Genomic DNA, 144,179 nt, shown 5'->3' with positions numbered 1-144,179 from the left:
ACTCTGGAAGCAGCTGTCTGTATGGTATTTTTAACAGAAAATGCAGGCTTCATTGGGAATGGTAGTAGTACATACTTCAAATCTCCCAGCACCTAGGAACCAGAGGCAGGATTGCAAGTTAAAGGCCAGTCTCATTTATAGAGCAAGTTCTAAATCAGCTAAGCAAACATAGTGAGAGCTATTTCAAAACAAGAATGGAGATGGCTCAGTGTGTAAAAAGTGCTTGCTGCCAAGCCTAATGGCCTGAGTCCAGTTCCCAGTGTTAGCATTCTGTCTAAGCTCTGCCCCACAGTTACCTGGCAACAGCCAGGTATGCCTGACACTATCAAAGGGGCTGCTTGCCCCACCCTCTCTCTTGCTCTCTTGCTCCTCTCTTGCTCTTGCCTTTCTGCCCCCACTCTCTCCCCATTCCCTTCCCCCCCTTCTCTCCACGTGCTCATGACCAGCCTCTACTCCCTCTCTTTCTCTGCCTTTCTCTGCCTCTACTACCCTCTTGCCTCCCCTCCCCATGCCATGAATAAACTCTATTCTATACTATACTGTTATCTGGCTGGTCCCTCTGGGGGAAGGGATGCCTCAGCATGGGCTGGCAGAGACACCCCCTCCCTCAACACCTCACCACACCTCCACAGAACATATCCCCCCTCTATCTTTTTAAATACATCACCCAGGACATCCACATATGTGTGTGGTGGGTGGGGCGCATGTGAAAGCCAAAAGACAGTTGGTCAGGTTGTTAGGCTTGGCAACAAGTGCCTGTGCTCAGTGAGCACTTTGGCTGCCCCTTTTCACTATTCCTTAAAGAACTGTGTTAGTGGGTTCCCCATCCATTTTACAGGTAAGAAAATTGCAGGCAAGATAAGAAACAAACTCATAACTGTTGCATTGACTGAAACACTGGTCCTAAGTGTGTATCTGAGACCACAGGAACTGTGTCTGCCCTCCTCAGAGTCCCTGAGAACCCCAGGATCTCCCCTTATCTTTTCAGATTTTAATGGGCACTTACTAAAAACAGCCATAGTTAAGATGGTGAAGACTTTGGCGCTCGCTGATTCTTCTTGTATAATCTCTAGCAGATCTGTGAATAACTGAGTTTTAAAAAAAATCACAACTACAATAAAAGCCAAAAAGGAGGAAGGGTGAGGCATGGGAAGCAAAATGTACATAGCATGGGTGTCTAGGTTGCTTAAGGCTGCCTCAGGCTGGAGGCTCTTCTTGCTAAACCCCTCTCTCAAAGACAAAGCATGCTTGCTCAGAACAATAGGCTGGTTATTTAAAGCAAGATTAACACTGAGAAAAAGCTTGGTTTCCTTACCTCTTTTCTCATTTTATCTGAATATGGCATGGTCCATGGGAATTTCCTTGAGTTTCAGTTAAGAATTGTCTTCTATCTTCTATCTTGAAGATCCAAAATGCCTGGATAAGAACCACTACTTGGCCAGCCTTTCTTGATACATCCTCATTTACATTACTTTCACTTCAGGTACTCTTTCTCCATCTACAATTACACTGACTTTTCTTATCTCACCTCCAGGAAGACGGGTTCACTTTCAGACTAAGGTGCTTCTCCTTTCCAGAATTCGTACCCCACAGTGTAGTCCCAGGAAAGCAATGATGAGATTCAGTTGTGTCTGCCTGCCTTTTCTGAGGCCTTGTCTTCTTTTCTGAGGAGGGACTCAGATCCACCTGCTTCTACCTCCTGAGTGCGGGCTAGATGAGATTTTTAGAAATTTACCTTTTTACATTCTTTGGGATTTTCTATCTGTAAACTTCACAAATTCTAGAAAATTCCCAGCTCAGTTCCCCTTATTCCTTCTCTCATCGTTCTCCTTCTGAACTATGATTAAACGTTAAAAATAACTCCATTCACTGAAAAACAAATCCCAATGGAGCTTCCCAGACACCTACATTCCCATTTTGAAGCTACATTTTAGGCAACTTCTTCACATATCGTTGAGTAATTGTTTTCTCATGTGTTCTATTGCCAAGTGTTTCTTTAAGTATTATAATCATCTTTAAGAATTTTTATAAATCTATTGCATTCACTATGGCAAAACTATTGGGTATGTTTCTTTTTGCTGGATTTCACTTATATTGTCTTTTCCCAATATATCTGTTTATCTTTGCTTGCAAATTATTTATGGGAGCTGGACAAAGAGGCACATACCTTTAACCTCAGAACTCTGAAAGATAGAAGCAGGATTGTGATTTTTTTTCTTTTTTTTTCTTTTTGAGGCTAACCTGGGATAGTGACTTTGCTACAAAAGGAAAAAAAAAAAAAGGAAAGTGTGTGTGTGTGTGTGTAGTGTTAAAGAGATTAAATTGAGCTAGTTCTCTTCTGTTTGTGTCTACCATGTCTCAGGCTGTTACTTAGATCTGAGTAAAACCAGGGATATTTTCACTTTTTCTTCTACCACTCTACCTATTATTAACAAGGTCATTGTCTACACTCAGAGGGAAAGGGTTAGCTCTGACTTATTTTGCTGTAAGCAACTTAGGAACCCAACTTTAACTTTTCAAAGGTCTCCTATTCATCACCATGGTGGGACTGATTCTGAATTTCTCTGACCCAGAGAGCATCAGTATTCCACAGAATATGGTGGGACTGGCTCTGAAGTTCTTAGCCAGAGTCCACAGAACAAGTTGCATTTTACCTTATCATAGATCCCATTTTTAAAAGGTTTATATTTTTTTTCAGAGAGAGAGAGACAGAGAGAGAGAGAGAGAGAGAGAGAGAGAGAAAGATAGATAGAACTCATTAAAGCCAGAGGCATTGAAAACCCTTGAAGCTGGAGTTATGGAAGGTTGTAAACCTCCCTAGTGGGTGCTGAGATTAAAGTAAGGTGGAGTACTCATGTATGGTATTGGTGCTCCTTATTATAAAGGAGGCTCAAGAAAGACCCCTTGATCTACACATAGTGCAGTAAGGTCCCTTCTATGACCCAAGAAATGGATTCTAAACAGATTTACAAACCAAAGGTGCCCCATTATTACACTTGTCACCCTCCAGAATTGAGAATTTGTTATTTTTGAAATTATTCCCTTTACAGTTATTTATAGCAGCCAAATGAACTAAAGACAGTATACTATGTGCTTTTAAAAAACAGATTTTCATTTTCAGTGGGAAATACCTAAATATTGTAGCCCATCTTTACCAAAACCAGAATGTTAGTTTACATTGAGGTTTTTCATCTCAGATTTTAAACTTTATCTTTAGCCTATTAACACTTGTCTATGACACCTCCTATGCATATGTGACTTTATAAACATCTTGACCATATTCCTAGAGAAAAGCATTTTAGGCCACAGGTCTTCCATATTCCAGTTTACTTTTCACCATGCCAATTCTCTCTTACCTTGCTAACTTTAAAAATGTATTTTGATTCACTTACAAGTTAAGGTTTTTGCTTTTTGTCTTCTTGTGTATCATTTACTAGAAAAAAGCAAAGATGATCACTAATCTCTTCATATCCATAGACTGGTCCAAGCAGGCTAAGTCACATAAACTCATTGAATCTGCAGCATGGTGTCCATTATGGAACAACCAGGAGACCCATACACATCTGAGTTAAGCTGAATTTATCTCACCCTAGATATAATATTCAAGGCCAAGCCAAAAAGCCACTAGCCACTATTTATGTCTTGTCTCTGAATCTATGGAGGTTGTAGTAGTTGTCCCCAGCATGCAGTACACTGGGGTAATCAAGATACCAATCTAAAAGGAGGCTAAAGAGAGGTCTTAGCAGTTAAAAGTACTGCTCTCAAATGCAAATTGGGCTCCCAGCATCCATTATCAGGTCAGATTACAACTACCTAGAACTCTAGCTCCAGCTGATTCTTCCAGCTTCCTCAGACACAAATTCGCAAGCACACAGCCCCACACATAATTAAATATATATTATATATAATTTTTAAAGTGACCACAGAGCCAGAGATGTACCTCACTGGTAGAATTTGCAAAATATGCAAAAATTCATTTTGTCTGATCCACAGTATCACAGGGTTCACAATCTTTTCTATAAGGTGGCCAGCTTCAACATTTTTACTTTTGTCATCCCTGAAACTAAGCAGTGCCATAGATCCAGTTGGAGCTTACATGGGGAGACACGAGTGTGAAGGGAATAGGATTCAAGCCACTAGCTGCTTTGGGTATAGGGCACATGGAAACCTCAGGATTGTCTAATAAGCTAGAAGTAGTCTTTAGCAAATGCAACCCCTTTCCTCAATGGCTACTGGGAATGGATAGTCTGTGGTCTTTCTGCTCACCACAAAACAGCCACTCAGGACGATTACTGAACTGTTCTGATGTCTTTATTCAGGATGGTCTAATTCCTACTCCTCAGAATAACCCAATATCCACACCTCTTTTCCGGGTTGGCTGATTTTCTCTTTTAACACTTAGGTGTGTGTGTATTAGTGTGACTTTGCTCATAGTCTTAACTAATTCTTGCTCCCATCTTTCAATACCTAGGGCCCAGGACAGTAGTTTGTACCTAGCAGATTCTCCACAAATATTTGCTGAGTAAACTATATGTACAGATAGGATCAAATTAACCAGTATCTCATGTAGTATAATAGTCCAAGTATGGACATTCTACTGCAGAATTGAGTGGCAAAATTGTATTCTCCCTTTTTTCACCTCATGTGTCAAAACCTACTGGTGGGAATTTGGAAACAGAAACAAAGTACTCTGTAGTGTTCCCAGAGGGAGACATGGGAATTATTAATTAGAGACTGGAATCCTCAAAGTGATGGATATGGCTAGAGATTGTCTTTTGTAATGATTGTAGGTCCTGAAGTCAGAACAAACTGAGAGTTCACCTGGTACTGATAACTTCTCCAATTACTATGGGTGGAGCTCAACTCAGAAGAATCTGCTTTTACTATTGAAATGCCTAGTCTTTACTGCTATAGTTACTAATATTTTATATTAAGTTCTGTTCCTAATGAATTGTATGGTGACTGATCACTCACATAGCCTATCCACTCTAACAAATTATAATCCGGACTAATATCACAATCAGATTGCTTACCCAGAAGATTTGCATTATCTTCAAAAATGTATCTATTTTCCCCTGAGATAAGTATGATCTAACTTCTGGTGAGTTCTAAGATACTAGTTTAGTAGATGAATATTCACAGATAAGACAGAAGCTTCTTTGGCTTAGATTCTGTACTACTTACAAGGGAACACACAAATGGCTCTCTATATTTGTCCATCTAAAATAAGTCACAGCCTATTTACATTTGAGGCATTTATTATACCCCCCCTTACATTGCCATAACTATTCAGCCTTTATGGCAAAGTGAGTTTTGAACATATTCATATTTTACAACAGACAATATACACATGTATGTAGTACATAAAATTTTTACACTTTCTGAAACAATATTGTTTTTAAGACATGAATTTCTTCTTAATTACTGGTACTTATTTAGCTCTTGTAATAAAATGCCTTCCTTTGAGACATTTTTTTTAATTCATAGGAGTCCCTGAATTTTTCCTGTAAGGTGCAAATTCATGTTGAAGATGTGTTCCCTTACTTAACTGAAGATACTGAAATCCTTCCGTTCTCTCAGTATATGTGAATGCCACCTCCCAGGTCATCATTTATTATCTCTATTACATATTAAGGGAATTGATTTGAAACTCTACAGTCTTACTAGTTCAGTTAGTATAATAGTATACTCCAACTAATATGCATTTTAAAGTGATTATGTCACAGATTTGACTATGCCTTTTCTTTTCCTAAGACATCTAAATTGTTTCAGAAGTTGTGATCTTCCTACCACAAACCATTATTGTTAAGTCTATAATTTCATGACTACTAATAAACTGATATTCCCTGAAACCATCCTCTCCCTGAATTTGCCTATTAGAGGCCCTTCTTGGATCTTTTTTCCACTGACCAAAGTATAGAGGTCAAAATTATACCAACTTTCTACATTCTTATTCACTTATTTATCCAAATAGGATCTTTGTAGTGGTGAATAAGATTTCTAACTAGAGACCTTTATCTTTATGTTCTATGTCCAGACTACATTTTTTAAGAGTTCCATCACTTTGAAAGGTTTTATATCCAGTGGTATTTTATATTCCTAAAGGGCTCAACTATTGTGACACTAGAACTGTTCCTGCTATGACTGAATCATGTGGAATTGCTCATGATCACTCAGAATTCTTTCACTCACACTATGATTATTATAAGCCATGACTAAAGACCTCAGAAATTCTTACATTCATAAAGTTTTTCTTCTATTTGATTCCTTTGAGACTTGGCAGGCTCTGCCTCCCACATAGGCATCTGCATCCTGGTCCCATCCAGAGCATTCCCTCCCTCATAGTAGATCCTCTTCTGGAATGTGCCACTGTGACTTTCCATATTTGCCATATTTAAAGATTCCTCCCCTGTATGGATTCTTTTGTGCTTGGTAAGGTTTGATCTGATATTAAATGCCTTCCCACAATCATTACATCGATATGGCTTCTTTCCAGTGTGGATCCTTTTGTGTTGGTCAAGGACAGATCTGTAATTGAAAGATTTCCCACACTCACAATTATAGGGCTGCTTTCCACGGTGGACACTTTTATGATTGATAAGACTTGAGTGTGAAATGTATGCCTTTTCACATTCATCACATCCATAGGGTTTTTCCCCTGTGTGGATCCTTTTATGTACCGTGAGGCCTGAGCTGTTCCTGAAGGCCTTCCCACACCAGTCACATATATAAGGTTTCTCCCCTGTGTGGATCCTCTTGTGTTGGGAAAGAAGTGAGCTGTAGCTAAATGATTTCCCACACTCAACACACTTGAAGGGTTTTTCCCCAAGATGGACTCTCTTATGGCTTATGAGAGTTCTGCTTGAGAAAAATGCTTTTCCGCATTCATCACATGTATAGGGCGTCTTGCCAGGGTGTGTACTTTTATGGTTAATAAGGCTTGAGTGTGAGATGTAGGCTTTTCCACATATGTCACACTCATAGGGCTTCTCCCCAGTGTGTATTCTTTTATGCACTTTAAGGCTTGAGTTGTTTCTGAAGACCTTCTCACACCTGTCACATTCAAAGGGCTTCTCTCTAGTATGAACTCTTTTGTGTTGAGAAAGGAGTGAGGTGTAGTTAAATGATTTCTCACACACATCGCATTTATAGGGCTTTTCTCCAAGATGAATTTTTTTGTGGTTTAGAAGGGTTCGGTATGTGATGAAGGCTTTCTCACACTCATCACACTTAAAGGGCTTCTCCCCAGGGTGTACACTTTTATGATTTATAAGGCTTGAGAGTGAGATGTAGGCTTTTCCACATTCTTCACATTTGTAAGGTCTCTCCCCTGTGTGAATTCGTTTATGTACTTTAAGGCCTGAATTGTTTCTGAAGGCTTTTCCACACTCATCACACCCAAAGGGTTTCTCCCTTGTATGAATCCTTTTATGCTGTTCAAGGGCAGAACTGTAGTTGAAAGATTTCTCACAATAGCTGCATTTGTAGGGCTTCTCCCCCAGGTGGATTCCTTTGTGATTTTTAAGGCTTGAGCGTGAGATATAGGCTTTCCCGCACACATCACACTTATATGGTTTTTCCCCAGTATGGAGCCTCCGATGGACTTTGAGACCTGAATTGTTCCTGAACGTTTTGCCACACACATCGCATACATAAGGTCTCTCTCCAGTATGAATGGTCTTATGCTGAAGAAGAAGTGAGTTATAACTAAAGGACTTGCCACAGTCTTTACATTCATGGGCTTTCTTGCCAGGATGAATGCTTTTATGGACTGCAAGGCCTGAACTATAGCTGAATGCTTTGCCACAGATATCACACTTGTAAGGTTTTTCTCCTGTGTGGATCCTTTTATGCACTATAAGGCCTGAGCTGTTCCTGAAGGCCTTCCCACATTCATCACATTCATAAGGTTTCTCACCAGTGTGGATGACTTTATGCTGAATGAGGAGAGAGCTATAATTAAAAGATTTCTCACACTCATCACATTTATAAGGTTTATCACCAAAGTGGATGCTTTTATGATTTAGGAGTGTTCTGCAAGTAATGAATGCCTTCCCACATTCATCACATTCATAGGGCTTTTCACCTGTGTGGATCCTTTTGTGGACCCTCAGGCCTGAACTATTACTGAAGGTTTTCCCACAGATATCACATTCATAGGGCTTCTCCCCTGTGTGGATTCTTTTGTGGACTCTCAAACCAGAACTGTTCCTGAAGGCCTTTCCACACTCCCCACATTCATAGGGCTTCTCTCCGGTGTGGATCCTTTTATGCTGGTCCAGAACAGAACTATAATTGAAGGACTTTCCACATTCATCACATTTGCAGTTCTTCTCCCCAGAATGGGTGCTTTTATGGTTTATGAGGCTAGAGTAGGACATGTAGGCCTTGCCACACTCATCACACTTATAGGGCTTCTCCCCAGTATGAATGCGCTTATGGACTCGAAGGCTGGAGCTGCTCCGAAAAGTTCCCCTACAGTCGTCACACTCATAGCGCTTTTCTCCAGTGTGCATGATTTTATGTTGTACAAGACGAGAATTGTACTTGAAGGATTTTCCACACTCATCACACTTATGTGATTTCTTATCAGCAGCAGAATTCTGCTGTGGAGTAGGGTGTAAGCTTCCATTAACATTCTCTGTGTGTTCACCTTGTTCAGTACATTTTGGTTCCGTGGGGACGGTCTGGTGCATGGTATCTGTACTTGAGTAGAAACTTTTCTCAGATGTCTCGTTATCCTGTTCTATTTTTATATTTGCTGTGTTCTTAGGTTTGTCAATCTTTTCTCTGATGCTACTTTTGTCTTCCTTCATTATTTTCCATTTAGGTCTTTCCAACTGCTTCTCTACCCAACCAAAAGTGTCATCAATATTAGAATTCTGCATATGATCCTTGTGAAAAATTTCCACATTTGGGCACTGAGAGTCTGCACTTGAATTGTTTTCATTCTTTTTAGCTGAGTCCTCATCCTCCATGCTTGTCTTCAGATGTGACACTAGACCAAGAAAATGAAAATGACATGTTTATTTAGAAAAAAACCCTGAACAATAACAATAGCAAATAACAAAACTAACTTATCTATTTGACAGGTATTTGCTTATTAATATGTAGCAGGTTCCATTTAAAAAATAATCTTTAAATATTTTTGAGTGTTTTGCTGGCATGGAGGAAATGTGTTCCATGTTCATGTCTGGTGCTCAATGACTTCGGAGGAGGTAGTCAGATTCCCCTGGACCTGGAGTTAGGCATGGTTGGAGGCAATCATGGAGTGTTGGGAACTGAACCTGGGTCCTCTGCAAGAGCATCAAGTGCTCTTTAACTGATAAGTAATCTCTCCAGCCCCACAGACACCATTAATTATTGGGGCTATGATGGGGGACATTAAAACTAGAGTCAAGATTGTTAATGATCCAAAGAGCTTTTTCATTTCTGTGTTAACCTAGCATGAATATATGATAAAAATGGGTTCAACTGATGCATAAAACCACAGCCAATACCAATCAGTTTCAATGTGACCTCATAGAAAAATAAGAAAAAAAGAAGTCTCTGAAAAACAGATGAAACACAAAAAGAAAAAAATGTTGGAACAACAAAGACATTAATTTTTCTTTGAAAAGTTAATCAGGAGAGAGTAGGAAAAACTGAAGAGAAAGATAAATCAGTACCCTAGAAGAGGGATAAGGCAGGTAGTTGTAGTTATAAGATTATGTGGACAGTGACTAAGAAATGAGAAAGAAATCTAAAGCTACTATACATCAATCTGGCCTTCTTGACTTTTCTGTGTAAGGAAACACTCTTTGGAAAGTGGCTAATCATAGAAGAACTTATATGCTCCAGCCTGCCAAGGAATAAAGTTTTCATTCCTATTTATGAATAAATTAGTCATACAGAAGATTACAAACAGCAAAGCATAAAGGCTCAATCTTGTTATTCTTGCACTTTGGAGGTTGAGTCAGGAAAGTTACTGTATGTTCCAGGACAGCCCGAACTATGGTGTAAGATCTTTGTCTCAAGGATGGTGAAACAAAGATGGCAATACCTCAAGCCACTAAGCAAAGTAATTGGCCCTCCATAGCTGCAGGTTTTGCATCTACAGATTCAGCCAACCACAGACCAAAAAAATATTCAGAAAAACAAAGTTACATTTGTGCTGAACATATACAGCTTTTAATTTTTATCATTATTCTCTAAATAATATAAAGATTCACACTGCTTTTAGGCACAGTAATTTGAAAATGCTTTAAAGTACACAGGATGATATGTAAAGGTCATATGTAAATACTGTTGTTTTAAATAAGAAACTTGAACATCTGTAGTAGACTTTGCTATCTGTGAAATATTGAAACCAACCTCTCACACAGATCAGAAAATGACTAGAATAACAACTAGGTTCAAATACCTACTTATATGACCTTTGAGATAGCTATTTAACTTCTTTGTATAGCAGTTTCTTCACCTGTAAAATGAAAGTAATAGTGTCACTGTGAATATTGGATGATAGCCATCTAAAACCAGTAAGAACAAACTTGTTCCTTGGTCAGGGCAATGTTATTACTATTTATTTTATCATTATTAAAAGTTAAGCTACTGATCACAGTTAAAATGTAAGGGTTTTGGAAAAAGCACATGATTCTAAATAAATTAATGAATTGAATGAATGAATGAATGAATGATAAACTTCCCAAAGCAGACTTTAATACTCAAGCAGGGATTCTGTTCTCCTAAAGGCACTTTACATGACTGGTACCAAATCAATATCATTTTCTGACATACTGACTGCTAAAAAGATACTGTTCAACCTATTTCAAGAAAACGAAGCATTATAGTCAGATAAAATGTGATCTTTCCCTCTTGCCTTGCATAACATTTCAGGACATTATCGTGGAATTCTGTGAATCTTACTTAGAAAAGCTATGTATGTAACTGTGTGAGAAAAAAAATGGTCAATAAAAGAAAAATACATGCTTTAGAGTGAACAGATATAAAGAATCATACTACCAACTTTTTTTATAGGAATAATGACCTCTTATAAGAACAGAAAATGCTAGAAATTTAGGAGACTATTTAAAAGATGAAGAATCACCCAGCAGACATTAGAGCAAAAGTTGGTTTATCTGAGGAAATAGTATATAAAAGTAAGTCCCAAATATGAGGTAACTGAAGAATGGTAGACCAGACTAGTTCCCTGACTCCCTGTATTACTCTGGGTAGAGTGGCCCACAACACAAAACACAGAACTGGTAAGTGGGCTACAGCAGTTCTAGAAACTTTAGCTGCAGTATACCTTATCTATATTCTGCCATTCCCACATACAACAGATTTTCCATCCATTTACTTCTCAATTTTAGCCCTTCCATCTCAACTTCCTCAGAAAAAAAAAAAAATGTTAAGGTTCCTACAGCCATAAAAAACAATTTCCCAAAATAAAAAGTTGCTAGCGAAGAAAAAGAGCTGTGAGCAACTACTAGCTGTAGTGACTATTAACATATGCTATAATTTAAAATGTGCTTTTATAATTTAAATGTGTTACTGGTATATAAATAGACATCCAGAAATTATTCCAACTACACACAGAAATTGATGATGAGGATGGTATTTCTGGGGGAAAGACAGTTTTTAAAAATAGTGCAGCAAATATAAAGCCATCTGGGGAATAAAAAAGATAAAATTAGATCTTTTATATCACACAAAGGGATAAACACCAAATGGAACAGGGCTCTAAATATAAAAAGCTCAAAATAATATAACAGACACAAGAATAACAAATACTAGAAGAAAATATGAATTAATGACCTGGGTAGAGAACGCTTCCTAACCTTAACCAAGATGCAATACAAGACTGATGTTTAACTACATGCAAGTACTTTAATAATAAAAACAGTACAAATTTCTAGCCCCACTCCCAAAAGAAAATGGCAGAAACACTGTCAAAACCGTGGTGAGAGGTGAGGGAGAAAGTTACTCTCCCAAGCAACTTTTCATTTTCCAGCTTTTCAACCACAGTAGAGAAAGGGCTGGCAACATAACAGCTATTACATGTTGGAGACACTAGTTTTCCAGGAACATCTTGTTTCTGACTCTTAGAAGTTACTTTCCTAGGCCCTTTCCCCAGATATTACTATGGAATCTGCAAAGTCTGGTAGAAAGTAGAAAGAAACTTGAGCATTCTCCACAGTCTGTTTTGGGGTGAACCAGTCCTGGGCAGGGGTGCTGGGTAGAGAATGAACATGCTGACCAAAGCCACGGGTCACCTGCCTTCAGGCCCTAAGGTTGTATGACAAGGTGTCTGGGTCTGTCCAAAGCTTGTTTGGCTCACCAAGAGCTATTGATTTTCCAAGCCTAGCAGTGAGTGGCACAAAATTTCCCTGGAACAGAGCTCTCAGCTTAAAGAGACACCGAAGTAGCAGGATCAGCAGCTCTAATGGTTATTGGGACAAAATATTTGTCATTAACTGGAATACACCCAAAACAGAAATCTAGCAAATCAAGTTTCTGTGTGCCTGGAAAGACCAGGCAGTTTAACCCTTAAGTCCAAAGAACTTAATATCCTGATCTTTAAAGCTCACATCACTGTTCTGTACAAGACCATTCTGATTCCCAAGTACCTGATAGCACTTGCTAGTTTATCAAAGATCAGCCCTTAGAGAAAAATAAATGATATTCCAGAGGCAAGAGTAAATCAAACTCTAGCACTATAGCTGTTCTTTTTAGTGAATGGCTTCTTGGAAGCAAAGCTGGCTCTGGTCATCATGTTCATTCTATACCCAGCACCTCTATCCAGGACTGGCTTATAGACTTCAGAGAATGGTCAAATTTCTTTCTGCCAGACTTTGCAAATTCCATAGTAATATCTGGGGAAAGGGCCTAGGAAAGTGACTTCTAAGAGTCAGCAACAAGATGTTCTTGGAAAACCAGTGTCTTAAACATGTAATAGCTGTTATGTCAACAGCCCTTTCTCTACTGAGGTTGAAAAGCTGGAAGTTGGAGATGTTTGATCAAAATGACATGGACCGGTCTTGATTGGGTTTGGTGGTACTCAAGGAACCACATGAATTAAAAGAAAATAGTGAATGGCAGTTGTGAAATCATTGAGAATTTAAACTCATTCCAGTTGTTTGAGGAGCCTTACAGTGTCAAGGCCAATTATTGTACTAACTCTAGGGTAACCCCTAGTCAAACAATGTAGATATTAAAAACCTAGAAAATCTGAGGTGCTTGAATTACAGTCTTGGAGGCCATGAAAGTACTGTCCATTCTCAGAAACATCAGGACCCATACACAATAAAATGTGCTTTGGTTGAACTTTCAGAAAGAAGGGAAGAGGAAGAAAGAGAGGGCGAGAAAAGAGAGAGAGGAAGAGAGGGACAAGGAAAGAGAGAAGTGGTGGTGGGGGGTGCTGAAAGTAAGCTCTATGTGGATTGGCTTCTAAAGAAAGAACAGAATAAGATTTGATTCCTTCCAAGTCATAAGGATTAGTTCCCTTTCAGAGTACTAGGTTCTCTGCAAAGAAAGAAGTCCTAAAGAAATGCCTACTACTGAAAATAAAGCTGGCAAAGAAAAGTTTAAGAGCCCATTGCCACTTTCTGTTGTCCCTTTTAACACTGTTCATATGGGGATTACCAGAAAAAGGAGGAAAGAAACCTCAGTTAACAGTAACTATTTTGAAAGAAAGTAGAAACATTTCTTAATTCACTCTCTTAAAAAAGATAACCGATCTAGATTGGTTAGTCCCCCATCATTTCATCTCTCAGCCTGTAGGCAGCCTGAAGTTGGTAGAGATTGCTGATCATAGCAAACTCCTCTCAGATGTGAAGGAATAGAGTCAAGCAGCTTTTCTGCAGACCATCACACATCCTCAAGTTCAGTGACTGTGACTTGACAACACAATCATGGTATACTCTGAGGACTTAGTTCCTTTCCTTTCTAATTTTAAAATAAGGAAGAAAAAGCATCAAGTGATATTTTGTAACAGAAATAAGTTGTTGATATGGTTCAGTTTTTTCCTCTAAAAAATAAAATTTAATTTACCTCTCCTAGAAACAGTTTCCTGGTGCACAGAGTTCTATGACAAACACTGTTATTTGAAAAGTAGAATATTTCTGTGGTCAAAATATACAATGTTTTCAAGCTAGTCAGTTTCTGTCAGCTTCCTTAACCTTTTGATTGCCCTTTAGATGTTCTCTCTCCTTTTTTTAAAAAAAGATTTATTTACTTATTATATATGAGTATACTATAGCTGTCTCCAGACACACCAGAAAAGGGCACCAGATCTCATTACAGATGATTGTGAGCCACCGTGTGGTGGCTGGGATTTGAACTCAGGACCTCTGGGAGAGCAGCTAGTGCTCTTAACCAATGAGCTATCTCTCCAGCCCTAGATGTTCTCTTAATCTGGGCTTTTTTATAGTAGTCTACAATAATTATTTTGTTCGGTGAATATATAGGGTGTTTCACACAATAACTAACCATGCCAATAGTGTTTTTCCTTTAAAAATAAAAATCAAGACAGTCATTAAACATGTAAAAAATAAGTATATCACTAATAAGAAAAATATTCATCAGAACTTCAATAGTGTTTTTCACATGTTACACTGACCAATGTTCAAAGCATGACCATATATCTCTGTTGATAAGACACTGAAGAAAACAAATATTCTTGTAATAGATTGCTTGGAATCTATTATAAACTTACATACTGCTTGTGGTGGGAAAACTGTGCTAACACACACATTTCCCCTTCAATCCACAAGTAACAATTCTAAACATACACTTCTAATACCACAAGTGTGTGTATATTCATAAGAACATGTGTATTGATTACAGAATTATTACTACACAAATTTTAACTGAAAGTCTGGGAAATTACCTAAATCTCCAAGCACAAAAGACTAGTTACATAAGCTCTGTAAGTATTGCATAGGAGTATTAGAAAAGTAGAATATCTAATTGATGAGGTAGTAATTCCCAGGATGTACAGTATTATATTATCAGAAAGTGAAAAAGTGAAGATGTCAAGAAAGGAAGAAAGAAGAGTAGTGTATGTGCTTATCCTTATGGTGATACCACGAAACAATTGATATTTGCAAAGGGTGGAGAACAGGGAATAAGAGAGTGGGGAGGTGTGGTGACACTGATTATAGCACTGTAAGAGTTTTATGGAACCTATGGAAGTCTAATAGTGTTCTGCATAATCAAAGAATAACATGAAATCAGTGAAGATGAGGGAAAATTGCTAAACAGGAAGTAAACAAAATAGTGAACGCATCTGTGTTTCACAGGGACACTAAAACCATAGGAAGAAAATAAGCAAATAAAAAACTCTAATCTATATAACTTAGGAACACAGCATTTGATTTCATACTTGTCTGCATTCAGTCTTCTGTAGGCTGGTGGGGAGAATTCCAAACAAGTTGAATTATTGTTAGTAGTAGGGGCAAAACAATTCTGAAACAACTTGGAACTCAACTGTGACTTTTGTTAGGAGCCAGGATTCTTATGGGAAGGAAGACATACAAATATGGGATAGGAAAAAAAATCAACAAAGAACTTTATATAGATAAATTAGAAGTACTGTGTAAACTCATCATTTCTAGACAATTTATATGTGTATATAAGTATGGACATACATACATTTTTACTTCTACATAGATATATCCCTTAGCTCTGGTTGCCAGCAAGCCAAAAAGGAAAATATCACCACAGTGACATAAGCACTTTAAGTTTTGGTTTCTTCTATTCAAAAGAAAGTCTACAAAAAAGTGGCTAGGAACAGAATTGTAAGAGGAACTGTGTCACCGGTGTGGTGTTTACCAGTAAGGAAAGTACAGAAAGGTGAGGCACTCTCTAAGACCACAAAAGACAGCTTGAACATCCAGCTTAGGAACAGTAAGTTAGCATAGTAATTACAAGCCACGGAAAACAGGCCTGCACCAATCCCCACAGATAAAAGCCAGGAAAAAAGGGAGACCTCTTGATTACAATAGAATAAATTAGCATTCTATAACAATCAGAGTAAAAAATTGATAAAAAAAATTCACCAATGAATACTAAGTCTGGGGAGAAATTCTGAAAAAGAACAGGCTATTTTCTGAATTTAAATACTTCTTCTCAGAATGCTTATTAGAGAGAAAACAGTAATGATGCATGAAATCAGGCAAGCTTTGACAGATATTCTACATTAATATTTCTAGTGAGAGCAGAAAAATATCATATGCTTCCTGAGAAGGACAGAACCTATGAGAATTTATTATATGAACTGAACCACAGGAAAATAGGTTAATTCAAAATGAAGACTATTATTAAAAGTGTTGTGGGGTGGAGGTTGGGGGAGACTGTATTCTTCAAACCTATGTAAGACAAAGAGAAGTTCTAAAAATGTTACAAGCTAAAAAAGGCCAAACATTTCTTTTTAAGTGGCAGAGCTGGGTGTGGTAGCAAACCTTTTATCCCAGCACTTGGGAGTCAGAGGCAGGCAGATCTCTGTTAGGGCAAGGCCAGCTCTACATAGTGAGATCTAGGACAGCCAGAGCTACACAGTAAGAACCCTTCTCAAAAACCAAACAAACCCAAACAACAACAACAACAGAAGTGTCAGCTGACAAAGTTGGAAAATAAAATATTAACTTTACTGAAACTGACAACTGTACTGTAGTTAGGTAAAAGAATATACCCATCCTTCAAGAAATATATTGAGGTGGCTCACCAGGCCTTTAGATATGACAGGAGTAACCTGGAGAAACAAACAAATTTCCACAATTTGTCTACTGATCTCCATGGACGCTGTGCACACATGTATACATACATACAAACACATAACTGAAATTTAATTTTTAAATAAAAAACCATATACAACAAGGTATCTACAGTTAATGGACTATGATGTATTAAGTTATCCTCAACTTAAAATATTTATGAGAGCAAGAGGAAAAAATTAAATACTAACTATGGGTGAATATGAATAAAAGTTTCTTTCACTATTTTTTAATTTACTTTTTTTTTATTATTATTATTATTAATTGAATATTCTTATATACATTTCTATTTTTAATTTATGGGTGTTTCTCCCCACCTCTTTATTGTAACTGTCTAGTTCACTGGGGGTTCAGTGCAGGACCCAGGGCTTCCTTCCATATGCTCTTACTTGGATATTCATTGCTACCTATTTTAATTTACTTTTATGTGTATGAATGTTTGCTTATATATATATGTGTGGCTAGTGACTGAAGAAGCCAGGAATTTGATACCCTGGAAAGGAAGATAAAGACTATTGTGAGCACTTTTAGGTGCTGGAAACTGAAGGACCAGTGCTCTTAACAGCTCAGCCATCTTCCATCACCCTTTTTTTGCTATTGCTATTCTTAGAATTTTTCTGTATATTAATATTCTCAAATAAAGTTTTAAAATATCTACACTTAGAAATCTGTCCGTTCTACTTCTATGTGTTACTCTCACCATCTTTGTTTAGTGACAATCTCCCTCTAAGCCTCATCTCCTCAAGTGGGTTTCTCTAACTTAGACCATACTGTACCAGATTTTTCTAGATAAGGTTCTTCCTTCGCAGAGTTGCTGATGTCCAGATGCTCCCAATTCTTTCATTTTATCTTTCCTCTTGACTCTTACCACCGGACAGACAGCTCCATCTACATATGGCCTCCATCACTCTTAAAAGCTGTTAGAAATTTATCTTTGGCCCAAATCCTTTTATCCAAATACAGATAGTTCCTATTATCCACCCCACTGTCCTCTTTCCCTAAATCAGAATCCTATTCTTCTACTTCTCTCGTCTACATGCAAAAAAATCCTGTAAGACTGATTTGATCGTATGAACATCAACTTCTAGGCCTTCCTTCAGTCCTCCACAATTCTCACCTAGACTACTACTCTCTAGAATCTCTCTGCCTTCATTCTTATCCTCATCCAATTCTTCTCTAACAGCAGTTAAGAATTTTATAAAATGCATATTTGATCATTTTCTGCTATAGTTTAACACCTATTAAAACAAAATTCATGTTTAATTGCCAATATAATATTAAGCAGGTGTTTTCTTAAAATATTTTGTTTTGTTTTTGAGACAAGTCTCACCATGTTACTGGGCCTAGCCTTGAACTTGAACTTGAAGGTTTAGCTGGTCAATTATCTGGGATTACAAAAGTGTGATGCTGTTCCTGGCAGAAGGACACAATAAGACCATGGAGACACTGTCTTTATGTTACAGTGTATTAATGCCATTATGTGGGGATGGGCTCCTCATAAAGAACTCTTATTAAGGCTCTCTCTGCTCTTCTGTTGTATGGTGCCTTCCACCATGTCAAAACAAAGCAAGAAGTTCTGAGGAGATGCCATTTCTTTCCTCCCCACTGCTGGGATTTCAGATATATGGTGTTACAATGCTAGACTTTTCACATGGGAATCAATCTGAGCTCTGGTCCTTATAATTATGACAAAAAGCCATCTCTTCAACCCCATCATTAATTGTTTGACAGACTGAATTATTTTCATAATTGTTAGTCACTTTATTTCCTCAGGGACTGTATGATTGGCTAGTAACTGGTCTCAACTGCATGAACCACAAATACTTTATTTGCCTCTCCAATCTTGTCAGAAGCCAAAGTTTCCTTAACTCCCTGTTTGGGTACCGACTATTTGGCATATCCAATAGTTCACTCAATATAGGCAAAAGTACATCTAGACAGCAGTGGCATGAATGCTGTTAGCATGTAATGCAACTGTGAACATGTAATAAAATACACTGCTATCCTTACCAACACACTGAGGTACATTCGAGGACCATGGTTATCTAAGTGAATGGTACACAAGGAACTTAGACAATGACCCATAATGACTGGTTCTTTCCCTACCCACAGGCTCTGAGATAGTCCAGAATGAAGGGATCTATCCTACAAAGCATGAGCACAGATAGGGCGCAAAGTGGGAGGCTAACCTCTGCCATGAAGGACTAAAAACTTTAGGAAAGTACACTTTAGACATCCGGAATATAGAGTAGCAAGTGAAACCAGACCGGTAAGTAACAAGGGTGCACCCAAGGTCTGACTCAAACTCAAGAGTCTACTTACTCAGGAGTTTCAAGTAAAGGAGTAGCACAGGCATTATAAAATCTGGGACTAGGGAAACTTTTCTATAAAGGGCCAGATAAGTATTAGTTATTTTAAGCCCTTTGGACCATATTGTTGATTACGAACATTCCATTTGAAGGGTATAAGCCCTTCTTGGCTTATTGTAGACAAATGACCCAGTTGTCTGCCTACTGCTACTAGATAATATAAAAAAAAAAAAATCAAAGCTAAAATAGGCTGTTATGTAATGATATTATAGATGTTAGGAGTACATATACACTTTTAATGACAACTAAAATAGAGTAAAACAAAACCCAGTGTCAGAAATTTGCTTTAAAATGCTTCAACCAAGAAAAATAAATAAATGGATCAGAATCCTGAAACTATGGGCATACAATTTATTGTAATACCTTTACTTGGCTTTTTTTCTTGAGACAGCACTGTCTGGCCTTGACTCACAAAGCTCCACCTGCCTCTGCCTTCTGGCACTGCTGCCACCACCACCACTAATCAGTGGGAGAACAGAGAACCAAGAACTAGAGTTCCAAGAGGAAGTTGTTATAGGTAATACAATCAATAGGAGGGATGTGGTGGCCATCATGTGTCCCGTATAACACAGAACCAAAAGATCCCACTTTCTCAAAACTAGATGGGCAATCTCTTGAGCCAGTTTTTGATAGCATGACCTTAGCTGTCTAGTAACATCAGTGAAAAAGCCAACCACAATAAAGTCTCTATCCCTCATAAGTTACTTAAGACTTACAACCTCTGGCTATTTCTGTGCTTGTTTGAATACTACTACTAGATTCTACAAAAGTGCATGCATATATGAAGAACCTTCACTTTACTACCTGTTCTGGACTGTGAGGAGTTATTTCTCAAAAGTTGAGACAACTCACAAGAGGGCACTCTTGGTTTAGTGGAAAATGATTCTTACAGTGTGGCTGTAAGAAGAAACGGGTGCAATACACCTGCAGCCACTCTACATTTCCGGATTCCAACTGTATCCCACAAGGTAATACCCTATGTATCTCACGTGTGGTCCAGGGCTTCTGTATCGTAAGCTCTGAGGTACTGTATTTGATGACTAGAGAACGTGGGAGAACGTGCAAATGGAGGCTAGAGCTATAAGCAATACACTGGAAAGAATAGGATTTGTGCTGCAGGCATTTTTGCATTTAATTTATGAAAAGCATATGCAAATGGTTAACAAGATTTGTTTCTATTATTTAAACATTAGGAATAAGGACTGCAGGGATTTTTATAATAGAATATTCTCATAGTAGTGGAGGAGATACTTTTAGCTACTCCAGAAATAAGGGAAGTCAAAGAGGACAGTGGAGAGATTTTTCTGAAGCTAAGGGCTCACTCAGGGACTAGCTTGAAGCAAGTAATATAGCACATTGAAAAACTGATTGTAAAACAAAACAAAAAATACTTTATTAACCTCAGTCCCTCTTAATTTCATAATCCTTATCCTAAAATAGATTCATTCCACATAATACTATTTGACATAAAAACACTAGAAACAACTCAAAGATTATCAACTGCAGTCTAAAGATTTATCTAAAATATCCTTTAAAATGGCCAATCTACTACAGGTCTGTAACATAAACAACACACTCATTTGTTTCCTTATAGAATTCTGTAAAACAGATTCAATAAAAGAAACAAGGAAGCAGGATTTATTATGCTACCACCTGTCTGAATAAAAGAGGAACGACATATATTTGCTAGTATTTGAATGAAGTCTTTGAAGTCTACTCAAGAGCTTAACAAAAGTGTTTACCTTTTAAGGTAGAGCCTAGCACAACCTTTGAAAACAGTAAAAGAAAATCTTGTTCTCATACTTTGCATTAAATTTTTGTTCTTAAAAATCGTATTTTAATGTCGTGGTCACATGAACATTACATAGTCAAAAATTCATACAGAGAGAGAGAGAGAGAGAGAGAGAAGCTTCAGACGTACACAAATGGTTCTGGCCATCTAGACTGACCATCATTAGCCCAGGGACGTCTCCACCTGACCTCTTTATCTTTCTTTTACATCACTGCCCCAGGATTTCCCAAAGGGATCACTTGAGTTCTGGTGCCTTCACCTGCTCTTCCCTAAGCCAACACTTTCTCAGTTTGCTGTGGTGGTGGGTGGTCGGGGGGATGGCCTTCTCTGGTCGCACCCACTATTGATGACTTTCTCCTGGGAGAGGCCCCGGAAGTGGACAGTCTGCTTTCACAGCCGCAGGTGTTTCTCGATACCTCTCCACCACCAAAATAAAGGGGAAGGGTGACCGAGTCAGGTCACCTCCAAGTCTCAGAAACAAACTTAACCGCAAGCAGGGCAAATTTTTAGGCGCTAATAATCGGGGTTCTCCTCCCTCTAAACCTGAAATGGCCATGACAGTCAAGGAACCCCGGAATGGACTCTGGCCTGTCCTTGGCCCAGGGCCTGCTCAGATGGCAGCCTGCCCGCGGGGCTCGGGCCTGGGCTCTTCCTTCCCCTTCACTCCAAGAGGACGCTTCCCAATGCGTGTGGAGAGTCACGCTCTCCCCCAGGACCCGCCCGGGACCGGAGGGCAAAGAAGGGAAGGGCGGGGCGGGCCGGGTAGAGGCGGGAACGCCGGCAGCCCGGGACTCACGTACTGGCTGTGGCGGCGCCGCGGGAGCCCGGCCGCCGGCGGGACAAAAGCGCGGACTGCCCGGCCGGAAAGACCCGCGCCGCAGAGGCACTTCCGAGGCCGCTCTGGGAGGCTGGAGGACTGACTCGATGGTCGGGCTCTGTTAGCACACGTGACCCGCAGTTTGTGGGTTCTCTGTTGGCCGCCTAATCAGGGTCTTTCAGCACGGATGTCCGGAGAGGAAGGGGGGCTCTAGTTGTCTTGGACTTTTATTCCAATTCCGGGGTGGATTGGAGGCGGGTAATGAAATAATCAAGTGGTATGGCAAAATAGATACTTCACTTCCTGCTTGTGAAGCTGAGCTCATAGTTAAGTGAGGCTGGGGAGATTCTTAGGAGGGAGTGCTGGTTCCTGAGAGAAAGCGGAATATGAGGGTCCCATACCCCCTATTTCTAAAAGACCTCCCTCCCCCAGCCAAGGCCCTCAGCTGAGCTTAAATTTCCAGGAAGCCTGCCATTTAGAGACTGCAGAAGAAAAGTAACCGTCCCTCTCCTAGATACCCAGCAGCTTCGTGTTTGGTTTCAGACCCAGGACTAGGGACAGAGATGTGTATCTGCATATCAAAGCAGAACTGGCCTCCAGGTTTTCCCAGCATCTCTCAGTCCCTACTTAGCATACCCTGCCCCCAACCCTCAACTTCCCAGCCGGGGGCTGGACTGCCCTAACCACCAGAGGCTCCTCCTTAAAAAATCTAGACGTTTTGGCCTCTCTCGCTCTTTTTCCTCTTCCTTATTTATCTGAGTGCACAACTTTTCTCTCCCCCAACCCTTCCTCGTGGCGACTTTCCTGGCCTCGGTCCTTGGGGCCAGTAAACTCATCCCCCTCCCCACCCCCCAGAACATCTTCCTGCCTTTAATATAATCTAATCTGGTTTGAATTGGCTCATTTCACCAGGGGCTGAGAAATAACTTATCATTTCAAAAACGGCTACCTTTCCCATTCTGCTTCTAAGAAAATCCCCTTCGCCCTCCCCCATCCTTAACTACAAAACTCCAGTTTAAAGCCCGTAATCTGTACCAGTCTATACCTGTTTTTTATATCTTTGTGGGCAAGCCCAAACTCACCTCATTGACTTGGAAATGGAGAAGGAATGGAAGTTTTAGTGCTCTATGCATCTCCAAGGAGGCCAAGGCAAGTGGAAAGAATGCTATGAAGTCCAGCAGAGCAGGACAGTTGCAGAGCCTAGGAAGGAGCAGAGTCCTAGGTTCTTGTCCGGCCAGGAAGCAGCAAGTTTTGGAGAAGAATGTGGGCAAACTGGGGATTGTGGGAGGATTCTCCTATAACCCAAACAATAGCAGAGACACAGTTACAGAGTGCTTGAACTGTGACCAGTGCCACTGAAGATCCAAGTGTCGAATTACATTTCACTGAAATAGCCACATAAGTGCTAGGACCCCACTTATGGGATAGTCCAACTCTGGGAAAAGTTTTGGGCAGTTCTTTCAGTTGTCCAGAAGAATCCATAGTCTAAATTAAAGGCTATCACATTAGGCTGGCCTCCTCACATTCCAAGATTTTGGATTTTTTTTGTTGTTGTTGTTTTTAGACAACTACGTATAACCATAATTATATCTGGGCGCTCCAGACACCGCCCAGACCTGAAGGGACTGGATCAACAGTTCTCTGCACCCAAATCCCATGGGAGGAAGAGCTAAATCTTCAGAGGGGCAGACACCCCTGGGAAGCCAGAAGAGACTACACTCTGCCCACATTTCTGACTCCAGAGGAAAACACCCAACAACATCTGGGACCCCGGTGGACGGTGGCCCTGAAAAGGCAGCGCAGGACCTCCTGGTTGCCGCCCTCACAGAGAGCTCAAAAGCAGTCCCCCACGAGCAACTTGAGCCACAGGACCACAGGTAAGACGAACTTTTCTGCTCCAAGCAACCTGCCTGGACGACACAGGACACAGGCCCACAGGAACAGCTGAAGACCAGTAGACAGGAAAGACTATACGCCCGAAAGCAGAACACTGTTCCCATAACTGGCTGAAAGAAAACAGGAAAACAGGTCTACAGCACTCCTGACACACAGGCCTATAGGACAGTCTAGCCACTGAGAGAATTAGCAGAACAAAGTAACACCAGAAACAATCTGATGGCGAGAGGCAAGCACAGGAACCAAGCAACAGGAACCAAGACTACATGGCATCATCGGAGCCCACTTCTCCCACCAAAGCAAACACTGAATATCCAAATACACCAGAAAAGCAAGATCTAGATTTAAAATCATATTTGATCACGATGCTGAAGGACTTCAAGAAAGACATGAAGAACTCCCTTAGAGAAACGCAGGAAAACATAAATAAACAAGTAGAAGCCTATAGAGAGGAATCACAAAAATCCCTGAAAGAATTCCAGGAAAACACAAACAGTTGAAGGAATTGAAAATGGAAATAGAAGCAATGAAGAACTCCCTTAGAGAAACGCAGGAAAACATAAATAAACAAGTAGAAGCCTATAGAGAGGAATCACAAAAATCCCTGAAAGAATTCCAGGAAAACACAAACAGTTGAAGGAATTGAAAATGGAAATAGAAGCAATGAAGAAAGAACACAGGGAAACAACCCTGGATATAGAAAACCAAAGGAAGAGACAAGGAGCCGTAGATACAAGCATCACCAACAGAATACAAGAGATAGAAGAGAGAATCTCAGGAGCAGAAGATTCCATAGAAATCATCGACACAACTGCCAAAGATAATGTAAAACAGAAAAAGCTACTAGTCCGAAACATATAGGAAATCCAGGACTCAATGAGAAGATCAAACCTAAGGATAATAGGTATAGAAGAAAGTGAAGACCCCCAGCTCAAAGGACCAGTAAATATCTTCAACAAAATCATAGAAGAAAAGTTCCCTAACCTAAAGAAAGAGATGCCCATAAACATACAAGAAGCCTACAGAACTCCAAATAGATTGGACCAGAAAAGAAACTCCTCCTGTCACATAATAGTCAAAACACCAAATGCACAAAATAAAGACAGAATATTAAAAGCAGTAAGGGAAAAAGGTCAAGTAACATATAAAGGCAGACCTATCAGAATCACACCAGACTTTTTGCCAGAAACTATGAAGGCCAGAAGATCCTGGACTGATGTCATACAGACCCTAAGAGAACACAAATGCCAGACCAGGTTACTGTATGCTGCACAACTCTCAATTAACATAGATGGAAAAACCAAGATGTTCCATAACAAAACCAAATTTACACAATATCTTTCTACAAATCCAGCCGTACAAAGGATAATAAATGGTAAAGCCCAACATAAAGAGGCAAGCTACACCCTAGAAAAAGCAAGAAACTAATCATCTTGGCAACAAAACAAAGAGAAGAAAAGCACACAAACATAACCTCACATCCAAATATGAATATAACAAGCAATAATCACTATTCCTTAATATCTCTCAACATCAATGGTCTCAACTCCCCAATGAAAAGACATATAGATTAACAAACAGGATATGCAATGAGGACCCTGCATTCTGCTGCCTACAGGAAACACACCTCAGAGACAAAGACAGACACTACCTCAGAGTGAAAGGCTTGAAAACAACTTTCCAAGCAAATGGTCAGAAGAAGCAAGCTGGAGTAGCCATTCTAATATCGAATAAAATTGATTTTCAACTAAAAGTCATCAAAAAAGATAAGGAAGGCCACTTCATATTCATCAAAGGAAAAATCCACCAAGATGAACTCTCAATCCTAAATATCTATGCTCCAAATACAAGGGCACATACATACATAAAAGAAACCTTACTAAAGCTCAAAACACACATTGCACCTCACACAATAATAGTAGGAGATTTCAACACCCCACTCATCAATGGACAGGTCATGGAAACCGAAATTATACAGAGACGTAGACAGACTAAGAGAAGTCATGAACCAAATGGACTTAACAGATATTTATAGATCATTCTATCCTAAGGCAAAAGGATATACATTCTTCTCAGCTCCTCATGGTACTTTCTCTAAAATTGACCATATAATTGGTGAAAAAACAGGCCTCAACAGATACAGAAAGATAGAAATAATCCCATGCGTGCTATCAGACCACCACGGACTGGCTAAAGCTGGTTTTCAATAACAATAAGGGAAGAATGCCCACATATACATGGAAGTTGAACAATGCTCTACTCAATGATAACCTGGTCAAGGAAGAAATAAAGAAAGAAATTAAAGACTTCTTAGAATTTAATGAAAATGAAGGTACAACATACCCAAACTTATGGGACATAATGAAAGCTGTGCTAAGAGGAAAACTCATAGCTCTGATTGCCTGCAGAAAGAAACAAGAGAGAGCATATGTCAGCAGCTTGACAGCACACCTAAAAGCTCTGGAACAAAAAGAAGCAAATACACCCAGGAGGAGTAGAAGGCAGGAAATAATCAAACTCAGAGCAGAAATCAACCAAGTAGAAACAAAAAGGACCCTAGAAAGAATCAACAGAAACAAAAGTTGGTTCTTTGAGAAAACCAACAAGATAGATAAACCCTTAGCCAAACTAACCAGAGGACACAGAGAGTGTGTACAAATTAACAAAATCAGAAATGAAAAGGGAGACATAACTACAGAATCAGAGGAAATTCAAAAAATCATCAGATCCTATTACAAAAGCCTATATTCAAAAAACTTGAAAATCTGCAGGAAATGGACAATTTCCTAGACACACACCAGGTACCAAACCTAAATCAGGAACAGATAAACCATTTAAATAACCCCATAACTCCTAACGAAATAGAAGCAGTCATTAAAGGTCTTCCAACCAAAAAGAACCCAGGTCCTGATGGGTTTAGTACAGAATTCTATCAGACCTTCATAGAAGACTTCATACCAATACTATCCAAACTATTTCACAAAATTGAAACAGATGGAGCACTGCAGAATTCCTTCTATGAAGCCACAATTACTCTTATACCTAAACCACACAAAGACCCAACAAAGAAAGAGAACTTCAGACCAATTTCCCTTACGACTATCAACGCAAAAATACTCAATAAAATTCTGGCAAACCGAATCCAAGAGCACATCAAATCAATCATCCACCATGATCAAGTAGGCTTCATCCCAGGCATGCAGGGATGGTTTAATATACGGAAAACCATCAACGTGATCCATTATATAAACAAACTGAAAGAACAAAACCAAATGATCATTTCATTGGATGCTGAGAAAGCATTTGACAAAATTCAACACCCCTTCATGATAAAAGTCCTGGAAAGAATAGGAATTCAAGGCCCATACCTAAACATAGTAAAAGCCATATACAGCAAACCAGTGGCTAACATTAAACTAAATGGAGAGAAACTTGAAGCAATCCCACTAAAATCAGGGACTAGACAAGGCTGCCCACTCTCCCTACTTATTCAATATAGTTCTTGAAGTTCTAGCCAGAGCAATCAGACAACAAAAAGGAGATCAAGGGGATACAGATTGGAAAAAGAAGAAGTCAAAACATCACTATTTGCAGATGATATGATAGTATATTTAAGTGATCCCAAAAGTTCCACCAGAGAACTACTAAAGCTGATAAACAACTTCAGCAAAGTGGCTGGGTATAAAATTAACTCAAATAAATCAGTAGCTTTCCTCTACACAAAAGAGAAACAAGCCAAGAAAGAAACTAGGGAAACAACACCCTTCATAATAGTCCCAAATAATATAAAATACCTTGGTGTGACTTTAACCAAGCAAGTAAAAGATCTGTACAATAGGAACTTCAAGCCTCTGAAGAAAGAAATTGAAGAAGACTTCAGAAGATGGAAAGATCTCCCATGCTCATGGATTGGCAGGATTAATATAGTAAAAATGGCCATTTTACCAAAAGCGATCTACAGATTCAATGCAATCCCCATCAAAATATCAATCCAATTCCTCAAAGAGTTAGACAGAACAATTTGCAAATTCATCTGGAATAACAAAAAACCCAGGATAGCTAAAACTATCCTCAACAGTAAAAGAACTTTAGGTGGAATCACCAACACTGAACTCAAGCAGTATTACAGAGCAATAGTGATAAAAACTGCATGGTATTGGTACAGAGACAGACAGATAGACCAGTGGAATAGAATTGAAGACCCAGAAATGAACCCACACACCTATGGTCACTTGATTTTTGACAAAGGAGCCAAAACTATCCAATGGAAAAAAGATAGCATTTTTAGCAAATGGTGCTGGTTCAACTGGAGGTCAACATGTAGAAGAATGCAGATCGATCCATGCTTATCACCCTGTACAAAGCTTAAGTCCAAATGGATCAAGGACCTCCATATCATACCAGATACACTCAAACTAATAGAAGAAAAAAAAGTGGGGAAGCATGTCAAACACATGGGCACTGGAGAAAATTTCCTGAACAAAACACCAATGGCTTATGCTCTAAGATCAAGAATCGACAAATGGGATCTCATAAAACTGCAAAGCTTCTGTAAGGAAAGGACACTGTGGTTAGGACAAAACAACAACCAACAGATTGGGAAAAGATCTTTACCAATCCTACAACAGATAGACAGGGCTTATATCCAAAATATACAAAGAACTCTAGAAGTTAGACTGCAGGGAGACAAATAACCCTATTAAAAAATGGGGTTCAGAGCTAAACAAAGAATTCACAGCTGAGGAATGCCAAATGGCTGAGAAACACCTAAAGAAATGTTCAACGTCTTTAGTCATAACGGAAATGCAAATCAAAACAACCCTGAGATTTCACCTCACACCAGTCAGAATGGCTAAGATCAAAAACTCAGGTGACAGCAAATGCTGGCGAGGATGTGGAGAAAGAGGAACACACCTCCATTGTCGGTGGGATTGCAGACTGGTACAACCATTCTGGAAATCAGTCTGGAGGTTCCTCAGAAAAGTGGACATTGAAGTACCTGCGGACCCAGCTATACCTCTCTTGGGCATATACCCAAAAGATGCCCCAACATATAACAAAAACACATGCTCCACTATGTTCGTAGCAGCCTTATTTATAATAGCCAGAAGCTGGAAAGAACCCAGATGCCCTTCAACAGAGGAATGGATACAGAAAATGTGGTACATCTACACAATGGAATATTACTCAGCTATCAAAAACAATGACTTTATGAAATTCATAGGCAAATGGATGGATCTGGAAAATAGCATCTTGAGTGAGGTAACCCAATCACAGAAAAACACACATGGTATGCGCTTATTGATAAGTGGCTATTAGCGCAAATGCTTGAATTACCCTAGATACACAGAACACATGAAACTGAAGAGGGATGACTAAAATAATAATGCTTCACTCCTTCTTTAAAAGGGGAACATGAATACCCTTGTCAGGGAATAGGGAGGCAAAGTTTAAAACAGAGCAGAAGGAACACCCATTCAGAGCCTGCCCCACATGTGGCCCATACATATACAGCCACCCAATTAGATAAGATGGATGAAGCAAAGAAGTGCAGGCAGACAGGAACTGGATGTAGATCTCTCCTGAGAGACACAGCCAGAATATAGCAAACACAGAGGCGAATGCCAGCAGCAAACCACTGAACTGAGAACGGGACCCCCGTTGAAGGAATCAGAGAAGGAACTCGAAGAGCTTGAAGGAGCTCGAGACCCCACATGAACAACAATGCCAAGCAACCAGAGCTTCCAGGGACTAAGCCACTACCCAAAGACTATACATGGACTGACCCTGGACTCTGACCTCATAGGTAGCAATGAATATCCTAGTAAGATCACCAGTGGAAGGGGGAGCCCTTGGTCCTGCCAAGACTGAACCCCCAGTGAATGTGATTGTTGTGGGGAGGGTGGTAATGGGGGGAGGATGGGGAGGGGAACACCAATATATAGAGAAGGGGAGGGGGAGGGGCTAGGGGGATGTTGGCCCAGAAACTGGGAAAGGGAATAACAATCGACATGTAAATAAGAAATACTCAAGTCAATAAAGATAAAAAAAATTAATTATATCCGGATTGGGACACTTTGTTCAGAGAGGGATCATAAACTCTAAATAAATCGTCTTGATTAGGTGATTTTTATTGTGGATCATTTTTTGCCTCCATGACTTGTTATTCAGCAGATACTTTTTTGGCCTTGTATATCCCCCTCCTCTCTCTCACACACACACCAACACACAAACATATAAACATAGGCATACATACACAGACACATAGAAACAGACAGACACAGAAACATAGACACAGACAGACATACACACAGACATTCACACAGACACACACACACACACACACACACACACACACACAGAGCCCTTTTTCAGCATTTGCCCCTTGAAACTGCTACCAAGACAGCGTCTAGACACGGATTACCTGTTGTAGAACTACTATGCACATTTGGTGGCTACTAAACCCATGAAATATGGTTGGTCTGAACTAAGACACATTATAAATGTAAAATTGACACTGGATATATCCAAACTAAGAAAAAAGAGAATGAAAGTATTACTTTTATGCTGATGACAAGCTGGAGTCATAATAATTGGGTTCTATTTGTCACCAGACAGCTGGCTGAGAGTTCCCACCAGAATGGGAAGCATGGGTGGGCTTTCACGTGCTGGATCTTGGGGATTTAACTTCTCTCAGTGTGTTCAGCCAGGAGCTCTAGTGTCACAGTCCCCGTGCAAGCCTTGGCTATCCACATGTTGGTAGTAGTCACTGTTATAGTCCTTTATCTAGGGATACCTTGGCCCTGAAGATGGTGCTTGGCATCCTTCTGATGGTCAGATGCAACTTCTCCTCTTTGGCCTCTTTTTGCCTTTCTTTCTTCAGTATCAGGGCTCCACCTTCTTGTCTTCTTCCTGCCACCTCTGTACTCTGGCTAGTCCCAAACTCTCCAGTTGTTCCTCACCTGTCAAGCAGGTGACCAGCTGTCTTAGTGCTTCCAGTTTGGTCTGCCAACTTCTCTGCTGTCGCTGCCTGTGTCATTCCACTGTTGCCACTCTCTGACGTCCCTGCTGCTCCCTTCTGTGTTATTAGCCCACTACTAAAAGCAGGCCAGATCGTTAAAGAGCGGGCTTTCACCGAGCCAGCTGTTGCCACATCAGGGGGGATGGAACAGGAGAGTGTCAGTAAATGGGCCTGAGCCGCCTGCTTATGTAGCCCAAGAAGAGGTTGTTCAGACTAAGCACAGCTATTATTTGGGGGGCAATCGCAGCCTTGCTTCTAAGCACAGCTACTTTGCCAGATCACCAGAGCAACTGCCTCCTCTAACCAAGGTGGAGAGGGATGCGTCTAGAATTTACTTATGCTCGAGATAGCAAGAACACTGTGGTAGATGATTTTGAGTAGTCCTAGTGCGGGCTGCCTCGGCCAACCTGCTATACTTTTCTCAGGGTGTCCATATAGTACTTTTTATAGGTATTGACATAAGGACAAGGGACTTGACTGTTAGAATGTTTTTGCTCAAGGAAGCCAGGGAAGAAAGAGCAGCAAGGGAGAGTCAGCAGCTGCTAATTCAGTAGTCACGTCATTCCTTGGCTCCAATGTATATGCACCTAACTAACTCCAGGAGGGTGAACATTAGACGGGCTGCTTTCAATACAAGTGTAAAGAATTTGTTAGTAAGTGATCACAACAATTTAAACACCCACTTAATAGAGTTTAAAAGTTATTACTGTCTCTAGTAAAGGTGGGTCTCACACTCAGTGGAATAAAATGTACCGTTGAAATGAATTTCATATGTCCCCTTTCGATTTAAATGTACCAACTAGAAGATCAGAGATTTCATACATGAATCCTGCTACATATCCATTGGAAATGAACAGGCATCTTCAGAAACCCAGTTAGTGTGGCAACAGTAATGTCCCGTTTACTCTGACTAGGAGTGGCTCAAGCAAAACCTCAATTCATCATGTAAAACTTGAAACAAAGAGGAAACAATTATTTGCCAGTGGGCTGCTGCTTTAGTTAGCTTTGCAGTGCTGTGTGATAAGGCGCCATGACCAAAGGCAACTTAGTCCATCACCCATCTTACAGATTGTAGCCCACCATTTTTTAATTGAGGTTTCCTCCTCTCAGATGATTTGACAAAAACCCCAAACTGGACAGCTACCTAGTGACAACCACCGTTAACACCGTTTTAAAGATCCTCTCCCACCACCACTTTTTTTTTTCTTTAACAGAGTCTTACTCTATACTTCTGGCTGGCCTCAAACTCACTCTGTAGACCAAGCTGGCCTTGAACTCACAGAGATCTGCCTGCCTGTAACCCATACTGCTGATATTAAATGTGTGTGCTACCACACAGAGACGGATGTTTTTGTAGAGTGTTGCAGTCATACTACCGATGCACTTTTTAAAAATGATTTAAAATATAGCCTTATACATTATGATTTCCCATAATGCTGTTTTCTGTGCTGCTCTGTTGAGTTAGAATCTCATTAACCATTCTCCTCTTGTTCATGGATAAAGTGCTTCCTAATTAAGTGTATAAAAACTAAGTTAGGCCGATAATAAACAATACCGTGCAAAGTTTTTTCTGTAAGCTTCTTGGAATAGTTGATAAAAAGAGGACATTATTAAGAGTCTTAAAATAAGGTCAGTAGGGATTGAGGTACTAGAGAGCGTAACAGGGGAACACTGAAAACAATGAGAGAGTCAGGAGAAGACGCTACCAAACCATCACTATCGTTATTTCCCATTGCAGCTGGATAAGGAAAAAAACCATAAAATATAAACATTGCAAAGCAAGCATATAATTATCCTACTTTCAGATAACGAGATTTTATTTTTATAGACCCCCAAGGGAATTAACTTGGAAAACCAGAATAAACAATAAGACAACACTGTAAAGCATGTGTTTTCAAAATGAACACAAAGAAAGCAATAGTTTCCTTATGTATAAACTATAATTCTAATAAATGAAGCAAAAGTACATTTATAGTAGGAACCAGCAAAAAATGAAATAGGTACTAGCAATACACGTGCATAACCTATAGGAAGAAACTTTGCAATGTTCCCAGGGACACAGACGTGCACCTGAACTTATGCAAAGTTTCTTGGATTCCAATGAGAGGAATGACTCGGACTCAGGATGGTGCCTTTTTGTCATCTGTAATGACTCCCATAGCTTCAGCGACAACCTTCTTTGCAACCCACCATCGATTCTGAAGTTCACATGGACAAATATGAAAATGCCAGAAAATGCCTCAGAAAAGGAAGTAGAGATGAGGGAGGACTACTGAAACTTATCAGTAATTAAGTGGGCAAGATTCCAAGGCATAAAAATGTGATCACTGGAGTTTGGATCTGCAGCACAAGTGTAAATAAAAAGACAAACATGGCGGGGCAGGTCTGTACTGCAGCACCCAGATACAGAGACCAGCAGCTCTGTGTGGCTGGCTGAACCCGTGAGCTTCAGGCTTGGTGAGAAACCTTGTCTCAAAAGTAAGGTTGATTAGGATAGAGGTAGACAGCCATTGTTGACGTCTGGTCTATCCACCCATGCACACACATGTGCATACACATGCATATCCATAAACAAAGTTGTCTTTTGGGTTTTTGTTTGTTGGCTTGCTGGCTTGCTTGCTTTTGTTTGGATGCTTGGTTTGGTTTGGTTGGTTTTTTGAGATAGGGTTTTTCTGTGTAGCCCTGACTGTCCTGGAACTCTCTTTGTAGACCCGGCTGACCTTAACTCACCGAGATCCATCTGCCTGCCTCTGCCTCCCAAGTGCTGGAATTAAAGGTATGCGCCACCACTCTCCAGCTCACTCACAAAGTTTAAAGGAAAGGAAAGAGGTCCAGGCTTATCTCTTCCTGAGGCCTATCATACAAAATCTACTCTACAACTCCTGCTTAGCCCCTGGTGGCTTGCTGAAAGTCTTTGGTGTCCCTTAGCACATGGACATGCCATCCTAATCTCTTTGTCTTCACAGTGTCCTACCTGCATTTGTGTCTCTGCGCACATTTCTTTTATGAAGAAACCAGTCATGTGGTAACCTTTTTCACCATGACTTCAATTTAGCTGCTTATATCTGAATCAGATTACAGTTTTGGGTGTTGGGATCTAGAATGTCAAGGTATGAACTTTGAGGGGAACACGTTCAAACCAAAGCACCATACTCCATTGTGAAGAAGAAAGAGGGGAAGCTCTTTATTAAGTGGAACGAGCCAGGTGCTGTGGTATAGATCTGTAGTTCCAGCTGCTCAAGAAGCTGATGCAGGAGGATCATTTGAGTCCAGAAGTTTGGGCAACATAGTGAGAAACGCTTCCTCAAAACAAACAAACAAGGGACAAAAATTACAAGAGTATCAAAGGAGGATGTGTCTTCAGAAACCAATATTTAGGTGCTGGAGAGATGACTTAGCAGTTAAGAGCACTGACTGCTCTTCCAGAGGTCCTGAGTTCAAATCCCAGCAACCACATGGTGGCTCACAACCATCTGTAATGGGATCCAATGACTTCTTCTGGTATGTCTGAAGACAGTGTACTCATATAAGTAAAATAAATAAAACCTTAAAAAATAAACTAATATTTAAAAAAACCCTCCAATATCCCAGCCTTTAATACATATATATAATTTATATAAGAAGGGTAAATAAACACGGTGATAGTTAGTTGGGTAGGGTCATAAAAATATCCCAAAATATTTGCATCGGAGACAACTAAGACTGGCTGAGCATGAGGAGGGGCCTTGGCTACTGAAAGATACATGTGGGAAGGAGAGTTTTCAATGCCTGTCCCAGGCTTTGAACCAGGAGACTATTTTATCTGTTTATTCAAATTTCAACATAATGAGGGAGCTGGGAGGCATGAAAGAGTTCACCTCCTCTAATTTTACCAGCTTACTCCATTTCCTACCCACAATACACAGTATAACTAGAGTACAATAGTCACAAAAATATGAGAGTCTAGCCCATACTTGCATACTCAAAGACTGGGGCAGAGTCAATCACCATAATGAATAATTATTTCTTATAAATAAGTATACTCAAGGATGAAAAGTTAAAATCAAACCTAAATCGAGTCAAATTGTTAAACTTCCTCTCAAGGGAATCATATGTACTGGTGCAAAAACCGACCAGAAGCAAAACACCTCCTTGACTTTTGTGGTTTGAAGCTTGATTTCTCTCCACATTTGGTGGCTAAGAGTATCTGGGGGCCTAATTTTTGCTTGGTTCTGTGGCTTCTCTAGGGACCTTGTGTCCTTAGGTTAGAGGTGGTATCTTCCTGGAGTCTTGTGTGGACTTTTTCTTCATTGCAGGAGCACCTGCTGCCTTACAGAGTCACCCTTGGCACCTGCCCTGAGCACTGCCTTCCCTTGTCCGGTGATTGATTTCCCTTCCCTTTCAGATCTGGAAGCCTGGGTGTGCAGAGTATGTGGCAGCCAGTGCTGCTGTGCTGTGCTAGTAGGGAGAGTGGGCCAGACTTAGAACCTTGCCATGGAGCAGTCTTTGAAGGGCGAGTCCCTGAACAAAGGTTAAGAAGGGACTAGAAACTTCCATGCTATCTTCCACAGGGGTTATGGGAATCCTTTTCCTCCATCCTTGCCAATGGCTGGTATCCGCTGTGTTTTTATCAAGGGGGAAGGAGTCTTTAAAAAGGAAGATAACTGAGGTTGTACACACAGACTGACACAGTTTGGGGAAACAGGAAGGCAAAGAAGCTGTCCTGGACCAGGGAGATGGCTCAGTGGGTAAAAGCACTTGCTGCCAAGCCTCATGATCTGAGTCTGATCCCTGAACTCACAGGGCGGAAAAGACTCCTGACAGCTGTCCGATGGCCTTCATGTGTGGTATGCCATGACACAATGCCCCCCCATAGATAGATAGATAGATAGATAGATAGATAGATAGATAGATAGATAGATAGATAGGTAGGTAGGTAGATAGATAGGTAGGTAGGTAGATAGATAGATAGATAGGTAGATAGGTAGGTAGGTAGGTAGGTAGGTAGGTAGGTAGGTATAGATAGATAGATAGATAGATAGATAGATAGATAGATAGATAGATAGATAGATAGATGTAACAGTGATTTATTTTCTAGAGTAGTTGCCCTTTGCTTTCCTAATTTCGAGGGCAAACTCTTGGAAAATGACACCCTGGTCCAAGGCGTTTCTTTTCACTCTGTTCAGGGCTTTGGATTTCTCTTATGACTTCATAACTAAGTAGCCTCAGGTTGATAACATCCTTGCATCTCAGTTTCATCATTTGGATAATAGACAGTGATAGTAGCTGTGTCATAGGATTATTGTAAAAACCAGGTTGACATATGTGAGGCACTTAAGACAGGGACTGTCATGTTACAAGCATTGTAAAAATATTAACTTATTTCTGACTTCAGTTCTCTCTGTTTCTGTCTCTATGTCTGTCTGTCTGTTTCTCTCTGTGTCTGTCTGTCTGTCTGTCCTCTATCTTCTGCAGAAATCTTATGAAATTATATAAGACTTAGGTCCTGCCAGACCTAAGATATCTAGAGTAGTCAGTGGTAGACTATTCTCTTAACTTTGAGGTCTTGTGACGTATCATGGCATCATGGCCTGGTTTGGGTTGGGCTCAGGAATGAATGGTTTGCTCTGGAATCTTGGCAGAGCCACCAAGGCTGATAATCAGTCCTGTTACAATCCACCTTGACAAGTATCAATTCAACCAGGCATGGGATCCCCAGCAAGACACCATCTCTCTAGGGACCACTGCAACAGGAGAAAGAACACTGCCCTCTAGCAATTCAAGGGTTACATTTAGGACATAATAAAAAAGAATTGGGAAAAAAAGCCAGGGAGGCCATCTCTGTAAATGTTTATAAAAATCTAAAACCTCAACTGGGCCAAGAATGCAGGAAAAGACTGGGGATCTCATTTGTGAACTATGGCTGGTTCTATTACCTATCTCTCCCATCAAGGTACAGGCCAAGTTCCCACTGTTTCCTGGTGCCGAGATCTAGGATTTGCCTTTGTTGCCTACATCAGGCTAATTCCATAAGCACCACACTACCAGAAGCAGGGGCCAGCACGCACCCTCCCTTTCAAATTCATTTCTTCTTGTTATCTGAGGCTGATGATGGAGAGCAGGGAGAATCCTTCCTCTCCTCCCATACTGCTCACTTGGATGAGAAGCAAGGTGACTAGGGATGCCTCTGTTGCTGGGATGAAGGTAGCCATGAGATTTGTCAATTGCCTTGTTGTTTATTCCGTTGGTTTCCAGCCATACTGTGCTTTCTCCCTGCCAACACTCCTGCTACTTACTGTGTGTGTATTCTTAGGCAGAGGAGCAGGGAGACATAAATCTTACACAGACCCATGTTCTTAGTGCTTATACTGTTACTCTCTCATCCATTTATCCACTCAGCGAATATTTATCAGACTTTGGGGTAAATATTTATTAGACCCTGGGGTATCACAGAAACAGTGTGTGGAATTTCACTTCTCTTTTTGGTGATGTCATAGGCAAAACAAATGACCATGTAGAAGTCACCCTCCCACAATGTTACTTATGTGTGCCTCCACCTGGCACAGGTCTTACTCTTGTTCACTCAGCTTAAAAACCACTTATTTCATATAGAGGGTGCACATGTCACTTGCAGGAAGTCCTGGCCAGATAGCCATTGTCACCTGTCTTTGTTAGGGTTTTTCTGCTGTGAACAGACACCATGACCAAGGCAACTCTTTTTTTTTTTTTTTTTTGGTTCTTTTTTTCGGAGCTGGGGACCGAACCCAGGGCCTTGCGCTTCCTAGGCAAGCGCTCTACCACTGAGCTAAATCCCCAACCCCGGACCAAGGCAACTCTTATAAGGACAACATTTAATTGGGGCTGGCTTACAGGTTCAAAGGTTGGTTCACTCCATTATCATCAAAGCAGGAACATGGCAGGGTTCAGGCAAGCATTGTGCAGGAGGAGCTGAGAGTTCTTCACCGTCATCTGAAGGCCACTAGGAGAAGACTGGCTTCCAGGCAGCTAGAATGAGGATCTTAAAGCCCACATCCACAGTGACACTTTCTCCAACAAGGTCACACCTACTCCAACAAGGCCATACCTCCTAATAGTGCCATTCCCTGGGCCAAGCATATACAAACCACTACATCACCTTAGTGCTAACTTAGCAGTAGCTCTATAGTTTGCACCTTCCAGAACAGAATGTTTTCACAGTTGACTTCCAATTAGAAAGAGTCCTGTCATTCCTTTCATTGTGTCTTCTTTAAACCTGGCTCAGCTTCACCAACTTCCATCATGAGATCATGAGATCCTGCTGCCCTGCGAGACTTCAGAAAGGTTCCCTCAGCCCATAGTGAAGTGGAAGGATCATGTAATTTACTCCCAGAATTCACTTTTGAGTAAAGACATGAAATGCCTGTTTCCTGTGGAGTCCTCTCTCATGATTCAAGAGAATGTTGTGAATGCATCACGGCCCATTCAGAACTCCAGCCTGATCCAGAAGGAGGAATCCAGAGTACAACAAGGAGGTGAGTTGGGAAGGGAGAATGAGGGCCAAATGCAAATCTAAGCCAAAGGAAAGCATTTCACAAGTGTCTTATAACTGATGGTGACCGAGTCAGTCTTCCTGCAGAGGAACATCTGTTCAGTAGAAAAGGAAAAATATCACAGACCAGAGGAGACCTCAACAGGGATGTGTCTGGGAAAGAAAGAAAAAGATTTAAGAAGGAAAAAAACCCTGCCACTGTCAGATTTATTTCATAAACAGAATTCATTCAACAATGAAAAACACTGACATCTAAAATATTGATCTCTCATGATATTAATACATCTATAAAACATGTAAAACAAGTGTGGCATAAAATAAGAAAATTGGGTGTGGTGCTCTCTCTAAAAGTGATTGCATGCACAGACTATGATACACTGTAGAAATGTGAATTCGTAAGCCTGACCTAGCAGGCAGTTTTATTAAGAGTGGTGCCCCTCAGGAATGATTTTGAGGCACAAGCTGGACCTTTATAACATTATATACACTCACCAGGTACGGCTGCATGTGGTGACTTTCAAGAATTTTCGAGGGGTTGATGCCATTCAGACAGAGCTCAATAATCACTGTGTAGTTACACTAAGTGACAACAAGGAGGAGAATTTTTAAATCATCTGTTTTAAAAATACAAAAATTCTAAAATAACCGAAGGAGTCATTAAAATCATAGTGGTAGTTTATCAATTCTCAGAATCGAACTATAACAAAATGGTATCCATCCTTCAGATTGAATTATAACAAAAGGATATCATTGGTTATGAAAAGCAGCTAATTTCGCTTTCTGAGTCAAAGTTATATCCCTAAGTATTCATGGTAGAAGTGGAAAGACTGTAGAGATGTGTGTGTAGTTATACAAAGAATGTTGGCTTTTTTATACATGGAAATATTTTTTATATTTGTAGTTAGCATTTAAACATCTTGAAATATTAATTTTTTTGGAACAAGCTGAAAGGGAAGGGAGGATGGAAACCATAAGGACGAGTTCAAAGTAAGATGGCGAGGCGTACCGAGAATCCCCCTGAAGCTGTTGCAAGGCCCTCCTAATATGTCAGCCACGGAGGTACACGTTTGCTATTCATTCACTTGAGAGGCAGATCATGAAGGATTAGGAGTTTTCAAGGTAAGTCTTAGATATATAGCAAACTTGAGGCCAGCCAAGGCCACACAAACTCCATCTCACAAAGAGAAAAAGCACAGAATGCTATGGTTACCAATGAGCATCCAGCAACAAAGATCAAAAAGCAAGAGAATGGCCTGATTGCATTGCACCGGAAACGAGGGAGGGAATACAGATGGGGTGTGTGTTTAAACTGCTTGAAATAACTTCACGTTTGAATGTGGCTGACCAGACAGGTCATGGAGACAAAATTACAAAACAGAAATCTGAGTCAAAGAAAAACATTTCACAATTGCCTTGTAACTCCGGGGAGCTTTTAAATCAGTCTTGCTTCAAAGATGACACCAACGTCACGCTCCTTTTTTTTTAAAAAAAAAATGAAACCAACCAAATGTTTGAAGAGAGAAATAGATACTTTCTTCCATCAGACTTTTAGAAAGCAGAATAAAAATGTTAGATCCACCGTCGGATTAATATAGTGGCCGAAATAATCAAGAGCAGTGCAGAAAGAGCTAACACCTTGGCAAGCTTACTACAAAGACAAAAAAACGTGAAAGAATGTCAAAATTTTGTATATCCAAATAAAAAAGTATGCACGATTGTAACACAGGCAGTGGCTGAGTAGTTTATTTTGGAATGTTAAGTTAGATCAACACAAAAGTACAGGGTATTATAACACACATGACTGAGTTGGGTTTATCTTGGAATGTAAAGTTAGGTCAACACGAAAGTACACGGTATTATAACACACATGACTGACTTGAGTTTATCTTGGAATGTAAAGTTAGGTCAACACGAAAGTACCCAGTATCGTGACACACAGCGACTCAACAGAGCTTATTTTGGAATGTTAAGTTAGGTCAACCCTGGGAGAGATGGAAAAGAAATCCTTACTCCAAATAGTTCAAAGAAAAACTCACGTCTGCCTCATGAAGGTCTCTCCTGCCTGGCAATCCAAGTGGTTCGCTGGCACTTAGCAGGAGTCTGTGCAGACTCTGTCAAGGCCCAAGATGCAGGCCACAGAACTCAAAAAGGTCAACAAGCTGAAGGGCCCAAGTGAGGACGCCTCAGTTCCACTTGGGAGGGGGAAGAAAGAAACCACATGGGGGCAGGGAGGGAGTGAGAGGGGAGGAAGAGAGGATGGGTTGGGGAGAGGGGAACATGATCTGGTATAGTGTGAGAGAAAAGGACTGAAACCCGAGGGCCAGTAGAAAGGATGGAAACAGGTGATCTTGGGAGGAAGGAGGCTGGGAGGACCCTCTAGAATATACCAGAGACCTGAGAAGTGAGAGATCCTCAGGACTCAGGGTGGGGGGGACCCTAGATGAAAGGCCCTACGGTGGGGAGAGGGAACTTGAGCCCACCTCCAGCAGAAAGACAGGGCATCAAGTGAGAAATGGGGCTGCTATCCCACAGCCAAAGCTCTGACCCATAATTCTTCCTGTCTGAAAGAAATGCAGAGATGGAAATGGAGAAGAGCTTGGGGAAAAGAAGGTCCAGCGACAGGCCCAAAGTGGAATCCAGCTCAAGGGGAGGCCCAAGACCTGGCACCATTACTGAGGCTATGGAGCACTCACAGAAAGGGACCTACCATGACTGCCCTCCAAAAGACCCAACAGGCAGCTGAAAGAGTCAGATGCAGTTATGTGCACCCAATTAATGAACAGAAGCTGGTGACCCCTCTGGTTGAATTAGGGAAAAGCTGGAGGAAACTGAGGAGGAGGGCAACCCTGTAGGAGGACCAGCAGCCTCAATTAATCTGGACCTCCGAGATCTCTCAGACACTGGATCACCAACCAGGCAGCATACACCAGCTGAGATGAGGCCCCCAACACATATACAGCAGAGGACTCTCAGGTCTGGGTTCAGTCAGAGAAGATGCACCTAACCCTCAAGAGACTTGAGGCCTCAGGAAGTTTAGATGTCTGGTGGGCTGGGTGGGGTGGGAACATCCTTGTGGAGATGGGGGCAGGAGGGGAGTGCGGGTGGTGCGGGGAGGTATGGGATGTGGAACTCTCGGGTGTGTGTGTGTGGGGGGGGGGACCGGGAGGGGAATAAATTCTGTATTGTATATTAAATAAATTTAAAAGGGGGGGAGCAAGAAGCACAGATCCCTAGACTCCAGGAGGAAAACAGTGCTTGAAAAGGGAATGGGCACACAGAGAAAGTCACCAATGTGCCCCAGCGAGACATTTATGATAGTTCACACTAAGGGGCAAGCCAAGACTGAGGGAAAAGAGATGCACGCAGGGAGAGGAACTTGGCCTGTCAGAGTGCCCATCAGAAGCAGGAATTTGGAGCAGAATCTTGAGAAAGACATTCCCCTCTCCCACTCATTTAATCAATACTTAAATGAGTACACAAGCTTTTGTGAAAATTTGAACATAGGTATGAGTAAAATAAAAAGCCAATCACCTTATAATTTTTTTAGGATATATTATTACTCAGTAATTAATTTTCCATCCTCCTCTCAGCTTAAAACTTCCCAAACAATATACCCTCAACTACTTTCAAAACAATGTATGGCCACGTCGTTTGGGAGCACGCTTCTACACCCATTACTATAAGGATTGGCTCTGTTCTTTACAGTGCTTTCCAGAGACTCAGTTAAGTGCTGTAAGAAACATAACACCTGAAGCACAGACAACTCTTTGTTTATTAAATAACACTGTAGCAAATACGGTAGTTCATGGAATTAATCCCTCTTTTCGTTATCAATTATTTATCCTTCCTTCCTCCTCATCGCCTGTTGGGATGGTTAGGTGATGCATGAAATCTATGTGTGCCGTAATTCTCTGCAGTGATCTGCAACTCCTTATTTATAAGAAAGTATAGACTTGACAGCAATAATGACAGATCTTTCTTCATATATACATACATGTTTATATATACACATATAATATATGTGACAGTAATCATAAAAAAAAGAGGCCACGGATTTGAGGGGATTAGGAGGACATATGAGGAGTTGGAGGGGAAAGGAGGGGGAAAAATACAATAGTCATGTATGTAATTTTCAAATAAAAATTAAAGGAAAAAGAGGGATATGTTACGTTAATTTCTTTTTTTAAAATTTTAATCGTGAGTGTGTGTGTGTGTGTGTGTGTGTGTGTGTGTGCGCGCGCGCGCGCGCGCGCAATGTATTTGTATGAGCATGTCCACAGCACAAGTGTGGAAATAGAAGAGAATTTGTGGAAATCCGTTCTCTCGTAACACCCTAGGATCTAGGCTTTGAATTAAGGTCATAGGGTTTGATGGTAGGCAGTATGTATGACTCAGAGCTGTCTCGCAAGTCAATGCTGTGTTCTTTTGAAATCTTATTTTGTCACTTCACATAGCATCTAATGTATAATTTTGTCTAAGCAAGTGAAACAAAGTACAAATAAAAAATACAAATATTTGATAGAAATAGTTCATATTATTTAACCTAAACAAAAGTTTTGCTTAAGTTAAACTAACTTTCTTTTTTTTTCTTTTATTAGACATTTTAAATTTTATATTTCAAATGTTATCCCTTTTCCCAGTTTCCCTCTATCCCATCCCCCCCCCCTGCTTCTGTGAGGTTGTTCCCCCACCCACCCACTCCTCTGGCCTCCCTGCCCTGGCAATCCCCTACACTGGGGCATTGAGCCTTGGTCCTCACAGGACCAAGGGCCTCTCCTCCCAGTGATGCCAGACCAGGCCATCCTCTGCTACATACACAGCTGGAGCCATGGGTCGCTCCACGTGAACTCTTTGGTTGGTGGTTTAGTCCTTGGGAGCTCCGGGGGGGGGGGTTTGGTTGATTGACATTGTTCTTTCTAAGGGGCTGCTAACCCCTTCATCTCAAGAAGGACAGATCTTAACCTGCAGCAATGGTTTTCAACCTGTGGGTTGAGACATTTGGGGGGGGGTGTCACATATCAGATATCATGTGTATCAGATACATTATGATTCATAAGTAGCAAAATTACAGTTATGAAGTAGCAACATAAACAATTTCATGGTTTGGTCAGCACAACTAAGGAACTATATTAAAGGGCTGGAGCATTAGGAGACTTGAGGACCACTGGCCTACAGGCATAATTGTGCCTCTCAAATGCAGGCTGATTATTTGTTCCACACTGGTAATCATTGGCAGATAACATTAGCATGTTAATCAGGATCTTTAGATAAGCAGTATTCTAAAGATCTTCGTTTAAGGTCTTTTGAAGAGATCCCATTACATTTAGGTACCTAAAATGACATCTAAAAATCCCGTAGAGATTGCTTTTAATCTTCTTGCAAATGGATCTTCAAAAGGACAAGGAGTTTTGTGTTTTTTATACAAATTCCACACATTCCACACAAAGACTGTACCTACCCCTGGTTGTACACTCAACAGTCTGAGCTTGCCATAATCAATCAGCTTTTATTAGATGTTTCTTGGCCCCTGAGTATTTTAACTGACTCTGTGTATTGTGCTCAAACTGTTTTTCTTTTAGAAACTGCAAGCCTTAACCCTATTACTAATGTTACTTCACAGTTATTTCTCTCCTTTCGGATGACGGTAAGACAACCAGTCAACATCTTTCATAACCCATATTCATGCTCAGTCTAATCTGCCAGGCCCATTAATATCTGCCAGTGCTCAAACCTATGTACTAACCTGCTCCCACCTCTGATGCTTTATTCTCAGGCTGCTCAAAAATCTCCTGAGCTTCATCAAAAACAGGAATCATCCTTTTATCTAGCGAGCAAGCTCGGCAGATCGTCCTGTACTTCTTGCACACTGCTGCCATCTGCTGGCAGGATTTATGCTCGCGGGTAAAAACCTAATACCTTTAGGCAGACATTGTATCTCAGTATCTGGGCGTTTAAAATATGTCCGTGTAACAGTTGATACTTTTTCTAATGCGACTGTTGCTTCTGCTTACGAGGGTGAAACAACCTTAGATGCCATTAGCATTTTCTTTCTAAGGCTCCCACTACAACTAGATTCTGACAATGGTCCTATTTATAAAGGTAAATGTTTTAAGAAATTTTGTTATGGGCTGGAGAGATGGCTCAGTGGTTAAGAGCATTGATTGCTCTTCCAGAGGTCCTGAGTTCAATTTTCAGCAGCCATATGGTGGCTCACAACCATCTGTCATGGGATCTGATGGCCCCCTTCTGGTGTGTCTGAAGACAGCTACCCCATACACAGAAGAAAAAATAAATCTTTTTTTTTTAAAGTCCCCATTTTTTAAAAAAAGAAATTTTGTTATTCATGGAATATTAATCATGTTCCTGGAATCCCTTACAATCCACAGGGGCAAGCTATTGTGGAAAGACACCATCAAATACTTAAGTGGCAAATTTTAAAAATAGAAAAGGGTTTTATACACCCACCGAAATCCCCACATAATATGTTACATTAAGCCATCCTATCTTTAATTTTTTTTTAAAGGAAAATACTTATGCTGACCAAATAATTTTCCCTAAAGGAGATGAATCCTAAAGGATGTGTTGATTGGAAATTAATCAATGGAAAGGTCTGGGTGTCCTACTAACATCGGGGTGAGGTTGTTTTTGCTTCTTCCCAGAAAATGAATAAAGTCCCAGATGGCTTCTGCTCTGTGCGTGAGACCAGGACAACATCCCAGCCACCCATAGACGAAGGAAGCACTGGAAGGCAGCACACAAAGCCACCATGGGAGACAGCCCAAGAGGAGAGCAAGCCAATGACCTGGGGAGACTTCAAGACTAACTCATCAAGCCAAGACCTCAAGGAGACAACAAGGACACAATACTATTGACATGGAAAATGATGGTCTTATCTGTTTTTTGTTTGTTTTTTTATTGAGATTTCAAATGTTATTCCCTTTCCAGGTTTTCCTGTCCATAAACCCTCTGTTCGATCCCCCGTCCCCCTTCTTCCAAGAGGGTGTTCCCCCACCCAACCACCCCTACTGCCCACCTCTCTGCCCTGAAATTCCCCTCCACTGGGGGTCCAACCTTGGCAGGACCAAGGGTTTCTCCTCCCTTTGATGTCCAACAAGGCCATCCTCTGCTACATATGTAGCTGGAGCCATGAGTCTGTCCATGTGTAGTCTTTGGGTAGTGGTTTAGTCCCTGGGAGCTCTGGTTGGTTGGTATTGTTGTTCTTAAGGAGTGGCAAACTCCTTCAGCTCCTTCAATCCTTTCTCTAACTCCTCCAGTAGGGACCCCATTTTCAGTTCAATGGTTGGCTGCAAGCATTTGCCTCTGTATTTGTCATGCTCTGGCAGAACCTCTCAGGAGACAGCTATATTAGGCTCCTGTCAGCATGCACTTCTTGGCATCAGCAATATTGTCTGGATTTGGTGGCTGTCTGTATATGGGCTGGATCCCCAAGTGGGGCAGGATCTGAATGGCCTTCTCTTCAGTCTCTGCTCCAAACTTTGTCTCCATATCTTCTTCTATGAATGTTTTTGCTCTCCCTTTTAAGAAGGACTGAAGCACCTGCACTTTGGTTATCCTTCTTGAGCTTCATGTGGTCTGTGGATTGTTATCTTGGGTAATTTGAGCTTTGGGGCTAATATCCACTTATCAGTGAGTGCATACCATGTGTGTTTTTCTGTGATTGGGTTACCTCACTCAGGATGATTTTTTTCTAGTTCCATCCATTTGCCTATGAATTTCATGAAGTCATTGTTTTTGATAGCTGAGTAATATTCCATTGTGTAGATGTACCACATTTTCTGTATCCATTCCTCTGTTGAAGGGCATCTAGGTTCTTTCCAGCTTTTGGCTATTGTAAGAAAGGCTTCTATGAACATAGTGGAGCATGTGTTTTTGTTATATGTTGGGGCATTTTTTGGGTATATGCCCAGAAATGCTATAGCTGGGTCCTCAGGTAGTACTATGTCCAATTTTCTGAGAAACCTCCAGACTGATTTCCAGAGTGGTTGTACCAGCTTGCAATCCTACCTACAATGGAGGAGTGTTCCTCTTTCTCCACATCCTCACCAGCATCTGTTGTCACCCGAGTTTTTGATTTTAGCTATTCTGACTGATGTGAGGTAGAATCTCAAGGTTGTTTTGATTTGCATTTCCATGATGACTAAGGATGTTGATAATTTCTTTAGGTACTTTTCAGTCATTCAATATTCCTCAGTTGAGAATTCTTTGTTTAGCTCTGTACCCCATTTTTAATAGGATTATTTGATTATCTGGAGTCTAACTTCTTGAGTTCTTTGTATATATTGGATATTAGCCCTTTATCGGATGTAGAATTGGTAAAGATTTTTCCCAAACTGCTGGTTGCCATTTTGTCCCTATGGCAGTGTCCTTTGCCTTACAGAAGCTTTGCAATTATATGATGTCCTATTTGTCGATTCTTGATCTTATAACATAATCCATTGGTGTTCTGTTTAGGAAATTTTCCCAGTGCCCATGTGTTCGAGACTCTTCCCCACTTTTTCTTCTATTTGTTTGATGTATCTGGTTTTATGTGGAAGTCCTTGATCCACTTGGACTTGAGCTTTGTACAGGGCAATAAGAATGGATTAATTTGCATTTTTCTACATGCTGACCTCCACTTAAACCAGCACCATTTGTTGAAAATGCTACCTTTTCTACACTGGATGGTTTTAGCTCCTTTGTCAAAGATCAGTGACCATAGGTGTGTGGGTTCATTTCTGGGTCTTCAATTCTATTCCACTGGTCTGTCTGTCTCTGTACCAATACCATGCAGTTTTTATCACTATTGCTCTGTAATACTGTTTGAGTTCAGGGATAGCGATTTCACCTGAAGTTCTTTTACTGTTGAGGCTATTTTTACTACCCTGCTTTTTTTTGTTATTCCAAATGAATTTGAAAATTGCTAGTTATTTTTGTTGTTAGTGGCGGAATTATGTTTTGTGGCTCTCTTCTTTTGGGTTTGTTGCAAAAAGATTGCTTTCTTGCTTTTTCCTTATGTTGGAGTTTTCCATATATTATCCTTTGTAGTGCTGGATTTGTGGAAAGATACTGTATGAATTCGGTTTTGTCATGAAATATCTTGGTTTCTCCATCTATGTTAATTGAGAGTTTTTGCTGGATATAGTAGCCTGGGCTGGCATTTGTGTTCTCTTAGTGTCTGTATGACATCTGCCCACAATCTTCTAGCTTTCATAGTCTCTGGTGAGAAGTCTGGTATGATTCTGATAGGTCTGCCTTTATATGTTACTTGACCTTTTTCCCTTACTGCTTTTAATATGCATTCTTTGTTTTGTGCATTTGGTGTTTTGACTACTATATGATGGGAGGATTTTCTTTTCTGGTCCAATCTATTTGAAGTTCTGTAGGCTTCTTGTATGTTTATGGGCTTCTCTTTCTTTAGGTTAGGGAAGTTTTCTTCTATAATTTTGTTGAAGATATTTAATATCCCTTTAAATTGGGAATGTTCACTCTTTTCTATACCTATTATCCTTAGGTTTGATCTTCTCATTGAGTCCTGGATTTCCAGTATGTTTTAGGCTAGGAGCTTTTTTCCATTTTCCATTATCTTTGATAGTTGTGTCGATGTTTTCTATGGTATCTTCTGCCCCTGAGATCCTCTCTTCCAGCTCTTGTATTCTGTTAGTGATGCTTGCTTCTATGACTCCTGATCTCTTTCCTAGGTTTTCTATCTCCAGCGTTGTCTCCCTTTGTTATTTCTTTATTTTTTTCTATTTCCATTTTTAGATCCTGGATGGTTTTGTTAAATTACTTCAGCTGTTTGGTTGTGTTTTCCTATAATTCTTTAAGGAATTTTTGTGTTTCCTCTTTAAGGGCTTCTACTTGTTTACCTGTGTTGTCCTATATTTCTTTAGGGATTTATTTATGTCCATCTTAAAGTCCTCTATCATCATCATGAGTTGTGATTTTTAAATACAATTCTTGCTTTTCTGGTGTGTTGGGATATCTAGTATTTTCTTTGGTGAGAGAACTGGGCTCTGGTGATGCCAAGTAGTCTTGGTTTCTATTGCTTAGGTTCGTGTACTTACCTCTTGCTATCTGGTTATGTCTGGTGTTAGCTGGTCTTGCTGTCTCTGACAGTGGCTTGACCCTCCTGTAAGCCTGTGGGTCAGCACTCCTGGAGACTAGCTTTCTCCCAGTTGGGTAAGGAGAGCTGTGGGATTGGGTCAGCTCTGGGCTCTCATAGAAACTTGAACGATCCTGTTCCAGACTCCTCCTCAATTCCTGTGTCCATAGGGCTCCAGGCAGGTTCCTCTTGGGCCAGGAAATGTGAGCAGACTTGGTGGTCTTCCCTGTGCTCTCAGGATTGTCCACACTTCTGAGAGTCCAGCTTTCTCCCCTACAGGATTGGGGTACAGAGAGCTTTGGGACTGTCAGCTCTGGGCACAGATGGAAACCGGAAGGATCCTGTCCCAGACTACTTCTGGGTTCCTGGGTTCTGAGGGTTCCAGGCGGGTCCCTCGGATCAGAAGTGATGCTCTTATCTTTGTTCATTGTCAGCTTGTCAGTCCAGAATCCTAATGCCTTTTGTCAGGTGCAGTAAAAGGCACCCCTGTAATAGGAGACAGCATAACATTGTTTTGCCATGTTAAAGATTGCCTTTACTCTTTGGGACCAATTGTCTGGACGAAAAAATGTTATATAAACATTGAATCTTATGAATGGAAGATAATGTGAAGGGACTAATCTAATTGATCAGCCCAGGTGTAATAATATGGATTGTAGAATAATTCAGGGCTCTTTAGAAAGCTCTGTTAATGGAAATCATAGTTGTATAAAGATGAAAAATGGAATGTCTGATGTATTGCTTACCAAAGTTGATATTGTTGTATAATAACACTATCTGTCACCAGTGGTTTAGAAAATAAACTCTGGCTTCATTTGGTGACTGACAGTCAACAAGCTTAATCTTTTTGCATCAGAGGTGACCCGTCTATTCCTGGGCTCTTTAAAGTATATATATATATATATATATATATATATATATATTGCATAAGAGTTACTCATATGCATTCGAATCCCCCTGCACCAGTGTCAGGTCCCATCAATACTGTTTGTTTATCTCTGCTTATTGTAATTCCACCTCTAGTTGTACCCTTCTCTCTGGCAAACAACTGCCTTTGGAATGGATCTGAGTGTGTGTGTGTGTGTGTGTGTGTGTGTGTGTGTGTGCGCGCGCGCGTGCAAATGCTACACATACTACTTTTCTTGTGAGTTAAATGGTGTTATGTGGGATAGGCCATCTTTACAATTGACCAATAGAATTAAGAGGCCTCCTCCAACACCAAGTTGTGATGATTCTTTGCATCTATTGGACCCTGTAATGGCTGCATCTACTGCAGCTTTCTTATTACCAATCCCAGGAATGATTAGTGGAATACAAAGAGAGTGGTCTGTACATTTAGTAAAACTACCAATATTATAGCAATAATTTTAGCAGAAATTAACCCAGAGATGGTTGAATTGGAAGCCATGGTTTTATAAAATGGAGCTACTACAGAAAATTTGTTGCTGAAGCACAATTTTGGTTGCCAACAATTTCCTGACACATGTTGCTTTAATATGTTAAATTTCTCTTGTATTACAGAAGGCCAAATTCACGATTTGCATAAAGAGATAAAAGCAAACAACCCTGAGATTTCACCTCACACCAGTGAGAATGGCTAAGATCAAAAACTCAGGTGACAGCAAATGCTGGCGAGGATGCGGAGAAAGAGGAACACTCCTCCATTGTTGGTGGGGTTGCAGACTGGTACAACCATTCTGGAAATCAGTCTGGAGGTTCCTCAGAAAATTGGACATTGAACTGCCTGAGGATCCAGCTATACCTCTCTTGGGCATATATACCCAAAAGATGCCCCAACATATAAAAAAACACGTGCTCCACTATGTTCATCGCAGCCTTTATTTATAATAGCCAGAAGCTGGAAAGAACCCAGATGCCCTTCAACAGAGGAATGGATACAGAAAATGTGGTACATCTACACAATGGAATATTACTCAGCTATCAAAACAACGACTTTATGAAATTAAGGGCAAATGGTTGGAACTGGAAAATATCATCCTGAGTGAGCTAACCCCAATCACAGAAAGACATACATGGTATGCACTCACTGATAAGTGGCTATTAGCCCAAATGCTTGAATTACCCTAGATGCCTAGAACAAATGAAACTCAAGATGGATGATCAAAATGTGAAGGCTTCACCCTTCTTTAAAAGGGGAACAAGAATACCCTTGGCAGGGAAGAGAGGCAAAAGATTAAAACAGAGACTGAAGGAACACCCATTCAGAGCCTGCCCCACATGTGGCCCATACATATACAGCCACCCAATTAGACAAGATGGATGAAGCAAAGAAGTGCAGACCGATTGGAGCCGGATGTAGATCGATCCTGAGAGACACAGCCAGAATACAGCAAATACAGAGGCGAATGCCAGCAGCAAACCACTGAACTGAGAACAGGACCCCCGTTGAAGGAATCAGAGAAAGAACTGGAAGAGCTTGAAGGGGCTTGAGACCCCATATGTACAACAATGCCAAGCAACCAGAGCTTCCAGGGACTAAGCCACTACCTAAAGACTATACATGGACTGACTCTGGACTCTGACCTCATAGGTAGCAATGAATATCCTAGTAAGAGCACCAGTGGAAGGGGAAGCCCTGGGTCCTGCTAATACTGAACCCCCAGTGAACTAGACTGTCAGGGGAGGCGGCAATGGGGGAGGGGGGAGGGGAACACCCATAAGGAAGGGGAGGAGGGAACGGGATGTTTGCCCGGAAACCGGGAAAGGGAATAACACTCGAAATGTATATAAGAAATACTCAAGTTAATAATAATAATAATAATAATAATAATAATAATAATAAAAAATAAAAAAAAAAAAAAAAAAAAGTAAAAAAAAAAAGGTAAAAAAAAAAGAGATAAAAGCTCTTAAGTGACCTCTGAACACCCATCATGTTGAGATGGCTTTCCCCTTTCCTCAGTCCTCTGTTAACTATTCTTATAATTATTTTATGCTTGCCTGTATTAGTTATACTAGCCATGAAGGCAATGCACTCAACCTTGCCCTCTATTACAACCATAGTTTTCCTTTAAAAAAATAAGAAGGGGGAGATACAGATGCACAGGGCTCCTTGTGCTCACAGATAAGCACCAGGGGAACCTGGAATGTTAAACACAGGATTGACCCTTCAGAAGAAGAAACACATAACCCATTAGCTGCCCAGGAGGCTGGGAGCAGACATAGTTAATTGGCTGAGACCCCACGGGGTCCTCCCCGAGACTCTTATCATAAAACTTGTCTTTTCTCAGTCAATCTATGGAGTCTATTTTTGTGGAAGGCATCACATGCACCTTAGACAGATTTCATCGCAGTCACATTTATTTATGTGCTGGGCAGACATATGCCTAAAATAAACTACTTGGGGAGTAAAACTCCCAAGAAGTTTAAACCAGTAACTGGCTGCTTAGTTGTGTTGAACCAAACTGCCTTCTTGTGTCCTGTGGATGGATACCCTGTTGGCTGTGATGGTCTCAGAGACCCCGTGCATGAAGACTGAGAAGAAAGAGGCATGCCCATTGGAAGAGGTCAAGTCCAACCATTGGGCAGGAACTCGGAGCAGGATCTTGGGAAAGAGTGCTGATGGATAGGAAAGACACCTATAGGATGTCATGCTCATGAGCAGAGGGTGTAGTGGACAGCTTTGCCCCCCTGCTTGGTGGGAGATTAGTGGGTGAGAATGCAGAGAGAGAGAGAGAGAGAGAGAGAGAGAGAGGGAGAGAGAGAGAGAGAGGGAGGAGTGGGAAAGCAAGAGTGAGGGTGAAGGCTAAATGACTGGAGAGACTTAAAAGAGGAAGGACACACTTCATATAACCAACTCAAGAGAAGAGTGGATTCTCCATCTCTAGCGGCCTCTCTTCTATGCCTACTCAGCTCTATGTAGAGTGCAGCTTCACTAAAGAAATGCTTGTACCCCACTCTTTCCAAGCTGTGTATGAGCACTGTTGTAAGTCTGCTTGTGGCGATGTTCCCAGATGATTCCCAAGCAGGTGTTTCCCTGCAGAGAGGGATACGATGGGTTAAGTAGGAGCTGGGCGCACAAGCACTTCCCAACTTCTAATGGAGATTGCAGTCTGTCTCAGTGTGACTGGAGAAGGTAGCAAAAGGGGCTGGACACATCCAACCTCCCTGGATATCCATCTTCATCCAAAAATCCTAGGCCGGTATTATTCTTCTGCTCTCGGCCCCTGCAGATGCAGCCTGTTCTGATGAAGTTCCTGGGCACCTTTGGCCTCTTTTTAAGACCCTGGAAGGACATTTTCTATGGAAACTTAGCTTGAGATCTTTTTCCACAGGGACGGGATGTGACGGAGACTTCCTCGTTTTGTTCTATCTATCTGGGTTTTTATAACAAAGGGCAGAACCAATAGCTTATGTCCTAAGATGGAAGGTGGGTGAGTAATTCTGTCACCAGTGAGCCGCATCCCCTTCCTGAACTCAGCTGCCAGCCCACGTCTAATGCATCTTAGCATCAGGGCCTAGCACTTCACAATCACCCCCTTTAGAGGGAAGTGAGATTGCCAGCATCCCTCTAACACTTGGATCTTCTGCTGTTACCTGAAAGGTATGTGGCTCCTTTGCAATACCTGTATGAAACTTCTAGAAACAGAAAGCAGAAAAAGACAGAGACCCTAGGAGAAGCATCTCATAGATGCAAGCTCTTATCCCCCAATTCTGGTGGTTTCATGGACGTATTTTGGGTCTCTTAGGGGAGATGCCCGTTCAGGCTTGCCTCTGAGGAGGCAAGGGTCTGATGCATCCTTTCCCCCTTTACGGTTCATGCTTTTGGGACTCTCATCGTAAAGTGACTCAGTCCTTGGAGACTCTGAGGGTGGAAATCCCTTTATAGACTGAGTAAAATCACACCAGCGCAAGCTAGCACGCAGTAGAGGGCACTGGAGTGGGATAAGGGAAGGAAGTGCGGAAGTCTCATTTGCCCTTTGTAGTTTATGGAGATAGCAGCAAGATGAACCATACCAACTGTGGTTTGCAAAACAGTGCAACACAGCGGATGTGAGAGATGTACTGCAGTGTGCACGAGCTCTTTAGCCTTCGTATCGTCAGAAAGGAGCATCCCGGGGATCACAGCAGAGCAGAGAGAACGCGGTCCCCCACCAGGACAACTTAGCTCGGTCTGAGGCCTCTTCACCGAGGTCTCCAGCCCCCCACCATCACCGCACCCCAATTCAGCATATCTAGCTTCCCCCTTTCTCCAACCAGTCCTCTCCACCTGAATCAGACTCTGGAGCCCTCGGCACAAAAGGGGGAAACTAGAAAGTGTTTCTCCTTGAGGGGAAACTACAGGAAGGATCAGAGCCTTTAACTGAAGGAAAGGTGGAGAAGAGACCCTGAGGCAGTGGTGGGGAGCAGTGTGGTGTGCAGCGCACAAAGTCACTTTAGGAAACTCTCTTCTAGTCCCTTCAGGAAGTTTCCAGACTTCCAATTACAGGCTTTCCAGCAGACACCCCTGAGTATTGAACAAACACTGAAGACCCCTAACTCCCGTCCAAGAGGCTGGTGACAAAGTCTTGGGGGGCACTTTGGCTTAAGTTTTCTTTCTTTTTCTTTGGCAGTAAAATTTAAATTCATCGGTTGATTGGTCTCGTACCTGGATAGCTTGTGACCTAGTTTCTTCTTTAGTGCGGGGTGTGCACGGCACTGCCTGGGCTGGGCGCTCCCTAACAGCATTATGGTTTCGAGTTATTGATGCAAATCAAATCGGAAGCTAGACCTGACCCAGCACAGCTGGGGCGAGGGTGGAGGAGAGGAAACAGGTGCTGCAAACAGCAGCTGAGGTAGAAACCTCATTCTGCCACCTCTAGCTGAGTATGAAGGTGTCCTATATGCCTCAGCTTCCGTACCTACAATTTGGGCTTATTGATTAAAGTAATAATACTGATGTGAGTGTTAGATAAAGAAGTGTTTATGTTTATTGCTGTGGGCAAATATATAGAGAGAGAGAGAGAGAGAGAGAGAGAGAGAGAGAGAGAGAGAGAGAGAGAGAATCTCTTCTAGTCCTTTCAGGAAGTTTCCAGACTACTGGCTTCCAATTAAAGGCAATGCAATAGATACCCCTGAATACTGAACAGACACTAAGTACCAGTGACTCCTGTCTGTGAAGACACTGGTGGTGAATTTATCACTACCTTTACCAATGAGCCCAAATTACAAGTAGGGAAACTGAGGCATGTGGGACACTTTCACACATAGCTACAGGTGGCAGAGTGAAGCTTCTACCTTAGTGTGTGTGTTCACGTATGTGCCTTGTATTTTAACCTTTCCCCCCATAACTTCTGTGATAACAACCACATGTTTATATATCACAACAGAGAAAGACTACAGAGAACTGTGGGTCCTCTAGCAATTCTGGAACCCACTACCCCATGTGCTTGCCCCTTGGAAAAGAACTGTTCCTCTAGCATGACCAGAGCTACCACTTAACACAGTTGACTAAGCCCTCACATTGTAGCTCACCCAAAATGGACCACTGCACGTGCCCTAGGCCTTGCTTTGCAAGGTCCTATCTGGGTTGTGGTGTGCCCAGTGCGACTTTCCTCTCTTGGGTCTCTAAGTTGTGTCTGGTCATCAGACCAAGGCACAAAAAGGAAGGGAAGGCAACGAGGTAAGTGACAAACACAGTCAGCGTAGCTTCCATGCTTTGCTGCCACTTGGCAGAGCTGTCCACACACACACACACACACACACACACACACACACACACACACACACACACACACACACACTTCTGTCATCAGCCACAAAGACAAGGGGTCTTACTGTTCCTTCAGAGCTTTTACCTCTGCTCAGGAGGTAAATGAAGTTGGCTCCGGAGGAGAATGAGCCCTCCTCCCTCTAAAGAGAGCAACTGAAACACAGATGGGATGGCCCTGACGTGCTCCTCTGTCCTCTCTCTGCAATCCCTGAGCCTGAGCTCCAAAGCTCCAAGATGTGGTCCATTCATTTTTCAGACCATTGCTCTCCTCACACCCTATGCTGTGTTCCCACCAGTCTGAGTCTCTCTAGCCCCAAGGTCGCCCTGAGAAGCCCTCATCAACCTTCCCACATCTGCTCTGACTGTTTTCCTACTGTGCAATCCCACGTCTTTGTCTATGGTTTTGCAGAGCATGTGGCTAGGGCTCAGCAGGAGCAAAAGCTATTCAAGGGCCACTAAACAATGGTGACGATGGTGGCAAAAGACAGAGTAGACATGCGAGTTGGACTGGAGTAAAAATTCACTGAGTATCCCACCCCCAGAGGAACTATGGTGGTGGGATGAACTGTTTCTGAAAGAAAGTGGCAAAATGATGTTTTGAAAGTGGAGAGAGAGGAGAGGTGGCGAGTTTTATTTATAGAGTATTTCTTTATTTCTATGTTTGAGACAGAGTCTGGCTAGCTAGCCCAGGCTGGCTTCACACTCATGATCCCTTTGCTTCAGCCTTCTGCATGCTGGGATTTTAGGCGTGCATTGTCACATGTAATTTAAACAGCATCTTGTCAACAAATAGGAGGTTTAACTTTTCCCTTCCATTGCTCAGGCACAAAGACTGAGGCTCAGCTCACCCAGCTACAAATTCTGCCGCCTTAAGTCCTACACCTAATGAAGATGTGGAGAGACTGTGCCTCCCGAGATGCTCTGATCACATCAGACTCCCTGGCTGCTAGACGTAGATGCTAGCACAGAGCATAGTAGGAACTTAGAGCTAGAGGAGTCTGCATTTTCTGGACCACAAGACAAAGAAGGGATTGCCAGATGGCATCCCTCCACCAGCTGGGCCTGAAGATGTGATAAGCGTGAGAACAGGGACTTATCCTTGAGAAGATCAGAATAGATGAAATTGACCTAGAATGTCCCAAAAGTTGGCGGGCAGCCATCATACATACCCTGCTTTGGAAAAAACAGCTCTCTCTTCCTCTGTTTTATGAACCCGACGTTCCAGGACAAAGAAACATGTACACCAGTGGTATGTGAAGGGGAGGAAGGGAGATCAAGCTTCATTTTGAGATTCTTCCTAGATTACCCATTCTCTGGGGAGCGTCACTAACCCAGAGAGGGTGACACTGAGCCCCTACACAATGTATGGCTCCATTCCTGAGTCTAAACAATACTCGGCTTCCTCTGGGACCCTTCTGCCCTGTCCGCCCACGGTACCATGAGTTCCAGCAAACCCAACGGTAACAACACCACCTGGTAAAATTAGAAGCAGTTCTTACATCCTGTCATAGTTTAAGAGAAGCTATGGGCCTGATGTGGAACTCCAGCTAATAATAAAATAACAATAAATAATAGGATACAATAAATAACTTAGACAACAGCCAATCTCAGAGCCTCTGGGTGAAGGGTCACTGCCCACATTACCCGCGTGTTTAATCTTTTCTAGGTAGCCCTCACCGCTGACAGATGGCAGATTTCTCAGTATTGCTGGGGTTTCTGAAGCAAACACCTTGGTGCCTCACCATCTTCTTCACCTACCTTCTCTTCCTTCAGTTGTGGGAGGTGAACTCAGGTAGTGTATTTGATCTGCAGCCATAGCCAGCCTACCCAGGTAGAATATGAGCACCCACACTCTGCCCCTAACTCTGCTGGGTGCCCCCTAGGAAAGGACCCTCATAGTACAGCACACTATATACATACATACATAATACAGACCACACTAATTGCTAAAATGCAAAAGGATTCCCATGCAGGGTTTTCGATTTGTTTTTGTTCAGTTGGTTTACTTTTTATTTGTTTTTGTAACTTTTTGTTGGTTTGTTTTTGAAACAGGTTCTTGCTAGGCAGCCTAGGGTGGCCTGGAACTCTCAATACTCTTTCAGCCTCCTCAGTTCTGGGACATATACCAACCAGTACAGTTACATACAAACCAGTACGGTTATATACCAACCAGTACGGTTATATACCAACCAGTACTGTTATATATTTTCACTGCTTCTATACCAGTTGTTAAAACCTTGGAAAGCCCTGCAAAGTACATGTTCCCTGGGAAGACAATAGATGTGGAGCAGAGGGAGAAAGACAGAGACACAGAGAGACAGGGAGACAGAGAGAAACAGAGACAGAGAAACAGAGACAGAGGGTGAGAGAAGGATAGTCGTTGTTCTCAGGTGTATGAGAAGGACGGTTGACGAGACCCTGGAGAGGGAACGTGGTAAGAAGGATGACTGGATTGCCTGGGATTCATCCAGGAGGTAAAAAAGGTTTTTTTCCAAAATGACGCAAAGCAAGAAAACTCCATGATCTACAGGCAAAGTGAAGGATAAGGAAGGAGACGTAGGATGCTTGTGTTTGGGGAAGAAGTGTTAGCTGAAGTTGGGAAGAAGGAAGCTGACTAAGGATAGCAGAGACACCACCTGGAGGCACCAGAAAAGAAAACCAACGATCAAGTGAAAGAGCTTGACAGGTCTCTCAACAGCAGAGGTCAGAGGCATTTAAATACTAAAGTACACAGAAGCCGTACAGATGTACTCTGTGGATAAATACTGGGAAGACTGCCGGCCCTGACTAGTTTTATTGTCAGATTGACACAAGTCGGAGATATCTGTGCAGTGGGAAGCACACTTGGGAAATGCCTCTTTACGACTGACTTGCATGCAAGCCTGTGGCATTTTAAATTAGTGACTGATTCTGGTCTCCGAATGGAGGCGTGGGTTTGTATCCCACTTCTGACACAGCTCTTTTTGAATGAATGAATGAATGAATGAATGAATGAAATAAATAAATAAATAAATAAGTGACTGAAATGGAAGGGCCCAGTCTATTGTGCGTATACATCCTGGGCCCACCGTCCTGAGGTATATAAGAAAGCAGGCTGAAGATTCCATGAAGAACAAAGACAGTAGGCAGCACGCCTCTGTGGTCTTTGCCTCAGTTCCTGCCTCCAGGGCCTTGCCTTGAGTTCCTGCCTTGACTTATCTGTAAGATGAGACCTTTCCTTCTCAGGTTGCTTTTGATCATGGTGTTTATCCCAGCAATGGAAACTCTACTAAGACATAGACAAAACAAGACTTTCCAGTCTCACTGCCCAGAAAGCACCACCATCAGCTAAATGGTTTCCCTCTTTCAAGATCTTTCTTGGTGGGCTTATGCAGATCAGCAATTCTATATCATAGGCATAAATTTTGTTAGTAACACGCATTGCATTTAGCATGCTGCTCTGCCCGTATTCACACAGCGTCCCAAAAAGCATCTACTCTTGATAGATTCAAACCAATAACTAGTCCAGCCCTGTTGTAATGTGTGTACATAGACAGGCATTTTAACCGACTTTTTTTCATGACAATCTCTTCTCCAGGAGAACACACAAATTGTTGTCGGACAGCATCTCATCTTTGTCATTTGAATGGTTTGCTGTAGATTTCTGATCTACAAAGAGAAGTGATTTAAAAAAAAATTATGTTTAAAGTGGATTGATCTTGGCCATTGTTTTGGATTGTTCTCCTAGACGAGGTCTGGGTGCTGGGCCCTGAAGAGTCCATTTTGGCCCGCGTCGGGGAAGCGGTGGAGTTCCCATGTCGCTTGTCATCATACCAGGACGCAGGCTACATGGAAATCCTCTGGTTTCGGACCCAGGTCTCCAACGTGGTGTACCTGTACCAGGAGCCACAGGGACGTTCAAACCCACAGATGGCGCAGTTCCGAAACAGGACCTTATTTGAAGCTTATGACATTGGCGAGGGCAGCGTGAACCTGCATATCCTTAGCGTGGTTCCCTCTGATGAGGGTCGATATGGGTGCCGCTTTCTTTCCCACAACTTCTCTGGTGAAGCCACGTGGGAGCTGGAAGTAGCAGGTAAGTTCTCGAGTCAGCCAGGAGCAGGAGACAGAGAAAAGGATCGGACTGGAATTGCAGAGAGAAACTCTGCAATCGAAAACAAACAGCAAACGCAGTGTGTTAAAACATTGAGTGTGGCATGAAGGGATACTTCAGAGGTCTAGTGCCTGTCCTGCACACACAGGGTGTGGCTCGATCCTCAATGCCAGGGGTTGGAGGTGGGGTGGGAGAAGCTTTTAAAAAGATTTAAAAAAACAACAACAACGACGACGACGACGATGACAACAAATCCGTATGCAGTAAATAAAAAGGAAAAAGGTTCATTAAAATATTGAATGACTTTAAAACATCTGGAAAGATAGTTTTAGACCACAATGACAAAGTGAATTAAAGTGACATAAAGGTACAATAGGCGTTTGTGTAAGATCAGTATTTGTAGTGTTACATAGAATTCCAAGAGCACTGAAGCTTCCTAAATACCAACACACAGGAGCTGAATGTGGTCCGTCAGCACCGTCCACATTCTGAAGCTTGGAAAAACAGGCTCCTTACCATCACCCAGAATGCCCAGAGCCTGTTATGTCTCGATGAACAGGTGTGCAGCGATTCCTAGAATCCATTAACAAGAGGGGAAGAAACAAAGAAATTTGAGGATGTATATTTTTGCACACAATTAATAGGGGAATATTGTAGAAAAACCTGTAAGAAATACAAGCTAGAAGCTAATAGAAATTTATTACCTAAGTAGTGAGACATAAGATGAAGGCCTGGGGCTTTCCTGATATGTATTTTATATATCATTATTATTAAACAACATTAATCTTTTATTGTTTTTGATTGAAGTAGAATTACATCTCTTACTCCCTTCTTTTCTCTCTAAAACCCTTTTCAGATACCCTTCCTCAAACCCCTCACTCTCAAGGTGATAGCTTCTTTTTCTTTGAGTATTATTGTTACATACATGCAGCCTTAAAATCATATATGTTCCAACAACAAAATGGACTCAAGTTATATATATATATATATATACACACACACACACACACACACATATGTGTGTGTGTGTGTGTGTGTGTGTGTGTGTGTGTGTGTGGTAGGGTGTTACCTACACGAACAAGAGCTGGGTTTGACTCCTAGCACATAAATTGATAGATAAGACAAATGATAGGTAGCTATATAACAGGATTACATATGCCATAGGTATTTGAGATCTAGTGAGAATTGACAGAGGATAATCTACTGGAGTTCTGGGTGAGACGATTCTTCATTGTAGTGGGATCATTTACTGCACAATATAACTACATGCACATAACCCCTCCCCCCTAAATATTTCCTAATGTCCCTACCTAATCTAAACTGCCTTTGGCAGTTCACAGTTGGAGGGCTCATATACACGATAAGAGCAGTCACAGTTCTTGACATCCTATGGTGACCTCAGATGGTGAACAGTGGCAGGAACTTTATGCCTGGCGAGCCTGATTTTTCTCACTCCTGCTTTCTCAGGATTGGGCTCAGACCCACACATCTCCCTCGAAGGCTTCAATGGAGAAGGCATTCAGTTGCAATGCAGTTCCAGTGGCTGGTACCCCAAGCCCAAGGTCCAGTGGACAGGCCACCAGGGTCAGTGCCTTTCTCCAGAGTCTGAAGACATCACCCAGAATGCCCAGGGCCTGTTCAGTCTGGAGACATCTGTGATTGTCCGAGGAGGGACTCATAGCAATGTGTCTTGTATAATCCAGAACCCCTTGCTGCCCCAGAAGAAAGAGTTCGTGATCCAGATTGCAGGTCAGTAGGCACTGCCTCACGTTTGTCTTTCTAACCATCCAAAGCTCCATGTTGATTGGCCCAGAGGTCATCTATACAACAATGCATGGCTTAGCAATGTCTGCCTCTGTTTACTATACTTCTAAAGTTTAAAAATATTTATCTGTAGTAGATCATTACCTTTGAATAATTAGATTACACAAACACAAAATTATGAAGTTGACACATGTTTCTGCAGAGTCCTGCTCTGACTTTGTCTTCATCTCGTCATCACTGGCCCCTCTGGGAGCCGCCCTGGGCTATGGGCAGCATCAAACTGCATCCTACCTTTGGGGCTTGTCTTGGGGTTTCACTGCTGTGAAAAGACACCATGAGCAAGGCAACTCTTATAAAGAAAAGCATTTAATTGTGTCAGGCTTACAGTCCCAGAGGTTCAGTCCATATCATCACGCCAGGAAGCACGGTGGAACACAGGGTTTGGAAAGGTACCTGGATAGGCGGGCAGCAGGAAGAGAGAGAGATACTGGGATTGGCTTGAACTTCTGAAACCTCAAAGCCCACCCTCAGTGACACACTTCCTTCAAAAAGTCACATCTCCATGATGCCACTTCCTATGAGCCTATGAGAGCCATTTTCTTTTTTTAATTGTTTTTTTTATTCTTCTGTCATTTATTACAACCCAACTGCAGTCTCCCCCCATCTACACACATAGCCCCTCCCTCTCTCTCCCCTCATCCACTCCTTCTCTGTTTCCCTTCAGAAAGGGGCAGGCCTTCCATGGACATCAACCAAACATGGCATATAAAGTTGCAGTAAGACTGGGCACCTCCCCTCAGTCTAAGGGTGGATGAGTCAACCCAGTGGAAAGAAAAGGGTCCCAAAAGCAGGCAAAAGAGTCAGAGACATCTCCCACCATCACTATTAGGAATCACACAAGGAGACCAAGCTACACAACCATAATATATTGCAGAGAGCTTAGACCAATCCCATGCAGGCTCCCTGTTGGCAGTTTAGTCTCTGGGGGTGTCTATGAGCCTAGGTTAGTTGTTTCTGTGGGTTTTCTTGTGGTGTCCTTGACCCCTCTGGCTCCTACAGTCCTTCCTCCCCTCTTTCAGGGCACTTCCCAAGCTCCACCTAATGTCTGGCTGTGGCCCTCTGCCTCTGTTTCCATCCGTTGCTGGTGGAGCCTCTCTGGTGACGATTATGCTGGGCTCCAGTAAAGTACCATTAGGAATCGTCTCATGGACTTTTTTTCTTTGCTGGTCATGTTTGGTTCTATCCAGATGTCTAGGGCTATCCAGCCTCTGGTTTCTGGCCCTCCAGATAGTGTCAGGCATGGGCTCCCTCTTGTGGCATGGGTCTCAAGCTGGACCAGTCATGGGTCAGCCACTCCACCAATTTCTGCAGCACATTTACCACAGCACATCTTGTAGGCAGGACAAATTGTAGATCAAAGGTTTTGAGGTTGGGTTGATGTTGGGGAGCCATTTTCATTTAGACTAGCACAGGGTAGTTGCTGCTGTGACCAAGTAGCTGTTGGCTTTGTTGGGGATTCCTCCAGTGGTGTGAAAACTGAGACAAATGCCAGGAAGCAAGTGACAGTCAAGTTGAATACCTCACCGGTTTCCAAAAGCAAAACACTTCGGATGCTGGACCCCTTCAAGTGTAGGATCAGAGCTGGAAAAGTGGAGTTTGTGGTTGCCCAGTTGTAAGTGGTGGGAGGTGAAGGTCATACCAGTGCTGTGGCATCTGAACCCACTGGGAGAGACCAGAGACTTAGATTCAGTTCGAATGCAGATTAAATGACTTTATTCTTACTGCTTACAGAAGGACGACAGTCAAAGAGCATGCTGTGTGGAAGGGGGGATTAAGACGGGTTATTTAAAGGCGGACATCAGAAAGTTATGTGTTATAGCCATCCATGGAATCCACAGCTGGGCAGGAAAATTAGTTTGCCTCCCTCCGTTGTTTCTGACTTTTCCTCTATATAGTAATAAAACGGCCACTGCATACCCCAAGCCCATTTTCCCAATCTTATCTCCCCTGCCGTCCACCAGCATCTCCCAGGCATCACAGGGCAAAAGGTCAATGGCACTTAAGGGACCCCTTGCTCCACATTAAGTCTCTTTAGTCATCACAGGGGACCTGTGTAAATCATTACTCAGGTCTGAGCATGCTAATAATTGGGATAGAGCAGTTCATTTAGGGGCAAGCAAAATCACAGCGCCATCAGGACAGCTGTCACATCCTCAAGCCATCCTTTCTCTTTAATTCACAGCCTTCCCTTCCCCCACCCTAGTGAGTTCAGCCCTTGCACTTGATCCTACCTGGAGTGCAGGCTGCACAGCTTGCGTTTGTGTTCGGTTCATATTTGGCTACAGAGGCTCCCACTGAAAGGTGTAACTGGCTACGGTAAGGTCACTCAAGATGTCACGATGTGAGGTCCAAGATAATCTTGCTTCAGTGGTTAGTAAAGCCTAAGTCAAGACAAGTAACACCATGTGGCACGTTTTTCCAGATGTCTTCCTACCCAGAACATCACCCTGGAAGAAAGCGTTCGTGGGAACCCTGGTGGTCTTGCCACTCAGTCTGGTCGCCCTCGCGGTGCTGGCACTGCGGTACTTTTACAAGCAGCGGCGCTTTCAAGGTATGAGTCAGGCTGTGAAGCTGGTTTTGCTTCATAGTCTAGGTAGGGGTCTGGATGGGGTGCATTTTCCCTGCCAGTTAAAGAACTAAAAGGTATAGGTGTGTGTGTGTGTGTGTGTGTGTGTGTGTGTGTGTGTGTGTGTGTGTGTGTGTATGCGTGCGCGCGCGTGCGCGTGAAAAGCACAAGCAGCAGGGAAACCTCAAGTATCACAGAGTCAACAATTTGAAAGGGGCGTTTTTATTGCGATGAGGAAACATACACATCAAACAGATACACAGAGAAAAAGACTCTTTGGGAAGCTAAGGGTGATGAGAGACGCACTCGAAAACAGAAAAAAATCTGTCTCTTCTGAGGATAGGACTTTTAAATCCTCTGAAGAATCTTTCTCCCCTACTCTATGGCGGCTTGGTTTGAGGCCGGATGGGATGGTTGATTGGAACACAAAGGCTATGTGAAATGTCCTGACCAGGCCTTGAACGTGTAGAGCCAGCCCATCAGCCGGAGTCCAAAACTGCCAGGCCTTTTGTCTCAAGTCAGGTGGTTGAGGAAGAAGTCGGCCATCTTGGAAATTTGCCACCTTTATATTACCATCCCATGGCCACTCTTCCTGTCTGCCCACCAGGGAGTCTAACTGCTAGTCTCTCAATAGGAAAGGGTGGTGGAATGTGGGGGAGGAGAAGGGGGCGATGACTCATGGTGGGGAGGTGTGGAGGTACACCTTGGAAGAAGGCAACCCAATCTGTAGGAGAGCTTGAAAACCACAAGTGCAAGCCGGCTACTCAGCTTTTCCCATTCCTTCTTCCTTTCAGAAAACCGGGTGAAGCAGGGAGAGAAGGACCGAGGTAAGCCAGAGGTGGTGCCCTCTATCCCCACATCCCCAAGTTTCCAAGGCAAGACCTCAGTCTCGGAGGGGAGCATCTTGGACTAGCAGAGCAGAGAGAGAGAAGGACTGGGTTGAGTCTGTGTCCAGGCACCCAGGCTGGCTCCCCGATGCACAGGGCTGAGACTGCATACCTTTGGGGAGTGAGGTCGCCCCCGTGTTCATAATCTTTCCTGTCTGGTCTTTCCCCACTCTGAGAGCATCCTCTATTCTTTTTTGTCTCAAGAAAGACTAATTGCGCGGTTGGGTAAGTTCTGGGTTCCCCGCCACAGAGCAGGCTACAAGACAAGTATGCTTACCTGGTCACCCCTGCAGCAGAAAAGGGCAGTCAAAGTGACTAGGCCCCTTTAAGGGAGAGAAGGATGACACCCATCTGGTTCTCAGCCCATCTTTGCTTGCCCCTCCTCCCTCAGTCAGACTGAGGTGGGCTGCCTGTGGGTCCCAGCTCCATCCAACAGGAGAACATCGGCACACACGCTGCTGGAGTCTTCCCCCACTCATCTTCCTGGAATCCATCTTTCTCTTTCAACCCAAACGCCACTGTGAGGAATGACCCTTGAACTTGCACTGAAATGGGAGCACTCTGTTAAATTACTTTTCCTCTCATTGGAACACACCAACTTAAAGCCACTGAGGCACGGTGTGGTGTAGCAGACGGCTGTACAAAGGTAGGTGAGGAACCTGAGGACCTTGGGTCTCACTGCCTACCCTATCCTACCAAAACTCAAAACAAAAACAACAAACACAAAACCAAACCAAACCAAAGACCATTGCAATGAGTCATCAAGATGGCCGTCTGAATTACTATACCGATTGTTTTTAAAGAGGACAGCAGATGGAGAGGCCAGAGGACCATATTCTAGAGACACAGTCAGAGCCTTTACGTCTAGCCAGGAAAAAACAATCATGATGTCCTTCCAATCTTTAAATGAAGCATTCAGCAAATGACCCCAAGAGACGTAGGCTGTGCTCTGTGTCTGAGCTTATTCATGTTCCCCCTCCCCCACCACCATATGAGCACCAGGAACAGCTTTTGGTTTTAGAAAGAATAAACTCCTCTCCACCCAACTGGAGCCTAGGGGAGAAACCCTTTAGAGCCAAACCTGTTCCTCCCGGGCCCTGGTGCCTGTTGATTTCTTCCTCTGAAATGAAGAAAGGATAAAGGCTCCTGGAATACTGACTGGGGATGAGCCTCCTACCGGGCAGTGTGGCATCAAGGGTAGAGTAGCAGTGAGAAGTGACATGAGATTGAGTAATGTGTTTACATCAGAAGGTTGACCCTTCTCCATTTTGCTTGCAGAGAAACTTCAGACAGAGCTTGGTAAGTGTCCTTCACTCCAGAACCATCCCTTCCTATCTGCTTATTATGCCTGACTATCCATGTATCCTCTCCTTATCAACGAAGTATGACACACAGGCTGGAACTGTGCCAGCTGCATGGGTGGTGAGGGAAGGGGAATTAGGCCACTATGGGGAAAAATGTGGTGTCCTGACTTTCTAATTCCCCTTTTCCTTTGCTGCTTCAGACTGGAGAAGGTCCGAAGGCCAGGCTGGTGAGTAAAGCCCCTTTCTCTCCTACCGTTCCTCACTGGGCTCCCTGACTTCCATGATGGCGTCATATCTTTCTAAACCCACTGGAAACGGAACATGTCCATCACAGCCACGCAGCACAGGGCTGGGGGTTTGGATGGGCACCTTCTGCTCTGTAACTCACCGAGGCTTCCCCACTGTCTCCAGCCTGACAAACGATGGAAATTCCAAGCCTGGTTTCTAATGAATACCTATGGCTTCCATACCATTGTAAAGTAACACAAACAAGCAAGCAAACAAACCAAAAAGTGTAGGTCAAGCAGCCACTAAGCAGCTACTGTCTACTTGGCAACATCACACTCTGTCTGATGCTTCCACTTGCTCTGCTGTGCTTCCCGTATTGGATGCGCCTTGTACTTGGCAGAGGTCAGACCCACCATTCAATCGTATATTTATATTGTCCCAAGGCTACCTGTGAAAGAACATTGTTTCTAATCCTGGTTACTGAATGAAAACAAAGAAAGAAAAAGGAAAGGACATGAGTGTGTCCTAGGAATGGTGTAGGAGGAAGTTTATTATAGTTTAAAGGGAAAGTCCAGAGTGGACATGCCCCTGAGCCATGTGAAGAGAGTGGAGGGGGAGGAGAGGAGGGAAGCGAACAGGTGTAGCAGCCAGGAGGCCCAAAAGAGAACTGGGTACCAAAATATCTGGATTTTTAGGATATATAGGGAAGGGCAGCTGGGGGAAGGGCAGCCCAGCCTTTCTTTCTTGGCTTGAGAAGTTTAGGGTAAGGGGTGGGGTATGCCAGCCATACCCTGAAACAGATAAGGACTGAGGGATGCTGGGAGAACCTGGTGGCTAGGTCCACGTTGATCTGTTAGATAGGCAGTTCAGCCATTTGTTCCTGGTTTGAAACCTAACAGTTACACACCGCAGTCACCTCAATTTCCAACGCTCACCCTCAAACGTCCTGTGGATCTGGATGAGACATGCTCCGATATATTTAAATGCTTCTCTATATACATGAATGAGAATGAGGACATGGCCATTCCTGGGTACGGTTGAGGAGGTTTTTATTGTGCACGCGAGGGAGAACACAGCCAGAGGCAGCTCAAAGAATGCAGGCTGAGCGGGTCCAGCGCACCGACCTGAATCATGAGAGGAAAGCGGCGGGGTGGGAGCAAGAGAGGAGGAGGAGAAAGAAGGAACAGAAGAGAGGGAAAAATGGAAGAAGAGAGGTCCAGGAGCAGAGCCAAGAGCAAAACCAAGAGAAGAACCAAGTGTATAGCCAAAATGTCTGAACAATGTCAGGGGCAGAAGCTGGAGAGGTTAGGGTAGGGGGCAGAGTATGTCGTCTAGGATTGAGGGACCCTGGAGGCTAGCATAGACCTTGACATGCTAATAGGCACCACGGGCAGAGGTAAATGGAGGAGCCATTTGTCACTTTTGCCACATATAAGGAGAATGACTTCTTTTAGGAAGTATGAACTATCATCTTAAATCCCAGAGGGAATTCTGGATTTTGCCTAAATGCCAGACCTTGGGAAAAGTAATTTCCTGAAACCTGAAAACACCATAAGGGTCTGTATTCCTTCATAAGGCCAATGGTCTAATGTCTATTTTTTGTATATATTCTTGCAAACCTGGCTTTCTACTTTGTCACATGCATTATAGTTTCATTTTTATAACCATCACTCATAGCCTCATCCTGTGTGTCCCTTGCTTTCTACATGTATCGCTGCTTAAATTTCTACCCCATGTATGTTAGGTCTGCTTCTTCTTGCTGATTCGCCACTGCAAGCCACACTGAATAAGCCCAAAGTGTGTTGTGCTCTCACCCTGTTTCTCTAGGAAGTATAACCAGGAAGGGAGATTAGTATGCTGACTAGACAATAGTTTCCCAGAAAGCCATCTTCCTGCCATCAACAATGGTGGTGCTCTGTGCACCTGCATCCTGTGTGAGCTAAGTTTGCTGGCCCATAGAGATAGATGCTTTCTCATTCTTTTATTAGCATCTCTGGATGCTAAGGTTTTGAGCATTCCTATATCGTGTGTGTGTGTGTGTGTGTGTGTGTGTGTGTGTGTGTGTGTGTGTGCGCGCGCGCACGCATATGCGTGTGTGCATGCAATATATATCATATGATATATATCTATATGTCACTATAGATAAATATTAAATAATATGGATTCCTTTTGCTCCTGTGTTGCTTCCTGTTAGCCTTGTTCATACTCCCTTTATTAAAGAGAGATCATTACTTTTGATAAAGTTTAATTAATCAAAACTTGAACCTTATGGCTTATGCTCCTGAAATTTTGTTGAAGACTTTTGCTAGGGATGCCACAACAATATTGACTCATAATTTCTTTTATTAATGTATAGTGTATTTCTTGGCCTTCTATTAGTATCACATAATACCTGATACGGTACACTTGAAGTGACCAAAGGTTTACATGAGATCACAGTTTCAAAGGCAATTGATCCATGGTCACTTGGGCCTGTGGCAAGGCGGCACATTGCACAGCCAGTAGGGAGTCTGAGGTAGAGAAAGCTGCTTGCCACATGGTAGGGCAGGTAGCAGATTAAACAAGGGAAGGCCAGCATCTTGACACCCCCTGGATGGCCAGCAGACTTTCGTTTTGGCTGTCCCCCTTAAAGATTCCACATAGTGCAGAGCTGAGGACTAAGCCTTTAACTTGGGGCCATTGGAAAATGTTTCCTATCCAAACTGCAATGGCATGTTTCATGTGTCATTAATCCTACAGAACTCCTCGCACTCTGGGTGTGAGGTAAGAATGAGCCCACTGATTTGTCTGTGTGCACTGAACGAGTCTTCTTAGCGCCATTTAGCACATCAGCCATAATTTCCCCAAGGCGGTAAGGTTACCACTTCAGTGTATGTTCAGTCTAGATGGGCTTGTCCAAGGGTTCACCTTTCCTGCTTGTTTTCACTGTTATGGCCTGAAGAGCAATCTGGAAGTTCAGGTGTTCCTTCCCCATAGCTACTTCCCTTCTAAAGTTAATGAACCCTTAAAAATCCTCAAGTTGATTTAAATGAATGGTTTTAAATTCATAAGCAAACCAACATTGAACCAGCATTTTGCTAGAACTAAGGTATTCCGTGTAACAGCTGTCTGCCTTTAGAGTTCCACTGGCTCTTCTGATTGAGTCCCCTCTACCCCAGTGCTCTGGAAAAAAAAGTCTTCTATTGTTTTAGATCAACTCCTTGCAGAGGGAAGACTGGGCATCTAGAAGACAACTTAGGACAGAGTTCAGTTCAGCGGGGCCTCCAGGACTGAGCTTGGGCAGGCAGATAGGTTTCTTGTCCATGCTTTAGGGCACCCAGGTTCCTTACCCCTGTTGCATCTTCCCAATGTAGCTAGAGACTACACAGCACTTTGATAGAGCCCAGCACTGTTTAGACCCCTGCCTGGTCCAATCCAGAGGTGGAGATGAGGTCATTTAATTTGTGGGCAGCTCTTGAGCAAGGGAAGCCATCCTATGGGTCCCAAAGTTGCTGGCTGAACTCTCTGAGTCCCTTCTTCTCTCTCTTCGGTTTCAGAGTGGAGAGCAGCCCAGCAATATGCAGGTAAGTGTCTGGAGCTGCCACATGTGACTGGTGACAGACAGGTTGCGTTGGGTCTTGCACAGAAGGGGTGCAGGGGGAGCTGTCTCTAGAGGAACAGCTTTTCCAGGGGTCAAGTCCATATGCTGGAAATGAGCACGATACACATACAACATACAGCACACACTCATGTGTGTACACATATGCCACGACAGGGAGGCTGCTTCTAGAATCTTTTGCCGAAGAAAAGGCAGAATCTGAAAGGAACCTCTCAGATCATTTCAGAGAAGGGCCCCGCAGGCAGGCATGGTGATACACACCTGAAATCTAGCACTGGGAAGGAAGGCTGAGGTGCAGGATCGTGAGCCAAGATCAACCCAGGCTCTACAGGGAGACCTTGTCTCAAGAAATAGGTTGGTGCCCTCTAGTTTCTTAGCCATCAAATAGATGTGTTTTGGGCATGGGTGTTGGAGTGTAGGTCACTGGATGGTCCCTGTAGTTTTAAGAGTCCTAAAATGGCTGTGAAGCAGAGGCACAGCATAGCATTGATGTACAGCCTGGGTGGTGGAGACAGAGGAAATAAGAACCACAAGAACCTATCTCTTCATTCTCAAAACGTGGCTCCGTCATGGCTCTGTCCTCCAGAATCTACCTCATTTGGAACCTGAGAATAGGATGCAGGAAAGGAGTCGGCTTCAGGAGTGATCTCCATGATGCTCTGGGAAGAGGAGTGGTTGACAGAGTTGGTGGGTGGGAACGGGTGTGATCCCACCAGTTGTTCCAACTGGAGGAACTAGAAGTTTTCTGAGGAGGGGAGGAGAGGGGAAACAGAGGAGAGGAGAGAACAGGGGAGTGGAAGGGAGAGGAGAGGAATGGAGGGGGAAAGAAGGGGAGGTTTCCCAACCTTCCTCAGCAAGTACTAACTTTTTGCTTCTGCTCAGTGGATGTGACCTTGGATCCTGCCACAGCACACCCTAGCCTGGAGGTCTCCAACAACCGCAAGAGCGTGTCCTCCCGCCTGGGGGTGCCCAGTACCGCAGCCGGCGACCCGCAGCGGTTCTCAGAGCAGACATGTGTGCTAAGCCGGGAGCGCTTCTCTAGTGGTCGCCACTACTGGGAGGTGCACGTAGGCCGACGCAGCCGTTGGTTTTTGGGCGCCTGTCTGGAGTCCGTGGAGCGCTCAGGGCCTGCGCGCCTAAGCCCGGCGGCCGGTTACTGGGTGATGGGGTTGTGGAACCGCTGCGAGTACTTCGTGCTAGACCCGCATCGCGTGGCACTAGCGCTACGCGTGCCTCCCCGGAGGGTGGGCGTCCTGCTGGACTACGAGGCGGGGAAGCTGTCCTTCTTCAACGTGTCCGATGGCTCGCACATCTTCAGCTTCACCGACACTTTCTCCGGGACGCTCTGTGCCTACTTCAGGCCCCGAGCCCACGATGGCAGCGAACACCCTGATCCTATGACCATCTGCTCTTTGCCGGTTAGAGGACTACAGATCAACGAAGAGAACGACAATGACAACTGGCTACAGCCCTATGAGCCCTTGGACCCGGCCTGGTAATGAGGCACTGCCATGACCTCAAGGCCAGGTTCATGCATTGTTCTGAACTTCTGGACAGCGCTTTGCTCTTCTGCAGCCAAAGCATGCAGGGGGTTAGCAGAAAGGACAAAGAGACAAAAGCAGAAAGGACAAAGAGAGGGTCTATACAGACGCATGAATATAATTATCTTTAAATAGAAAAATGAGAGATCGTTTGTGTATATAGAAGGATTCTGGAGTGTGCAGTGTAGGAAATGAGAAAGAAATAAGAATTATCCGTTAATTTGTGTATAGTTTTGTATGACGCGCGCGCACGTGCGTGCATGCGTGCGTGTGTGTGTAATTTTGTGTATTCTGAAAAGGTCTAGAGGTAATGACATTTCATAAGCAGTGAGTTCACCCATGGCTCAGATCTGAATACAGCTTGTAGCAACTTCCTTGATCATAAATGTGGCGATTTGCACGTGGAAATCAGTAATGGCAGTGACGTGGCTGGGATGGGGTCAGTGGTGGAGTGCTTGCCTAACTTGAGGGATAGCACACATCTTCAACTTCGACACTTCCCCAGAGAAGTGCATTAGATTCCCAGCCCAGCAGATGTGTGGGATACAGATGGCAAGAATGCAGTGATACTCTGAAAACATACATACAAGTCGCATCGCACAGACTGAGCAGGTGATATTTAGCAATATATATGTATGTACATATACATTAATTTTAAAAGGCCAAGAATTTGAAAGAGAGCTAGAATTGATACAAAGGAGAATTTGGGGTGAGGAAAAGGAAGGGAGAAATTATATAATTTCATTATAATCTCATAAAATTAAAAAAAATAAAAAATGCAGTAATAGGCAATAACTAAAACCCAAATACAAAAGTCCACGCTAACACTGTATTTTTTTTCTTTTTTCTTTTTCACGGGAATCTTTAAAAATAAGTGAAACCTGTCTAATAGAGAATGGAAAGGGTAAGATGGAAAAGCTATTAGCTTTACATCAGGGAAATAATTGGTATAGACCAAAAAACAAACAAACAAAACAATGGCTGTTTTACACTAGCTCACCAGGCAGAGTCTGTTGTAAAGCAAGATGGCTCCACAGTCTTTAGTAGCACTCTTACACATTCCTTAAAATAGTGGAACTAGAAACATGACTAAGAAAAGACAAAGTCTATGAAGTGATTCCTGATGATACTTGTAGTCCAGAGCCTAGTATAACCATCATCAGAGAGGCTCATCCAGCAATTGATGGGAGCAGATGCAGAGATCACAGCTAAACATTAGGGGAAGCACAGGAAATCCCCTGGAAGAGGGGGAGGAAGGTTTAGAGAAGCCAGAGGGGTCAAGGACACTGTAAGAACATAGCCCACGGAATCGACTAAGCAGGCCTTAGAGGGGTTCTTGGAGGCTGAAGAGACTATCAGGGAGACTGCATGGGTCTGACCTAGGTCCTCTGCCTACATTTTATGGATGTGTCGCTTGGTGTTCTTGTGAGGATCCTAACAGTGGGAGCAGTGGCTGTCTCTGGTTCTTTTGCCTACTTTTGAGACCTTTTTGCTCTTACTGGGTTGCCTTGTCCAGCCTTGACATGAAGGGAGGTGCCTGGTCTCATGGCAGCTTATTTTGCCATGTTTGGTTGATATCGTTGGGAGAACCATCCTTATCTGAAATGAAGGAGTGGATCTGGAGGGGAGTGGAGAGGAGTGGGGGCTGGAAGGAGAGGAAAGAGGAAACTGCAGTCAGGATGTCATATATGACAGAAGAATAAACAACAGGGACAGGAGAGATGGCTCAGTGGTTAAGAGCTCTGACTGCTCTTCCAGAGGTCCTGAGTTCAATTCCCAGCAACCACATGGTGTCTCACAACCATCTGTAATGGGACCTGATGCCCTCTTCTGATGTGTCTGAAGATGGCTACAGTGTATTCACATACATAAATAAATAAATCTTTTTTAAAAAAGAATAAACAACAACCAAAAAATAAAATTATTTTTATGTGAAGAAAAGGACTTCCGGCTCCTTCTTTCTGGCTTCAGGCTCCGCCCTCAGCTTGCTCGCCTCCTTCCAGTCTTGGGAGTGCGTTTCCCTTTCTTAAGAGGCTGTCTCTTATTCCTCCTCCGTGCCTAACTTAAAAGTCGTGGTGTTTTCTTCATCTCTTCCTTGTGCTTGCCAGAGTTTTCATACCAGTTTTCTGTAAACTCTGATAAAATTGTCCTTGAGCTTCCTTTAGGGCAAAAGAAGAAGAAAGGAGAGAGTACTGTAGCAATGCCAATCTTCGAATGAGCCACATGATGACATTTACATTTTCAAGGATGAGACAAGACATTAGGTCAAAGAACAGGAGCCCAAAATATGAAAATACTTAGGTGAATGTTGATTTTACAAATGAAACGTTAGTGCCGTAGAGATGCAGGGAACTATTGCTCTTCACAAATAAGTGTTGAGAGCTGTAAAGATGCTTGAGGTAAACACAATAACTCACTCACTCTCAGGTGCTCCACATGCACACATCCCAGAAAGCAAAGATGGTGATTGATAGCGACTGTGGTGAGCTCATCTGCAGGGGCTCAATATACCTTGAGGAAGACTTCAAGTGTGTCAGATTCAAAGACCTGAAGCGGAAATTTCTGGTTTCTTTCTAGACTCAGTTGTGTCATGAGATACTTTTCTGGAAACTGTCTTCTGAGAGGATGTTTTGGCTGAAGCAGACATGTGGTGTTTTTCAGGAAGCTGCCTGGAAAAGGGGCATGGGATATTTTGCTAGAGCAGACACTTGAGAGAACACATGATGTTTGGAGAGGGTATAAATGTAAGCCAACAGACAGTGGACAAAGCTGTGTGATATTGGTCCACCTTGCCACTCTTTGTTGGTTTCATTTGTCATGACTTTGTACAGAGAAAGAACTTCTGGCGGGGTTCCTGTGGCTTCTTGCCACTTCTACAGACTCCAGCAGATTGGCAGAGCCTTGAGGTTTCTTCTGGACCAAACTACCACAGCTGATTCCTGAATGGTGTTTGCAAGCGGATTAAGCTGCTGCTGCCGATTCATGAGAACTGAACTGCTGATATCCTAGCAATGCAGATTGGATTCCCTCCAAAGAACTATTTCTAAACAGGTCTACACCCTCCTTTGCCCTCTTAACCTTCTTTTCCACTACCTCTGGTGGGTGGTGGGCTAGAAGGGAGGTTAAAGCACGTAAATACACTTATTAATGTAGGTTTTGAAAAGTATAAGCCTACAAAGAGCTGTGCTGGGAAAAAAAAATAACAAACCCAAAGAGAACAGACCCAAAAGTTCAATGCTAGTCTCTGTGTGTGTTGGTATGCTTGTCTGTGTATGTGAAGGCTTTGGGTACCTCCCTCTATTACTCTCTGACCTTGTTTTTAGGCAGAGTCTCTTAAGGAGCATAGAGTTCACTCACTAGCCAGATTGGTTGGATGGTTACAAGCCCCTGCGATCCTCTTGTTTCTGCTTTCTGTCCCCCAGAGCTGGGGTTACAAGAGAGTACCATCACACATAGATTTTACGTACGTGCAGAGGATTCTAACTAGCTCTCTAGTTCCATGGTGGGATTTTTTTTAAAACAGAGATCATGTATTGCTTTTGAAACTAAAACAACAAACCCATGGTTTTTTTTCTTTTTTGCCTCAGGTTAATAAGAAATAATCCAAAGAAAATGAGTTTTGATCAAAGCACTATTGTGGAGGGCACTCTCGGGGGGTGGGACTTCAGACAATGGCCAGAGAGACCATTGTGTGGACCTACAGGTTAAGGAGATTTCACAGTATTTCTTAAAGTTTCTGGAACAGTCTTCCTGAAGGGTCTTTTTTCTGTCCAGGTGATTTGAATTATCCCTTAAGGGTGGAGACTTGTTGGGAGTGATGCCCTTGAAACCCTCCATTATTGATGTTATTATTATGGTTAGCGTTAAGTATGACTGGGTTCATGGAAAATCCCCAGCCAGCTGCAGAGGACTAATACAAATCTGGTGGTCAGGATGAATAATGATATGATAAAGCTCTGACCTTGCTGAGAAATACGTCTGACGTCAAGATACCCAATGATATGACCTGTAACCTTTCTGAAAAACCAACATCCTGCTGACCAATAGATATGACAAACCTGTGACCTTTCTAACATCCTGTCAACATCAGCCGATTCCCTGACCACACGAATACTGTGTCCTTAGCCTGTGTAAATGTTTCACACTTCCCCCCTTCCTCTGTTACCAATGTTATGGTATAAATTCAGTTTTGGGAAAAAATAAAATTGTCGCCTTCATCAGACTCTGTTCTTGGCATCCTTCTTCAGGTCTCTTGTCCCCCATTCTCTTCCAGGTACCCTCAGTACCCTCGTTGATAGAGACTAATCTGTGTTTTCTTACTAGAAAGCCATATTCCTACCAAAAAAGTAATAGATAAAAGAATTTATAAAAAAACAAAAACAAAAACTTGCTTTGAACTGGAGAGATGAAGGCTCAGTGGTTACTTGCAGAGGACCAGGTTTGGTTCCCATTTACCCCATGGTAGCTCACAGTTACCTGTAACTCCAGTTCCAGAGAATCTGATCCCCTCTTCTGGCCCCCTAGAGGGCACTAGGCTTCCATGCCAGGAACATACACACATGCAGGCATAAATTCATACCTCCCTCTCAAGCAGAGCAGGCACTTCCTAAATAGATCTATTAAAACAAGTCAGCCGGGCATGTTGGTACCTGTTGTGTGCTGTGTATTCAAATGCTGTGCCCAAGATAAGGTTGCAATCTGGACATGGGCATTGTATTGACCAATGTACAGTAAAGAATGCTCCCCTAATGATCTCTTATGAATCTCTAATTAGGCTAGACCCTGGGACTGGGCAGGAAAGAGAGACAGGCAAGACTTGACATAATGTAGGCGGTCTCAGCTAGGGACCATGAGGAGAAGGAGAAAGGTAGAGGAAGAAAGAGGATACCATGAGCATCTGGCCAAGAGAAAATGGCCCTGAGGACACACGTGGAACAGAGCAAACAGAGCAAGACTCAGTTGGGAAGTAACACAGGGCCTGTGGCTGGGATGGAGGATAGAATAGCCCAGAACCTGCCCAGCAGAGTGCTGACAGATTAAGTTATGGTGTTTCTACACCATTTCCTTGGGACCAAAATGGGCAAGAATGGGGTATAACCCCCCATAAAAAATAATCCAATAGGTAAGCACCTGTAATTTCAACATGTGGGCCCAACATTGCTCAGAGCTCTAACTCCTCTCACTGGCTTAATAGACCCTATCTAAGGTGGGCCTAGTTCTCTTTGGCCAGCAATTTCTCATTCTCTCTTATCTTGTCACTCTAGAACTCATTTTCAAATGCATCTTCTAGCTAAAACATGTTGAATTCTGGCCCAGACTCTAAGCTCTCCAGGGCTGGACCATGTTTCCTTCTTCCTCAATACCTCCACGTGCTGCCTGATATATCGTGAGGTACCAAGAAACTAGTGGGTGAGGTCTCTTGTGTTCTGGAATAGTTAAGTATACATTTTTTTGATTCAATGTGTTTAAAGGAGGTCTTTATTGAAAATATGGATAAAGATCATCTCTCTCCTTTTTATTTTACATGCATTGGTGTTTTGTCAGGACCCCTGGAAATGGAATTACAGAAAGTTGTGAACTGCCATGTGGGTGCTGGGAATTGAACCTTAATCCTCCAGAAGAGCAGTCAGTGGTCTTAACCTCAAAGCTATTTCTCCAGCCCAGAGATTATCTCTAGACTTTGGTACGGCTGAACATACCTGTAATCTCAGCAATAAAGGATGGGGTTGATGAGGCAGGAGAGTAGATGATCAGAAGATCAAGGCTAGACCAGGCTATGTAGTGAGAGGAGACATTGTCTCAAGACAAAACACCCAAGGAAGCTAAGTCCTCTCTGAACATTTGTCTTCATAGATATTCTGTCCCAATAGAAGTCAACTTTGTGCTTGTGCCTGGTGTGGTGGCCATGCCTATAAGCCTAGCACATAAGAGAACCAGAAAGACTAGGAATGTAAGGTCATTGTTGTCTGTACAGAGAGTTTGAAGCCAGCCAGGGTAACACCAGGCACTAACGCAAATAAACAAAACAATACAAAGTACTTGCAACAAAACTAGAGCAAATGCTGATTTCTGTCTACAGTTGTCTCAGCACACATCACTTCTGTTTCTCCTTTGGTTTCAGTGATAAAGAAACAATCTGGGAGCTGGGCTTTAGTTTAGTTTTAGAATATGTGTTTAACATGGGGTTCAGTCTCTAGCACTACACCCCCAAATCAATCTGCCCATGAACTCTCTTGATTGTATATACAGATCAGCAACTCTTGACTTCCCTAAAGTGACAATTTAATTCAGTTCTTCATGTTATGGTGACACTCAACCATAAGTTATTTTCTATTGCTACTTCATAACTGTGATTTTGCTACTGTTATGAATAGTGATGTAAATATCTGAATTTTTCCATGGTCTCAGGAGTCATGGTCCATAGGTTGAGAACCACTGGTGTGAGTTATTTACTTCCCACAGCTTAAACTCTAGCTGTGAAAGTTTGCCCCATTCCAAGGGAAATTGGTTCCAAATCCAAACATCACTTCCCACACCTCTAGCACATACCATGTTTATTTGTTAGTTCTGTCTGCTGAAAGCAGAAGATGAATCTGTGAATCAATATCACGTGCCTTTCTTAACGTTTCTATGCCTTGGTTCTGTGTACAAAGCCTGATCTAGGAGCACAGCTCAGAGGTAGAGCCCTTGCCTACCATGCATAAAACAGGGACCCAATCTTCAAGACAACAGAAATAAATAATAAAAATATTAAAGGCAGGGAAGTGTCTGTAGTCTTGCAACAGGGGCTGCCCAAGGTGATGAAACAGACTCTGGGCTCTTAACCTGTTACACATTAAAAACATGATGTATGTTTTCCTGTGATTTTGCTACTGTTATTAATAGTGATGTAAATATCTGAATGTTTCAACGGTTTCGGGGTCATCCTATACTTGCTCCATGGCTTTGCTATAAAATACTGAATTAGTCTGGAAAGCCAGAGTGTTTACACGACAACTGTGCAGTACGCCATTGGCTGCCTACTAGCTTCATCATAAATAACACTTCTCACAGGCCAATTATGATCGTCATTGGCAAGGTTGCTCTGCACAAACCTGAAGGCTAAGTTTGCTCAAACAAACAAACCAATACACTGATCCTTCGTTTGATCATGAAGATGTTGACAGGTGGCTCAGTTGAGATGAAAGGTGTGACATCTCTGTCCCTGTAACATGTCTATGTTCTTTGCTGCTTCAGAAACTTTGAGCAAACTCGGCTTAACTGTGCACGTGACCATTTGAGAAACGTGTCCAGGACTAACACCAGGTTAACTTGGCCTGTTGCCCATTAGAGCTTGGCATGTGTTTCTCCCACCTTGGCCTTATGCTTTCTTTGTCAACATAAACATTGTAAATCCTCCAACCCTGTGATAAAGCTGGGATATTTATACAAGACAGTAGCACCGAGTGAAAGCAATTCCTGAGGGAAGTCCACTGCTCATTAGCAGGCCAAGTATAAGGTCACAAAGCTTGCATGTAAGGTGACAAACTTTTAAGAACATGACTCTGACATGACAATTAATGTTCTTCAGCTTATGGTCACCCACACTGATAAAAAGCCTGTTGCTCCATTATGTCCAGTGACCAGCAGCCTGATTCAGACAGAGGTTCAGAGCTCTATCTTTAGCTGCAGTTGAGGTCAGCCAGCTCTGACAGACGGAACAGCACACTTTGCCTGCCTTGCTCATAATGTGTGACTTGGTGTCATTTCTATTGTCATCTTACAGGGTTCTACTGTCCAGGATCAGTCCCGATGACTTCAAAGGTCACTTGAGCCCAGGTCATCCTAAACAACACAATGAAACTCCCTCCATTTTTAATAGAAAAGATAGAGTATGCTGTGCAAAGATACAAAACTGTATTTCCTAATAACAAGACACAAAATGGAGTTTCACAGAAGGTAATTAGTTATCAGTGAATGCCAAGAAACTCTGGGTGTGACTTTTATCACCAGACATGGCTGTACATGAAGTCCACAGAGAAGTAAACTTGCCCAAAGTTTCAAGTTTCTTACATAAACCAAGCTGTGTACCACATTTCAGGATACTTGATTCCACATTTCAAAGTGCAAATGAGTTGTGAATAGGTTTCCAGCCTTGGTAACCTGAGTTTTCCTTGTGTTTCTTTCTTTCTTTCTTTCTTTCTTTCTTTCTTTCTTTCTTTCTTTCTTTCTTTCTTTCTTTCTTTCTTTCTTTCTTTCTTTCTTTCTTTCTTTGTTTTTTGTTTTTGTTTTAAACAGGGCCAGCTCAGAACTTGGGCTTGAAACTCAATGTGTAGCTAAGGATGACCTTGAATTTCTGGCTTCCCTGCCTCTTTTTCCTAAGAGGAAGGATTACAGGCATGGGCTAACATGTCTGTTTCTTGTGCTGGGGGAATGGAATCAAGTGCTTTGTGCATGCTAGGCAAGCACTCTGCCAACTGAGCCACATGCCCAGCTTAACATGCAGCCTAGAGAAAAGGCTGTCCCTGCCTATCTCAGGATGACATAAATGGATGTCTCCTGATTCTTAAATTCACAGTGGCCTCTGATTCCTCAAAATGATGGTTCTTGGAGGAGGAAAGTGTCCCAGGAAGCTAAACTCTCTCATCATCCTTCCAGGCATCTAAGTTAGCAGGTTACTCTCAGTAAAGCCTACTCCCATCAAGCCAGAGAGGCCCCCAAAAGGAATAGGAAATATTGGAATGGTGGAGAAGAATGTGCAGAGGAAGAAACAGATGAGAAGAACCTAGAGTAAGGTAAGAGGGGGTGGGGATGCCTACAAGCCCCATCTCTCCAGCATCTTCTTCAGGGCACTTGTTACCTCCCTGTTCCTCAGGCTGTAAATAAGTGGGTTGAACATTGGGGTGACGATAGTGTAGAAGATGGAGGTGGCTCTATCCCCCAGTGGTGTCCTAGCTGAGGCTCGCTGCATGTAGCTAAATATGGCTCCCCCATAGTAGAGGCCCACCACAGCCAGGTGGGAAGAGCAAGTGGTAAGGGCCTTCTGTTTCCCCTCAGTGGAGGGCATCTTCATCACGGTTGTGAGGATCCGAGCATAGGATGCCACAATGATCCCAAGAGGCAGCAGTAGCATCACCACACAGCATGCATAGATGAGGTCCTCAAATAGTGAGGTGTCAGCACAGGAAAGGCGCAACAGGGCAGGAACCTCACAGAAGAAGTGGTCCACCTCTAAAGACCCACAATAGGGGAAGCTGAAGACCACACCCACATCAATCACACTGTCTGCCATGCCACCCATCCAGGATGCCATGGCCAAGAAAGAGCAGGCCTTCCAATTCATCAGCATAGGGTACCTCAGTGGGTGGCAGACAGCCATGTACCTATCATAGGCCATGACAGCCAAAAGGAAACACTCAGCCCCTACTACAGTGACTATAAGGAAGATCTGAGATGCACAGCCTCCCACGGAGATGAGCTTCCCTCCTGAGAGAAAGTCGGTTGCCATCTTGGGTACCACTGTGCATGTCATAGTCAAGTCCATGACAGAGAGCTGACTGAGGAAGAAGTACATGGGGGTGTGCAGGCGTCTATCAGCCTGGATGAGCATCAGGAGGAGGATGTTACCAACCACAGCAACCCCAAAGACCAGAAGAACCAGGGAGAAGAAGAAGGAGCCATAAGGTGAGTGGCTGAACAGGCCGGCAAGGATGAAGCTGGACAGGGAGGAATGGTTCCCGAGCGCTGCTGCCATGACCCTGAGAAACAAACAAAATGGATTAGTGGACATCTCAGAAGCACAAAACATTTCCTCCCCAAAGGCAGAGAATAGCCCTTTGACACTGCCCTACCCTTTCCTTCTGCAGTAAAAGTCCTTTTTCTCTTAGCTGCTTTCAATTGTACCAAGCACGAATTGGTCCTTTTTTTTTTCTCTTTAGAGAGGCAGGGATGAGGACAAAGGCAGGGGTACTGGAGAGCACAAGGAAGGATGAGTGGTAGCTAAAGGGCAGGTGAGGAGGATAGCTTCAGGGAAAGGGCCTTTCCCCTGTAGGGATTTAAGAGACAGGAAAGTGAGGCATGGGAAGAAGTCAAGAGACAGAAGGAGAAAGAAAACTGGATGGAAGGGGTTAAGGTGACACAATTAAAACCCAGAAGACTGATTCCTCCTGGTTAAGAATAAGGGAAGTGGACTGGCAGTTGGCTCAACAGGTAAAGGTTTTGCCGTGTGAGACTAAGGACCTGAGTGTTCTCCAGAAGCCAAGCAGAAGACAGAACTGACTCCATGGAGAGCCCTGACTTCCATACACGTGCCATGGCACACACGCCCCACTTTTACATAATATATAAATAGGTTCACTCAATTTTTAAAATGCAGGAGAGCAGAGACTCCTCTCCGCCCCTTCTCTTGGAGCACCTCCTTAGCAAACTAAGTCAACTCCTTCCAGGTGAGATGTATGTCAGTCTTTTGAAAACTTTGTTATTGTTTTTGAAACAGGATCTCTAGCTCAGGTTGGCCTTGAACTCCTGTATCCAAGGATGGCCCTAAACTCTCGATCTCCTGCCTTCCACCTCCCTGTCTGTGCCACTATGTCCCGCTCTTTTTCTTCCCACTAATTTATTCATTTAAATTTATTTTTTTATTTATTCACTTTATATATTCCCAGTATCTTTTTAAATCTTTCAAATGCTTAGTGAAGTTCTTGCTTTACTAATGTTTCTGACCCAGGAATGTTTCTTTCTGAGACCTAAGATCTAGTTCCCTTTGAAATGAAATTATGAAAAAAAAAAAAAAGATTAATCACAGCCCTCAGGTGGTAGAGGCACCAGATCTCTGTGAGGTCTAGGCCAGCCTAGTCTACATAGTGAGAACCAGGACAGCCAGAGCTAAAGAATGAGACCCTCCTTCCAGAGGTGTGGGGGAGGGAAGGGAAGGGAGGAAGGGGGAGGGAGGAAGGGAAGGAAGGGGAGGGAGGGAGGGGGGAGGGAAGGGAAGGGAAGGGAAGGGAAGGGAAGGAAGGGAAGGGAAGGGAAGGAAGGGAAGGGAAGGGAAGGGGGACTTGCTGTTGTACCTCAATGATAGACCGCCTATCCAGTATGTTTGAAGTTCTGGTTTGAGGTGCTCCTTGGGAAGGAGGAGCAGGGGAGGAGGGGGATGGAGGGGGGAGTATGGAAAAGAAGGAAGGAAGGAAGAAGGGGAGACTGCACCCTTATCTCAGTCTCTGGGGTGGCGGTAACAATCATCCTGAAGGCTGTGTTTAACACAGTTTTAGTGCTTGGAAGACATGGACTGACTCTTCACTGCCCTTGGTGGGAATTTGTTATGAACCTTTTGCTTATAGTTATATTTCTCACTGTTAAAGATCTCTCTCTGAAAGCTAAAGCTGGGATAACAAAAATAAGAATGGTGCAAATAAGAATGAAATTGGGCTGGAGAAATGGCTCAGCAGTTAAGAGCACTTACTCCTCTATCAAAGGTCCTGAGTTCAATTCTCAGCAACCACATGGTGGCTCACAACCATCTGTAATGGGATCTGATGCCCTCTTCTGGTGTCTCTGAAGACAGCAACAGTGTACTCATAACATAAAAGAATAAATAAATCTTTTTAAAAAATCTTTTAAAAAAAGGAATGAAATTAATGAAAGTTCCTAAGTGAAAACAGTTATGCAGAAAACTGAATCTTTCTTAAGAACCTATTATTTGAATACACATTTAGATTACTAACGAGTGACAGTAAGCATGAGACAGAAGATTTGAGAAAAATTATTAAAGAAGAAAAACTTAGGGAAATTCTAGCTTACAAACTATAATAGAATCTCTAGGTTTCTATTTTCAGCTTCAGAAATAAGGAATGAGTGTGAATAGGAAGAGATTGTGACCATAGTTAATGCTGGCACCTTCCTGAAGGCAAAAATAAGCCGTTTTAGGAATCCTGTTTTTCTTCTATTCATTACAGAATTGTAAGAATGAGGGGAATTGTATTGAAACAAGGTTTCATGACAGAGACACAAAGGAAAATGTTTTGGCTCAGTGAACTGCCTGCCTTCCTGAACAGACTTGTCAGACCAGAACTTTCCTCATATGATAGAAAAACAAAAACAGACTGCCTTTGCTTAAGCAAGGGGCTGCACAGTACTTTAAGAATCAAAGAAAAAAGATGATAGTCTTAAGCCAAATATGAAAGAAATATAGGGGAAGGAAAGGCAGAATTAAGTAAAGGTCAGAGGGATTAAACTTTAGCAGAAAGCCAATTTGATATAACAGGTAGTAGGAACTTTTGATCTATTAATTCCATGCCAAATTGAAACAGAACCAAATTCAAATAAAGCCGTCATGTCTAACCTTTCTGTAACTGTAAGCCTTGTGACACTAATCTTAAGGAAGAAGATATTGACTTAGAAGAAAATTGATTTTATCATAATGTTAATTTTTTGCTCTTGTGAAATTGTTTGCTGGCTTTGTTCCTATTTCAATATTTTTATGTAATCAATGAAGACTTTAAAAGAAAATGTATAAGTGTATAAGTGAATAGAGTTTCTGAGAAAATAATGTTATGTATAAATAAAGCCTGTAAAAGTCACAGGTTGTCAGAGTAGATCAAGCCATACTGAGATGTGCATCCTCTCTGTCCTGTCTCTCATGAAACGAAAATGAATAGTGTCCCACGACCAATTCTTCCCTCCCTGCTCTTGAACCCACCCACTCCAGAGCCCTGCCCTCCGCTGAGGCTGGTCCCAAGCACTGGGGTAGAACTGGAACCTAACTGGAGCCTGCACTTCCTTCAGAAGCACAAAGTCGCTTCCTTTCAGGAAGATGTAAGTTCAATTTTCCTTTGCACAAAGTCAATCATCTAGCTGGTTGTTGCTTCAATCAGCAGGCAAATTTAAGATAAACCATGAATGACAACAGTCAAATCCTCTTCTTTGAGGACCAGTGTCCATTCATCTGGAAGAAACTGCAGTAATGCATGCACCCGTGTAGGGAGTGAGTGACATCCTGTAAATGAGGGCTGTTCACAAGGGCACCACCACATCAAGGATCCCAGTGCCTTAGTCTCATGGAACATAGCAAAATTTTCCTTGGGCTAGACTCAGGGAAATGGCAAAGCCTTCCCTCCTAATCCAAGTGCAAATATAGACAGTGTATACAGAAAATATCTACCATAGCTTCCTGCTTCTTGGATGGTCAGAGTCAGAAGACTGCTCCCCTACAGAGACTGCACCTACCAAGCTAGGTAAACCTGTCTCCTTGTTAACCTGTATAATAACCAAGGCTCCTTGATTATCTGGGTCTCATAACCCTACCTCCTCATTCAGCTTATACAATAACCTTGTTTCACTACCCAAATGCATAAAATAAACACAAGGAGATTCCAGCTGCACCTTCTCCATCAGAGCGCCTGGTCAACCCAATCTGAGATCTTCTGCATGTCCGTGTGTCTGTCTTTTCCTTATTCCCCTGCCATGCGAGTCAAGTCTATCCCCAGAGCGGTGTAAGGATGTGGGCAAATCTGCTTGCTAGGGTTTGTGCGTACAAAAGCTTGAGTTCCCCTTCTTTCTGGTCATGGCACATTCCTCATGGGGGGCATCATGTCTGCCTAAGGCTTATTCAATAACAAAAGGTGTTGTCTTTCTCCTCTGTGTTTGTTGAGAGCATTTCCTGAGTTCCTGGGTAGGGAGAGGTTCTGCTTTGCCCTCAAAAGAGTTAGGTGCTGAACAAAGATGACTGACGATGTCAAAGGCCTCAGGGGAGCCTGAGAACCTTAGATGTGCTTCTTTGGACAAAAGTCAACTGCTATCTTATCCTGATACTTGGGCTTTAGAAAACCTGAGGGCAGATACTGGGGACGTGACAATGTGTGTGTCACGGTCAAATACAATTTGCCTTATTTATGCTCAATCTAGGTGGATGCAACTGTTTGGAACCAGGAACTATTTGGCTACATTCAACCAATTTACAAAGGAAAAATTGGGCCAGTGCTCACATCCTAAGTGGCGGTCACAGAAGTGTACACGATCGGTTCTATAAGACAAGTAGCATCTGTCAGAATTCAGGACATTCCCTGAGACTCAGTCAAAAGGCAAAAAGTCACAGTGCAGAGGAGAAAACCCATTTTCTTATCTACTGCCCAACACAGTGAGCATGGTTCAAAGTAAAGCTTCATATTTCATAACTGCTAAGAGTTGGCAACACGTGCACATTCTCACCACCAAGAAATAAGGATGTGAGGGGATGGATATGCTTGTTCGTTAGCTTGATCCAAGCATCCTGTAGTGTGTACACGTACAACATTGGATTATGGCCCAAGAATAAATACAAACTTGTTTGTCAACCCAAACAAACCAGATGTGGTAGCTCAAGCCTATAATTCCAGTATTCTGAGGCAGGAGGATCACAAGTTTGAGGCCTCTCTGGACTCACATGGATAAATATAAATAGAGGGAAGGAGGAGAAAAGTAAGGAAGGAAGGAGGAAGGAATCTTTAACAGAAACTTGAAAGTATCAAAGCAAGACAAAGAATGCTACAACAGACTTGAAATGAGTACTTCTATGAGCGAAGCAGGAACTTCCACGCCCTTTGCTTTGGTGGTTGGACCAGTCATCTGCTAGCTGACCAGGCTTTACTGAAAGGAACAATAAGCATCTTCCATATTCTAACCAGAGACAGTTCTGCGCTTCTGAGGGAGGAAGAGGTTTCTGGTTCTTAATCGTGTTGTGTCTCTGCAACACTTTGGCACATGTTTTAAAGAGCAAAACCTGCCAGGCATGGTGGCCCACATCTGTATTCTTGGTTTCCAGGAGGCTGAGAAAGGAGGAATGCAGAGAGTTCCAGTACAGCCCTGACTACAGGTAGAAGAGCTTGTCTCTGAAAACAAATAAAACAAAACCAAAAACAAAGTTAAAAGCAAATGTGTTGGTGCACACTCCTGGCATCCTTGTTTACTGGGTCTGGATGGGGCTCTGCCACTTACTGTTTTTCAGCTCCTTGGGTGAGCTACAGAGAAAGTAAATAGGTTTATGTACACTGGACTAAGGCAATCTGGGTGTATAACTATTCTCACTTGATATTAGCAGAAAGGCTGAATAGAGTTAGAAGGTCATGGAAATCGATAGGGAACGATGTAAGACATAGCAAGCTGCAGACATGCTCCCACAGAGGAAGTCAGAGCATAGCCTGGATGGAGTTCAAGATCATCTGCTCAGGCCATCGCACTGAGGGAGTCAGAGTACAAGTGGATACGCATGCAGTTGGGACTCAACGGATCATCTTGCTGACCTTGGAACTCAGCCTAAGAGTAGATGAACCAAGACAACACTTTCACCATTGTGGAAACCATTGTGCCACCTTCCTGATTCCCGGTGCCTTTGCCAGTCAAAGCTCACAGGTATCTCTATATTCAGCCCAACCTTCTCCAGAGAACCTGAAGGGAAAGGCTAGTCAGAACAGCTCTTCCCAATTCCTGACTTCCTTCAGTCCTCATCTCTCAGACCCTCCCTCACCTCCTCGGTATCTTCCACCCACATTCATCTCCCCATAGTTCACCTTCTACTTCACTCTGCAAATCCAGGCTTTGGTGGAGTGTGTGAGTCTGGTTCCTGGGAGAGACTTCTACATACTCTATCCCCCCCAACCCCAACGCTCCAGATAAAAATTTATAGATCTAACCACTCAAGGTCTTCTGTTTCTTTCAAAACTGATAATGAGATCATGTCCCAGGTTTAATCACAGCAGATATTTTGGGACGCAAGTCCCAGCTGTTAATGAGACCAGGGAATAGACATGTACACCATGCCAAAAAGGAAACCCAAATAATGAATTGGCTCCAGGACAAAGTTCACTCCCCATAGCCCTAACTTTGGCAAATACCCTAGACTCCCATTAAATTACAGGAGACACCCATGGGATATTGCCTGACATGCTACCTACTCTTCCCCAAGAGTCACATTTACCTTGTCCCAGGGTAACTACTGAGTTCCAGAATGTCTGCGTGCACTCTGGGAGCTTTGTTAATGGATGACCAGGTCACGTGTTCTGTGACCTTTGTTTTCAATTCACATCCCATACTTTCCTATATCACTCATTGGTTAATCACTCAATACACAAATAATTATTGAACATTGTAGAAATTAATATAGACCAATCAAAGAAAACTCAAGTCTATTTTCACTCAAGGCTCAGTGGTTACTTGTAGAGGAACAGGTTTGGTTCCCATTTACCCCATGGTAGCTCACAGTTACGTGTAACTCTAGTTCCAGAGAATCTGATCCCCTCTTATGGCCCCCTATAGAGCACTAGGACTGCATGCCAGGAACATACACACATGGAGGCATACATTCTTATCTCCCTCTCAGTGAGTGCAGGGGCTTCCTAAATCGATCTATTAAAACAAATCAGTTAGGCATGTTGGTACATGTTGTGTGCTGTGTATTCAGATGCTGTGCCCAAGATGCTGTTGCAATCTGGACATGGGCATTGTATTGACCAATGTGCAGTAAAGAATGCTCCCTGGTAGTCCAGACCTCGCCCGGATCTGAAGAGACCCTGTCAAACAGCTCCCTACACCCAAATCCCGTGGGAGGGAGAGATAGACCTTCAGAGGGGCCACCATGCCGGGAAGCCACAGAAGACTACTCTCTGCCCACATTTCTGACTCTAGAGGAAACTGCCTAGGGGCACCTTGGCCCCCCGTGCACAGGGAGCCCAGAGAAGGCTGGGCAGGCCCTTCTGGTTGCTGCCCTCACGGAGAGCTGAAAAGCAGCCCCCAGGAGCGTCTTCAGGCCTGAGACTAAAGGTAAGAACAACTTTTCTGCTCCAAGTGACCTGCCTGGTGGACTCAGAACACATGCCCACAGGAACAAGTGAAGACCAGTAGAAAGGAACAACTACACACCTGAGAGCACAACACTCTGTGCCAATAACTGAATGAAAGAAAACAGGAAAACAGGTCTACAGCACTCCTGACACACAGGCCTATAGGACGGTCTAGCCATGGCAAGAGGCAAGCACAGGAACCCAAGGAATAGAAACCAAGACTACATGCCATCATCGGAGCCCAATTCTCCCACCGAAGCAAACACTGAATATCCAAACACATCAGAAAAGCAAGATCTAGATTTAAAATCACATTTGATCATGATGATGGAGGACTTCAAGAAAGACATGAAGAACTCCCTTAAAGAAATGCAGGAAAACACAAATAAACAATCAGAAGCCTATAGAGAGGAAACACAAAAATGCCTGAAAGAATTACAGGAAAACACAATCAAACGGGTGAAGGAATTAAAAATGGAAATAGAAGCAATAAAGAAAGCACAAAGGGAGACAACCCTGGATATAGAAAACCAAAGGAAGAGACAAGGAGCCTTAGATACAAGCATCAGCAACAAATACAAGAGATAGAAGAGAGAATCTCAGGAGCAGAAGATTCCATAGAAATCATCAACACAACTGTCAGAGATAATGTAAAATGGAAAAAGCTCCTGGCCCAAAACATACAGGAAATCCAGGACACAATGAGAAGATCAAACCTAAGGATAATAGGTATAGAAGAGAGTGAAGACTCCAAGCTCAAAGGACCAGTAAATAGCTCCAACAAAATCATAGAAGAAAACTTCCCTAACCTAAAGAAAGAGATGCCCATAAACATACAAGAAGCCTACAGAACTCCAAATAGATTGGACCAGAAAAGAAACTTCTCCTGTCACATAATAGTCAAAACACCAAATGAACAAAACAAAGAAAGAATATTAAAAGCAGTAAGGGGAAAAGGTCAAGTAACATATAAAGGCAGACCTATCAGAATCACACCAGACTTCTCACCAGAGACTATGAAAGCCAGAAGATCCTGGACAGATGTCATACAGACCCTAAGAGAACACAAATGCCAGCCCAGGTTACTGTATCCTGCAAAACTCTCAATTAACATAGATGGAGAAACCAAGATATTCCATGACAAAAGCTAAATTTACACAATATCTTTCTACAAATCCAGCCCTACAAAGGATAATAAATGGTAAAGCCCAACATAAGAAGGCAAGCTACACCCTAGAAAAAGCAAGAAACCAATAGTTTTGCAACAAAACAAAGAGAAGACAAGCACACAAACAGAATCTCACATACAAATATGAATATAGCAGGAAGCAACAATCACTGTTCCTCAATATCTCTCAACATCCATGGACTCAGTTCTCCAATAAAAAGACACAGATTAACAAACTAGATTCACAATGAGGACCCAGCATTTTGCTGGAAAACATACCTCAGAGACAAAGACAGACACTACCTCAGACTAAAAGGCTGGAAAACAACTTTCCAAGCAAATGGTTGGAAGAATCAAGTTGTAGTAGCCATTCTAATATGGAATAAAATCAATTTTCGACCAAAAGTCATCATAAAAGATAAAGATGGACACTTCATATTCATCAAAGGAAAAATCCACCAAGATGAACTCTCAGTCCTAAATACCTATGCTCCAAATACAAGGGCATCTACATACATAAAAGAAACCTTACTAAAGCTCAAAGCACACATTGAACCTCACACAATAATAGTAAGAGATTTCAATACCCCACTCTCATCAATGGACAGATCATGGAAACAGATATTAAACAGAGACATAGACAGACTAACAGAAGTTATGAACCAAATGGATTTAACAGATATTTATAGAACATTCCATCCTAAAACAAAAGGATATACCTTCTTCTCACCACCTCATTGTACTTTCTCTAAAATTGATCATATAATCGGTCATAAAACAGGCCTCAACAGACACAGAAAGATAGAAATAATCCCATGCATCCTATCAGACGACCATGGACTAAAGCTGGTCTTAAATAACAATAAGGAAAGAACACCCACATATACATGGAAGTTGAACAATGCTCTACTCAAAGATAACCTGGTCAAGGAAGAAATAAAGAAAGAAATTAAAGACTTCTTAGAATTTAATGAAAATGAAGGTACACATACCCAAACTTATGGGACACAATGAAAGCTGTGCTAAGAGGAAAACTCATAGCGCTGAGTGCCTGCAGAAAGAAACAGGAAAGAGCATATGTCACCAGCTTGACAGCACACCTAAAAGCTCTAGAACAAAAAGAAGCAAATACACCCAGGAGGAGTAGAAGGCAGGAAATAATCAAACTCAGAGCTGAAATCAACCAAGTAGAAACAAAAAGGACCATAGAAAGAATCAACAGAACCAAAAGCTGGTTCTTTGAGAAAATCAACAAGAAACATAAACGCTTACCCAGACTAACCAGAGGATACAGAGAGTGCATCCAAATTAACAAAATCAGACATGAAAAGGGAGACATAACAACAAAAATCATCAGATCTTACTATAAAAGCCTATATTCAACAAAACTTGAACATCTGGAGGAAATGGACAATTTCCTAGACAGATACCAGGTACTGAAGTTAAAACAGGAACAGATAAACCAGTTAAACAACCCCATAACTCCTAAGGAAATAGAAGCAGTCATTAAAAGTCTCCCAACCAAAAAGAGCCAAGGTCCAGATGGGTTCAGTGCAGAATTCTATCAGACCTTCATAGAAGACCTCATTACCAATATTATCCAAACTATTCCACAAAATTTAAATGGATGGAGCACTACCGAATTCCTTCTATGAAGCCACAATTACTCTTATACCTAAACCACACAATGACCCAACAAAGAAATAGAACTTCAGACCAATTTCCCTTATGAATATCAACTCAAAAATACTCAATAATATTCTTGCAAACAGATTCCAAGAGCACATCAAAACAATTGTCCATCATGATCAAGTAGGATTCATTTCAGGGATGCAGGGATGGTTTAATGTACGGAAAACCATCAATGAAATCCACTATATAAACAAACTGAAAGATAAAAACCACATGATCATTTCACTAGATGCTGAGAAAGCATTTGACAAAGTTCAACACCCCTTCATGATAAAAGTCCTGGAAAGAACATGAATCCAAGGCCCATACCTAAGCATAGTAAAAGCAATATGCAGCAAACCAGTAATAATATTAAACTAAATGGAGAGAAACTTGAAGCAATCCCACTAAATTCAGGGACTAGACAAGGCTGCCCACTCTCTCCCTACTTATTCAATATAGTTCTAGAAGTCTTAGCCAGAGCAATCAGACAACAAAAGGAGATCAAAGGGATACGGATTGGAAAGGAAGAAGTGGAAATATCGCTATTTGCAGATGATATGATAGTATATTTAAGTGATCCCAAAAGTTCCACCAGAGCACTACTAAACCTGATAAACACCTTCAGCAAAGTGGCTGGGTATAAAATTAACTCAAATAAATCAGTAGCCTTCCTCTACACAAAAGAGAAGCCGAGAAAGAAATTAGGGAAACCCGTCGTAATAGTCCCAAAATATGTATGATAAGAACTTCAAGCCTCTGAAGAAAGAAATTGAAGAAGATCTCAGAAGATGGAAAGATCTCCCATGCTCATGGATTGGCAGGATTAATATAGTAAAAATGACCATTTTACCAAAAGCAATCCATAGATTCAATGCAATCCCCACCAAAATCCCAATACAATTCTTCAGAGAGTTAGACAGAACAATTTGCAAATTCATCTGGAATATCAAAAAACCCAGGATAGCTAAAACTATCCTCAAAAATAAAAGGACTTCTGGGGGAATCACTATCCCTGAACTCAAGCCGTATTACAGAACAATAGTGATAAAAACTGCATGGTATTGGTACAGAGACAGGCAGATAGACCAGTGAAATAGAACTTTGAAGACCCAGAAATGAACTCACACACATATGGTCACTTGATTTTTGACAAAGGAACCAGAACCATCCAATGGAAAAAAAGATAGCATTTTCAACAAATGGTGCTGGTTCAACTGGAGGTCAGTAGGTAGAAGAATGCAGATCGATCCATTCTTATCACCCTGTACAAAGCTTAAGTCCAAGTGGATCAAGGACCTCCACCTCAAACAAGATACAGTCAAACTAATAGAAGAGAAAGTGGGGAAGAATCTTGAACACATGGGTACTGGAGAAAATTTCCTGAACAAAACACCAATGGCTTATGCTCTAAGATCAAGAATTGACGAATGGGATCTCATAAAACTACAAAGCTTCTGTAAGGCAAAAGACACTATCATTAGGATAAAACAGCAATCAACAGATTGAGAAAAGATCTTTACCAATTAATTACCTTATTAAAAAATGGGATTCAGGGCTAAACAAAGAATTCACAGCTGAGGAATGCCGACTGGCTGAGAAACACCTAAAGAAATGTTCAACATCTTTAGTCATAAAGGAAATGCAAATCAAGACAACCTGAGATTCCACTTCACCAATCAGAATGGCTAAGATAAAAAACTTGGACAACAGCAGATGCTGGCAAGGATGTGGAGAAAAAGAACACTCCTCCATTGTTGGTCGGATTGTAGACTGGTACAACCACTCTGGAAATCAGTCTGGAGGTTCCTCAGAAAATTGGACATTGAACTACCTGAGCACCCAGCTATACTTCTCTTGGGCATATACCCAAAAGATGCCCCAACATATAACAAAGACACATACTCCAGTATGTTCATAGCAGCCTTATTTACAATAGCCAGAAGCTGGAAAAACACAGATGCCTTCAACAGAGGAATGGATACAGAAAATGCGGTACATCTACATAATGGAATATTACTCAGCTATCAAAAACAATGACTTTATGGAACTCATAGGCAAATGGATGGAACTGGAAAAGATCATCCTGAGTGAGGTAACCCAATCACAGGAAAACATACATGATATGCACTCATTGATAAGTGGATATTAGCCCAAATGCCTGAATTGCCCTAGATGCACAGAACACATGAAACTCAAGAAAGATGACCAAAATGTGAATGCTTCACTCCTTCTTTAAAAGGGGAACAATAATACCCTTGACAGGGAATAGGGAGGCAAAGTGTAGAACAGAGGCAGAAGGAACACCCATTCAGAGCATTCCCCACATGTGGCCCATACATATACAGGCACCAAACTAGATAAGATGGATGAAGCAAAGAAGCGCAGGCTGACAGGAACCAGATGTAGATCTCTCCTGAGAGACACAGCCAGAATACAGCAAATACATAGGCGAATTCCATCATTAAACCACTGAACTGAGAACAGGACCGCCATTGAAGGAATCTTAGAAAGGACTGAAAGAGCTTGAAGGGGCTTGAGACCCCCTATGAACAACAATGCCAACCAACCAGAGCTTCCAGGGACTAAGCCACTACTCAAAGACTATACATGGACTGACCCTGGGCTCCAACCGCATAGGTAGCAATGAATATCCTAGTAAGAGCACCAGTGGAAGGGGGAGCCCTTGGTCCTCCCAAGACTGACCTCCGCAGAGAACGTGATTGTTGGGGGGAGGGCGGTAATGGGGGGAGGATGGGGAGGGGAACACCGATAGAGAAGGGGAGGGAGAGGGGCTAGGGGGATGTTGGCCTGGAAACCGGGAAAGGGAATAACAATTGTAAATAAGAAATACCCAATTTAATAAAGATGGAGAAAAAATGCAAAAGATCTGGAGATTCAGAATATGACTACAATAAACGAGCCACAAGTAATATTCAGAAATAAAAGAACAGCAAATGTTTGCTGCGTACTCAAAAAAAAAAAAAGCATGCTCCCCAATGATCTCTTATGAATCTCTAATTAGGCTAGACCCTGTGACTGGGCAGGAAAGAGAGAGAGGCAAGACTTGAGATATGTAGGAGGTCTCAGGTAGGGACCCTGAGGAGAAGGAGAAAGGTAGAAGAAGAAAGAGGATGCCAGGAGGCAGCATGGACCATGAGGATGGACCATGAGCATCTGGCCAAGAGAAAATGGCCCCGAGGACACACATGGAACAGAGCAAACAGAGCAAGACTCAGTTGGGAAGTAACACAGGGCCTGTGGCTGGGATGGAGGTTAGAAGAGCCCAGAACCTGCCCAGCAGATGCCGACAGATTAAGTTATGGTGTTTCTGCACCATTTCCTTGGGACCAAAATGGGCAAGAATGGGGTATAATCCCCCATAAAAAATACTTACTTACCTAAGCACCTGTAATTTCAACATGTGGGCAAAGAATGACATTGAGGCCAGTACAAGTTGTATAGTGGGCCCCTGGCTCCCAAACACAAACAAACCAATAACCCAGGGCAGGACATATTCTCTCTCTTCTTGTTCAGAGCTCTAACTCCTCACACTGGCTTCTCTCAGGTGGGCTTAGTTCTCTTTGGCCAGCGAGTTCTCATTCTCTATTATCTCGTCACTCCTGAACTCATTTTAGATGCCTCTTCTAGCTAAAACATGTTGAATTCTGGCCCAGACTCTAAGCTATCAAGCGTTGGAGCATATTTCCTTCTTCCTCAGTATCTCCATGTGCTGCCTGATATATCGTGAGGTACCAAGAAATTACTGGTCAAGGTCTCTTGTGTACTGAAATAGTTAAGTATACATTTTTTGATCCAATGTATTTAAAGGAGGTCTTTATTGAAAATACGGATCAAAGATCATCTCTCTCCTTTTTATTTTACATGCATTGGTGTTTTGTCAGGACCCCTGGAAATGGAATTACAGAAAGTTGTGAACTGCCGTGTGGGTGCTGGGAATTGAACTTGGGTCCTCCAGAAGAGCAGTCAGTGGTCTTAACCTCAAAGCTATTTCTCCAGCCCAGAGATTATATCTCTAGACTTTGGTATGGTTGAACATACCTGTAATCTCAGCAATGAGGGATGGGGTTGCTGAGGCAGGAGAGTAGGATGATCAGAAGATCAAGGCTAGACCAGGCTATGTAGTGAGAGGAGACATTGTCTCAAGACAAAACACCCAAGGAGTACTTCCTAAGTCCTTCCTGAATATTTGTCTTCATAGATATTCTGTCCCAATAGAAGTCAACTTTGTGCTTGTGCCTGGTGTGGTGGCCATGCCTATAAGCCTAGCACATAAGAGAACCAGAAAGACTAGGAATGTAAGGCCATTGTTGTCTGTACAGAGAGTTTGAAGCCAGCCAGGGTAACACCAGGCACTATCGCAAATAAAACAAAACAATGCAAAGTATTTGCAACAAAACTAGAGCAAATGCTGATTTCTGTCTACAGTTGTCTCAGCACACATCACTTCTGTTTCTCCTTTGGTTTCAGTGATAAAGAAACAATCTGGGAGCTGGGCTTTAGCTTAGTTTTAGAATGTGTGTTTAACATGGGGTTCAGTCTCTAGCACTACACCCCCAAATCAATCTGCCCATGAACTCTCTTGATTGTATATACAGATCAGCAACTCTTGACTTCCCTAAAGCTGTGACACTTTCATCCAGCTCTTCATGTTATGGTGACACTCAACCATAAGTTATTTTTATTGCTATTTCATAACTGTGATTTTGCTACTGTTATGAATAGTGATGTAAATATCTGAATTTTTCCATGGTTTCAGGAGTCATGGCCCATAGGCTGAGAACCACTGGTGTAGAGTGATTTATTTACTTCCCACAACTTAAACTCTAGCTGTGAAAGTTTGCCCCATTCCAAGGGAAATTGGTTCCAAATTCAAATATCACTTCCCACACCTCTATCATATGCCATGTTTATTTGTTAGTTCTGTCTGCTGAAAGCAGAAGATGAATCTGTGAATCAATATCACGTGCCTTTCTTAACGTTTCTATGCCGTGATTCTGTGTACAAAGCCCGAGCTAGGAGCACAGCTCAGTGGTAGAGCCCTCGCCTACCATGCATACACAGGGACCCAATCTCCAACACAACAGAAATAAATAATAAAAATATTAAAGGCAGGGAAGTATCTGTAGTCTTGTAACAGGGGCTGCCCAAGGTGATGAAACAGACTCTGGGCTCTTAACCTGTTACACATTAAAAACATGATGTATGTTTTCCTGTGATTTTGCTACTGTTATTAATAGTGATGCAAATATCTGAATGTTTCAACAATTTCAGGGTCAGCCTATACTTGCTCCATGGCTTTGCTATAAAACACTGAATTAGTCTGGAAAGCCAGAGTGTTCACACGACAACTGTGCAGTACGCCATTGGCTGCCTACTAGCTTCATCATAAATAACACTTCTCACAGGCCAATTTTGATCGTCATTGGCAAGGTTGCTCTGCAGAAACCTGAAGGCTAAGTTTGCTCAAACAAACAAACCAACACACTGATCCTTCGTTTGATCATGAAGATGTTGACAGGTGGCTCAGTTGAGATGAAAGGTGTGACATCTCTGTCCCTGTAGCATGTCTATGTTCTTTGCTGCTTCAGAAACTTTGAGCAAACTCGGCTTAACTGTGCACGTGACCATTTGAGAAACACGTCCGGGACTAACACCAGATTAACTTGGCCTGTTGCCCATTAGAGCTTGGCATGTGTTTCTCCCACCTTGGCCATATGCTTTCTTTGTCAACATAAACATTGTAAGTCCTCCAGCCCTGTCATAAAGCTAGGATATTTATACAAGACAGTAGCACTGACTGACAGCAGCTACTGAGGGAAATCCACTGCTCATTAGCTGGCCAAGTACAAGGTCACAAAGTTTTCATGTAAGGTGATAAACTTTTAAGAACATGACTCTGACATGACAATTAACATACTTCAGCTTATGGTCACCAACACTGATAAAAAGCCTGTTGCTCCATTTTGTCCAGTGGCCAGCAGCCTGATTCAGACAGAGGTTCAGAGCTCTGTTTTTAGGTGCAGTTGAGATCAGTCAGCTCAGACGAATGTAGTAGGACAGTTTGCCTGCCTTGCTCGTAATCTGTGACTTGGTTTCATTTCTATTGTCATCTTACAGGGTTCTACTCTCCAGCATCAGTCCCGATGACTTCAAAGGTCACTTGAGCCCAGGTCATCCTAAGCAACACAATGAAACCCCCTCCATTTTTTTAATAGAAAAGAAAAATTATGGTGTGCAAAGATACAAAACTGTATTTCCTAATAACAAGGCACAAAAAAAGGAGTTTTAAAGAAAGTAATTAGTTATCAGTGAATGCCAAGAGACTCTGGGTGTGATTTTTAATCACCAACCATAGTTGTACATGAAGTCCACAGAGAAGTAACCTTGACCAAAGTTTCATATATAAACCAGGTTTATATATGAAACCAAGTTTCTTACATAAACCAAGCTGTGTACCACATTTCATGATACTTGGTTCCACATTTCAAAGTGCAAATGAGTTGAGAATAGGTTTCCAGCCTTGGTTCCCTGAGTTTTCCTTGTGTTTCTTTGTTTCTTTGTTTGTTTGTTTTTGTTTTTAACAGGGCCAGCTCAGAACTTGGGCTTGAAACTCAATGTGTAGCTAAGGATGACCTTGAATTTCTGGCTTTCCTGCCTCTTTCTCCTAAGAAGAAGGATTACAGGCATGGGCTAACATATCTGGTTCATGTGCTGGGAATTGAATCACGTGCTTTGTGTACACTAGGCAAGCACTCTGCCAACTGAGTCACATGCAAAGCTTAACATGCAGCCTAGAGAAAAGGCTGTCCCTGCCTATCTCAGGATGACATAAATGGGTGTCTCCTGATTCTTAAATTCACAGTGGCCTGTGATTCCTCAAAATGATAGTTCTTGGAGGAGGAAAGTGTCCCAGGAAGCTAAACTCTCTCATCATCCTTCCAGGTATCTATGTTAGCAGGTTACTCTCAGCTTAAAGCCTACTCCCATGTAGCCAGAGAGGCCCCCAAAAGGAATAGGAAATATTGGAATGGTGGAGAAGAATAGGCAGAGGAAGAAACAGATGAGACAAAAACCTAGAGTAAGGTATGAGGGGGTGTGGATGCCTACAAGCCCCATCTCTCCAGCATCTTCTTCAGGGCACTTGTTACCTCCCTGTTCCTCAGGCTGTAAATAAGTGGGTTGAACATTGGGGTGACGATAGTGTAGAAGATGGAGGTGGCTCTATCCCCCAATGGTGTCCTAGCTGAGGCTCGCTGCATGTAGCTAAATATGGCTCCCCCGTAATAGAGGCCCACCACAGCCAGGTGGGAAGAGCAAGTGGTAAGGGCCTTCTGTTTCCCCTCAGTGGAGGGCATCTTCATCACAGTTGTGAGGACCCGAGCATAGGATGCCACAATGATCCCAAGAGGCAGCAGTAGCATCACCACACAGCATGCATAGATGAGGTCCTCAAATAGTGAGGTGTCAGCACAGGAAAGGCGTAACAGGGCAGGAACCTCACAGAAGAAGTGGTCCACCTCTAAAGACCCACAATAGGGGAAGCTGAAGACCACACCCACATCAATCACACTGTCTGCCATGCCACCCATCCAGGATGCCATGGCCAAGAAAGAGCAGGCCTTCCAATTCATCAGCATAGGGTACCTCAGTGGATGGCAGACAGCCATGTACCTATCATAGGCCATGACAGCCAAAAGGAAGCACTCAGCTCCTCCTACAGTGACCACAAGGAAGATCTGAGATGCACAGCCTCCCAGGGAGATGAGTTTCCCACCTGAGAGAAAGTCGGTTGCCATCTTGGGTACCACTGTGCATGTCATAGTCAAGTCCATGACAGAGAGCTGACTGAGGAAGAAGTACATGGGGGTGTGCAGGCGTCTATCAGCCTGGATGAGCATCAGGAGGAGGATGTTACCAACCACAGCAACCCCAAAGGCCAGAAGAATCAGGGAGAAGAAGAAGGAGCCATAAGGCGAGTGGCTGAACAGGCCGGCAAGGATGAAGCTGGACAGGGAGGAATGGTTCCCGAGTGCCGCTGCCATGACCCTGAGAAACAAACAAAATGGATTAATGGGCATCTCAGAAGCACAAAACATTTTCCTACCAAAAGACAGTGACTAGCCCTTTGATGCTGCCCTACTCTTTCCTCCTATAGTAAAAGTTCATTTTCTCTCAGTTGCTTTCAAGTGTACCAAGCATAAATTGGTCCTTTTCTTCTCTTGAGAGAGACAGGGATGAGGACAAAGGCAGGGGAACTGGAGAGCGCAAGGAAGGATGAGTGGTAGCTAAAGGGCAGGTGAGGAGGATAGCTTCAGAGAAAGGGCCTTTCCCCTTGAGGGATTTAAGAGACAGGAAAGTGAGGCATGGGAAAAGTCAAGAGACAGAAGGAGAAAGAAGACTGGATGGAAGGGGTTAAGGTGACACAATTAAAACCCAGAAGACTGATTCCTCCTGGTTAAGAATAAGGGAAGTGGGGTTGGGGATTTAGCTCAGTGGTAGAGCGCTTGCCTAGGAAGCAAAAGGCCCTGGGTTCGGTCCCCAGCTCCGAAAAAAAAGAACCAAAAAAAAAAAAAAAAAAAAAAGAATAAGGGAAGTGGGCTGGCAGGTAGCTCAATAGGTAGGTAAAGGTTTTGCTGTGTGAGACTAAGGACCTGAGTGTTTTCCAGAAGCCAAGCAGAAGACAGAACTGACTCCATAGAGGGCCCTGACTTCCATACACGTGCCACGGCACACACGCCCCACTTTTACATAATATATAAGTAGGTTCACTCAATTTTTAAAATGCAGGAGAGCAGAGACTCCTCTCCGCCCCTTCTCTTGGAGCACCTCCTTAGCAAACTAAGTCAGCTCCTTCCAGGTGAGATGTATGTCAGTCTTTTGAAAACTTTGTTATTGTTTTTGAAACAGGATCTCTAGCTCAGGTTGGCCTTGAACTCCTGTATCCAAGGATGGCCCTAAACTCTCGATCTCCTGCCTTCCACCTCCCTGTCTGTGCCACTATGTCCCGCTCTTTTTCGTCCTACTAATTTATTTATTTAAATTTATTTTTATTTATTCACTTTACATATTCCCAGCATCTTTTTAAATTTTTCAAAAGCTTAGTGAAGTTCTTGCTTTACTGATGTTTCTGACCCAGGAATGTCTCTTTCCAAGACCTAAGATCTAGTTCCCTTTGAAATGAAGTTATCAAGAAAAAAGATTAATCACAGCCCTCAGGAGGCAGAGGCTCTCAGATCTCTATGAGTTCTAGGCCAGCCTAGTCTACATAGTGAGAACCAGGACAGCCAGAGCTAAAGAGTGAGACCTTCCTAGAAGAGAGAGAGAGAGAAAGAGAGAGAGAGAGAGAGAGAGAGAGAGAGAGAGAGAGAGAGAGAGAGAGAGGAAAGAGGACTTGCTGTTGTACTTCAATGATAAACCACTTACCCAGTATGTTTGAAGTCCTGGGTTGAGTATGCTCCTTGGGAAGGAGGAGCAGGGGAGGAGGGGGATGGAGGGGGGAGTATGGAAAAGAAGGAAGGAAGGAAGAAGGGGAGACTGCACCTTTACCTCAGTCTCTGGGGTGGCAGTACCAACCATCCTGAAGGCACTGACACAATTGTAGTGCTTGGAAGACCTGGACTGACCTTTCACTACCCTTAGTGGAAATTCACCATACATCTTTTGCTTACACTTATATTTCTCACTGTTAAAGGTCTCTCTCCAAAAATTAGAGCTGGGATAACAAAAACCTGGTGTAAATAAGAATGAAATCAATGAAAGTTCCGTAGGAAAAACATTTATGCAGAAAACAGAATATTAAGAACTTGTTATTTTGGATACACATTTAGATTATTAATAAGTGTTATTAATAAGCATGAGACAGGGGATTTGAGAAAAATTATTAAAGAAGAAAAACTTAGGGAAATTCTAGCTTACAAACTGTAATAGAATTTCTAGGTTTCTATTTTCAGCTTCAGAAATAAGGAACTGGTGTGAATAGGAAGAGATTGTGACCATAGTTAATGCTGGCACCTTCCTGAAGGCAAAAGTAAGCCGTTTTAGGAATCCTGTTTTTCTTCTATTTATTACAGAATGGTAAGAATGAGGGGAATTGTATTGAAACAAGGGTTCATGACAGAGACACAAAGGAAAATATTTTGACTCAGTGAACTGCCTGCCTTCCTGAACAGACTTGTCAGACCAGAACTTTCCTCATATGATAGAAAAACAAAAACAGACTGCCTTTGCTTAAGCAAGGCGCTGACAGTATTTTAAGAATCAAAGAAAAAAGATGATAGTCTTAAGCCAAATATAAAAGAAATATAGGGGAAGGAAAGGCAGAATTAAGTAAGGGTCAGAGGGATTAAACTTCAGCAGAAAGCCAAGTTTGATATAACAGGTAGTAGGAAATAACTTTTGATCTATTAATTCCATGCCAAATTGAAACAGAACCAAATTCAAATAAAGCGATCATGTATAGCCTTTCTGTAACTGCAAAGCCTTGTGACACTAATCTTAAGGAAGAAGATATTGACTTAAGAAAATTGATTTTATCATAATGTTAATTTTTTGCTCTCATGAAGTTGCAGTTTGCTGGCTTTGTTCCTCTTTCAATATTCTTATGTAATCAAGGAAGTCTTTAAAAGAAAACATATTTTGAAAAGCTGTGTATAGGTGAATAGAGTTTCTGAGGAAATGATGTTATGTATAAATAAAACCTGGGAAGGTCACAGGTTGTCAGAGTAGGTCAGGCCATACTGAGATGTGCGTCTACTCTGTCCTGTCTCTCATGAAACGAAAATGAATAGTGTCCCATGACCAATTCTTCCCTCCCTGCTCTTGAACCCACCCACTCCAGAGCCCTGCCCTCCGCTGAGGCTGGTCCCAAGCACTGGGGTAGAACTGGAACCTAACTGGAGCCTGACTTCCTTCAGAAGCACAAAGTCGCTTCCTTTCAGGAAGATGTAAGTTCAATTTTCCTTTGCACAAAGTCAATCATGTAGCTGGTTGTTGCTTCAGTCAGCAGGCAAATTTAAGATAAACCATGAATGACAACAGTCAAATCCTCTTCTTTGAGGACCAGTGTCCATTCATCTGGAAGAAACTGCAGTAATGCATGCACCCATGTAGGGAGTGAGTGACATCCTGTAAATGAGGGCTGTTGACAAGGGCACCACCACATCAAGGATCCCAGTGCCTTAGTCTCATGGAACATAGCAAAGCCTTCCTTGGGCTAGACTTGGGGAAATGGCAAAGCCTTCCCTCCTAATCCAAGTGCAAATGTTGACAGTGTATACAGAAAATATCCATCATAGCTTCCTGCTTCTTGGATGGTCAGAGTCAGAAGACTGCTCCCCTACAGAGACTGCACCTACCAAGCTAGGTAAACCTGTCTCCTTGTTAACCTGTATAGTAACCAAGGCTCCTCGATTATCTGGGTCTCATAACCCTACCTCCTCATTCAGCTTATACAATAACCTTGTTTCACTACCCAAATGCATAAAATAAACACAAGGAGATTCCAGCTGCATCTTCTCCATCAGAGAGCCTAGTCAACCCAATCTGAGATTTTCTGCATGTCCGTGTGTCTGTCTTTTCCTTATTCCCCTGCCATGGGAGTCAAGTCTATCCCCAGAGTGGTGTAAGGATGTGGGCAAATCTGCTTACTAGGGTTTGTGCATATAAAAGCTTGAGTTCCCCTTCTTTCTGGTCATGGCACATTCCTCATGAGGGGCATCATGTCTGCCTAAGGCTTATTCAATAACAAAAGGTGTTGTCTTTCTCCTCTGTGTTTGTTGAGAGCATTTCCTGAGTTCCTGGGTAGGGAGAGGTTCTGCTTTGCCCTCAAAAGAGTTAGGTGCTGAACAAAGATGACTGACAATGTCAAAGGCCTCAAGGGAGCCTGAGAACCTTAGATGTGCTTCTTTGGATGCAAGCCAACCGCTATCTTATCCTGATACTTGGGCTTTAGAAAACCTGAGGGCAGATACTGGGGACGTGACTATGTGTGTGTCACGGTCAAATACAATTTGCCTTATTTATGCTCAATCTAGGTGGATGCAACTGTTTGGAACCAGGAACTATTTGGCTACATTCATCCAATTTACGAAGGAAAAATTGGGCCAGTGCTCACATCCTAAGTGGCGGTCACAGAAGTGTACACTATCGGTTCTCTAAGATAAGTAGCATCTGTCAGAATTCAGGACATTCCCTGAGACTCAGTCAAAAGGCAAAAAGTCACAGTGCAGAGGAGAAAACCCATTTTCTTATCTACTGCCTAACACAGTGAGCATGGTTCAAAGTAAACTTCATATTTCATAACTGCTAAGAGTTGGCAACACGTGCACTTTCTCACCCTCAAGAAATAAGGATGTGAGGGGATGGATATGCTTGTTCGTTAGCTTGATCCAAGCATCCTGTAGTGTGTACCCGTACAACATTGGATTATGGCCCAAAGAGTAATATCAAGTTAGCAACCCAAACAAACCAGATGTGGTAGCTCAAGCCTATAATTCCAGTACTCTGAGGCAGGAGGATCACAAGTTTGAGGCCTCTCTGGACTCACAGGGATAAATATAGATACAGGGAAGGAGGAGAAAAGTAAGGAAGGAAGGAGGAAGGAATCTTTAACAGAAACTTGAAAGTATCAAAGCAAGACAAAGAATGCTACAACAGACTTGAAATGAGTACTTCTATGAGCAGAAGCAGGAACTTCCGTGCCCTTTGCTTTGGTGATTGGACCAGTCATCCACTAGCTGACCAGGCTTTACTGAAAGGAACAATAAGCATCTTCCATATTCTAACCAGAGACAGTTCTGCGCTTCTGAGGGAGGAAGAGGTTTCTGGTTCTTAATCGTGTTGTGTCTCTGCAACACTTTGGCACATGTTTTAAAGAGCAAAACCTGCCAGGCATGGTGGCCCACATCTGTATTCTTGGTTTCCAGGAGGCTGAGAAAGGAGGAATGCAGAGAGTTCCAGGACAGCCCAGGCTACAGGTAGAAAAGCTTGTCTCTGAAAACAAGTAAAACAAAACCAAAAACAAAGTAAAAAGCAAATGTGTTGGTGCACACTCCTGGCATCCTTGTTTACTGGGTCTGGATGGGGCTCTGCCACTTACTGTTTTTCGGCTCCTTGGGTGAGCTACAGGGAAAGTAAATAGGTTTACGCACACTGGACTAAGGCAATCTGGGTCTATACTATTCTCATTTGATACTAGGAGAAAAGCTGAATAGAGTTCGAAGGTCATAGAAATCGATAGGGAACGATGTAAGACATAGCAAGCTGCAGACATGCACCCACAGAGCAAGTCAGAGCATAGCCTGGATGGAGTTCAAGATCATCTGCTCAGGCTATCGCACTGAGAGAGTCAGAGTACAAGTGGATACACATGCAGTTGGGACTCAACGGATCATCTTGCTGACCTTGGAACTCAGCCTAAGAGTAGATGAACCAAGACAACACTTTCACCATTGTGGAAACCATTGTGCCACCTTCCTGCTTCCCGGTGCCTTTGCCAGTCAAAGCTCACAGGTATCTCTATATTCAGCCCAACCTTCTCCAGAGAACCTGAAGTGAAAGGCTAGTCAGAACAGCTCTTCCCAATTCCTGACTACCTTCAGTCCTCATCTCTCGGACCCTCCCTCACCTCCTCTGTATCTTCCACCCACATTCATCTCCCCATAGTTCACCTTCTACTTCACTCTGCAAATCCAGGCTTTGGTGGAGTGTGTAAGTGTGGTTCCTGGGAGAGACATCTACATACTCTATCCCCCCCAACCCCAACGCTCCAGATAAAAATTTATAGAACTAACCACTCAAGGTCTTCTGTTTCTTTCAAAACTGATAATGAGATCATGTCCCAGGTTTAATCACAGCAGATATTTTGGGACACAAGACCCAGCTGTTAATGAGACCAGGGAATAATAGACATGAACACCATGCCAAAAAGGAAACCCAAATAATGAATTGGCTCCAGGACAAAGTTCACTCCCCATAGCCCTAACTTTGGTAAATACCCTAGACTCCCATTAAATTGCAGAAGGAGACACCCATGGGATATTGCCTGACATGCTACCTACTCTTCCCCAAGAGTCACATTTACCTTGTCCCAGGGTAACTACTGAGTTCCAGAATGTCTGCTTGTACTCTGGGAGCTTTGTTAATGGATGACCAGGTCACGTGTTCTGTGACCTTTGTTTTGAATTCACATCCCATACTTTCCTATATCACTCACTGGTTAATCACTCAATACACAAATAATTATTGAACATTGTAGAAATTAATATAGACCAACCAAAGAAAACTCAAGTCTCTTTACCCAGAGTTGCTATAGCAAGGGAGACGGCTACTGTCTCTTGAGTTTTGATTGGCAGAGGCTCCGGATGGTGGGGTGAGGAATAGCTGGGCCTAGTGATGTGCGCCTTTAGTCCCAGAACTTGGAAAGCAGGAGCAGGTGGGTCTCTGAGTTTCAGGGCATCCTGGACTAATAGCAAGTTCCAGACCAGCTGGAGGCTACACAGAGAGACCATCCCTAAAAAGGGAGAGGGAGCAAAGTAAGTAAGATTCAGGTATGCTTTGATTGTAGGATGTTGGCATGGGCAAACTAGAGTGACTGAAGTGGAGTGAGCTGCCTGACTCATGGTTAGTTAGGATATATATTTGGGCTTTCATACTTGATCTTAATGCAGAAACAAGGGAAGAATTACAAGACCCGACAGGTTATTTGTCAAGACTTGGTCATTTAGTCATAATTAATAATGTTTAGCTTCCTAGATTATTACTAAAGATATCAATCTTGGGGCAGGAGAGATGGCTCAGCAGTGAAGGGCTCATTCTGTGCATTCATGAGGCCCAGATCTCAGCTTCATGTAACAAGCTCCATACATGTGCATTCCTGGAACTTCAGCTCTGAGTAGGACAGAAACAAGAGGCTTGCCGGGGCTTGCTGGATGCTGGCTCAGATTCTTTCAGCTTAGAGTGGCTGTCAGTATTCCTTTGCTTTTGGCCCCTTCCTCCACCTTCAAAGCCAGAAAAATGGCATCTTCAAATCACTTTGCTTCCCTTATTTTATCTCCTTCTCTAACCTCATTTCCTCCCATCTCTCTTCCCCAGCTGCTAGAGATCAAGCCTACATATATATACATCATACACTATAGATACATATACAATACATGCAGACTATATAGACATTTCCATTGGGCTACATTTCCAGCCCTGAGTGTAAAAACAAAAGTACATGCTAAATGAATTATAAGATAACAGTGCTTCAAGAGCAGAGTCTTCATGACTTTCCTTCATACTATAGATTTAGAAGATTCATTGTAAACAATTATTATATAAGAATACAAAATGGTCCAAATACCTACTGAGTATAACAATATTAATAAAATATTTCCCCCAAGGTGTAACACTGATCCATGACACTAGAATAAATAAGAACAAAGGCTAAACATTTAGTAGTGGCTGTTGGGTAACTAACTGGTATGTTTGTCCATCCTTACAAAGTTTGGTAAAATAAAATATGTTTTGAACTTTTGCGCCTAAACCATAATATAACACTTTCAAAATAGCAGCTGACAATTAAGATATGAGTGCCATGGTATAATGTAGAAAAATTATGGGAGAAGCTGAAGTCCAACACAGAGTTTTCCACTGCAACAAAGACTCAGAGAAAGTATTACAGGCTCTGAAAGAGTCCAGTGGAACAAACCTCTCTATAATCCATTAAAAAGGAGCATCGTTAGTTAACACTGTCTGTGTTATAGACCTAGATAACTACTACTTGGCTTTTGACTAGGATAGACTTGGGCATTTTTGAGTATCCATTCTGGAGCTGAGAGAGAGAGAAAGAGAGAGAGAGAGAGAGAGAGAGAGAGAGAGAGAGAGAGAGAGAGAGAGAGAGAAATAGATTATCATTACTAATTTTTTAGCCATAAAAATCCCAGATTAGATTACATTTCAAGGCCTCTTTCAGCATATGGCTCAGTGATACAGAGGCTGCAGAAGTGGTCCCAGGCATGATCTCTGAGAGCTGTGAGCCCAGCCAGAAGCTCTTACCCATAGCAGATATCAGAGGTTAGCAGGGTACTTTCCTGACACCCATTGTTGCAGTTAAAGCAAGCTAATCACCATCAGTTAATTATCTCAAGGTACCTTAAGAGTAACTGGGGATGGGACTGGGGATGTGAGAACAATAGTCAAATATGTTTTTGACACTTTTAGCTGTGGTTGGAAAACGTGAGCAAATTTAGGTTAAAAAAGAAAAACCGTCACAGGACTACCAAAAACACACATCAGAAATAAATAAGAATGTCCTTGTCTGTGACAGAGACAGATAGTGAACACATGTGCACACGTGTGCACATGCACTCACAGTTCCACTCCTTCTCGGGTGCACACACATAATAACTATATAATGTTGCCAGTTGCCTGAGACAACATGTGCGGGCTTGGGCCAATCTGAATAACGGAACCAGTAAATATAAAATGTGAGTTCTCACTGTCTTCTGTGTCCTTTCTATCTTTCTGTTACTTTGATGCCATTGATGAGTTGGGACAGAGATGAAAAGGTTAAAGGGAAATAAAGATAGGAAAAGGTCAAAGGGGCCTGATTTTCATCTGCTGGCCCAGCCTAGAGTCTAGTTACACCAGTCTAGAGTGTAGCACATGGGAAGTATACACAGGCCTTACTCTGCCTTCCTAAGAATCCTCCAAGACCATTGAGAAGGCCAAAATCATATTTCTTCATTGAATTATGAAATCTGTGCGTAATGAAATGACTTGGATTTAACTTTTCTATGCCTTTGGCTTAGGTACATTTCTTCCTCATACAAAAGCCTGCCTGGTACATCACAGGTAGCCTTTATAACTTCACTTATGAAAAGTTCCTTTCATAAGGAAATGAATAGACCAACATTTTGTTTGCTCTCCTTCAACCTCAGCTATGGATCAACTCCTTCAAACAATATAGCTCCAGAAACCACACCACTAAGACAGCAGCTGCTGGAGCGTTAGGTAAACCCCTTCCTGACACACATCTCCTAAGGGACTCTCTGTCCTTCCTCCTAGTAGCCCTCAGGGTGACACACTTCCTCCCTTCTCAATTTCCTCTTCACTTCTTCCATTCTGTAGCAACTGAAATGTTTTAAAATCTCATTTTTGGCATTTTGGGTTTTGGGTCTTAAGCACTTAACCACTGAACTCCCAGAGTGGTACCTGGTAGAGACCTGACCAAGATACAGCAAGGAGCAGCATGCCCAACAACACTAGAGCCATTGCCAAGGCCTGGAGTAATCTAAGCTCAACTTGGACCTGATGTATGCTCGCTCCCCTGGGCTCTCACATTAGCACTGACCCTTTCAATAAAGTGCTTGAGAGACGAAGGAAGCCGTTGTACAGGTCAGCTGACACAGCCCTTAGGATTCTGACTGAAGGCTGGGGATGACATGGCAGAACACTGGGACCTCAATTTAGTCATCAGCATCGTGTGTGTGTGTGTGTGTGTGTGTGTGTGTGTGTGTGTGTGTGTGTGTGTGTGTGTACATATAGGATTGTGTGATTACTAATTGACTAACATGTAAAATAAGTTTGGGACCGGAAGTACAGTCCAGTGATATAGGGCCTATCTAGCTTGTGCGAAAGCTCTCAATACCAACCAGCACTACAGAGAAGTTTTAAATATCCTCCTACTAGAGGTTTAAAGAGGCCAAAACTTTTTTTTGATTGAAAATCTTTTTTCATACAATATACTCTGATCATAGTTTCCCCATCTCCTCCCAGATCCTTCCCCCCTTCTCCCCTACATCCAACTCCACATTTTCCTCATTCTTTCAAAAAGAAAGATCCAATTTAAAAAACAAGCATTTAAAACCAAATTAAAGTGCTAACACACATACATAGATACAGAAACAGACACACACAAAACAGAAAAAAAACACAAAACTGGAAACTCTAATATACAAGCAAGACCAGTTAGAAAAAATAAAGCCCAAACCAAGCCTATGACAGGGAAAAAAAACCTCCAAAAATACCCAAAATAAGTTTATAGAGTGTTGGCCATCTACTGCTAGGCCTACCCTTCAGTGTGGGTTATTACCCAGTGAGACCCCACTGGAAATAAAACTATTTTTTTTTGCAATCAGTTGTAAATTGATGATAGACTTTTAGTTATGAATGGGATCTTGGATCTACATCCCAGTCCCTTCTCAGTGCTGGGACTCCATCTGGCTTGAACCTGTGCAGGCCTGTGCATGCTGCCACAGTCTCTGTTCAGTTCCCAGAACCTTCGTTGTGTGGCTCACAACATCAGTAACTCTGGCTCCGTGGTATCTGACACTTCTTCTGGCCTCCACAGGCACACATAGCATACGCCACCCCACATGCAATAAATAAAAATATTAAAAGACACTGAAGGCAAAAAATATTTCCCCTCTCCCTTGAAGCTTTCACTTTGAAACAAAAATGGTACCATTCTTTATAGAAATGGGTTCATATGTATGTATACAATCATGTCTGTCAATCCTGGTATGTCTGGAAAATATGGTTTCCTGGGTGTTCTCCCTGTCTCTTACAGTCTTTCCACCTACTATTCTAGATAGCTCCCCAAGCCAAGACGGTTTTATTTTAAACGATTTTATTTAAATGGTTTAAATATTAAACTGGACAACATACTTTATGTAAAGTCTGTCTCCAGGGGATAGAGAATTAGCACGATAACTCAGGAGTGGAGTCCTGTCCCAGTGGCTGTGATGTCTGCCTTCAATTCCAGGACTGGAGGTGAAGAGACAGATGGAAGATAGATACAGAGGCAGAATTCATGGTGGTCAACTAAGATATTACTGGGAGGAAAAATCATCAGTCACCGAATAAGCCATGCCCACTGACAAAAGATGGCATTACACTGGCAAGAGACGTTTGCAGTGCCGAGAGACGGGATCGTAATTTATATTTTGGTTTTTTAGTTCCTTAGTACTGGGGATCGAACCTAGGAACCCCCATATGCTAGACAAGTGTTCTACCACTGTGCTCCATTCCTAGCTGGATTAAAATTCCCCTACAATTAATGGACTTAGTACAACAGGTTGGAATCTGGTAGAATCCCAGCTATAAGTATCATTCATTAAAACCTTTTCTTTGAGTAAAGGGTCTTACTACACAGCCCAGGCTGCCCTCCACCTTGCAGCCTTCCTGTCTTTGTCTCCTAGTGAATGTAAATACTCTCCCCAGAGATATTTTGCTAATTGATAGAAAAAAATGAAGCTAAAAAAGAAAAGAAAGGGGGAAAGTTCTCCCAATTGCATTTTAGCCAGGCTCTGCTGATGGTGCATACAGAACTAAGCACATGCTAGTAGAGATGAATTCCAATCCCGAGCAGCTCCAATCCAATTATGCTCAGACAAATACCCTAAGTGGACATTGCAATAAAAAGGGTCATAGTGAAGGGCAGATATCTCATTTTAAACCAAAGAGAAACCGATTGACAGTTAGTGGATTAACAGTCAGTTTGAAGAACGGCATTCTCCCTCAAAACAAAAGGAATAGAGCAAGAATTGTCTAGTTTAGCCTTCAATATGAATTTTATTCAAAGTGCACAGCAGGGTCAGAAAATACAGCACATGCAAAAAGAAAAAAAAAGAGAGACCTTGTTCAAAGAAAAGCCATCCAGACAAACAGATCTCATAAGTTTAGAAATAGATCATGGTTTTAAATCTCCTAAATTGGTTAATGAATGTAAAGACTATGAGACTACTTGAACATACAGAGATCTTCAGTTGTGTTTGCAAGAGAAATGGAAGCCCTAAGGATAAAATTACTCTAGACTTGAGAAATACAATGGCTGAAATGCTGAATTATGGTGTGAAATAGGAGCCATCTTGGAAATAGAGGGGGAAATGGCAGCGATCTAAGGTGGAGGCAGATAAGGCTTATCCTGTAAAAGGTAAGATCGTTCATACTTCAGGATTTGCGGGGCACACAGGGATGTCACAACTACCAAGCTCTTGTTTATCAGGAAGGAGGCCTAATGGAGTTTGACTAAAACAACCAGTGGGCAAGATTTGGCCTGTAGGTTAGAGTACTGATCTCTGAACTGCAAAATGAGGTAATCAAATATTGCAGAACCAAATAAAATGAAGGCAAATGAAAGAATTACAGCCATATCAGATACCCACGTTTGAGCAGCCTGGTGGCCTTAAATTGTTAAGTTGGAGACAAGCTCATATATCATAGGATAATTGTGATGAATATGTGTCTGTAGAATATTCATCCACAGTCCTAGGGAAAAGAGTTGAGCCATGTAGTGCTATAATCCCAGCACAGAGGAGACTCAGGCAGGAGGCTGGAGAATTTGGAGCCATCCTGACCTACATAGTGAGACCTTTCAAAATGACAAAGTAAGTATCAAGTCCACAAAAGCCCCCAAATTTGCTGGTATTCATATACATTGTCTTTACAAAGATTGCTATTGTCTAATCCACAGATCCAACAATCTTAGGGGAAAACAAGCCCACACTAGAGACATGCCGTTTTCAAGTTGCTGAAAACAAGATGTGTAAAGAAAAGTAGCTAAAAGTAACTTCACAATATAGGCTTTCCATTAAAAGACATAGTTGAGAACTTATCAGAAGTAACCAGAAAATCTAATAAAAAGACATTTAAAGACAGAAAATAAATGCCAGCATATAATTTTATACCCAGTAAAAAACAAGCAAGATTGAGGAAAACACAAACGTGTGCGCATGTTTTCAATATGGTACATTTGTATCTCCCCCAGACAAACCGCAGCTGGGGGAACCAGGCTCTCAGTTCCACACTTCACCTCTTCTGACACCAACTTCAAACAAGAGTTCCACCTCCACAGGGACACTTTCCCAGGAGTTTCCTCAGGGCCCCAGTCACTTCTTTGTTCCTTAGACTGTAAATAAGAGGGTTGAGCATGGGGGTGATCATGGTGTAGAAGGCAGAGACCACTTTGTCCTGCTTGGAGGAATGGTAGGCCTGTGGTCGCATGTATGTGATCATGGCAGCCCCGTAGAAGAGGGAGACCACAATCATGTGGGAGGAACAGGTAGCGAAGGCCTTCTGCCGACCTTCTGCAGAGCGCATCCGGAGCACTGCCACCAGGATCCGGAGGTAGGAGGCCGAGATGACAGAAAAGGGCAGGAGAAGCATGAGGACACAGCAGACATAGATCATGGTCTCATAGAGGGAGGTGTCAGCACAGGCCAGCTTGAGCACAGCAGGAACCTCACAGAAGAAGTGGTCGATCTCCTGGGAACTGCAGTAGGGGAAGCGAAGCGTAAAAACAGCCTGGATCAGTCCATCTACCAGGCCAAAGAGCCAAGACCCAGCTACCATGAGCCAGCAGACACGGTGGCTCATGATTACAGAGTACCTCAGCGGGTTGCTAATGGCCACATAGCGGTCATAGGCCATGAAGGCCAGCAGGAAGCACTCATCCCCCAGGAGGGTGAGGAAGAAGAGAATCTGGAGCCCACAACCAGTGAAGGAGATGGAGCCACGGCCCATGAGAAAGTCAGCAGCCATCCGTGGCACAATGGTGGAGATGAGCATGAGGTCCATGAGGGACAGCCAACTGAGGAAGAAGTACATGGGGCTGTGCAGGCGAGAGTCCACAAGGATGAGGAGGATCATGAGCCCGTTGCCGGAGAGGGCCACCAGGAACATGAGCATAATGATGGAGAAGAGGAAGAGATGCAGTGGGGAGTGGGTGAAGAGGCCCAGGAGGACGAAGTGAGAGATGAGAGTCTGGTTGCCTGTCCAGGTCATTGTTAGGGAGCGCTGGGATCTGGAAGCAAGTTTACAAGATCAGCATTATAATATATATAATATTGAAGGCATTGTAACTTGGCCCAATGCGTTGTCATCTTGTTTGTTTCTATTGTTTTTGTTTTTGTTTTTTTGGGACAGAGTTTCTCTATGTTGCCCTGGCTATCCCAGAACTTGATGTCTTGAAATTGTAGACCAGGCTGGTCTTACACTCATAGAGATCTGCCTGCCTCTGCCTCCCCATTGCTTGGATTAAAGGTGTGCAAAACCACCACTTCGAGTATTGTCATCTGTAAAAATGACTTGGTTTAGAGTAAATGTGTAGCCTCTTTAAAGATTTGGAAAAAGAGAGAGAGAGAGAGAGAGAGAGAGAGAGAGAGAGAGAGAGAGAGAGAGAGAGAGAGAGAGAGGGCGTGGTTGCCCTAACACTTTCTGTGTATAACTGAGAAATTAGTTTCAAGCTTTTTTTTTAACTAAGGTAAGAAATTGTCTCTGTCCCTGCCATGAACTGTGTTCTAGTTTCCTGTTCTCATCCCTAGTTCTTTAGGTCAAAGGAACAGATGTCATTCAGGGATAGATCACTTACCTCATATGCACAAAGTCCTGGGTTCAAACATCATCACCACACAAAAAGATAACATAAAATCAACAAAGGTCCCAGGTCCCAAATCCACTTGAGGATTTGCTCTGCTTTTTTTTTTAAAGTACTCAGGTATTAAGAATGAACAAGTGGGCATCTGACATAATCTTGCTAAACTTCAGTTTAAGTAGAGACAACAAGAAGAACAGAAGCCGGTAGCAAAGAGATGTAGGAACTTAAGCAGCACTTAGTGGTTTAAAATGATGATGGGTGCCATTGCTTGGAACACTTGTCATCTGCTGGGAACCATGACATGGACTCTGCTGTGTCTTCTCATCTAAACTTCATAGCTACCCTTAAAGGTGTGGTGGTGCACACCTGTGAGCCCACCTATGAGGGATACTAAGGGAGGGAGATCTTGGGGTCAAGGTCAGCCTTGGCTACATAGTGAGACCCTATCTCAAAGCAAAAGCAAACATGAACACAAAGTCCTAGGGGGAAAGGATGATCATTAACTCCATTTAGTTAATGGTAAACTGAGGCCGAAGGAGGTTCCTTATTATTTTCAAATATGAGAGCTTACAGTAGGTTTAAGAAACACATTTCAATTACATTTATTGAGTGTGTGTGTGTGTGTGTGTGTGTGTGTGTGTGTGTCTACACACATGTTCCCCAGCACCTGTGTGGAGTTCAGAGGACAACTTGCACAAGCAGTGCTCTCTTTCCACTACAAGTGTCCCAGGGATGGAACCCAGGTCTCCGGGCTTCAGGCTTTTACCAACTGAATGATCCCATTGGCCTTTAAAGTACTTCTTAAGAAGTTTAATGACCAAAAGATGGCCCAACATATAAAAAAGACATGTGCTCCACTATGTTCATCGTAGCCTTATTTATAATAGCCAGAAGCTGGAAAGAACCCAGATGCCCTTCAACAGAGGAATGGATACAGAAAATGTGGTACATCTACACAATGGAATATTACTCAGCTATCAAAAACAATGACTTTATGAAATTAGAGGGCAAATGGTCGAACTGGAAAATATCATCCTGAGTGAGGTAACCCAATCACAGAAAAACACACTTGGTATGCACTCATTGATAAGTGGCTATTAGCCCAAATGCTTGAATTACCCTAGATACCTAGAACAAATGAAACTCAAGACGGATGATCAAAATGTGGATGCTTCACTCCTTCTTTAAAAGGGGAACAAGAATACCCTTGGCAGGGAATAGAGAGGCAAAGATTAAAACAGAGACTGAAGGAACACCCATTCAGAGCCTGCCCCACATGTGGCCCATACATATACAGCCACCCAATTAGACAAGATGGATGAAGCAAAGAAGTGCAGGCCGACAGGAGCCGGATGTAGATTGCTCCTGAGAGACACAGTCAGAATACAGCAAATACAGAGGCGAATGCCAGCAGCAAACCACTGAACTGAGAATAGGACCCCATTGAAGGAATCAGAGAAAGAACTGGAAGAGCTTGAAGGGCTCGAGACCCCATATGAACAACAATGCCAAGCAACCAGAGCTTCCAGGGACTAAGCCACTACCTAAAGACTATACATGGACTGACCCTGGACTCTGACCTCATAGGTAGCAATGAATATCCTAGTAAGAGCACCAGTGGAAGGGGAAGCCCTTGGTCCTGCTAAGACTGAACCCCCAGTGAACTAGACTGTCGGGGGAGGGCGGCAATGGGGGAGGGTGGGAGGGGAACACCCATAAGGAAGGGGGGGGAGGGGATGTTTGCCCAGAAACCGGAAAGGGAATAACACTCAAAATGTATATAAGAAATACTCAAGTTAATAAAAAAAATAAAATAAAATAAAAAATAAAAGAAAAGAAAAAAAAAGAAGTTTAATGAATGAAGAATCCGAGGCAATGAAAACATCCAACACAAAGAAGTAACGATGGGTTGGTGAGATGGCTCAGAGGCTCACAGCCCAACCTGACAACCTAAGTTCAATCCCCAGGACCAAATGTTAGCAGAGAAAGATGAGTGCAGGTTGTCTACTGACCACCATAGGTGTGTTTTACACGCACACACACACACACACACACACACACACACACACGCATGCACGCACGCATGTGCACGCGCACAAATAAATACAATAAAAATTTCAAAAGTAACTAAATAAACTATGACATATGATAAAGTCATTTTAGTCAATAGGATATTTATGACATTTTGTTTTATGTTATTTAAGACACAGTTTCTCCGTGTAACAGCTCTAGCTCTAGCTGTCCTGGAACTCACTTTAAAGACCAGGCTAGTCTCAAACTCACAAAGATTCACCTGCCTATGACTCCAGAATGCTAGAATTAAAGGTATGTGCCACCACATTTGGCTATTTATGACATTTTAATTTAAAAATTCCAATAGTTTTAAGTATTTCTAAAAGTTTCAAAGGAATATGTCAAGGTACTAACAGTGTAGTCCTTTCTATATAGTGGCATTAAAAAGTGAATTTATGTCACTTCCCTAAATTTCTTTTTACTTTCTACATTTCCTGTAAGAGACATGGAGCATAAATATAATTTTAAAATTATGCTATATTAGGCTATTGCGTGGCTCCAAAACCTAGAAAAACTAAATTATGTATAGTTCAGCACCTAAAATTTATTAGTCTTCTCATGATCACTGCCAACCAATTAAAAAATTAGCAAAAAAAGTCAGAATATTTATTTATGATTGTGACAAGTGTGGAATAAAAATCTCTAATTTAAAAACTTAAAAGATATTTTAAGTTAGGCATCATGGTGCAAGCCTTTAATCATAACACCTGAGAGGCAGAAGAAGGTGGATCTCTATGAGTTCAGGACCAGCCTGGTCTACAAAGTGAGTTCCAGGACAGCCAGAACTACACAAGGTGACCCTGTCTTTATGTGTGTGTGTGTGTGTGTGTGTGTGTGTGTGTGTGTGTGTGTGTGTGTGTGATGTATATACATATATCATATATATGGTGTATATACATCATACATATATACATATATATACACATACATATATGCATATATATACACACACTTCCCCCAGAGCAATGAGAAAGTCGAGAACAGATGAAATTCTGGGTACCAAAGGCTGAGCATGCAAAACATCCTGGAGGGGCAGAAGCAGTAGAGACTTAGAAGAAATAAATAAGAAGGTAGGAAAGGAACAGCTATTCATAGAGGCCAGAGGTGCCTTCTCCAGAGAGATGAACAAAACCAAGCTCAGTTGTTCATACTGGCGAGAACAGGAGCACACATTCTCCCAAGGACCAGGAAAGATGTTGAGTTAAGTCACATAGATAGGCTCTGTTTATAGTCTGCCTTTGTGTCAGGGAAAGGAGAGCAGGTTTGTACTAGGTGCTCCCTCGAGCCCCGCCTCAGCCACTGAGGATCACTAAGGGTTGACTTGAAAATGCAGACAGTCTGAAGCTCTCCAGTTCTGGGGAAGATGGGTGTTTGTGCATGCCCATTAAGGACATTAGCCTAAGAAGAGTGGCCACAGAAACAATGAAAGTAAATGTGAGGGCAGCAGCAAGCCCTACTGTTAGATACTGAGAGCAGCTGGGTGGAAGGTGACCGACTTCCAGCTATGACAGCTAAGCTCTGTAGTGACAGTGATGATACAGAGTAGTAACAACACAGCAAGCACCCAAATGCTCAGAATTGGTTGCAGGAGGCAGCCATGTAAACCTGGATGAGTGTGAGACCAACAAAGGCATCGCCTGGAAGTCTACCGAGGAAACACACTGCCATGCATGTGCCTCCTCACCACACACAAATGGGCTCCCTCCTCACCCACAGCAGACAGACTAGACTGCTTCTCTGGGGAAAGGGAAATGGAGTTAAAGACCAGGGAAGTTAAGACTACCGCAAGGACAAGGGGCAATGTGAAGATGGTGCACCGTCTGGGTTTCCTGGGCCCAGATTCATTTCCACCACGCAGGAAACAGAAGGGCCCTCCCTGCAGTCAGGAATTTGAGTAGCTCTGGAACCATTTACTGATGCCAGACAGGGAAAAAAATACAGGCGTATAATTCAGAGGTAACTTGGTTTTTCATCTGTCTCCTTTTGTTTAGTTTTTGAGAGAGTTTCTCTGTGTAGTCCTGACTGACCTCGAACTCACAGTGATTCACCTGCCTTGCCTCCCATGTGCTGAGATTAAAGGTGTGCACCACTACCAACTGCTATCTAACTTGTTCTTAATACTAATACTTAATACTTTAATATAAGCCAACATCCAAGGGCTAAAAGACATAAAAATGTTCTATCCACTAGTGAAGGAAAACCAACAAGGTGGTAGATAAGAGAAAAAAGACTTCTCAGGGAAGTGTCTAGACCATTGTGCCACCTCTGAGTAAGATAAAGTGTTATAAATAAACACGAGGTTATGACATGGAAAGGCAGTGGTAAGATGATGATAAGGGGGGAAAGAAGCATTCAGAAGACAGATACTCAGAAAATAAAGATCCAAAATAAGGATAGCTCTCCTGGCAGGCAAGCTTATGGAAATATTTGAACATATGCAAAATTACTTGTCGATAAGACGTAGATTTGATTAAAGTTTATAAAAACCACAAACAATCTAATTGTTCCTTAGAGGAAACATTAAATAGACAACGGGATGAGGTACATAGGAAATAGACTTTCAGTGCGTTGCTACAGAATTCTCTCTAAATTGTTTTAAAATGCAGCAATGTATAGAAGGCAATGAACTCATTTACTCACAAATCAAATTCTTCCTCGGGCTTGTGTGCAAGAAAACAGCAAGACTGACTCGGAGGGAAGAATCTAGGAATCTGATTGCTGGCACTGAGTTAGAGAAGAAAGTCTTTGTGGGATACAATTTTTTTATCTCTAGCATTTTTAAGCTTGTGAGACAATGGACTGGTCAAAATGAATAAAAAATATATAATTATTAAAGTGTTGCCCAATAGGATTTGTCGTGGAAATCTGTAGGACAGAAACCAACAAACAAGTAGTCACTCATAGAGGTGTATTGAACAAATCGCTAAAATAATTTTGGAAAAATAGTCAAGGAACTTGCCTTGTCAGTGAACAACACACAACATAATGCTGTATCAATTAAAATTCCCTTTTTTTGTAGGGTCAGAACTTGCCAAAGTCTTTGTTGTACATTAGAGACAGAAGCACACCAGGGGATTTTGTTGAAGAGGTTTGCATCAGAAAGAGTGGGAAATGGCCCCACCAGGAGCTTCCTCACAGAGAAAGCAAAGTATGAATGGGAGAGAGGGAAGCACACACCACTGTGTGCTTCTCCAGATAAACTCTGAGTTCTAATTATCCTTCAAAAAGTGACTATGAAAACAGGAGGGAACATACACGAGTGGTAGAAAAAGATTGAGTGATACCCTGTATTGGAGAAGGAGACATGTAGGTGGTTGTAGTTGGTCCACAAGAATGGATTTTACTCCTGCCTTTCTGGAAAAAATATGATGTCACAATATTTTTTTTGATGTCACAGTATTATAAGAGACAGTTCTCCAAGCACTCTGTGGAGCTCATGAAAACATATGCCAGTGTCCAGGGGTCTAGCTATTGTTCAGTCTTCCTTGACTTAAAAATACCAAACCACACTTACTCTTCCTAAAACCTATGAGAGGTCTCTGAGAATGCCACCTCCCTTCAGTGACACTCCCAGCTTTAGAAGATGAACTGAATAAAACAGTCATGTCTCCTCTAATTCTACCCATAGAGTAAAGGATTGGGACAAAGAACCTAGCGTGTTAGAAGCCAAACAGAGACACACAGACTTCTACACCTGAAGGGAAGTAAGCAAGAGAGTGTCAGGACTAGGAGTGGTTTGAGCAATGTTGATGGCTTTTAAGGACCTGGAAGGGAGGACCAAGAGGCAAAGAGGAAGAACCTCACCTGCAAACACAGGAACAATGACTGTAGGAAGTGCTGGGGAACCAGGAAGGGCCTCAATCAGTATCTTAGAAGCTCTAGTGTGCAGAAGCCATTCACTGCCACCACCCAGCAGCAGCTGCTCCAATTAGTGACTTAGATCTTCGGGGTGACCTCTGTGCAGATGAGCTGAAGGGCTACCATCTCCTTGAAAAAGAAGAGCAGGAAACTTAGGAAACAGAGATGACAGACTTGCAGGAGTAAAGCCTCCTGTTTAGAATGACTCTTCGAATCTTCTAGTACGTACATACAGGAATCTTCTATGCACACACACATAGGACTTTCGGAGACATATGCCTTCCAAGAGGCTGTGGAAAGATTTTGAAGCGATGCACAAAGAGGTGAAAGAGATGCTGAGAAAAGGATTACAGCAAACCCAGAAAAGAGAAAACTCCTCCCTAAAAGCCTGGTACCATCTTTAGGGATTAGGGAAATGCTTTCCAGAAGCTTCGACTCTAGTCTTCCAGAAGAACCACAGACTAGGAGAGCAAGGATGGAGAAAGCACAGAGTTTTTGCCTGCAGGTGTGACCCTTTGCCAGGGCCAGGGCCAATTCCCACCTGAGAGGTTTTATCCCTTGTCCGCTCTTACCCACTGTCATCTCTGCTGTGACTGAAGAAAGTTGCTTCTGCTTTGATGAGTCCTCAGAGACCTGTCCTCCACCACACCTCTGTCCCAGTCTCTGGGAATTAAACCTCTAAGGGAAGAGAGTTTCCGGCAAAGTTCTCTGATCATCTCTGGGGCTCCAACAAACTCCATCCCAGGGGAAGACATAGTGGAAACTAGGGCATGAGGGTTTCTATGGACCAACCTGGGAATAGTGGGTTTTCTTTCTGTTCCAAAAACAAATAGGCAGCGTTGGCTTTTGTGTTGGGATGCAGTCTACTTTGATGATAGACATTAAGTGAGGTTTCTAGGCAGAATCAACAGTGCATCTAGAATATTCTGGAGCTCCACACTTCTGTATCTTCCTATTGTCTAACTCACTTATGACAGTTACATAGGCCCTTACCTCAGAGCTCACTTCTACTGTGTTTCAGTACAATTCCAGGAGAATATAGCAAACATGCCCAGAGCACACTTCTAGCACTGTCTGCCTTCTGCCCACAATCCTGTAAGCCCACAACAAAATGGGCTTCATTCATACTAAGAAATTTTCAGCATTTGGGAAGTTAAAGATTATAGTTTTGAGGCTAGACTGGGCAAAGTGAGACACTGTCTCAGAAAACAATACAAAAACAACAACAACAACAACAAACAACACCAAAACCCCACATCACAGCGGATGCTAGGTAGACAATATCAGACAAAGCTAAATGGGAATCTTACTTAGATTTGACCTTTGGCAAGTGACCTAACCAATACATTTCTCACATTGTGAAAATTAAATGACAACATGAAGTTGTCTCCTAAAGATAAGTGAATCCTAAAACTTATAGTTGGCAAGTTAATATAGTAAAAATGGCCATTTTACCAAAAGCGATCTACAGATTCAATGCAATCCCCATCGAAATACCAATCCAATTCTTCAGAGAGTTACACAGAACAATTTCCAAATTCATCTGGAATAACAAAAAACCCAGGATAGCTAAAACTATCCTCAACAATAAATGGACTTGCGGAGGAATCACTGTCTCTGAACTCAAGCAGTATTACAGAGCAATAGTGATAAAAACTGCATGGTATGGGGACAGAGACATGCAGATAGACCAATGGAATAGAATTGAAGACCCAGAAATGAACCCACACACCTATGGTCACTTGATTTTGGCAAAGGAGCCAAAACCATCCAATGGAAAAAAGATAGCATTTTCAGCAAATGGTGCTGGTTCAACTGGAGATCAGCATGTAGAAGAATGCAGATCGACCCATCATTATCACCCTGTACAAAGCTTAAGTCCAAGTGGATCAAGGACCTCCACATCAAACCAGATACACTCAAACTAATAGAAGAAAAACTAGGGCAGCATCTCGAACACCTGGGCACTGGAGAAAATTTCCTGAATAAAACACCAATGGCTTATGCTCTAAGATCAAGATTCGAGAAATGGGATCTCATAAAACTACAAAGCTTCTGTAAGGCAAAGGACACTATTGTTAGGACAAAACGGAAACCAACAGATTAGGAAAAAATCTTTACCAATCCTACAACTGATAGAGGACTTGTATCCAAAATATACAAAGAACTCTAGAAGTTAGACCGCAGGGAGACAAATAACCCTATTAAAAAATGGGGTTCAATACATATACAGCCACCCAATTAGACAAGATGGATGAAGCAAAGAAGTGCAGACCGACAGGAGCCGGATGTAGATCGCTCCTGAGAGACACAGCCAGAATACAGCAAATACAGAGGCGAATGCCAGCAGCAAACCACTGAACTGAGAATAGGACCCCCGTTGAAGGAATCAGAGAAAAGAACTGGAAGAGCTTGAAGGGCTCGAGACCCCATATGTACAACAATGCCAAGCAACCAGAGCTTCCAGGGACTAAGCCACTACCTAAAGACTATACATGGACTGACCCTGGACTCTGACCTCATAGGTAGCAATGAATATCCTAGTAAGAGCACCAGTGGAAGGGGGAAGCCCTGGGTCCTGCTAAGACTGAACCCCAGTGAACTAGACTGTCGGGGGAGGGCGCAATGGGGAGGTGGGAGGGAACACCCATAAGGAAGGGGAGGGGGGATGGGATGTTTGCCCGGAAACCGGGAAAGGGAATAACACTTTCGAAATGTATATAAAAAATACTCAAGTTAATAAAAAAAAAATGGGGTTCAGAGCTAAACAAAGAATTCACAGCTGAGGAATGGCAAATGGCTGAGAAACACCTAAAGAAATGTTCGACGTCTTTAGTCATAAGAGAAATGCAAATCAAAACAACCCTGAGATTTTGAGTGGCTAAGATCAAAAATTCAGGTGACAGCAGATGCTGGTGAGGATGTGGAGAAAGAGTGTTCCTCTTCCATTGTTGGTGGGATTGCAGACTGGTACAATCATTCTGGAAATCAGTCTGGAGGTTCCTTAGAAAATTGGACATTGAACTACCTGAGGATCCAGCTATACCTCTCTTGGGCATATACCCAAAAGATGCCCCAACATATAAAAAAGACACATGCTCCACTATGTTCATAGCAGCCTTATTTATAATAGCCAGAAGCTGGAAAGGACCCAGATGCCCTTCAACAGAGGAATGGATACAGAAAATGGGGTACATCTACACAATGGAATATTACTCAGCTATCAAAAACAACGACTTTATGAAATTCGTAGGCAAATGGATAGAACTGGAAAAGATCATCCTGAGTGAGGTAACCCAATCACAGAAAAATACACATGGTATGCACTCATTGTTAAGTGGATATTGGCCCAAATGCTCAAATTACCCTAGATGTACAGAACACATGAAATTCAAGAAGGATTACCAAAATGTGAATGTTTCACTCTTTCTTCAAAGGGGAAACAAGAATACCCTTGGGAGGGAATAGGGAGGCAAAGTTTAGAACAGAGGCAGAAGGAACACCCGTTCAGAGCCTGTCCCACATGTGACTCATACATATACAGCCACTAAACTAGATAAGATGGATGAAGCAAAGGAGTGCAGGCTGACAGGAACTGGATGTAGATTTCTCCTGAGAGACACAATCAGAATATGGCATATACCTGGTGAAAAAAATAGGTGAATGCCAGCAGAAAACCACTGAACTGAGAATAGGACCCCCGTTGAAGGAATCAGAAAAGAACTGGAAGAGCTTGAAGGGGCTTGAGACCCCCATATGTACAACAATGCCAAGCAACCAGAGCTTCCAGGGACTAAGCCACTACCTAAAGACTATACATGGACTGACCCTGGACTCTGACCTCATAGGTAGCAATGAATATCCTAGTAAGAGCACCAGTGGAAGGGGAAGCCCTGGGTCCTGCTAAGACTGAACCCCAGTGGAAGTTATTGTTGGGGAGGCGGTAATGTGGGGGAGGATTGGGAGGGGAACACATACAGAAGGGGAGCGGGAGGGTTTGGGGGGTGCTGCCCCCCCTGGAAACTGGGAAAGGGAATAACAATAGAAATGTAAATAAGAAATACTCAAGTTAGTAAAGATGAAAAAAAAGAACATTAAAAAAAAAAACAAAACAACAACATAGTTGTTAGCACCATTTCCCTTTCTTCTCTCTAAAGCCTGTTGAAGGACCATGGTATTTGAATACAAGTATCTGGTAAGGTATCCCTTTGCCTTCCTAAAGCCTTTTGCTTCCCTATGACTGGTCATCTGCCCTCTCCCCAAATACTGATCACTCTGTTTTCAGGCCATGAGAATTCTACTTCTTTCTTTTTCTCTTCCCTCCCCCTTCATTTTGCAAACTGTTCCTTTAATGGAGAGGAGGGGGAAGGGAGGAAGAGAAGGGAAGGGAAGGAAGGGAAGGGAAGAGAACAGAAGAGAAGAGAACAGAACAGAACAGAAGAGAAAAAAGAGAGCAGGAGGGAGAGCCTTTGCTAGATGCTTAAACTCAAGCCAAACAAAATCCCAGCACAAAGGAGGAGAGGTAAACACACAGTCCCTCTCCTAGCCAAGAAGCTAGTCACAAATGATGGTAGCTGGGAGTGGAAAAACAGTTACCCTCAATGGAGTGACAGTGGGTTTATCTACCACACTCCTGGGCAGTTCCCACCCCTCCCCCAAGCTTAGGAGACCAATGCAAACTGGATTCCATGCTTGTTTTGTGTTTTCTTCTTTTAAAAGAAAGAGAAAAAAAGCACAAAGTTGGGTAGGTGACTGGGTGGGTATCTAGGAGGAGTTGGGGGACACAGAGTATCCTAAAAATACGCTGAATGAAATTGTGAAAGAATAAATAAGAAACCATGGCATGTTTGTCTTTCTGAACTTAGCTTGTTTCACTTGGCATGTTGTTCTCCAGTTAGCCTCAGTTTTATTTACACCTGAATAAAATCACATTGTGTACATGTAGAATATTTTTTTTGTCCATCAGGTTAATGATAGACATCTAGGTTTGTTCAGTTTCTCACTACTGCAAATAGTGTAGCAACACAAACATGGATGGTTGACTCAGTCCTTCAGGTACATAACCAGGAGAGGGACAGCTGGGTCGAATGGTAATTTTACTTTTAGCTTTTGAGGAAGCCCCATACTGACTTCCATAGTGACTGCATCATTTTATGTTCCCACCAGCACTGTATAAGGGCTCTCCTTTCCCCATATCCTCACCAACACTTGTTGCTATTTGTTTCCTTGATGGTGCCCATCCTGAATGGGGAGAACTGAAATCCTGGTGTCATTTCAATTTGCATTTTTTGACGGCAAGAATATTGGACCTTTTTAAAGTGTATGTTGGCCACTTTTAGTTCTTCTTTGCAGAGTTGTTTATTGGGCTATTAGGTCAGTTAATAATTGGATGATTAGGGGGTTGGGTATTTAATTTTAGGAGTTCCTTATATAGTCTGGATATTAGTCTCCTATCTGATGTATAATTAGCAATTTTTTCTGTTCTATTAACTATGTCTTTAAATTAAAATAACATGCATATGTGGAAAAGGTTATGCACACAAGATGCCTATAAAGGCTATGAAAGGCCATCACATCCCCTGAGGCTGGAGTTACAGGCACTTATGCGCTGCCAGATGTGGATGCTGAGAAAGAAACTCTGGTCCTCTTCAAGAACAGCAAGTGCTTTTAAGTACTGGGCATCTCTCCAGCCCTCAGCTGTTTCTTCACTCTGGCAACCATTTCCTGTACTGGGCAGATGCTGTTTAGCTTTGTATGCATTCCTATGGATCAGTTGTTGGATCGTATCCTGTGTTTTTGGAGGCCTTTTCAGAGAGTATGTTCACATGCTATATCTCAACAGGTTCCCTTCTTCTAGCCATGTCAGAGTTTGAGGTCTTACGTCAAGGTCTTTGATCACTTTTGGAGAAATGGACCTAGTATCATTCCACTATATGCGGATATCAGCTTTCTTAGCACCGTTGTTAAAGGAACTGTGGTTGAGCCACATGTAGCCAGCCAGGCATATCTGTGATCCCAGTGCTATGAAGGGCAGAGACAGGGAGATAGCCAGGGCTTACTGATTACACAGTGGAGAGTGGCAGAGGAGGACACTCAGCACCTTTCTTTGGTCTATGCACGCACATATTGAGAGAGAGAGAGAGAGAGAGAGAGAGAGAGAGAGAGAGAGAGAGAGAGAGATCATTCTTTTTCCCAATGTAGTTTTTGACATCTTGACATCTTCGGCAAAAATTAGTTGGCTACAGCTGTGTGGGTTTATCTCTGGGCCCTCTATCCTCTATTCCACTGGTCTCTTTTGTGCTAGTACCATGTCTTTGTGTCAGTATGACTCTAGCATCATTTGAGTCCAGGCTTTCTGATCACTCCAGCTTTGTTCTTTGTGCTGGGGATTGTTGGCATCATTTAGAGTCCCTTATGTGGATTTTATGATTTGGGATTGTTTTTTCTTTCTTTTTTTTAAAGATTTATTTATTTTATGTATACGAGTACACTGTAGCTTTCTTCAGACACACCAGAAGAGGGCACCAGATCCCATTACAGATGGTTGTGAGCCATCATGTGGTTGCTGGGATTTGAACTCAGGACCTCTGGAAGAGCAGTCAGTACTCTTAACCACTGAGCCATCTGTCCAGCCCCGGGATTGTTTTTTCTAGTTCTGTGAAAAATACTTGGAATTTTGATACTGATTACATTGAGCCCAGAAGCTGTTTTTCACAACATTAATTCTGCCAATCCATGAGCATGGGAGATATTTGCATCTTCTAGTATCTCCTTTGATTTTTAAAATTATTTTAAGATTTTAGTTGTAGTTGTCTTTTGACTCCATTAGCTTAAATTCTTTCTTATTGTGTGTGTTTGTGTGTGTGTGTGTGTAGGTGTGTGTAAAGCCAAAGGTTGATGTGAAGGTCTTTCTCACTCACTCACCACCCTATCTTCTAAGACAAGGTCTCTTACTCGATTTAAAGCTCACTAATGCTTTAAGATAAAGAATCGACAAATGGGACCTCATAAAATTGCAAAGCTTCTTTAAGTGAAGGGACACTGTCATTAGGACAAAATGGCAACCAACAGATTGAGAAAAGATCTTTACCAGTCCTGCATCTGATAGAGGGTTAATAGCCAATATATACAAAGAACTCAAGAAGTTAGAATCCAGAGAGTCAAAGAACCCTATTTAAAAATGAGCTAAACAAAGAATTCTCAGCAGAGGGATATCCAGTGACTGAGAAGCACCTAAAGAAATGTTCAACATCCTTAGTCTTCAGGGAAATGCAAATCAAAACCCTGAAATTCCACCTCACACCAGTCCGAATGGCTAAGATCAAAATTCAGGTGACAAGAGGTGCTAGTGAAGATGTGGAGAAAGAGGAACACTCCTCCATTGTTGGTGGGATTGCAGACTGGTACAACCACCTTGGAAATCAGTCTGGAGGTTCCTTAGAAAATTGGACATTGAACTACCTGAGGACTCAGCTATACTACCTCTCTTGGGCATATACCCAAAATATTCTGCCCCAACATATAACAAAGACACATGCTCCACTATGTTCATAGCAGCCTTATTTATAATAGCCAGAAGCTGGAAAAGAACCCAGATGCCCTTCAACAGAGGAATGGATACAGAAAATGTGGTACATCTACACAATGGAATATTACTCAGCTATCAAAACCAATGATTTCATGAATTCATAGGCCAATGGATGAAACTAGAAAATGTCATCCTGAGTGAGGTAACCCAATCATAAAAAAACACACATAGTATTCATTCACTGATAAGTGGATATTAGCCCAAAAATTCGGATTACCCAATATATATAATCCATAGACCACATGAAGCTCAAGAAGAAGGACAACCAAAGTACAGATGCTTCAGTTCTTCTTAAAAGGGAGAATAAAAATATTCATAGGAGGAGATATGGAGACAAAGTTTGGAGTAGAGACTGAAGGAATGGCCATCCAGAGCCTGCCACACATGAGGACAATATTGCTGATGCCAAGAAGTGCATGCTAACAGGAGCTGAATATGTCTCCTGAGAGGCACAGCCAGAGCATGTCAAATACAGTGGTGAATGCTAGCCATTGAACTCAGAATGGGGTCCCTGTTGGAGGAATTAAAGAAAGGATTGAAGGAGCTGAAGGGGTTTGCAACCCCATAAGGACAGCAATACCAACCAACCAGAGCTCCCAGGGACTAAACCACCATCCAGAGAGTACGCATGAACAGACCCATGGCTCCAGCTGCATATGTAGCAGAGGATGGCCTTGTTGGGCACCAATGGGAGGAAAAGCCCTTGGTCCTGCCAAGGCTGGACCCCCCATTGTAGGGGAATGGCAGGGCAGGGAGGCAGGAAAGGGGGTGGTTGGGGAGGGGGAACACCCTCATAGAAGAAGGGAGAGAGAGGATGGGATGGGGACTTATGGATGGGAAACCAGAAAAGGGAATAACATTTGAAATGTAAATAAAGAAATATCCAATAAAAGCATTTTTAGTTAAAAAAAAAACAGAAAGTAGTATTAAAATCCAGTCTTAACCAAAAAAAAAAAAAAAAAAACACTCACTGATTTGGCAAGGCCACCTGACCTATGAGTTCTAGGAACCTGCCAGGTTCTACCTCCCAGCCCTGGGATTACAGATGAATGTGGGGGTATCTGTATTTTTATGTGTGAGATAGGGGTCTAAATCAGGTCCTTATTCTTGTGCAACAAGCACAAGACAGAGCTGTCTTCCCAGCCCCTATTTCTAAATATTTTTAAAGCCCTTGTGACTGGGTTCTCCCACCCCTTCTTCCACCCCAATTTCTCTCTTGGTAAGTTTGCTATTGGTCTGTAGAAAAACTACAGATTTTGGTATGTTGATTTTGTATCCCATCACTCTGTTGAAAGTGTATTTCGGATCTATGTGTTTTCTGGTGGAGTCAGTGGAGTCTTTTAACTATATCATCTGCAAACAGACACTGCTTTCTCCCTTTCCTGTTTGCATCCCATTCCTTCCTTCTCCTGTTACTGCTCTAATTCTTACTGTACTAGAATACTAATACTGGTGGCCTCCTTGCTTCCTTCCTGGCTTTAGAAAAAAAGCTTGTTATCCTTTGCAGTTATGTGTGTGTGTGTGTACATGTGTGAGGGCAGGGGTTGTCTCTAGATGTGTCTGTGGTATGCTGTGTATACATGTGTGTATGTGAGCATGCTTTCATGTTTGTGCGTGCGTGTGTGTGTGCGTGTGTGTGTGTGTGTGTGTGTGTGTGTGTGTGTGATGTAGCTATTATTAAATTAAAGTGTGTTTCTGCTCATCCTGGTGACTTCAGTGATTTGATTACAAAAGAATGTTGAACCTTGTCCAAGGCCCTTTTCTGTGTCTGTTGAGATGACCATTGATCTCTTTCCTTAGTTCTATTTGCATGTTGTATTATATTTACTGATTCACTCATGTTAAGCCAACATTGAATCCGTGAGATGAGATCAGCTTGGTCGTGGTGTATGATTTTTTTATTAAAATTTTTTGTTTTTAAATTTTATATATGTGTGTGTGTGTGTGTGTGTGTGTTTAATTTCTACCTTATTTCTAATCCACTCTATCACCCCTCAAACTGCTCTCATGTTCACAACTCCCTCTCTAAAATTCATGACCTTTTCATCTTTAATTCTTATTGTCACATGTATGTACAAATCATGTGTACACACATGTACACACACACACACACACACTATTGAGTCCATTTAGCATTGTACCAGTAGTGGTTTAGGTAAACTATGAGGGTTCTCATCCCTGGAGAAAAATTCTCCCACTCTCAGCAGACATTGATTGACTATAGAGCTCTTCATCTAGGGATGAGGAGTTGTGAAATTTCCTCATCCGCATTGTCATGTCAACTGGCGTTGTCACTGTGCATGTCTTTTTAAGCAACCATACTTTCCGTGGTGTCTAGAAGACACTACTAACTCACAGAAGAGATCCTGTTCTCCAGATCTTATAATCTTTTATCTCCCTCTCCCATGACTTTTCCTGAGCATTAGGTGTAGGGATTGCTTTGCAGATAACTTGGGGTTGGGCACCTATAGTCACGTATCGTCTACATTTTGACCAGTTGTGGTTCTCCATAGTAGTGTTCATCTGCTGGAAAAGGAAGCTTCTTTGATGAAGAATAACAGCTATACCTATTGATGAGCATAAGGATTATATATAGTATTAGAATGCAGTTAGAAATTATACTAAGGGCTGGGCATGGTGGCACATGTCTCTAATCCCAACACTCATGAGGCAAAAGCTGACAGAGCTCTGTAGTTTTGAGGCCAGCCTTTTCTATATAGTGAGTACAAGGCAAGCCAGGGCAGCATAACAAGAGCTTTTTTCAAAAAACAAACAAACAATGTATATAGCAGTAATAAGTCCTTCTCTTGAGTCTATGACCTTTTCCACAGTGATCTGGCTAGGTTTACAATGAAGACATGAATATCCTCCTATTGAGCAGGCTTTAAATTCAATTATTCAGCCCAGGGTTAAAAACCAACAAGCAAACCAAAAAAAATGCACCATTTAACTAAGCAATGAGATTGTGCAGTGTCTACAGATTGAGATGCATGACGTTGTTAAGATGGCGAAACTACGCAAAGTGATATCTAGAACCAATGAAACTGCTATCAAAATTACAATGGCTTTTGTTAAATGGAGAAGTCAATTTTTAAATTTATGAAAATGTTCAGAAATCCCAATAGCAAAATAATATTGAAAAAGATCAAAGTTGGAGGATTCACAGTCGCTAATTTCAAAATACAAAACAATACAACAATATGGGAATAATCAAAACTGTGCAGTACTGGCATAAAAATAGATAGAAAGAAACTGGAAGTGAACTTTGAGGTCAGAAATAAGCTGACATATTCATGATTCACCGACTTTTGGCAAGGATGCTAATGTCATTTAGTGGAGGAAGAAGTCTGTATTTTCGACAAACATTAGGAAAATTAGATCTCCATCCACATGCACAAAGGATGAAGTTCAGCACCTACGCAGCATGATATCTGTCACAACGAACTGGTCATGGATCGATGAATTAAATATAAGACTGAAAACAATAAATCCTTAAAATGTAGAAGTCAATATTCATGACCTTGAATTTCACAATGGATTCTCAGTTATGATGCCAAAGTCACAAGCAGAAAGAAAAATTGGACTTTATAAAATCTTAAAAAAGCTTTTGTGCATCAGAATTATTACCCCAAAGTAAAAAGGCAGCCTAAGGAAGGGAAAACAATATCTGCACCTCACATGTCTCGTAAGGTCATAGTCTCTGTAAGATGCGAAGAACTACAACGCATGAAAATGAGGAACACTGAACTTAGAAATAGGGAAAGGTCTCCAATAAGTTTATCTCCCCAAAATTTAAAAGACACACTCACTCATGTTTGTGTAAGATTACATTTATTTTTTTCTGTGTATGTATGTAAGTATATGTGTGTCCTGGAATACATGTGAAGGTCAGAGGATACCTTGTGGAAGTGGGTTCTCTTCTTTGACTGTGTGGGTTCTGGGATCAAACTCAGATTGTCAGACTTTGAAGCTGACCCATCTCACTGGCCTCTAAACAAGATTTTATTTTTTTTTACATGAAAGTTCCATAGTTTAATTAAGCTCTCTTACTGGGAGGCATTGGAGTTATTTTTTTTATTAACTTGAGTATTTCTTATTTACATTTCCAATGTTATTACCTTTCCCGGTTTCCAGGCAAACATCCCCCTAATCCTTCCCCCTCCCCTTCTTTATGGGTGTTCCCCTCCCCACCCTCCCCCCATTGCCGCCCTCCCCAAACAAGATTTTAAAGGACAAGTTTTTATAGCCTCTATTAGAACAGAGAGAGAGAGAGAGAGAGAGAGAGAGAGAGAGAGAGGGAGGGAGAGAGAGCTAAAACTATTCAAGTGTTTAAAAAAACTCATTTCCTACCATCTAGAAAATTCCCATTTAAGATACCCACATTTCATTACATCTTCGGAAGAAATTAGCATTAAGCATCTATTTTAAGAAGAATTTAGAAGAGGCATAAGCTTGGTTGTCTACAGTAGACTCAACCATAGAGCCAGTAGGTTTTGACATGGTGTCTTAGGCAAATACACAGTCTCTATATGTATTACAAACTAATAAAAGCTAACCCTAGCGAATTTAAAAGAAAAAAAGATACTCACATATCTTAACCTAAATTACCTATTAAATAGTACAGAACTGAATAAGATCATTCTAGTTCTTAGTAAGCACTCAATAAAAGACAAGTATCACCAAGAATAACTGAGAAATAGAGTAAATTTAATTCAAGGATGTTACGATCAATAATGACAATAATAGTGTAGCAATGCTTCCCCGTGAGGTTTCAGAGTCATTTGAAGTAGTCCCTACAAAATCCTTGTGGTAGAGAGCCATAGCACGATTCTATCTATACAGAAACAGAGATTCACAAAACAAAGATGACTTACCAATGAAATGCAAACAGCAGGCAATACAACCAGGCACTGGGCCATGACTTTTCTTTTTTAAAAGATTTATTTATTTTTATTTATATGAACACACTGCAACTGTCTTCAGACACACACCAGAAGAGTGCACGGGATCCTGTTATAGATGGTTGTGAGCCACCATGTGGTTGCTGGGGAACTGAACTCAGGACGTCTGGAAAAGCAGTTAGTGCTCTTGACCGCTGAGCCATCTCTCATCTCAATCATGGCTTTTCAATGCTGGCTGCCAACCTTGCAACGGTCCAGCCCTTTTCGCAGAGCCCCCATCACCTCCCTGTTTCTCAAGCTATAAATGAGGGGGTTGAGCATGGGAGTAAGAACTGTGTAGAAGATTGAGACAATTTTGTCATGGCTAGGAGCTCGATATCGTCTTGGTCTCAGATAGATGAACATGGCTGCCCCATAGAAGAGAGAGACGGCTGTTAGGTGGGAGGAACAGGTGGCCAGAGCCTTTTTTCGGGAATGAGCAGAGTGCATACGGAGCACAGCCCCCAAAATGCGAGCATAGGAAGTCACAATGATGGAGAAAGGAAGAAGCAGCATAAAGACGCAGCAAGCAAAGAGCAGGGTGTCAAAAAGGGATGTGTCTGCACAGGCCAGCTTCAGTAAAGCTGGCACCTCACAGAAGAAGTGATCTACATCCCGCGAGCCACAGTAGGGCAGGCTCATGGCTGCCACCATCTGAATTATTCCATCAAGGATCCCAAAGGCCCAGGAACTTCCAGCAATCTGGAGACAGACCCTTTGGCTCATGAGAATGGGATAGTGAAGTGGGTGGCTAATGGCCACATAGCGATCATAAGCCATGAGTCCTAACAAGAGACCCTCCGATCCCACAAGAGAGACAAAAAATCCAATCTGTATGCCACAACCAGCAAAGGAGATGGACTTCCTGCCAGACAGGAAGTTGACTGCCATCTTTGGCACAATGTTACAGACCAGCATGAGGTCCATGAGGGAGAGCTGACTGAGGAAGAAGTACATGGGGGTGTGAAGTCGGGGGTCAGTGTAGATGAGGAGGATGAGGAGGACATTCCCACAGAGTGCCACTGTGAAGACTAGCATGACCGCAGAGAAGAGGAGAAAGTCAGTCTGGCTCTGGGAGAAGATGCCTAGGAGGATGAACCCATCTACAGACGATTCGTTCAGCCATATTCCCATGGCTCAGTGATTCACAGTCACCTGAAAATAGATGCAGAGAAGTTCTGAGATGAAGCACCATGCTTTTGCTTCTGAATCCTTCTATTTCAGTCAGATACAGCTTTGTAGTTCACATTTGCTTTGTAACATACAGAACAGTGGACTTTCAAATGCCTCAACCCACATGATGCAATCTTTGCTAATTCACAGAACTATGTTTTGTGTTTCTATTTGTAGACATTGATACCAAGAAGAATAGAATCTATTTTTGGTGAGTCACAGAACTACTGGACAATCCTCCTTCATCCAGAAATATCTTGGCTTTACCATACAGCACTGATTTAAAATAGCTTGGATCACAATTTAACATTACTAGGTCTATTTTCTGTGCAAAGGAGAACTTATATATTGTGAGGAAAGGTAATAAAGATGTAGGGATGGGAGCCTGGAGAAATTGCTCTGTGTCAAAGACCATTTGTGAGGACATGAGTTCTGTTCCAAGAATTGATCTTATTCAATTTACATCTGCCTGTAACTCTGACTCCAAGAGAACCAATGCCCTGCTCTGGCCTCTAAATGTACCCACACACATGTGGCATACATGCAGGTAGACACACATTTATGTATATGACTGTATATATATGTATGCATGTGTGTATGAACACACACATATATACATACACACATGCATACATATATACATACACACTCATACACACACATGCATATATATATACATATATATATGAAATAAAAGCTTGGGATGTTTCTCAGTCTTTTGTTAGTTTGTTAGTTTGTTTTTCAGATAGGGTCTTGCCCTAAACTCCATGCTAGACTGAAAACTCACTATGTAGCCAAGATTAGCCTTGACCTCAGGGCACTCTTCCTACCTAGCATTCCTAGTGTTGCATTCCAGGTGTGTGTCTCCATGGCTGGCTTCATTCCTGACCCTTTATTTTACTCAAGCCAAAGGCCTGAGAAGCTTTATTATTCCAATGTTTCTTTCAATCATTCAACCAAAATTCAAGCCATCTGAAAACCTCTTGATTTTTCAAGTCAAGGTTTACATATATATGTAAATATATGCATATATATATAAAAAGAGATTTTATATGTATAGTTTTTCATCATTTCCCCACTTCTGTTACTAAACCCCTTTCACAATAGTTCCTGTGAGTCTACTAAAGTGTGAAGTGATTAAAAAAAACTCCTACTGAAAGTATATCAATGACTTCCCAAAGCAGTCTAATACAAATCAGGTTTTTGCAGGCAAACAAGCAGACACACATGAGCACACATGAGCACATCTGCACCCACTAGTGTCTTGAAGCCCACACCATTCCCCACTGTTCATTGTGCTTCCTTGAACTTTGTCAAACTGAACATATCTGCATCTTTGGTCTCTCATTCGTCAAAGCCTGTTTCTAAGGCAGGCTCTTTGCCTATGTAGACTCCTATCCCTAAACCACCCCTATCCCTGTTCAAGTACCAGATTCTCTAGAAATAAAAAAAAATATTAAAAATTTAACACCTCCAAGGTCCTTCCTTGATCTAATTTTTATTACTTACCTCATTTGATTGCATAAATGCTTCCTATTTTAATGTCTGTACCATTTCATTGGGATATAAATATCATCTATTGTTTGCAGCCACATCCGGACAGCCCCTAGGGGAGCCATTTAGTTCAAAGCATGACCTCAATGAATATGGCTGGCTGAATAAGATAATGCACATGAAACACATGATTCGAAATTCCAAGTTCCAAAGGCAGAAATCCCCCTCTTTTGGTTTCAGGGAGCTTGTTTTTGAGCTGAACACAGTGATTTGTTACATGGTTCCTTTCTTGGTGAGAAAATGAGCAATGCTGTAGGAAATAGCCTGTGCTCTTTATAAAGCATAAGGCCTCCTACATAGGTGGTTGGCAGTTGCACCTCTGGGAAGTCCCTGTGCTGGTGTGTTGGTCTCTAGCTAACTCACCCACTGCAAAGGGGGAAAGAAGCATTTGCCTAGTTCATTGTACAGAAAGACCCTCGGTAACTCCCTAAATTAGCATGGGCTACATCAGACCGATGACCAAAAAGCTGCCACATCATCCGTTTCTCCACAGAACACAACATGTCTGATGTGCCAGAATATTTGCCCACATATTCTTCCAAACAACAATACCCAGGAACGAGGTTTCCCATAAGAGTGAGTTACTGTCTCCAAAGCCTTAAAGCATCTTCCTAGCTATGTTGGTCTTAATCTCAACCAAGAAAAATAACTTGGGTCCCCTTTAGCGCTCACAGAAGTTCCTCTTGTGTGGTGGGAACCTTTGTCCTACTGATAGAGACATTCAGCCACATAGACTCCCCACCCCTCTTCCTCATCCTAACTCTCTTATACTGTGAACTAATAAGCAATATTTCTTTCTCCATCTTTGACGGTTTCCTTTAATTCAATGGGCCAGTTTTCCCTAAGGTGGATAAATGGAACCACTGTTAGTCTCCAGAAGAGCACCTGTCTTCTCCCCCTTCTCAGCTCAGTTGTTAGTTGGTCAGTCTACCTGCCTGAGTCATGTCACTTCAGCCATCTTTGATTCCTTTCTTTCTCCAAGCCCATATCCCAAGCACCAGAAGCTACTGGCTTCTTATTTGCTCAGACCTTCTCCAAAATACTTCTTGCACTCGAGCCCCTATCCAGTCACACAGTGAACACTGCCCTCAGATGATAGCGGTGGCCTCACATTTGACTCGCCACCCACTGTGCACTTGATTCCCACCCCAGTAAATGGACACATAACTCTGAAGTGAACCCTCCCCTGAAAGAACAAAACCCAGCATGCTCCTGAAAGAAAAGTGAGAGTTTCATCATTGGTCCTTCCATCGCCATCCAGACCTTTCCTTCAGTGCTCCCTGGAATCCTCTTGACTCACCATCCCTGAGGGTTCTCCCCCACCATGAGCTCACCTGTCATGGAGTCTTTGAAGACACTCATTCTTCCCTCCTCATGGATAAGCTTTTCTTGTTCACTCTGCTCACCTTCTCAGTGATGACTTCCCTGAATACAGAGACATGAAATTCTTCTACCATCCCTCATCCCTTTCCTGCTCTGAGTTTTTACAGCAGGCAAAAATCACAGCACATGCTGCATTCTATTTGTAGGATGGCGTCTGCTTCCCTAAGTACAACCTATGTTTCCAGCTATAACTGGAGACATTAGGAGACTTCCCAGACTCCTATGACAGTGTTAGCATATGTGTTATGATGTCGGTAAACACATGTTGAGGGACTATCTGATATACAAAACAACTCAGGATTTTTCCTCTAGAATTTCACATGGATTTTTTTCCTCCTAAGACCAACCTTTAAAAAAAGTTAGTTTCTTATGTAATGGTTTCCTTTTTTCTTCCCAGAAGTAGTAAGATAAAAGAAGCCACTTGTCTTTTCATTGTTATTTGGGGAACAAGAGGAGAGATATTACACTAAAAAAAACTCTTCCTATAAAGAGAAGAAAATAAAAACAACCATTCGAATATTACCAGACAACCTAAGGCAGAAGATATACTGATAAATATATTGTAATGAAATAAAGCAACAGGCCAGTAATAAGAGCTACCAGGATGAGAAGAATTCTCTTAAGAGAATGACCCTCACTCACCTTTTGATGGGTCTCCTGTAGGAGGGAAAACATTGGCAGAAATGCCCTTTGGAGAACCTTCTCGTTTCAGATTTATTTCATCAGTCGTCTGTTGCATTTACTGGTGGAGAGGGGACAGAGGATATCTATGCCCTAGCTCTGATCTCCTTCCTCAGTTCTCTCTGCATCAACCCTCGGTCAGGCTGTGTGGACTCATTAGCTTCTGGACCACTCTAATTCAGACGGTATGGCTCAGATAGACAAGCACCCCTTCCAAACAAAAACAGAAAGAAAAAAAATAATGGAAGGGAGACTTAGTTAAGGAAATAGTGGACAGGAGTGCCAGATTCAGCCTGTGGACATTGGAGCTCAACCACTCAGGCATGCACAACCCGTCTTTCACTTGAGTCCCAGAATTATCCCCCACTGCCCACACAGGTACTTAACACAGACACTAAGCAAGGAATGTGAAGCCAGCGTCTCCCAAGAGAGCCCACCAACTCCAGCCCTGCAATTGGAACTCCCAGGCTTGCAATTAAAGAAACCCAAAGTGACTCAAACAGGGCCAGAGGGGACTGAATGAGGAAACCTGTCAGGAAAGACCATAGGGCCTTAACAGGAATGTGAAGGAACTTCCCTGGTGTTCTACTGACTTCCCCATTTCAACACTTTTCTTGAACTCCACTCCTCTACCCCATAACCCCCCAATGCCCTCAACCCGTCTTTCTACCTATGTGTCTCCACTCAATTGCACCCAGTAACCACAAACCACACCTGTCCTTTAATTGCCCTCATGTAGTTAGCCTGCTTCTACCAACCCTGAATGAAATGCAGAGAAGAGGTCCCTTGAATTCTAATTCAAGCACAAGTGAGTCCTACTCTCAAGGAATTTCTAACCTTAGACAGGGGAGAAGGAACAGCACTCACATCCACAAGACAGTGGCACGGAGGTGAGTGTCACCCAAACACTCCCGGACGTTTTCATAGGTTTCATGTCCTTCAGGAGACTTTGCAGAAAAGGTGGAAAGATTGTCAGAGCCAGGATGAGGATGGAAGACCCCAAGGAAATAAGGCCTTCTAGGCACAATAGGGCTGATGTACATATGAACTTACAGAGACCATAGCAATCTCCCATCCCTAACCCAGAAGCTATCTCCAATCAACAACCACCTACCAATGAAAAATCAGTTTTCTCCAACTGAGTCTTCACTGGGTACACAAACCACGCTAAGGGCAGGCCCCATGGCCAACACAAGATGAACTCAATGTTATTTGGGGAGGATTGTTCTCTCTCTCTCTCTCTCTCTCTCTCTCTCTCTCTCTCTCTCTCTCTCTCTCTCTGTCTCTCTCTCTCTCTCTCTGTCTCTCTCGTGTGTGTGTGGGGTGTGTGTGTGTGTGTGTGTGTGTGTGTGTGTGTGTGTGTGTGAGAGAGAGAGAGAGAGAGAGAGAGAGAGAGAGAGAGAGAGAGAGAGAGAGAGAGAGAGAATCCACTGGGAAAGATAAAAAACGTAGACTCAATATAGAGTGAGTTTATCCTCACTGTCGGCAGAAGGATGGCAGCCTTAGAGCCAAACAGGATGCTGTGCCAAAGGGAGCTAAAGGAAGTGTTTATACAGGTGGATGCCAAAGGTGCATGTCATAATTATCTATGGATTTCACACCTGGGCAGGAAAATTGCTTAACAACCCTCAGTTGCTTTTATTTCCTGTTCTGTAGTAATAAAAAGACCGCTTCATCCCAGTCCCACAATGACAGGGGAGTTTACAAAAGCAGAGAGCAGGAACACCATTATCTTATTCTTAGCTCACCTGTAGGCCACTAAGATCTCAGGGCACTCCAGGGCAAAGGTCAGTGGCCCCTAAGAAATACCTGGTACCATATTAACTTTCTTTAGCCATCCCAGGGGAGTTACGTGTAAATTATTACACAGATCTGAGTGAGCACTCTGGAGGAAGTGTCACTAATTAACTTGGATAGAGCAGTTTATTTCTGGGCCATCAGATTAGGGTTGGCTGACACATTCCCCCCCGTGTGTGTGTGTGTGTGTGTGTGTGTGTGTGTGTGTGTGTGTGTGTGTGTGTGTGTTGAATTTTATGGGATTCCATGTACATGAGTGTGTATAGCTCTACCTCTGTATGTGTTTCTTGTGCTTTTTCTTTGGCTCTTTCCTGTTTCTTTGTTTGTTTTGTCCTGTTCCAGTGTATTTGTTTGTTTATTTTAGTTGCCTGTTTGTTATCTAATGGTAGAGAGAAAGAAATGGTGTGGATTTTGGGTTGGTGAAGAGGAAGAGAGGACCTGGGAGGAGTTGGGGGAGGGGAAATTGTGATCAGAATATATTTTATGAAAAAATATTTATTTATTAAAATAAATAAACTGGTACCATTAGGCAGTCTCGGCTACTGTATTCACTCAGCCCATTATTAAAACACTCACTGCTCTTCCAGGTCCTGTTCTCCAGGATAGAAGGATTCTCCAGGTAGCACACCAACCAAGCAAGAGTCCTCAGTGACCCCAGCTGCCATGATGGTTCAACTGGAGGGACAAATCGTCACATCATTATTGTTTTTAACAAAACATTAATCACTTGATTTTACTAATAAAGACTCAGGAGCCAGATACTGGGGTAAAAATCTGCTAGCTCAGAAAAGCAGAGAAAGCACCCAGCTGACATTCTTCCTCAGCCGATGTCCCCAAAGGAAAAGCAAGCTATCCTTCTCCGTGGGCCATTTCAAAAACCCTTCAAAATGAATGTCCCTTCCTTCTACTTCCTGTGCATCTCTCTGTCCATCCTCCTGACTTCCTCTCACTCTCTGTTTTTTTCCCCTATGTTCACTCCCTGTCAACTGGTTGCTCGCTCTGCCTCTTGACCTGTGGTTGACTTTATTTAATCCTGTTTAAAACAAGCAGAAACCTCTTGAATTAAAGGTGCATGCTAGGGTAGAGCCCACCCACAACTAGAAACAGGTTTTTCCGGTAAACAACACAATCTTTCGGTTCACAGTGTGGTCAAATATCTTGCAGCACTTCTTCCTTTCTGTCTAAATAAAAAGGGAAGAATTTAACTCGAGCACAATAAGACTATTTGCGATAATGAAGCTATTTCTGGCAAGCTTTCCATATTGTCCAGCTTGATTGTCTTTGGTAGTCTTTGTGGATTAAGTATTTGAATTCAAAGTTCTGTAAAATGTTTGTGTCAGTCACATATGAATTCAGAAACTTGAATGTCCTGGGCAGTTTGTAGTCCAAAGCTGAATTTTGGGTGGTGTTTGTCAACTTAGTGGCAATCCTGGCTAGGTAGAGCACAGCAGTCAACCCAACAGCAGTCCACTGTTCTGTTCTGCTGCCTGTTCTGGTGGCTGAAGAGGCAAGGGGCAGTTTCAGTAACTAGTTAGTGTTATCACAATCCAGGTGGATTTGGTTGTTTTAGGGCCCCATTATCTTCTTGGAGACCTCAAAGGTTACTGTTAGCAATGGTAGAAAACTTAAATATCAGAAAGATTTGAGGACTACAATCTATTAAATGCATCCAAGGTACACAAACTTTGTTCCTAGTCATCTGTTTTAGACTCAACCCTGAAAACATGCACAGGAAGCTAGATGATGCCTATTTCTAGAATTAGTACTCTGTATGACTGCTAGTATCACAACAGAAAGCTTATGTATGCATAATAATATTATATATTTTAAAATAATATTTATACCTTAATAAAAGTTTTAAAGAGTCGAATGAAAGCAAAAAGATTATGATATTCCTGGCCATACAATAGTCTCTTGTTTTTTTGGTTTCCTCTGTCCCATACCAGGTGACTCTTCTGATATGAGAGATTGATTTTGGATTTTTTTTAAACAAGCATGCATTAGTTTAGAGAAGGAGAGAACCACACTCCAACCCCAAAGCCAGCTTTAATTTATAATTGAATTGGAACCACATAAAGACCGCTTGCCACTTATATCTTTAGAGGGCAGCAGAGATGAGCTGGGGGTGGGCAATACCACTTGGCCAATTCACTTTTATTTGGGACATAGTCTCTCAATGATCTGACCTCTTCCTTCAGATGTTTCACTTGTCCAGTGGTCTCTGGGGTACTCACTTGGACCCTTTTATTGTCCTGGAAAGATAAAAACCTCCCCCAACCCTAAGTCAGGGCAGGGGAGTAAGGGTGGGGATACCTTTTTTTGGCAGGTTATATCTTTCCTAGGGCAAAATGGTTTGGGGAAACAGCAAAAGGATTGTTTTTCTATTGAAAAATTTTAAACTCTTTTGAAAACTTGAAACTAAACTATGAGTTTATTAATAACTATATATCAGCTGGCTATGGATCCTTTATAATAGTTATTCTCATAGGGTTGTCCTGGTTTGGTTTGCTTCTTCATTCCCCTTATTTTATAGTGTTAGGGGTAAACTTTTGAATGTGTAATTTATCATTCTTGCTCATTGATTCTGAATTTGTTCCCTGGAAAGTTTTAATATTCTAGTCTTATTTAGCATAATGCCAATTTGTCTACTATTTCGTTATTTTCAGACATTCTTGCCTGTATACATGACAAAATATGATGTCCTTGCTAAGTTCTGCTAGATCTTGACATTTCTGTTCATGCCTCTACTGACCTTTACCATTTATCTGCCAGTTAGTGGTTTTCCATTTTGATGACCATATAGATATACCATTGTACACATACCATGAATTGAAGAAGGTAGAGATTTTCCTTTTACTTTCATAGTTGTCTGTCTTACAGCCAATAGTGTTGTGTTGATTTTGTGGTTCTTTCCTCAGTATTGGCCATTCCACCCTCTGGTATATAGGTTATCGCGTTCCACTAGTTTTGGTTCTATCCGTGATTGATGAGCCATCAGTAAAAAAATCAGTGAAATATTGTGACCATTCCCATGGTCCCCACAGTTCAATAAGTGCCTATTTTGGGAAGGGGAGAGTGGTTTAGGCACAGGGATTATAGGCAACTGAGCCATTTCCTCGGTGTAAAGCAGCACAGACCCCTTTGCTACCAACCCCTGTCAAGGAGGGATTCAGATAGGTACCCACTCCACTGTAATACTATTGAGGTCTAGGAATCACCACACAAGTGACTCAGACATTGATCTCACTTAAACAGGGCTGGTTTATTGAATGCATACCTCAAGACTGATCGACCAGGGCCATAGCCCAGACATTGAGCTGACCATAGCCTTGAATGTTATCATTTGGAAAAATCCAAAATGATATCATGTATAGGTGCAGGACACACAATCCAGTGGTTGGCTCTGACTCAAGCTATTTTGCCCACCTAGACAGAATGGTTCTTACGGACCTTTCTTCTGATTGGTCCTAAGTGGAGATTATGGTAGTAGAATTTCTTAAGATTAAAAACCTCAGGCTGACTCCACTCTGAGTCAAGCTATTTTTCTGTGTCAGTAAAAATATGAAATGACTGGCAGGTATAGGCTTTGATTTGTCAAAACCTCTTTTATTTAGGGTTATTACCTACCAACAAAGGGTAGGAAGGTTAATAGGGAAAGGGGGTTGTGGACCTTTTAGAAGTAGTTCCTTGAGATGATTCCACTCTTCTTTGTCAGGACAGCAGCAGTCCAGTCCAGTAGCAAACACCAAACAAGAACCAGTAGCATCAGTAGCAGCAGCACAATCCAACAGAAACAGGAGGGCTCCTGTGAATCATCATGAGTCAGCAGAAGTGGCCAGAATCAGCCAGAATACCTCAAGAAGTTCCTTACCACACTTCTCTCTATGAAGTGAAGACCAGTGAAGACCAGAAAAGCATTGCAATGCAACAGCATCCTCTTGCTGTCTATGAAGTTCTATTAATATTCTTTCTAAACTTCATGTACCCTCTCAAGTATCTGTTTTCCTCAAAACATCACATGCCCTCTCAGAAAACAACTTCTATAAAAACGTCTCATGGCACAACTGAGTTTTTAAAGAAACCAGAAATTTCCACTTCAGCCAGGCATGAAATAAAATGACTACAGCTATGCTGGGGGCACAGGATTCCACAATATGTTTCCTTCTGTGACCAAGCATGCAAAGGACTCTACCTTCAAATGGATACAATCCATTACTGTAAGAATCTTGCTTATGACTATAGGGAGGTTGGCAATGACTGAGTATAAGGCTCTCCATTTTTCCTAAAATGTCCAGATTTGTTTCTCAAAGACAGAAATATTTATTCTCTGCATATAGAAAGCATTTGCAATAAATGCCGAAGACAAACATTGATGGAATCCTTTTGCTCCCCCATTGCCAATACAGCAATAAATATGATATCCATAATTAGGGCATCATTTGGCTCAATATTGGCTAGGGTTGTAGGCATGGAGATGAGCTTATCAGCAGTTGCAAAAGCTGCTCTTTTGGTCCCCAGTGGAAATGAGATACCTTTCTAAAAACCATGTAGATGGTTTTTGTAATAATCTTTGAATGTGGTATGTGATTTCTCTGGTATACAAACATACCAATTGGGAGCTGTATCTAAAGGTGGTGGGATTAAAGGCATGCACCAGCACATTAGTCACTATAATTCTAGAATTAAAAATAACTAAGTTATAGAGATCTGAGTATCTTTGCTGAGATTAAAGCATGGGAAACCACCACCCAACTCAAATATCTCATCTTACCTCCAAATCACTCCACCTCCTAAAAATTTAGAAAACAAGTCTGAACTATATGAACACGTTGAATTTATTTAAAATATTTTAAGTCTCTTAACTATGTCTTTAACACTGAAACAACAAGAATATCCTTTTTATTAAGAAGAAAACTCTAACATTCCAACATGAAATTGAGACATGTGATTTAGGAAAACCCATTTTTTTCATTTCGTGCCAGTAAGGTGAGTGCCTGTGGTGAATTATGATTGACGGCTTTTGTTGTTCTTTATAGTTGTAGTTTAGACTGACTGACAAAGCTGTCTGACGGTCATCTCTCCTTACTCAGGAGGTCTCTCTTATGTGAATCTAATCTTCATTCATCTTAAGGGTACCCACAGCTTTTCTTCTCCTGTGGACACAAGGACAAAATCTCTTCCCCAACATAGCATATATCCTGGTTTCCATTCTGAGGTCAATACATCTTTAAAATATACAGGCTGATTTAATTCAGCATGCTTTTCTTACTATCCAAAGTCTCTCTGAAGCTGTCGTTCCTTTCTCATTAGCCTTTTAAAAATGTAGAGTTAATAAAGCACTGTGTAGTCTATCTCTAAGATCTTTCTCTTACCCCTCTCTGTTACCCCTTTCTGTTTATCAAGCATTTCTTTTAAGGTGTGATTAGATCTTTCTGTAATTGCTTGTACTAGGATTGAGTGGTATGCCTATGTTTATTTTGTAATATGCAAAAAAGTTTTATTTTACTAGAGGCACATGCTAGAGCATTGTCAGTTTTTATTTGTACAGGCATCCCAATAATAGCCTTAACTTCTAATAAAGGTGTAATTACAGAATCAGATTTTTCAGGACATAGGCAGATGCCCATTTTAATATTGAATATGTATCTGTGAAATGGTGCATATACTTTAATTTTCCAAACTCTGCAAGATGAAACACATTCATTTGCCAACTTTCATTTCCTTGGTTGCCTTTTGGTTACTTCCTGCAGGTTATGGAGTTTTATTATACAAAGAATAAGTGGGACATAGCCTTACAATTTCCTTGTCTCTTTGGCAAGTGTTAGAAAAACCTTCCTTCAAACCTTTGATGTTAACTGTGTTTTCTATGAAATTCTGAGGCTTCTAGCATATTTCCTATTATTGACTGATCGATTTCATTATTACACTGTGCTAGAGGGTCTTGTTGACCCATATGGCACTGATATGTGTAATATACAATGGGTGATTTCTATTTCTGATTACTTTCTGTATTTGAATAAATAACAAATTTACTTATGGATCATTTGGAACAAGATCAGTGATTTCAATATGTAAAACAACTTCCGGCATACTGAGAATTAGTAAATATTTTGA

The 144,179-nt window shown here is 42.3% G+C and overlaps 6 protein-coding genes across 18 annotated transcripts; 1 reads left to right on the top strand and 5 right to left on the bottom strand.

Annotated features, from left to right (window-relative positions):
• Positions 1–3,091: 3,091 nt before the first annotated feature.
• Positions 3,092–21,902, bottom strand: Zfp62 (ZFP62 zinc finger protein). Of its 13 annotated transcripts, none has more exons than XM_032912128.1 (3): positions 21,712–21,902; positions 10,411–10,459; positions 3,092–8,998 (listed from the first exon to the last, which is right to left on the bottom strand). In XM_032912128.1, exon 3 carries the CDS (start codon positions 8,976–8,978, stop codon positions 6,225–6,227), a length of 2,754 nt encoding a protein of 917 aa, XP_032768019.1. In that variant the 5' UTR covers positions 8,979–8,998; positions 10,411–10,459; positions 21,712–21,902; the 3' UTR covers positions 3,092–6,224. The 13 variants fall into 13 exon arrangements, with proteins under 13 accessions (XP_032768019.1, XP_032768022.1, XP_032768011.1 ...); XM_032912131.1 differs by having other exon boundaries at positions 10,403–10,459; positions 21,716–21,902; XM_032912120.1 differs by having other exon boundaries at positions 10,407–10,459; positions 21,716–21,902.
• A 34,751-nt stretch (positions 21,903–56,653) lies between these two features.
• Btnl9 (butyrophilin like 9) lies at positions 56,654–70,966 on the top strand. The gene is made up of 9 exons (XM_032913776.1): positions 56,654–56,759; positions 58,695–59,042; positions 60,528–60,809; positions 63,307–63,435; positions 64,245–64,277; positions 65,616–65,636; positions 65,842–65,868; positions 69,406–69,432; positions 70,350–70,966. The coding sequence occupies exons 1-9, from the start codon at positions 56,654–56,656 to the stop codon at positions 70,964–70,966; spliced, it is 1,590 nt and encodes a 529-aa protein (XP_032769667.1).
• An 8,836-nt stretch (positions 70,967–79,802) lies between these two features.
• LOC116909983 (olfactory receptor 2M3-like) lies at positions 79,803–80,741 on the bottom strand. Its single transcript, XM_032913766.1, has one exon. The coding sequence runs from the start codon at positions 80,739–80,741 to the stop codon at positions 79,803–79,805; it is 939 nt and encodes a 312-aa protein (XP_032769657.1).
• Positions 80,742–97,764: 17,023 nt separating this feature from the next.
• On the bottom strand, positions 97,765–98,703 carry LOC116910229 (olfactory receptor 2M3-like). Its single transcript, XM_032914119.1, has one exon. It carries the CDS (start codon positions 98,701–98,703, stop codon positions 97,765–97,767), a length of 939 nt encoding a protein of 312 aa, XP_032770010.1.
• A 12,769-nt stretch (positions 98,704–111,472) lies between these two features.
• Positions 111,473–112,426, bottom strand: LOC116910259 (olfactory receptor 56-like). The gene has a single exon (XM_032914144.1). It carries the CDS (start codon positions 112,424–112,426, stop codon positions 111,473–111,475), a length of 954 nt encoding a protein of 317 aa, XP_032770035.1.
• Positions 112,427–131,595: 19,169 nt separating this feature from the next.
• On the bottom strand, positions 131,596–135,627 carry LOC116909433 (olfactory receptor 56). The gene is made up of 2 exons (XM_032913008.1): positions 135,539–135,627; positions 131,596–132,632 (listed from the first exon to the last, which is right to left on the bottom strand). The coding sequence occupies exon 2, from the start codon at positions 132,609–132,611 to the stop codon at positions 131,664–131,666; it is 948 nt and encodes a 315-aa protein (XP_032768899.1). The 5' UTR covers positions 132,612–132,632; positions 135,539–135,627; the 3' UTR covers positions 131,596–131,663.
• Between the last annotated feature and the right edge of the window lie 8,552 nt (positions 135,628–144,179).

The sequence above is a fragment of the Rattus rattus genome, chromosome 9 (genome assembly GCF_011064425.1).
Source record: "Rattus rattus isolate New Zealand chromosome 9, Rrattus_CSIRO_v1, whole genome shotgun sequence".
Classification (NCBI taxonomy): domain Eukaryota; kingdom Metazoa; phylum Chordata; class Mammalia; order Rodentia; family Muridae; genus Rattus; species Rattus rattus.
The sequence above is the reverse complement of the archived record's forward strand: the minus strand, read 5'-3'. Positions and strand labels throughout refer to the sequence as shown.

Excerpts from the sequence above, each read along its gene's own strand:
- Btnl9 (XM_032913776.1), top strand. The coding sequence starts at position 56,654 with ATGGCAGATTTCTCAGTATTGCTGGGGTTTCTGAAGCAAACACCTTGG. Across the intron at positions 60,810-63,306 it reads GTTCGTGATCCAGATTGCAG|ATGTCTTCCTACCCAGAACA; the intron begins GTCAGTAGGCAC and ends ACGTTTTTCCAG. Across the intron at positions 65,869-69,405 it reads AAGGTCCGAAGGCCAGGCTG|AGTGGAGAGCAGCCCAGCAA; the intron begins GTGAGTAAAGCC and ends CTTCGGTTTCAG.
- LOC116909983 (XM_032913766.1), bottom strand. The coding sequence starts at position 80,741 with ATGGCAGCAGCGCTCGGGAACCATTCCTCCCTGTCCAGCTTCATCCTT.
- LOC116910229 (XM_032914119.1), bottom strand. The coding sequence starts at position 98,703 with ATGGCAGCGGCACTCGGGAACCATTCCTCCCTGTCCAGCTTCATCCTT.
- LOC116910259 (XM_032914144.1), bottom strand. The coding sequence starts at position 112,426 with ATGACCTGGACAGGCAACCAGACTCTCATCTCTCACTTCGTCCTCCTG.
- LOC116909433 (XM_032913008.1), bottom strand. The coding sequence starts at position 132,611 with ATGGGAATATGGCTGAACGAATCGTCTGTAGATGGGTTCATCCTCCTA.